The 126,494-nt window shown below is 37.4% G+C and overlaps 3 protein-coding genes across 26 annotated transcripts; 1 reads left to right on the forward strand and 2 right to left on the reverse strand.

The window, feature by feature from the left end:
• Nucleotides 1-595: 595 nt before the first annotated feature.
• On the reverse strand, nt 596-4,470 carry zbtb14 (zinc finger and BTB domain containing 14). 2 transcript variants are annotated; one of them, XM_066718653.1, is made up of 2 exons: nt 4,317-4,470; nt 596-2,593 (listed from the first exon to the last, which is right to left on the reverse strand). In XM_066718653.1, exon 2 carries the CDS (start codon nt 2,577-2,579, stop codon nt 1,245-1,247), a length of 1,335 nt encoding a protein of 444 aa, XP_066574750.1. In that variant the 5' UTR covers nt 2,580-2,593; nt 4,317-4,470; the 3' UTR covers nt 596-1,244. The 2 variants fall into 2 exon arrangements, with proteins under 2 accessions (XP_066574750.1, XP_066574759.1); XM_066718662.1 differs by lacking the exon at nt 4,317-4,470 and adding an exon at nt 2,679-4,197.
• Nucleotides 4,471-8,001: 3,531 nt separating this feature from the next.
• epb41l3a (erythrocyte membrane protein band 4.1-like 3a) lies at nt 8,002-99,499 on the reverse strand. 22 transcript variants are annotated; one of them, XM_066718492.1, is made up of 27 exons: nt 69,237-69,349; nt 68,364-68,491; nt 50,239-50,420; nt 48,032-48,223; nt 38,840-38,944; nt 38,239-38,281; nt 37,301-37,376; nt 36,820-37,038; nt 35,753-35,840; nt 33,447-33,599; nt 31,568-31,665; nt 30,673-30,848; nt 28,261-28,487; nt 23,970-24,023; nt 22,302-22,337; nt 21,599-21,664; nt 20,776-20,964; nt 19,529-19,597; nt 18,698-18,793; nt 17,687-18,349; nt 16,353-16,475; nt 14,564-14,947; nt 12,607-12,735; nt 12,095-12,193; nt 11,018-11,098; nt 10,619-10,735; nt 8,002-9,122 (listed from the first exon to the last, which is right to left on the reverse strand). In XM_066718492.1, the coding sequence occupies exons 3-26, from the start codon at nt 50,407-50,409 to the stop codon at nt 10,625-10,627; spliced, it is 3,648 nt and encodes a 1,215-aa protein (XP_066574589.1). In that variant the 5' UTR covers nt 50,410-50,420; nt 68,364-68,491; nt 69,237-69,349; the 3' UTR covers nt 8,002-9,122; nt 10,619-10,624. The 22 variants fall into 22 exon arrangements, with proteins under 22 accessions (XP_066574589.1, XP_066574598.1, XP_066574608.1 ...); XM_066718501.1 differs by lacking the exons at nt 68,364-68,491; nt 69,237-69,349 and adding an exon at nt 99,313-99,499; XM_066718511.1 differs by lacking the exons at nt 68,364-68,491; nt 69,237-69,349 and adding an exon at nt 96,904-96,920.
• A 5,201-nt stretch (nt 99,500-104,700) lies between these two features.
• On the forward strand, nt 104,701-116,999 carry LOC136712535 (A-kinase anchor protein 7). 2 transcript variants are annotated; one of them, XM_066689174.1, is made up of 7 exons: nt 104,701-104,740; nt 105,004-105,169; nt 106,565-106,645; nt 107,356-107,504; nt 108,021-108,157; nt 113,676-113,788; nt 115,186-116,999. In XM_066689174.1, the coding sequence occupies exons 6-7, from the start codon at nt 113,702-113,704 to the stop codon at nt 115,636-115,638; spliced, it is 540 nt and encodes a 179-aa protein (XP_066545271.1). In that variant the 5' UTR covers nt 104,701-104,740; nt 105,004-105,169; nt 106,565-106,645; nt 107,356-107,504; nt 108,021-108,157; nt 113,676-113,701; the 3' UTR covers nt 115,639-116,999. Both variants share the same exon structure in this region, with proteins under 2 accessions (XP_066545271.1, XP_066545278.1).
• Nucleotides 117,000-126,494: the final 9,495 nt, after the last annotated feature.

Below are 126,494 nucleotides of genomic sequence, written 5' to 3' on the forward strand. Positions count from 1 at the left end.
TCATATATATAAATATATAAAAAGGTATTCCATGATACTCTTGATTATGCAAGTCTGACCCTAGAGTGTTCTACCTTAATATTCTTCAGTCTGCAATCATAGAAAGTTACGTTACTATAATATTTTAGATTCAATTTCATAAAGTTATAATATGGTTCTACTGCTTAGAGATAATTATTCCATGAACACATGTTCTAATTGGTTTTTCCACTTTTTTGAGAAATGCATGACATTGTGGCCAAAAATGCTAATGACAGACAAATATGCATTTAGGAGGAGTGTAAAGTAACTCACGATTCTCCTTGAATAATGATAACGCCCCCTGCTGTTCAAGGTGACATACAATTGTATAGATTTTGTACTGCATTCTGGCTTACTGATGTGTCAACACTACAATCTCTCTTCATTAAATCTCCTTTGTTTTGAATGTATTCAGAATTCTTAATAAGAGAATGATATTTGCAGAAAATAAGGATTAATAAATGTATCCTTAAAAAAATATATATTTAGAAAGCTTCCAAGATCATCCTTTAAAATAACCTACATAGTATTATTTAACAATCTTTAACAAACAAAAACATGTTACTCCACAATATAACGGTAAGTAATGCATTTATTACATTAAAAATATTTAAAAGTGCTCTGTTACATGATATTTTTTCAAATTCTGTCCCCAATATCAGCCTTTCCCATCACACTCATTAAACTATGTACACCATGTATAAAACCTAAGATACCAATTTAATTTATACATTAGGCATCAAACAATAGGTACTTCCATTGATGCTACAAATATTACATATTTTCTGAAGATTTAAATAGAAAATTGGTACTGTATAACAGTACATACATTGTCAACCAAATTAAGGCAAAGCGGTCCCCTCCAATGAAACTGCCAAAGGTATGGGTCACACAACTTTGGTATTTTCTATGTAAAGGAAAACTGACTCCCATTTCACATGTTACATAAAAAAATAAAAAAAAAGTATCACTTTAAATACCAATAAACAACACCCAAAATTTAAAAAAATGAAAAACTTTTGTCTGTTAAGAACAGAAATACAAGTGTATATGCACTCATACAACAGTATTTTTAAACCATATTGTAAAAAGTAGTTATGTACATTAAAATTATTTCAAAAATAATAACATGGCAGACTCTGACCTCAAAAATAGGTCACACTCTGACCTTCAGAAATGGTGAGGCGACTGGCGCATGGCAGGGTGGGCTGGACGTGCGTGTCTTATGAACACGCTATAGATTCCAGCTGTTGCTCAGCCTCAGCCGCCATGGCCGCCGCTTGCAGCTGTTCCGTCTCGCTCTGCATGGCACTGTTAGGAACCTGTTTACGTTCACTATGCATGTTATTCTCATGTCTTTTCAGATCAGAGGCTTTGGCAAAAGCCTTCGTACAGGAGCTACAAACAAAGGGCTTCTCCCCTCTATGACGTCTTTCGTGGTCTTTCAGGTGAGACTTATGTTTGAAGGCTTTATCACACATCTGGCACCCAAAGGGACGCTCATTGCTGTGGACTCGTTCATGTTTCTTCAGATCAGGAGCCCGGATGAAAGATTTTCCACACACATCACAGCGGTAAGGCTTGTAGCCCGTGTGGATTTTTAGATGTTCTTTCAAATGAGCGTGAGTAGTGAAGGCTTTGGTGCACATCTCACAAATAAAAGGCCGTTCTGCAGAATGCAGCTTTTCATGTTTTCTCAGCCGGTTTTCATCAATGAAAGTCTTGCCACATACCTGGCAGGCAAGCTGATCTCTGTGTCCATATAACAGATACTCAAATTTCATGTCGCTAGCGGACGATGGCCAGCCTGGTGCTTGCTCATCTTTTACCTCATTTATGCTGTCAGCAAACGTAAGAGTCTGGGGAGTTTGAGAGCCCATCTCTTTGGGCTCATTTTCCATGGCTTCCACCTCTTGATCATAACAGCTCACTTTGTGAACGTCCTCGTTGCCAAGTTCCTTAAGAATTGCTTCTTGCACCCTCAAAGTGCTATTCGGTGACTTTTCAATCTCTTGATTTGGCTGAGATTCTTCCACAACATCATCAGAAGGGCTCTCATCATGGTCTCCAAGCACTTCAACATCATCGTCTTGGTTTTCTTGGGCCTCTGCATTTGGCATGGCGATCTTGACTATGTCATAGGGAAACTTGGCTTTTCTGTGGTCACTCTTTTCCTCAGGAGGAGACAAGTCACGTTTCTGTGAGCATAGCTTATCCAGAAACCTAATGCCGAGGATTTGACCAGAGGACATCATCAGATTTACATCTTCTTTCTTCACTGAAATTTTAGCTGTGTACATATAATTGAGTACCTCCTCAAATATATCTGAGCGTAAAAAATCAATCTCTATCACAGAAGAGTTGTCAACTTCATGCTTTTTAAAAAGCTTTTTGAAATAATTGCTGCAAGCTGCAAGAACACAGCGATGTGCCCTAAATTTAACATCTTCCACAACTACTGCAATGTCACAGTATTCTCCTTCCAATCTCTGCTCATTTAATATCTTCAAGAAAATGGTTTTGTGTTCGTCGTCAACGTATTTCACAGTTTCTGACATGGCTTCAAATTTCCCTGCAAATTAAAAGAAACAATTACTTCAAGCATTAATACAACACAGCATAATTATGTAATTTATAGCTGTAATACCAATGTATACCTAAATTTGGGGCATTCTAGTTTAAACCATGCATGAAAGCAAAGCTTTGAAAAAGCTTGTTTCCAGGAACTTCTTCAATCATAATCCTTAAAATAAAAAAATAACTAGATTATATGTAGTCTATTATATATTCATTCATATTCACACACATATAATTAGGCATATATATTTTAAGTGATTACACTCTATTTTCACTTAAATTGTAGCATGATAAATAATAAACAAATCCATACAGCAACAGATTAAATTGTGTTTAGTTATAATAGACATAACTAATAGAAATGTGTACATTTAGTGAGTTACAATAAAGTTAAATATCAAATGCAGTTCTTTATGAAGGTAATATGATAGGCAGAGTGAAGCACACAACAGGTTAGTTAGTTTGTCAAAATGACTATGTAAAACACTGAGGCAATGAAGTGAATGTCTGCGATATTTTCCTATGTACACAAATAGGATAATTAGGAATTAATATAGTTGCATTAATGAACATCATGCAATACCCTTCTGAATGTGACTGGGTGAAGCGATTGTTTTTCAATATGGAAATTACCAAAAGACTAAAGCAATATGATTTAAGTATGAAAGTGGACCAAGCTCTATGATGTGACCAAGATTGGACCAAATATGCACCTGGACCTTACTGGGATTGAATGCACAACAATATAGATAATAACGCACAGCTAAAGTTGAGACAGACTGGCGCACATGAGGGCAGGGCAGGGTATTTTGCCTTACAAATCTGCAGTGAATTTAAACATCATGAATGATTATTTTCCATACAGATTCATTTTGGGAGCCACGCTTTGTGTGGGTGTTTTTATTTCCACTCTAAGGGGGTCATAATCGCCTATCAAAATAACAGAACAAAAATAAATAAAAACACAATCGCAAACATGTTCTGGCAGCTGCAGATCTGGAGAATGGGCCACTGCACAGACGGGCAGCGCAGGGCGCCTGTATGCACGGAGGACTGCAGCTCCGCCGGGCGCCCCACTGCGCATGCCTGGAAGACTCCTGCCAGGACAGCACGCAGCGCCGGCGTTTCCCGCACTGGGTCGGCTGTATCCTCTGTATATCCTCACAAGTGCCACGCCGGGGTGCAACACAAGTCGAGGAGATTCGTTTAATCGTTTGAAAAAGCTGAATCCTGAAGAAACGACATCTGGAGAGGTCGGTCTGCGTTTCCAGCACAGCGGGACGAACAAGGCGGGTTTAAAGCGCCGCAGGGCCGCGTCCGTACGGGAGAGGCGGGTAAAGCGGACGGGCTCACGCCATTTCTCCACACGGGCTCCTGCAGTCTTAGTGTCCTGAGCTACAGTCGTTTTTAAGGCACTGCTCGTCTCTGGGTCGCTCCATCTTAAGTCAACCCTGGATGCAGCTGGAAACCCTCCCTGAATCCGTCCACTAGGAAAGAAAAGGCCTGACACGAGTCTTTAGCGCTAATGCAGAGCAGGACGGCGGTGTCTGTCTGTCTGTCTGTCTGTCTGTGTCTCTCCCGCCGCGGAGCCCCGCACGCTGCCCGAGCGCCATGAACTCTCCTCGCACGACAAAGCGTGAGCGCGCAGCATCCCGCTCTCACATTATGCGCACAGCGGCCCCCGCGCCCCGCAACACGAGCGATGCACAAGTGCTTACCTGGGCTCAATTTCTACGTCCTTTTTTTTGCGATAGTACGTGCTCGGCGGCACCGGAGCGCCACGGAAAGACACTTTGCGCGGTTTTGCCCTGAGGACGAGCACTGGCGGAAGGACGCGCTGCGCAGGCACGGAACTGCGGGCGGCTGACGAGCGCCGACGCGCACGCGCACTGGCGGGGGGGCGGGTGCGCGGAGAGGCGCTGACGCAAGCGCCGTAGAGGGAAGTGTAGAGAAACAGCCGCGGAGAGGGCAGCTCCCCGCAAACCCCGCACACCCCGCACACACCCCGCACACCCCCGCACTCCTGCGCACGGCCGGGCCCGCACACACACGCACAGAGGCGCGGGCCGGGGCGCGGGCCCGGGGCAGCGGGAGCGGGGCGCGAATGTGTCGGGTACGAGCGGGAGGCGGGAGCGCCCCTCAGCCCGGGTCATAGTGACAGCACACCTTCATCAATCAGTCATTTGTTTATATTGTATAGCGCCCTTCTCAGAGTAGCCACAGATTGATTAACAGACAGAAATAAACACAAACCATGAACAATTAACACACACTTTTATTCAGATACAACAAAAATAAAAAATGTGAGAGAAGTCAACTCCATATGAAAGTGTATTACAATATACTACAGTAGTCTTTTAAACAAGATAACCCGTCTGAAGGAAGTATGGGAAGCTTATTAATTTAAACCTGGAATGCAATCTATTACAAGTAATACTATATACCATCAAGAATCTAAAAAAATATTGTAAAGTTATATTTATTGATAAATAACTTGGGTACATTGAAGCGCTGAAAATAAGCATTATAATTAAGTTGTCATGCATAAATAGTTTGAAACTATGAAAAGTATAATTCAACTCATTTAGAATTTGTTTCTGTTTTGTATTAAAATTAATGCTGTGAAACTGTAAATACTGATAACATATAGTAACACAAAAACCGAAAAATAGATCGAGAAGACAAACAAACAAACAACAACACTCAGTTAAGTTGTATGCTAATTAAAGGGATGTGGCTATTAAAATAATAAACTTTCATTACAAAGATTAAACAATACAATAAAACAAAACAAACAACTGTAATAATGAAGAGTTACCACTAGATGTCAGGTAATTCACAAGAAACTGAAATCTATTAAAGCACTTATTTTCCAATTCAGCAGGTCCTTGCAATTCCGAGAAATGTGTTCTTGTAAAATGAAGCCAGGGGTTTATTGTATAATTTCCTTAAACGCGACTGGAATGCACCCCCAGTAAATTGTGGTCTCTTACAAGTCAATTGAAACTAATCATAGTTTTGAAGTCTCTTTGTAATGCAGTGCATGAGATGGATACAGACTGATTTAATATGACTTTTCTTTTACATGATGAAAATATATAACCATTACTCGGTTGAACTGTATAACGCAATAACTGCTGCATCGTTTTTCTCTGTTCTTGATATCTGAGTAAAAACTTTCAGTATAATTAGTATATCATTATTTTAGTATCCTCATTAATATGGTCTCATATTTTTTAATGTAGATTTTCACATTCTCAAGCTCTGTATTTCTTTATGGAAATAAGAAAATGCATATTACATTGATAGATTAGGCAATGCACTCAAATGAGCAGCTCCATGATCTGCATACATAATGTAGACCATATTTTTAATTTGGGGATTCTCTTTCAAAATGGTGCATTATCTGCTATCATAAATTGACTTATATTAGTCTTGTCCTACTCCCTCTTAATGAAATGAGAGATTCATAGTTTTACTGCAAGATTGCTCATTTGAAATAAATGTTTCAGTGAACGTCTTCTTTCCTTCTGTTGCACACACGTACAATTTTGCCAACACTGCATGCAAGTCTGCTGGGATCACAGAAAGAAAATGTTGGAAATTAGCCTGTGAATTCCACCCTGTGTTCAAAGCAGCCCTGCAGTTGCACAAGCCCAGATGAATCTCTAAACAGAGATCTGAAGCCTACGGTAATAACATGTCAGGCCAATGTGACCCCTCAGTTAACACACAATGGCTGTGGAATGGAATTGTCCTTCAAAACCTAAATGTATTTTTAAGAAGTGCATGTTCAAAGTGTTATTTCATTTTTATAGTAGAATGAGGTAAATTGTAATCTCTCACCTTTGATTAAGGAAGGTTAAACAACACTCGCAGCAATACCAGGGACTCGACTGTTTCAGCAGTGCAGTTCAGTGCACCATCTTTTCAACCTTTCCAAAGATCACAAAACCCTCGTGCTACACACACTGCATTAAGTGACATTTATATTTGACCCCACAGCATTTTGTATCTGTCCTTCGTTTAGCAGTGGAGTGACAGGGGCTGAAGACAGCAATGATATAGATTATGCTGGTAACATGAAAATCGTCAGTGGTTTATGTTATTCTGTGATGCATTTCAAACAGCCACATATTAATTTGTTTTCATATGGTGCTGGATTATGCCGAAGGTCATGTGAAATTCAGAGGACATTTTTGTTTATGTAAAGCTATATGAAGGCAATCTGCAAACGGCTACTGCTAATGCCTCCTAGTATGGGACATGGATCAGAGCTTTCCATCACAGATTTGCCAGCCATTCACTTACCCTGTAAGCATGCCATCAACACAGAGGTATGTCTCCAGGTCAATGTGGCTGAACGGCGCCAGTAGAATGAGTCAGTGTTGTGCAGGACAGTGATCAAAGCATGAGCTTATGCCATAGAAAGAGGTTACAGTCTCTTTAAGGGCACCATCACATTGTTACATTTGGACAGTTTACTGCCAGCCAGCATTGATATTATTTCACAGTGAGGGCTCATGCATATCAAAACAACATACATGCACACACCCCCATACATATATATTATACACATGTGTTTGTACATACACACATCATGGCTGTAAACAGATGTACATCATTTCTTGTAAACACATTCAGTTGCAACAGTAACAACACAGAGGATGGCAATTGCACTTAAATGATCCGCTGTAATGGAACACTTGGCCAGAACCGTTTCATTTCTGAAACCCTCCACTCTTCCCCTCTCGCTCACTGCTCCCCCAGGACTGTGCTGCTGTATCCAGACTCCATGGTAACCTGACGTCACTCTGTTAGCTGCTTCTTACAGTGTGCATCTATAAACACGGTTCCCCATGTCTGGAATTTAGCCACCTCTGAGAGAGATTCATTTTCCTTCTACAAATTGTATTAACCATTCCCTTATTTAACATGTCCTTTAATCATGGTTTGTCAATACAATTAATGCATTCCATCAATTTGTTCCAAAACCCAGGACTGATTGTACACATGGGTGACATTTTAAATAGATTAACGATACATAAAAGTCTCCACCTAAGCTGTGGACTGATTCTAAACACTATTGACATGTATGGGGATCGCCCCTGGCAGAGATCGCTCATTGTTTTCATTGATGCCTGGTCTTTATTTTTGAGACACAAGACTTCCATTATCACAGTTTTCGTCAACATACTTTGCACCACCTTAGATGTCTATATTCTTTATTCAGACTGTTCATTGATTCACAACGATATGGTCAGTGCACTTAGGAGAAAAAAACAATGACATCTCCAGTCCTAGTGAGGGAATCGCAGATGGTCGCATCAGAAGTAATAGAGGAAAACCAGTGGTGTTATCAGCATATTTTATTAAAAAGAAAAGACAAAAAAATCATTGAAATGCATTTACCACTTTTATTTCATTAATGCGGAAACATACATTCAACATGTATGGTATTGCAGCTGATGACGGGATGGGTAGAATATCCTTCATATGGACCCACAGAAACCACCGACACTAGTGTGGTTTCTGGTCGCATGAAGTCGCTGTTCTTTCTGTACAGTTTAAGGCTTGGCTGTGCACTACAAAGTGAATTTCGTGTGAGTTCTGGGACTCCACAGCTATTGTCTTTGACTGACGTGATGATAGACAGGATAGACATACAATCAACCTCAAGAAACACTCATGACTTTAGCTAAGTTACAGAGTCTGTTCTTCAAGCAGCATCGTCTCGTTCAGAGGTTTAGTTTTTTTTTCCTAATACAGAAATATTCTACGTATAGCCTTGTCATGTTATCGTGGAACTTAGTGGAAAAACAAAATTATACGATTCAAGTAAAAATAACTAACTCATTATCATTATCTAAGAATAGTATTTGTCTGCCTAAGAAGCACATGTATGTACCATAATAAGTCCTTTAAAATGTTAAGGTTCATTGTTGTTTAGCAGGCAATATCAGTAAAATCAGATAAAATCCAGTTACACAGTTCAAGGTGTTGGAGTAAACAGATATGAGCTCAGTAATGTCGTTGGCACATCTAATGCATGGTTAAATATTATGCACTTTACACATACAGCCTATAGCATTTGGGGTGATTGGTTTTCTTTTATAAATAAAATGTAGCTACTTTATCTTTTTTCTTTCATTACTTGGCAGTGAGTAAAAAGTTTTTTTGTTTTGTTTTGTTTTACATTTAATTCTACTGCCTTTTTTTTAACGTGCAGGTATAGTAGGAACCTGGATTTTTTTGTCTACATTTTTTTTTTTTTTAACAATGCAGCATTGCTTCAATTCCATGCAATATGCATTTTCCAATATGTAAATTGGATTGATTTTGAGTTTAAGCCAGTGTCCATAAAGTGACGATGAAAGGGTGATTAGTCTTACAGTGTGGTCCAATGCAGTGAGATATCCATGAATGAATATTGGCATATGAAGTCAAAGCCGACTCCATACAGGCATCCTTATATCCTAGTGATGTGGAAAAAAAACGTTTCCTCTGAAGTGGGGCCTTTACTCCTAAAAATAAAGAGAGAGGAGCAATTCAGTATCACAGAAACTACTCCTAACTTTAAATATGGACCTGCTGATGAAAGCTACGTCCGTCTGCTGTGTAACGTCTTTAGAGAAGGTGGCTTTTCAGACCATTACGTTTGTTTTGCGTAGAAGAAATGCCATTTTTCCTTTAAGGAAAAAAAAAAACTAATTATGCATGCATATATCCTCTGGGCTTCTAAACTATAGAAGATTGTATATGAAGTTCTTAAGATTCATTTCACAGGATACATTTCTTACACTGCAACCCTTCTGCTTTTCTGTGGACCTGGAGAGCTCATTATGTTTTGTGTTCATTAACCCTTGACATTACACCTCCACAAACTATATTTTCAAATGATTTAAAATGTTCCAGTTTGCAAATACAAATTGGGTCTAGTGAAGTCTGTTACGGAGGAATTGCACCTCCAGGATATAGTGTAGTTATGGAGATATTTAGTTAACTGAAACTCAGTGAGAGATCATCAGTCACGGATGTGCTCACAATTGTAACGGTGAACACAAACTACAGGTCCTTTAAATGGGTTTTGGACCAAAACACCACCGGTTCGTCCTCGAAAATGGAGGTTAAAAAGCTTCCTTTTGTATTTGGATCAGTCACTAAAAGACTGTCAACTTGAACACAGCTAACTGAACAGTACATATTACATACTTATAAGCCCATAAAAAGAAACATGCAAATAAAACAATAAAACAAATGTTAAGAAAACAAGCAGCCGTCTGACAAGCACAGTACTGGTCTGTGTTGTGGAGCATGCCTGTGACAGAGCTGGATTAATCTCATGTTAAAAAGCATCTTGTCAAGCCAACACAAAGCACCGTCTACAAAGCAGGAGGCAACCGATACTTTCCATATCATTTTCAGCAAAATGTTTGGATTGTTATCTCTTCATTAGGCATCATGCAGTTGGAAACCAGAAATAAAAAATAAAAAATGCTTTTCATTTAAAAACAGAAGGTGTTTTTAAATCAGTTGGGTTAACGTGTACAGGTCAACGTTAAAACAGCATGTCAAAACAAAAACAAGCTGTAAAACAATGAGAACGAGAGAGATTCGATCAATTAAAGCAAGGATGATCGGCGGAGATGTAAAGGGCTGGCTTGGAGCATAAAGAAATTAAACAAAAGCATCTCCTAGACCACCTCCAACTGGCACACTCTTCAGCCTTATAGGAGCCTAATCATTGATTGTACAGGATCATGATTTTGGAGCGGCGCCAAACGGGGCTTGAGAAATTACAGCATGTGCCTTTTGTCAATTTCAAATTAAACAACTAACGGATCAGCCCCAGCTGTAGTTACTCAGAGAAGCTTTACTGAACAAAGGAAAATATTGACAATCTCGGTTATTCTCTTTTTTTTGTTAGTTGTTTTGCCAGTCAGAGGGCTGCGGTCGGAGGCGATGGATGGGAGGTGGCCCTGCCGCAAGCTGACCAGAGCTGCATCTGCATTCCTCTTACCTGCCGTCACTCTTCCCCCTCCTCGGGCGTGATCTCTGTCTCTTTATGAACCACTACTTTGGTCACTGACATGTCAGGGTGTTGCTCTTTGGCTTCTTTAATTGCCTGAGCCAGGGCCTAGCTCGAGGAAACCAGTGGTGGGAAAACAAAGAGGAGGTGGAACGTGCATGATCAGACGCAGGGTGGGAGATTCATGGTCATTTACATCATTTACAAATGAGAGTGTGATTAAAGACGATTACCATCTCAAAAGAAAAGAAAAATCACCACCTTGACAGCATGCACATTGTTCTCCACCTCTCGTCTCGCGCTTTTTAAAATGTGTATCTTTACGTGTTGTTGTTGAAAGCACATGTTTGTAAGAGAGTAAAAGACCGGCGCCAGCACTGCAGGGTTTACCTGATCATGGTCGATATCTGCATCGCCCGTGATGACTATCCTCTTCTCAATCCTCGTTTCCGAGATGCCTCCCTTCACAGTCTGGAGGTGAAAAGGGGAGTCGTGGTAAATGGGGAACCTCCTCTATGAAAACTCAGCATGCTCTTAGAAACTATTAAACACTGGTTGCCTCACTCTGCTCAAGATGTAGAAGGACTGTACTTCTTGTAAAACTAGTTTCATGCATCGTGCTGCTGTATATTCTAAAATAAATACTGGATTTCAGGGCGAGACCAAACCCAATGTGGAAGAGGTGCATTTTGCCTGTGCCCTGACTAGAGGTACCAGTACAGTATGGGCCGGTAGTGTTTATAATCAGGCACACATACAGTCATAACATAAAGGCAGACATGTATTTTAAAAAGCAGTTATTATATGAATAATTAAACCAAAGTTGGAATTGTATCGTCCAGCATGAAAACAAAGGCAAATAGGGCTCTTACAACAAAAGCAGATCTTGAAGCCTGGAAAACCATCCATTCCAAAAAGGGTCTCATTGCACAATCTGTTTTCTTTATTATGTTGGCAATACATTGGAGAAGGATCATGCCATCTTTCAGTGTGCAGAGCAACTGTATTTCTAGCTGAGATGTGCATTACTTGTGGATGGATGTTAAAAGCACTGGGAGACTCAAAGCTGAGTGAGTCCCAGGCTGATATTATCATTATTATTATTTATTTCTTGGCAGACGCCCTTATCCACGGTGACTCACAGATTAAACATAAATAAAACCTCTTCCAAATAAATGCATATTGATAAAACCTCAGCATTAGTGATGCCCTTCTCTTTGTAACCTCTCTAGTGGTGTAGATCCGACTAGTAGATGCTCTACACAGTGAGAGGTTGCAACATACAAATCTGTGTTGTGATTATAAGTAGTCTTTAGTGTATCACTGAAATCTTAGGATCATTTTTTAAAGAGGTCATTGGCTTGTGTAAAAAAACAAATACCTCTGCGACTTTAGAAAACAATACAATCTTATTCTGACAACTTCCTTCTGAAACATAAGAATCTTCTAACTAGACTCTTGCCTCACCTTTGTGATATGTGTCGTAGTGGTAGTACTTGTGGTTTCTGACGTTATGGTCTGCGCACTCATTAACACCCCCGGATCAGCGTCAACACCACTATCCCCCTGGACAGACCAAGACAACAGATCATAAGCAGGCAATTCTCAGTCCAAACCTTGCATTAAATAATCAACCAGCTTCCACTTGTACTAGATTTAAGCTCTTTTATGTCCCCCGCCCCCCCCCAGACTAGTGTCTACAACGAACTCTCCAATGGTAATTTCTTCCCGCTATACATCACACCTTCTGTCTTACCTAATTGGGTTCTTACAAATGATGCATCTCCAGGGAGTATTGTTAATGCAAAAGAGTATGATTTCAGGGCGTATTTTAATATGATTCATAGGTAGGCAATTCATTAGATAACTTGAGAGCACGGAAATTAGAAATGTGGCTGATTGAATGGATTGTATACACCCGGAGAAGAGCAATATGAGAATCCAGTTGATAAATGGCTCTCTGTGCATGCGATACCCACCTGCGATGACTCGTACGTAATTGTCTTTGTCTCGGTGTGAATTACTGGCACTTCCTTGGTGGCAATTTCTTCTCTCTCCTCCTGTGTGACAGTGCTGAAGCTCAACGGCTCGGTTTTCACGACTGGTGGCTGTTAGAGAAAACAATAACGACATTAATTTAGAATGCAAATCATTCCAGTAATACAGATTTGAACACAACCTGCAGCCCTTAACCACACAGCACTTTGATCTCTGCAGTCAGACTGCATCAACAGCCTCCACAGACTTTCCAACCTGCTCATTTGCAATGCACGTTCTGTCAAAAGCTGCACTGCACACAATACAGGGAGTCGCATTTGCAGCAGCACAGCAGCACTCAGCAGGCATTATGGGAAAAATACAAAAGGTAGAGGGAAAAGAAAGGAAGGATACAGAAACTTAATATCTGGACTGATGTGTATGGGATTCTCTGAAATGGACAGTGTAGTTTAACATAAACCTCTAAGATGCTTTCAACATCCCAAAAGCAAGCAGCATGTTTTAGGTAACCGTGGCAGTAAGAGTTTTAGGTGAAGCAGATAATGGATAGTACATACTGCAATAAACTCACTAAATGAATACCAAATAGTTTGAATATGAAATAAAATAGGCATTACAGATATTAATTATCAAGTTTTTACTTTTTATATTGATATGTACTGATGGAATTAACTACGTATGTTGTATTATCTTTTCTATGACCTCCACAAATGTCTTGGCAATATTACTGATGTATCTCTGTAAATATAAAGAATGAATTGCTAAATATGGTGCATAGATGCTACCAAATACCATCTCATATGTAAATTGCTACCGTAGAGAAAAACAAAATAAATTACACTCTGCATACTTGTAGCATATTTTAAATGCAAATCTGATTTAAATCAAATTGTACTTAAGAGAATGATCTGATTAACAGATTACTCAATGCATCCATTCTTGTGGGGTTCTGTATTAAAGGCTGCAGATTCTCAAGCACCAAACAATGATTAACCTTAAATAAACACACACATTAACTAACACCACCAGCAAGATGAGCACAAACATTTGTAACAAACACACACAAAAACGCTTCTTCAAATGTTACATCCCATCAACATGCTCCCACATCATAAAAAGCAAAGCGATATGCAGAAAAATGGAAGAGAACTGAATGATTATGGGAAACATACTTCAGAAGAAGAGGAAAATGACAAGATGAAAAGGTGCTAAAAGGCAAAATTAAGTGAAACAGCTTAATCAGACATGGTATAAATTATTTCTTGTCTGCAATTGTTAAAAGCAGGATTTTGTCTCTCCTCTACTATGCAGTGCCCAAGATACATATTACTTAATTACACCCCCATTTCCCACGATTTTATATATAACTTGACTATGTAGATAATATAGAACAAAAACACTGGATGACTTAATGGCATGAGAGCTTATAAACGAATGCAGTTATTTAACCCCATATGACACCTTATGAATTGATTCATACAAATTAAAAACTGCTTTGACTTTCAACTTAAAGAGAACTCATACATGATATACAGACAAACAAATATAATGCTGGAAAGAAATATGGACACAAACTGCAGTTCAGCTTGTGACTTTCAAATCATGAAGAATTCGATCCTATCCTTTGGGGGGGGGGGGGCAGTCAGTAGTGAAAGATGTCAGGCCTTGCACATTTAAGGCCTCCTCAACCAACTGATTAACCTGCTCTATGTTCCCGAGATTCAAACCCCGACTTCAAAAGCTACCCCTATGCCACACTGTGGATTGTCGTGCCTGCTTTGCCCCCAAGCCCTCCTGACCAACATTAAGCAGCCCCTCTTTCGTTGTTCTGTAAAAGCGCTCACTGTATTGAAAAATAAATGCTGACAGTTTTTAATTTGTGGTTACAGTGGGGACTCATTTATTGGACTACCGTGGGTAGAAAGGGGTCTTTGTTACCTCAAAGTGAGGCTTATCATCGCTTGCGTCTGAAATGGGTTTCGCTGCATCGTGCTTCTGCTGCATTTGTTCCTGTGAAGAACCAGCAGCAGCAGCACTCCCAGTGTGGTCAGTTACAGCGGCTGGATCCATGCTAGCCTCCTCAGCCCCTGAAGACCCCTCTTCCCCTGTCTTGGGAGATGGGGGGGCAGAGACTTCCTGCACTGCGGCAGCGGCAGCGTTAACAGCACCACTTAAAGCATCTTTATCAGCAGCACCGTTTGCATGCATATTCACCACTAGCCCATCAGCCATCACCACGGTCTCCTGGACAACCTTGGACGCCGTATGCTCCTGCTGGTGTACCTCCGACTTCAGCACCTTCTCCACTGTGGTCGCTGATGACTGGAAGATAAAAATAGGGCAGATCCACTGGTCAGCTGTAGCAGTTATATAGGCCATTAGAGGCTACCAGAAACAGCACTTTAATGAGATCTTCATCAGGTTATAGGTCACTTGCAAAAGTGTAAGAGACACACAAATATGTACCCGAGAGGAATAAGCGGAAGATTGCAAAATACTCAATACAAGATTCTGCCGAGTATATGCCCGAGGCGCTCAAAGTTTGAAGCAAGCCGAAAGTACAGTATAATAAACATTTTTCCTTCCAAAGGCAACCCAGAGTGCAGTAGAGAATTACCTGCAGGACAATAGACCCAGATACAATTCGACTTTCAACAAATACATTATTTCATCTTAGACAAACTACAATTTCAGCAGTCCTCATATCCTCTGGAAGGTAATCTCACAAACAGGGAGCACAAACAGCTGAAGATTCACTACACTTAGCGTGAGGGAGGCAAGTCGAGTCAGGCAGAGGCCACAATATAATATCTTGAACATTTACAAGAAGGCACCTTAAAGGTAGAGCACAGCCACACACTTAGGAATCAGGAAGTGCAGATACAATCATTATTTAACTATTGTTCAATTATTTTTTGGTCTGTAGCAACAACCTTCACTTAGAAACTGCAGTGTTAAGGAAATAATATACAAGACCAAGAAATGCACTTATATCTACGTTGGCCTATTTTGTAATGTTAGCTGATCTATAGGTTTTGAAAAATCATTAGACAAGACTCCTGCTGTCATTCAGGGCAAATAAAAGCAGAATGTAACCTCCATGGGAAGTGTAATATTTCCCTGCTCAAATTATTTTAGATGGCTGGTACAGACAGGAGATGTAGGGCCTCGACTCGGCAGAATCTGACTGGTTTACAAATTTGGTAGCTAAATGAATAAGTACAGCTTTTCCATTTCACTTGATAAAGATCACGTTAAAAGATTTAAGATGAAAATGTATTTGTGCTTAATATGTACAAGTGGCAATGTCATCTTGTTTAATATGCAGAAATATACTGACCACAAAGAATGGGTTTTGAATGAATTTAAGTAAGATTTGTCAAACTTATAACAGTAAATAACTATTCAGGTATTGACCAAGCAAAAGAATACAATATTCAGCACAGACTACATACATTATAAGTGCAGTTTGGCAATACATTTATGGTTTTGATTTAAGGTTTCAGTGTTATTTAAAAAGCATTACAAAAAAAAAACTGACCACCAAAAACAAGCATATTTATGAAACGATTAATCATATTTCAGGTCGAAATGCTACGGTTCTTAAAAACCTGTGTGGGGGAGGGTACCAGACATATTTTGCAGTACATGAAGGATACACAGTACAATTCCAGACTACCAGACTTTGTGATACCAGAGTGCTTAATACAGAACAAAAAAAGGCCACCTGAGCCCAACTATGGGAAGCAGAGGTAGCCCATCCCATATTGCCGATTTGATCTCGAGCAGACTCAATTAAAGTGGAGAGGTCTTTACGATCCAAGGACATTTCCTCAGAGGTCTGTCTAGTCTAAGTAAACAAAGAAATGTACAGTCAACATATAAGAGAATGAAGACACACAGTTGCAGGACAGACAGTTCAGAATCAGAAAAATAAGTCAGGGTTAGGTAAAAAAATCTTTTGGGCCTTATTCATAAAAGGTAGTTTACATCAGCAACTTAGGACACACGTATATACACTTTTTAAAAATATGCATATACACGCACACATACATATATGTTTTACAGTTGAGCCTTAATTCACTAGCATAACATAGGCCCCCTAAGAGGTGGCTGGTCAGCGGCTAGTGAAGGAATGCTGTCTCTTGTTTAGCTAATATTTTTGGTTCATATTAAGACGCCTCAAAAATGTGTAAAACCTGGTATAGGCAGCACCGCTGACATTTCGGAAATAAAGAACATTCTGTCAAACTCCACCGCTGAGAGGTAGGTTGTGTGTAGTGATCCTACGAAATGTTCAGGCTGCACAACACCTTTTTGTATTTAAACTAAACTAGAGGACCAACTTACTATCAAGGCATACATAGAAAACTGAACACTATAATTAATTGTTAAAGAACCCCCCGACCCGCCACAAAATAAATACATTCCTTGAAACAACTTCAGTTGAATTAAGCTACAATAAAGTAGCAGTCTATTTTCATAACCCCTTGTTCCTAAAGATTTACACATTCACAGAAGAGCAGCAATATTTCTCTTTCAGAGCCAATAAATTTGAAGAAACAGAAAAACACTAACTCTTATGAATATGGCCCAGAGAAAGAACAGCAAGGTAAAGCAGCAGAGAAATTAGGAAGCACAAGGTAGAAAAAAAGTCAAACTGCAGACCAGTGAAGCAGTGCCATTTTGTCGGGGAGTGTCACTTCTGGAAAGCAAACAAACTGAAGTTTTTGTATGAACACAAGCCTGTGCGTTGAAGGATGTTTGCATTTGCACGCCTCCTAGAGATCAAAATGAAGGGAGAACTGCTTGTGCCTCGGAAGATTATGTTCAGCTTCAAAGCGGCCAATGACACCAAATACTAAGGCGAATGATTTGTGTCATAATACGGAAGCAAAGCTGCTGAAGGGTTTCTCAAGCAATTATGGCTTTTCGTCAAATGCAAAAGTGTTGGCCTGGAGAATCATGCTGCAAATTGTAAAATGAGGGAGGCTGGGGGGAGCGGGCGGGGGTAAGGTGGGCAATAGGGCACATCATATCAGCAGTAAAACCAGCAGTTACCACCACTCTCGAGGCAGACGAAGAATCGGTTACATAGTGAGCAGTAGCAACAGAAAAGTGCTGGTCTGGAGCTTTCCATCGGCCCAGGGACTTGTCAGTCTGTATGACATCATCCATCTGCAGAACCCGCTCTTCGGTCTGTCGAACTCCTCCCCTCTCATCACTCAGCCCCATAAACACTCCTTTCCTCCGGTTCGCTTTAAAGGTATCAGAGGCCAAGGGAGTCTCGGCTTCTTTGATCGTGATTAAGGTTCCCATATCTCCCGCCGAAAGCTTATCAGCTGAAGGCTCCAGAATCTCGTACTCGGCCGACACGGGAATTATCTTAACAGCGGGGGAGGACTGATCCACCTTTCTCTTCAGGTCCTGCGAGGTGAACTGCACAGACTTGTCGCCGTCTTTGATCCGAGTCGTCATCGTCACGATTTTACCTGACATGGTGTCATAAGACTTTCCCAGAGTGTACGTCTTCTGTTTCATCTCTTCTTCCTTTAACCTCATTTCACTCCGGTAGTCTTCAAGGGTTCTGAACTCGCTGCCGCTCTTTGCACCGTCAGACATTGTACTAGTCACTGCCATTACTTTGTACGTGACAAGGTTTTTCTGGTCACCTGCAGCTACTTTAGGAGGCATTTTTTCTACAATAACCCACTCATCAGAATCCTACATTCGGGATAATAAAAACTGCATTAGCCAATTACTTTAAATCGGAACATGTGTAAATGCAGGCAAAACACCTAAAAGGGAAATTCCATGGAAACCATATAGCATCAAATCACATCAAATCAAACCAAATTAACCTGCTGATCATTAAGATCAATACAACATACAAGAAAACCGTTTAAGCTAAAAACAACAGTAAAGAAAAGTGATCAATTCGAATAATAAACCGATAAGAAAACAAACATGAAATTATACAAAATAAAGTTGAAGGACAGCATGAATTACATATTTCAATACTTCCATCTTTGAGCTTTATATCTTTGGTTTAGTAAGGAAAGGAAAAGCAACCTCATGGGAAGAAGGAATAGTTTTCAGCGTCTTAATGTGACGAGAAGCGGTGAAAGTGCCTGAAGCAAAGCCCTCCTGTACAGTCTTGTCCTCAGGCTAGTGTGAAAACAGCAGGGTCAGTAAGAGTGAGACTCCAGCACTTCTGGCCATTTGTCCCTTCATGTGCATATGTCCTAACTGGTCAACGGATGCTGTTCTTTCTAGACTAGATTAGTAACGTGGTTTATTTCTTAAATATGATTATGGAAGCAGTGACATCATTGAGGCTGCTTGGATCCTCCCACCTGACAGGCTATTCATTACACAGAAATAAAAGGTAAAAAGCCCTTCAACTAATCCCATTTTTTCAAAGCAATACATGGATAACACACTTGTTTAATTAAATTACTCCCATTTGTAACAAATAAAATCTGTGAGGCTTTAAAATAACAAACCTTCAGGACGACTCCTCTAGCCAAAGTCCTATTGAGAGGCACACTAACAACATCTGTAATAACCCTCTCTCTTATCTCTGCTTCCTCCCCATGTCTAATTATAGTCCCTTGAGGTGCTCAATACAGCAGACTGTAATACTGCCTGTCTATTCTCTTCCTTGACGGTGCAAGCCCCTTAAACCACATAAAATTAACAGTTATGTTAAATCACAGAAATGTACGAAAGCAGCAACATCACAGATACGACCTTTAAAAACCTTGTCTTTGTGCCCTCCTGTCTGAAAATGCAGAGACATTACATGAGCTGTTAAAGTTGGGGTGATAATATAATGACAGAAGCCAAAGCTTCAAGAAACGGTAACTCTGTAACCTGATTGAGTACAGAACCAACTCTTACCTTGAATTCCATGAAACTCTGTTTAACGTCATGGAGTTCACCTGCCTTTGCATTTGCTTCTTCTTTGGTCTAAAGAAAAAAGGCCAGATTTGCTTAATTGACCATGCATTTTCAGACTTTTCCCTTTAGTGAAAATAAGTTGGTATTTAAATTTATAAGCACACACGTAATGGCACGAAAAATTTATTTCACACATTTAGCCTACATGCTGTATTTAACCCCGTGTGTGTGTGTGTGTGTGTAATTATATTTGATTATATTGTGTGTAAAACTACATATAGACCGATCAGCCATAACATTGTGACCACCTGCCTAATATTATGTAGGTCCCCCTGCCAAAACAGCCCTGACCCGTCATGGCATGGACTCCACTAGACCTCTGAATGTGTGCTGTGGTATCTGGCACCAAGACGTTAGCAGCAGATTCTTTAAGTCCTGTAAGTTGCGAGGTGGGGCCTCCATGGATCGGACTTGTTTGTCCAGCACATCCCACAGATGCTCGATTGGACTGAGATCTGGGGAATTTGGATGCCAAGTCAACACCTTGAACTCGTGATTCATCAGACCAGGCCACCTTCTTCCATTGCTCCGTGGTCCAGTTCTGATGCTCACGTGCCCATTGTAGGCGCTTTCGGCAGTGGACAGGGGTCAGCATGGGCACCCTGACTGGTCTGAAGCTACGCAGCCACATACGCATCAAACTGCGATGCACTGTGTGTTCTGACACCTTTCTATCAGGACCAGCATTCACTTTTTCAGCAATTTGAGCTACAGTAGATCGTCTGTTGGATCGGACCACACAGGCCAGCCTTCGCTCCCCACGTGCATCAATGAGCCTTGGCCGCCCATGACCCTGTCGCCTTCCTTGGACCACTTTTGATAGGTACTGACCACTGTAGATCGGGAACACCCCAAAGAGCTGCAGTTTTGGAGATGCTCTGACCCAGTCGTCTAGCCATCACAATTTGGCCCTTGTCAGATCCTTATGCATTTTTCCTGCTTCTAACACATCAACTTTGAGGACAAAATGTTCACTTGCTGCCTAATATATCCCACCCACTGACAGGTGTCATGATAACGAGATTATCAGTGTTATTCACTTCACCAGTCAGTGGTCATAATGTTATGGCTGATTGGTGTATTATTGCGTTCATTGTTATTGTTATTATTATTATTATTATTATTATTAATCTTTAAGAAATAGCTTTTAGAATTGCACTATGAAACAAACTAATAGGGAAGCTTACTTCCTCAGGCACAAGGGGTTCAATCATAGGAGCATCTTCCAGCCGTGGTGAGCGCACCGGGGATGTTGACAGCCTCTTCTCCCACTCAGTCAAGCCAGCACTGTCTGAGGTTGTTTCCAAAAAGGTGCGTTTCAATTCACTGATGTTAGTTTGGTGTTTCACAAGCTCCTCTGGGGTCTTAACTGTTTCCTGAGAAATAAGGGGAATATAAACATCGTGAGGGGACAAAACCCATCTCTTTCTTGAATTCTTCAAATACATTCTCTATTTTAAAACTAATGCCAAGCTTCCACAATAAAAGCCACAAACCAAATCCTAATCAAACATACATAGGTGTATCTGTGCATTAAATGTTAAGCTATTGACCATGTATGTTTTCACTGCACTTGAATACATTCAGAAACAAATTGCATGACATAAATAGCTTTTGCTCTCCTTAAGAGTGCAAAAGAACAATGCTTCCATCGATCGTTTTGACGTCTTCAGATATACAGAAGCTCTGCATTAGCAAACCATTCCTGAAAACCACACAAAAAGCCTAATTACAAACCACTACAACTTGCCAGCATTGACAAAAACTAAGCTTTCAAGTAACAACTAAGCATCATAAACCAAACCATATTAAAGGCAATGTGTTGGAAAATCAATTCAGTGACATTAAGTGCGTTCACACGGACACAGTGACAAGGGCATATTCTCAGGTTGGTTAGTAAGACTAATATTCAGCATAAGCCAGACTTGCTAGAAGCATGTGCCCTTCAAGCACTCTACAGTTTGAATTCTAGGACAACCTGCATGCACTTTCATCTCATCCAATACCAACCTCCAACATCAGATTACTATGCTTGACAAATACATTTTCCCCTTTTATTCGTCTTATGAAACTATTCTGGGGAGAAGAAAAACAATATGGTAATTTGAAAATGTCTAGAGACCCTTGAACATTTATCAGAGACATGGAGAGAAGGTTCATACAAATCCCCCTCTCTCATCTGACTCTCAGGTTGACAATGAACCTCTTAGTCTGGAAGATGAGACCTCACCATAAGAAAGCCTGATGGAGAAAAACAGCGACTTTAGTGATTGCACCATTGATCCACAGACTACCCTCCCCATTGCGGACAGAACCAGGTTAATTTAGTAAGCAGTACCTTCAATGCAGCATTCGTCAACATTAACCTCTAAACGTTCCCCGTCCCAATCCACCAACAAACGAGGAACTTTAAGGGAAAGCATTACAGGGTAATCATTTCATATCAATGACCCCTCACAATACTTTCCTATTTTTCTGTCATTATGTATTTCAAGACTTGTACATTTGATCTTGCAAAAATACGATGAAGTGCACTCATCTTCTGTAAAAAGGGACCCAGAAAGAAAAGCACTGCAAATCAGGAACACGTTACTTAATGACTGTTCTAGCCTTTTGACACAGAACTGCATCCATACAGCTCTAGATACCAATGGGAACGATCAATGGCCAGTCTGTACTCATGTTCTTCATAATTACATTTAACCTCCAGTACCTGTGGCTTTATTTCAGATTCATCCTCTTGGTCCGACTGTCAGCAGGAAAGAGGATTGAGAAAAGAAAAAGCTTTAGTAAAGCACAATCAATGGGAATCAGTAGAAATACTTACTACTCCTAGAAGAAACCAACTCCCGCTGGAAGTTGATATTAACACAATGAACGCATCAGCGGACGCCATGACAATAATACCAAGGCACTAATCCTGAGGCTGTCAGTGCTAAATTCTAGAGTATGCTCGAGGCCCACGTTTATAGTTTAACTCAAGTACCAATGTGGCAAGATTTTCAGTGCTGCAGAATGCCCATTACTGCGATGCTTTTCAAATCTGTCTGCTATGTCAGGGCCTGGCTCTGGTTTCAGACACTCACAGTGAACACAACTTGGCATTTCCGATTTGCTTTTGTGCCAGTCCATGTGCCACATAATTAAAACTGAAGAATACTCAACTTACTTCAGGCACATTTCAAATCACGCCATTTAGTTTCTATACCAGCAGTATATGGTTTCCAAGATGATGTTAATCTACAAATTAAACTTTGCGGAAATGTTCTTGCCGGGTAAAACATATTACAATTTTAGTCACAGTGATTAGCCACAGACAGGAAAAGCAAGAGATACGACTGAATCGCAAAGCCTCGAGAGATAATTTACTTGTAGAACTGTAACCATTCTAACCTTGCTTTTATTTTGTTAGAAAATCCATATTAGATAGATAGGTAGATAGATTATATATTCCTTTAGATCCTAACATTGCAGAAGCATTGACCCAGGTGAAAGATGTAAGACAAACAAATCATACTTGACTGCCATCCTTTTTTCATATATAACATTCAGGAAAATGAGAGGAGTTTTCAAAGAACTGAATTAATAAAACTTAAGACAATCCCCAGGATGCAATGTTAACAAAGGAAAATAAACAGAATCTTTAAGATACTATGTTCAGCCTTTGTGACAGATGTAGAGACAGACAATGGCTAAATGATGGACTGTGACAGTTAAGAGCATTTCAAAGAGAGATGGATAAAAAGTTGTAAAAAAAAAAAGAGGAAAAACAAACAAACGGTAACTGTCATACCAAAATAATAATTACGTTTTCCTCCCCAAACAGTACCTTGATCTGGATTCATTAATTGCCTTGGAAATGAAAGTGACTGTAATGTTTATTTTAGTGTATGCTTATCATTCCATGAATAAACAGCTACTTAATTATACATGACGACTCATTGTAGTATAAAAATATGACTTGTTGAAAACATCTGATCCAGTCTCTCAATCTATACTGTGTAGAAAATGTTTTCTCTGCAAATACCTTCAGAGCACAAACTGAATGATTCTTGTTATTTATTTTGTCTAGCTTTTTCAGAATTCAGCACAGTGCTCAGTGAAGTGTGATCCCTTAAACGACACACAGAACAGCTGCAGCAGGTGATTAGTATTTCCTTCAACTCAAGAACCTAGATTACTAGATTTATATTAAGCTTTACATTTAATTACTTGTTTGTTGTGAAATGTTCACGTTTGATTTGATTTCTAGATACGTTTAAAAACAATTATGTTAAAAATTAAATGCACATATAAAAACAATTAAATGAAAAATGATACTCTCTGAACTATGTTAATTTCTTGCTGCTCAAAACAGCTAAAAGCTTCTCGCCGTACAAACCTCTGTGGCAGTTGTTTCACCATCAGCGGCCGTGTCCGTTTGCTCGCTGTCAGTCTATTTTGTTACACAAGTACCCAGGTTCCAAACGGAAAGCAGGAATAGAGAAAAAACGATCTTGTCAGTTGCTCCGATATTTGAATTTGCGGATTATATTTATTCATGTACATTTATGGGACTGCGTTTATGCATTAGGTTTCAACAGAAAGTGCTCTCAAGCAGTAACACACACAAAGCAAAACAACAACAAAAACAAGCAAGCTTAAATTTTACAACTGGAACAGACTCAGAGGAAGTTTAAACCTCACGGCACACACGCGTTTTGAAGTCACACACACAAATCACGTTGATCTGAAAAGTTCAGTCTAAAAGCCAAACCAAAAACAATTTATTTTCTGGACTTTATTTGGAAAGCCAGGTGTCCAAGTCTTTTTTGTTTTATCCCATGTCCAATTCATAAGCAATTGATCAAATTTGGTGTCTTGGAAGAAAGCCCCAATTAGAGTGGTCCAACCCCAGTTTTAACCTTACTGAAGTTAAACTGCAAAATACAATTGCTGCTCAACCGTTTTTACAATCATTACAGGAAGTTGAAAACCTCATGCTACAATAACAGTCACCTGACTTTCAGGCCCTGTTCTTCCCCATTCATGTAGTAGCTATACGTGTAGCAGTCTTTCTGCATTTAAGTGTAATCAGATTCTGTACTGCTTTTTGTGACTACAGTATTCATCTATAAAATGTGTGTGCAGATTGCACATTGATCTCAGTTTGTTTTTGGCAAGGAAGATAACCTTATTGTCAGCTTAATTGGAACCAATCATAAGCATTTTAAATTTCTCAATTTCCCCAAATACAGCACTGTATGAAATGACAAGATAACTCATCCACTGACAATAGGATTTGAGATACTTGTACACTTTACTGAAAAGACCATCTGTGTCTTTTGAGAGCTCTAGCAGCAGTTGTCACAACCATCCGCTTTTGTGACAACTTGCCATATAGAATTCTTTGTTTCACTGTATTATAGTGCTATTGGCAAATCACAATGCAGAGAAACTCCTACATAAAATATGCAATTGTTTTTGAATTCCTTTTCATGCACTTCTGCTTTTCCTTTTAAACAGTCTAAGCCATTAAACCTCACACATCTAACATTAAGTTGAAGTGGGTTAGGCACAAAATAAGTCTTTCTATAGTTCATAGTGTTGGTCTGTCACCAAATATCTCTGGATATGAAAGTGTCAGATCATTATTTTATGTAAACAAAGGCTCATGCCAACATGATCAAAAAGCGGAATATCAGATCTAAATAATTAAAAATGCAAAACTGCATATATATTTAATTTTTAGATGAGTCTATGAAGCCATCCGCCAAAATATTACTTTGATTTATAACTAATCAAAAAAAAGAAATCTACAACTCTACTGGGGGATTGATTGAAAATATATATTACATTGCATGTATAAATATGTTATCAGCTTGAAAGCAGCTTTCAGTCCAGGTTAAAGATGTTACTGATAGAAGTGCAACTTTGCATTAAAAACATAAGCAAAAACTAAAAGTGTAATGTATTTTAAGATCTAATCAATTTGGATAATTTGGGGAAAGTCTATGAATAAGTTTAGTGAAACATTCTGTCACTATTCAGAAAATATAATTTAATTTAGACTGATCCAACATCATTTCTTACCCCTTAACACGCACTGACCTTCGTGCCTAACCCTTGACATGAACACAACTATTTATTAATGTATGGAAGAAAACTGGAGCAGTTTGATGCTACTTCTAAACTAACTCTCTAACGAGCAATAGGCAGAAATTAGGTTCTGAAAGTAGGACCACTATGGCAGCAATCTAACACAGATTAGAACTGAAGCACTGAACACGTAAAAAAAGTGGTGTGTTCTAGGCCGAGGTACACACCTCTTCCTCTGAACTGTCATTCAGGTCATTGTCAAGTGAGGTGCTCAAGGAGGCTGCCTTGGGCTCCAGGTAGCAGAGGCACAAAGCCAGGGGGAAGGAGAGGGTGAGAGCGTATGGAACAGAGAACGAGGCTGACAGCAGGAAGAAAAAGATGAACAGGAAGCAGGGGATCAGGGAAGGTGACTGAATGGGCAGGAAGTGCTGTATGCTTTCAGGGAGGAAGCTCATTTCTGAAAGGTCAGGGAAGGAAAGGTAGCCATCATCATCCAGGAAGGAAGGGAGATTAGGAAGATGCAAGGAGAATGAAAATAAGGTTCCAGCTTTTTGGTCCTTTGTCTGCTTGTAGCCAGACACGACCAAGGCCTGCTCATCTAAAAAGGCTGCTTTCCTTTCCAAATCTGACTGGCCGTATTTGATCAAGGCACCGTGTTTGATCGGGCTGCTAGAGGCCGCCCTTTTGCGGGCACTCTCCTTGCGTCTCCTGCGGACTCTCGTGGAGAGGACGGGGGAGGCGGGGAGCGATGACTCAGAACAGAATGGATCGGAGGCAAATAAAGAAGGCGACTGCTGAGGGGAGGGATACAGATGTCAGGGACCAAACGCACATACAAGTACAGTACAAGATCAAAGAAAGGACAAGAAAAAAAGCTATAATTAGTTAACCTTAAACATGAAAAAAGCATTTCAAATTATTATTCCCCATTACACAGCTGTCATAGAAGAGCAAAAGTGTGCATGTGTGTATGTATGTATGTATGATTACATATGATTAGACAAATTGTATTTATTTTTCATTTAGATTGAATAATTTATTAAAATAAAATAAGACTACTCCACTTTTTGAGGTCTAAACATACTTGGAATTTGTTTTTATTGTTAACGTTTACTTCCCTACAAGCAGGGATATAAGTGGTTTGCACTTACCTAAGCCACTAATTCAAATCCTTGTATAACATGAGAAAACAAACTAAATACCCTTAGCCAAGAAATACAGCTTTCTAATAAGTCAAAGGAGATTAGAAAAGTAAGATTAGAAAAATAAGCCTTTTGATTACCATGGCCAACATTGGTCTTGGAAGGAATGGTAATCGCAAGAATTTAAATGGGAAAACTGTTCCAGTTAAGGCTGTAAATATTTTTGAGACCTCTTTCAGAAACGGCTGTTGTAGTTTCCACTAATAAAAACTAGCAATTACAATAACATTTAATAATAAAAATAGCTTAATAAAAACTTATTTTTAGTGGTAAGCGTAGAGAGAGTGCTGTTTGTTTTAGTTGTCAGTCCCTACAAAGATCTTAGTTTTCTTTTTCTCCATATGTTATTTGCACTGAAATCTTCTTCCAGCCACATCTTTAAACCACTCAATATAAAGGGCCTCCCTTATGCACAGGCCTTCAATACCAGCTCACCCATCACATTTCATAGAAAAGGTCAATTGTGAGCAGGTGAGAAAATGCTATTCTAAGGTGTCATTGTATTTTTACCCAGGAGTGAAACAAGCTTTTCCTGAGGCTGCCAATTTGCAACTACGTCAATGTGAATTCAAGAAGAAATCGAAGACTAATATACAAGTCTGAAATGGATTTCAGGAATTATTTCTGGTTCACAAATTTCCACTTAAAGACTGTATTCGGAAATGCCCCGTTTAGGATATACAATGGGCAGAAGAGAAGCTGAGCAACACCTTGAGCTACTAAAATTACTGATTTGTTTTCATCTCTCTTCTCAATCTCTGGTATCTGAAATAAAAAGGCCGAGGATTTTAAAATCTCATCCAGGCAGAGCTGAAGGTCATTGTTCCAAATCCCCCAGTCCCCTCAAGGCAAAAGTACAAAAAAGAAGTATTCAATCTTCCTTTTCCATCTGCCTTTAGCTCAGTTTTGCATGGAGGCTCACAACCAGCTTATCAATGAGCAGAAAGTTATCTTTTCCAAGTCAAGGAGGCATACTTCTCATTAAAGTCATAATCTGCAATCTAAAATATTTTAAAGACTAGCAACTGTGGGAACCCCTAAAAAGATATTTACTGCAATCATATCTATTAAGAACACATCTGCAAGTAGCAAAAACATTGAGTAGAACAACCTAAACCTTATATGAAGCCCGATTCAATTTCATACATTCTTGCAAATCTTTGTTTGTCTGTTCTTTTTTTGGGAATTCAATTAAACTAATGGATACAACAGACAATTTCCCTCAGTCTGGCTGATTACTGCAGTCTGTACTCAGAAACATCAGTTTCAAAAACTGCTGTACAGACCTCATTTTACTTACTGCATAAGAAAACCAAATCAAGACCTGGATAATAGCTCAGCCATTAGAAATCATTTGCAAGTGTAAGATGGATTATTTTAGTCAGAACCTACCTTTGCATCGTATTTGACAGGAGTAACTGGGGTGGGCTCTGCAGGAGTCTCTATCTTCTCCTCCTCCTCTTCCTCGGCTTTCTCCTCCTCGGCCTTCTTCTCGGGCGTTACCGTGGTGATGAGATCGCCCGTGGCAATGCCCTTGGCTGTCCCGTACTGGGCAGTGCCCACCTCTGAAGCGGACATGGAATCCTTCATGAATATTTCGTGGTTTTCATTCACTGAGGCTAGATTGCAGGGAGATATTTAAACACTGAGACTAATAAGGAGGAATTAATTTTCCGGATGATGATGATGATGATGATCAATATGATGGATTCAAATCAGAAAGCAGAAATGAAACGGCACTCAATAAAAGCATTGAAATAATAAAATCATAGATTTTACAATTTCACTCAAAGTATAAAATAAATCTATATTCTCATCTCTGAAGTGTGCATTTTAATACCCATAACGTGGACTTTAGACTTCAAAAGATTCAAAGGCCACTGAATCTCATTTGTGAGCAACACAAAAGCCTTCAAATGGAGAATCTTCATTAGATATTTTACAACATACTAGGATTCTGTATATGAAAAATAGCAAAATCAACAGGGATGTTTTTTCTGTTTTAAGGGCAATGAAGCTAAGCTGTCTTTCTGGTAATCAAGAGGTGCTTTTGAGATTGTCAGAAGTGTACTTATTGTACAAAATAATGAGGTAGCAATCAAGCAGCTTAGTCTAAAAGTGGCACAATGTATCCGTTAGATTAGTCTCGCTGTTTATGACTGGCAGTGTTTTTTGGTATATTCCACTGAGCTAGAGATTAATAGATTGGATGCTATGGCAATGATTTGACTTTAATGTATTGACTTCTATGCAGGTGGTGCCCAGATTTGCCTTCCTTTCCCCTCTGCTCTGATCCACTCATCCTCTCTCACATCTTTTCCTGTCTCTCTGCTATCTCCTGGATGCACTCGCGTCATCTTAAGCTTAACCTTTCCAAATCAGATCTCTTCTTTCCCTCCTCCTCTTCAGCTTCTACTGATCTCTCCATTTCAACACCCCTGGAATCCACCACACTCACCCCCTCACCCTTGAACGCACTCTATACTACCCTCAGCACATCTCCACTCTGACACACACTTGCCCATTCTTCCTGAGCAACATATTTGTTATTTTTGTTATTCAACTATGCTCCCAATTATGTATTTTTAGAACTTCTATCATTTTACTGTACCTTCTCCCATGCCTAACCTACCCCTTAGCACAAACCATGGACATAACTATAATAATTAAAATCAAGTTCAAAATATACATAATCCCTACAAATGTACATTTCAATTACTCATGCATACAAGCCATTTTCATATCAAGGGATATATCCTATTCTTTCCTTATGTTTGTGTATGATATGTCAAACCCAGCTAGAGATGTGCGTTTAGAGGAGACACAGACATTATCGCTTTCAGCTGTTCAGGCTATATGCTGTACTGAAGTTTCAAAGGGGGATGTGGAAGGAATTCAAAAACATGTGTGAGTGGGTTCATGAGAATTACAGTATAATAGTATCTTCAGTGTACATTGATTCTGGGAATAATACAGATGCTAAATTATAAAATTGCTCTCAGCAGGGACATGGTCTAACTATAAAGCTGAAAGTTATAGCTTTTTATCCCTGGTGGTATATCTGGTTAAATTCTGAAGACAAAAACAACACTGTTGAATGTCAGACATCAATGCTGTTATTATCTGGCAAATTAGTCTTTGTCTGCCTTGAAGAATCACAATCATCTAAGCAAAATGAAGGCATTTGCATTAAAATGATCCTGTCTATAAACGTTAGAAAAGAGAAGTGATTTTCTTGTAATCAAGTCAAAACAATTTGCATCAAAAGACTCCTGGGAATAGTGTATGAAGGCAGGTATGTCCTTAATGCATCATGAAGTAGTAAAACTAGAAATAAAAACATTAGGCACCTTCAAATCATGGATTGAAAAGTCCTTCATATCCACACAGGGAAAAAAAATAAAAATAGTAATCCTTCTAAATAATCCTGCCTTTCCCAAGATTGTGAAATAAAGCACTGAAAGGGCTTTGCTTTATGGAAAGTGATCTATTCCGGTTTTCTGTAATGTGGCTTGAAAAACAAATGACATTAAGTGTGTTCTGGGAACCACTGATAAAACACTGTACTGCAGCTATAACTGGGAATTTGCCCTCCTCCAGTGATGGAGAAGGTAATAAAGAGCACAAATAAAACTGTGCCGTCCTTAAACCTGTGTGAAAGAGGGGGGATTACCAGTAATGATAATCTCCTCTGGCAGCAACTCAAATGACCAGGGATTTAAAAAAAGGATGATTTATATGTGCAACTTCATTCCGATGACTGCTTATCACGATGTATTCAAAGAGCTCACGTGCTGCACTCACCCCCGTCCAGGCTGCGTGACATGGTGTAGCGCTTGCTGGAGGAGCGCTCGAAGTAGGGAGCTGGGCGGACAATCTGAGAGCTGGCTCTGCGAGTCTGCGCTTGTGTCCGTCCGCTGTAGCGGAATTTAGATCCTAGCGTGAGGAACTTCTTTGGAGGAGCCTCGGGTGATACCAGCCTAATGGAGAGAAAACGTTCAGCAGCAGGCACTTAAGCTAAGACTTGATTATTACCAACGTAAGAGACAGTTTTTGTGTGGCTTTGTGGGACTAAAATTTTTAAAAAATGGGATAAACAAGAATACCACATCTGAATAATAGGATTTAAAATAACAGAAACAGCACAGCATTAATTAATTAATTAGTATTAGAGAGTACGACAGTAAAGTTCATCATGCAGCCTTTTACTCGACTGATAATTATTTCAATTATATTTGTATTCCTGGGCAGGATTGCAATACTTGATTTGTGTGTCCGATTTTCTAAATTTGTTTTGAATTCACAGATAACAGATGTCTAATTCATATTAAGTTACACACCAGTTGATTCCAAGATAGCTGTGATGCAGTCTGGCATGCTTTTCATAATCCTTTAGGAAGTGTTGCTGGGTATCATTTGGTGTTATCTTGCTAATTAGTTAGACTAATTTAAACAAAGATGCCTTGTTGGAGGACAAAATAAGTCTGAATTAATTAATTCAGATCAGAGCAGTCACACTATTAAACATATGCAAACAGACAATAAGATTGACCTGAAATCTGAATATGCAAAGAATCAAATTTGAACCCCTTGTAAACGGAAATGCATCGTTTACATTTTCATTATATTGACATGTCTGTCTAATGATGATATGCCTCCATGTTACAAAGTAATTAGTACTAGGTAACTAGTAACCTACCTAAAGAATGTATGGTGTTCCACACAAACTTTCCATAGTCTCTTGGCAGCCCGATGGTTTGGCAGTTTAAATCCAATAGTACTTTCAAACTGCTCGAACTAGGGAATAAACAAGAAACACAATGTTTTTATAGGTGTTTAAAAGTGTGACTCAGATTTGAAAATCCACCAGTGTAGTCTTTCGAAGTTGTAACTGAAGAATTAAAACTGCGGTCGCCGCCAGAAACAAAAATTTAACTCTGTTTAACTGATGTGTGCTTTGTACTGATTAAACTGCCTAAGTGGCTTTTTGGGGGGGAACTTCCTTTTCCCTACATATAAACTGCTAATTTTACAAAATGTTGTGTGATGGTAGCCAATACCTTTTGAGGGGATTTCATCAAAGCTAAGAGCACAGCATAAGAGGTGGCTGGGGATTTAACAAAGTATAAAAACAAAGCAGAGGCATATTCCTTGTATGTAGTTTTTGAAAGGGAGGATGTTATTGTTGAGGGAGGAAGGAAGGAAGATTAATAGCTGCCAATAGTAATGCAATAGGATATTGAACTTTGAGAGTAAGCTATTTTTCCATCTTCTTTGCTGGGTCTATGAGAGCTTTAATACTCTTTATAAACGGCAGTTTAATTCACAATAGAGGTTGCATACCCTCAACATTTCACATCTATTTTGACTGTTTTGTTAGTCTGGTGAAGGGCTTTTCAAAGTATTAATTTAATTTAGTCTGTGGGATGAATCATACTGTAGAATGAAGTGATATTTGTCACATCTTAAGAATGTACTATGAGATGGCATGAAAGGAAGTCACCTTATAGTTAAGAGTTCAACAGCAAAATTGCAATCCTACTTAATGCAAGACATGTAATGTCACAGTTTTAATTTGTCTACATAACAAATGCACGGAAGTCATTTTTCATTTCACTTTCAGGATTATCATAACCATGTCAATACTAAATCACAATTATGTAAATAGTTTTGACATATAGATAAGTGGAAAGATTAATCTACATAATACCCAACATGCTTTAATTAGCATACGCCTTACAGAATAGTTTTATTTTTAATTATTAAACACATTTATAATGTGTAAGAGTAATATCATCATCCAGATATTAAGATAAACTGCATTTGCTACTAAACTCATTAATTTAAATATTTTTAACAATGCATTGTAATCCTACCAAGCAAAAATAAAATAAAACCCATACATTTCACAGTTATTCTCAATTTGTACAGTGTTATGTTCCAATACAAAATTGTATTTGAAATAGTAATCAAATTCCAAACAATGTTCCTATAAATAATGAGAGATCTAAAGAACAAATAACAGCAATGATGTTGGCAGTATACTGGGGAATCTAAAAGTAAGTTGGTTATTATGAGCAGTATTTTCATTTTCATAACTATTATAATTTCAAAAGAATAATAGAAGTAGTTACATACAAAAAGAATATTACCACCCAACTGCTATTCACCACTTAATTTATTTCAATAAATGTTCAAGGGAAATTAATATGGTTAATAATTAGGTCTGCAACTCCACAGTAAAATCCCTTGGAAGCTTTACTACTTGCTAGGATGAATTAATGTTCCATAAACACAAAGACATCGCAACTGAGAGAGGTTAGCAATATTTATTCAACTAAATGCATGTGCAAATAGCATTGTTTCAAATGAAAAGGTCTCCCTTAAGGTACCCTATTAAACAATAGGAGTTGTTCTCCTTACTGCTGGTCATTAATGTTGCATTTCATACTACTGCACACCATCACAAACAAAACCTTTATACTTTGAAACCACAAATATATAATTTTATATTTTGCCTAAAGTCCTATATCATGTTACGATAAGTTTACAAGAAATCGACACTTAATGTTCCTTACCTCCCCTGGCCTGATTTTAATGTAGAAGTTGTTTCTTTTATATGAAATCTTGAGGACCTTAGGCCAAGCGAACCTATTTATTCTGAGTCTGTCTCTGTAGATAAGCAGCCCACTGGCACACACTCCCAGCATGATCTCCACTCCTTCTGAATCCTGCAAAACATACACACTGCTTAATATCCTGCCAGCCCTCCACATGCAACCTGTCCATTTACCTTGCAGGATTTGAAGGAATAGAAAGCAAAAAAACGAAAAACAACAAAGGATTCACATATTTATACTTTTTGAAGATGTAAGCAGTATTGAAATGTCACTTTATCATAAATGTGACATTCTGCTTCAACACAAATTTGAACCAAACATTAATTCCAGGAAACAAAAGCAGTAATACAAAAAGTAATATGAAAAAAAAAGAGAAAAGGTTAAATGTACAGCAACCAAGAGTTGAATTCCATTAAATTAAAACACATGGGGACAAGTTCTTGGGGAAGGGGGTGCGGGGGAGGGGATAGAAACCAAAACCAAAAACTTCATATTTTTAAAATTGAGTTCACTGGAGTATCAACACAGATGTCTCGCCTCTGCCAAAAATTAGCAGCTCTAGGCATTATTTCGACTATATTTACAGTTAATTCTGTCATTCTATCAAGAAGAAATAAGTTTTGGAGACGAGGAAAAATAAAATCACAGCAGGGCAGAACATTTTCCTACACCTTAGGAATTAATAATCATAGTCACAGAACCGTTGCCACTGATGCAAATGTCAATTTCTGCCATTTTCTAAAGAAAGCTTCTCAGACGCACATCTGCAGCTTCAAAACACTTCTCAATACTGGCAGATTGTTAAATATAGCACCTGCTTTCATCAAATAAATACGAAAACCATTCAGGGCAGTGGTAATACTCTGTGAACACTCAGATATTTACTGCCCTGAAGTGTTGTTGCTTTGATGACCTCATTGCATTTCTAAACAGTTACAAAGCTAAATTATTTCACTATAAAATCTGAATCAGACTGCTGTAGGTATTCAGAATTAGCTGTGTACATGACTATATTTAAAGGCTATAAAGAAAACATGAGTGAAAGTGTATAGAATTTAGAAACCTTTGCCACATGATCATCTAGCATAAATGGTAAGCCAGAATCACATTGAAGTGTACTGTCAGTGTCTATGCAGTTTCTATTTTGCTTTGCAGGGCTATCTGATTATTCCTCTCTGTTTAACTGCAGTGAAGTTCGATGTGAAAAGCTGCTGTCAATTCCCATCCCCAGCATGGCCCAGAAATGCACATTACCATTCAGATCTGGTGACTGGGCAGAGCAGGGAAATGAAGTCTGCCTCAAGCTCTTCAAAGCAGGCGGTGTGAGCCTGTATGGTTTGTATGGGCGCACACTCACCCTCAAACCATCCATATCCAGCAGTGCAGTAATGGGTTTTCATTGAATAAAAACAGCAAGCCACAATTTCCTAATACTGTTTTTGCAGTTTCTCAGCCTCAGGGGTAATGATGAGGTCTAGATCTAAGGTCATGCAGAAGATAACACACAGACACACACACACACATATATGTGTGTTTGTAAAATGTAGTCTTACCTCAGGATTAGTTGGAGTCAAGCACTCAAAGATGCTTCCTATTAACTAGGCCATTTAATAAAAAAGAAAAGACAAGTGCTCATCTGACCAAATAGCAGTACATTTGCTTATTGATCATTAATTTCCAGGCAATCACTATAATGTACCATCACATTCTCTTCAACTGTCATCTGCTAAATATCTTTGGTGGATGAGCATCTTACTTGAAGTCATGGCCTTTGCATTTGGAAATCAAAACTAGCTTTTTTTTTCAGATTTTCATTACAAAAAGTGAATTAGGCTTCATTATTGTAACTGGAGTTACAATAACTTAATCTCTTACATAATATTACCTACAAAGTGTGCAAACTACTTATGGTAGTTGATTTATCCCTATGGTAAATATAGGACATGATGGTTTAAATGCAAAATGCAAAGAAATGTATCAAAATGCCATCAAAGCTGATGAATCTACCTAAAAGTCTATTACTCTGTAAAAAGTAGAAACTTGGTTAAATGTTGTAAGAGTCTTTCAAAAGTTAGCTCATTAGTGAATGAATGGTTGCCTGGGTTCCAACAAATTCTCCCTCCAGGTACTATTTTGTTACTAGTGACATTTTGAGAAGGACTGAGTCAAATGCGGTTCTACAGGCTTTAGTCTTCGATTGCTTAGTCATAACACCGAATCATTGCTCGTCATTCTGTAGGTTTCAAAACACCTTTGTTGGTTACCTTAGCATGATGGAGGTCTACTCCATACATGGACAGCTTTTTGGCATTCTCCAGAAAATGCATCTCTGCTTCAGCAGGCGTCATTCCCCTGGCATATGTAGAAGAACATAAATAAGAGCTTAATTAGTATTCGGCTCACTCGCTTATGCTGCAGCCAAGCCTATAAAATGTATTTTGTTGCAATTTGTTGGATGTAGTTAGCAAAGAAAAGAAACCTCCACAGCACTGTAGTCACCAGTTGATGGGAACAAGCTTTAAGTAAAAATGTTTAAACACAGAAGTTTACTGGATAATTCAGAACAACATTTGACTGAATTTCTTAAAGGGGGGGTAGCATTACTCCCAATGTATTATTGAAGAGATGCAAAAAATATAGTAGCTCATTTGTGTATACGGTTATTTGCTTATTTTAATAAAACATAGGTTTCATATGACAACTATGACCTTCTCATTATTTGAAGGACTGTACATAAACAAGTGAGTCCTAAGTGACAGATGCTCTGGTGTTGCTACTGCAACACCGTTAATATAAAGGAAGAAAAAAAAAAAACGCAATTTTCCAAGGCTGTACATACATTTGCATATCAAATGAACACATTTACATATGCTCACGTTTCTGAGTACCAATAGGCTATATTTCCCATGAGTTATTCAGCTGAAGCAAGTTTTCACACATATCAATTGGCAATCACCATTATTATAAAATGAAAAACTGATTAATTGTGACAAGGACGATAATTATCCATCACCCTCATTTTTCAGAAGTAAAAGAAATAAAGCTTTCATTCTTTCAAGAAAATCTTTCAAGATCTGCATCATTAAAAACACCTTCCTTGTTAAGACGCTGCATAAAATTAAACAAACAGGTTGCTTCATACCTTTTGTATTGGCCTTTTTACAAATATAAATTGCATCATGACAGCTTTCTTTTTCCAGTCTGTTGAGACAGATCTCTGCTTTTAAATGGATTAGCCTTGGCAGTATCTCAGTATTATTCTTTCACATGTTCTAATGTGAGCACCACAACATATTCTTTACATAATCCAACAGAATGAAATGGGACTCACTTGTAGTTTTTGTGCAGATCCATTACTTTTTCCTCTAGCTCCTTGGTCTGGTTGGGAGCGAAGCGGAACTCGCTCACGTAGTCCGTCCCATACTCCTCTGGGTCATAGTCTCCCAGCTCTGATTGGACCGTGTATGAGCCCAGAAGAGTGTGTGTGGCAAAGGAGCAAGGAAGGCGCCCTGAAACCACATCATCCCTCAACTGCAAGCAGAGGTAATACCTGAAAAGGGAAAACGTTTATGAAGTGATGGACAAGCTGTTTATATCTTGCTTATTTAAGGTGTGCTTGGGGGGGGGGGGGGGAAGTGACCAACAATATGTGGACAAATATATTTAGTATATATAATATTAGTCTACATAATATGACAGTGTTCAAATGCAGTACAAAATTCAACCAGAACAAAAAAAAGTTATATTAATTTGATTCAGATTGTGGCAGCTTTCGTGTTTGTTGTACCATGGCTCTCTTGAGGAAGTATTACCTGGTGATATCTTCAGAAAGCTGAGAAGGGTCAGGAGGGTAAAACTTAACATTGAATGCAAAATTCCAAGCACCACCTGAAAGACAAGAACACAACTTTAAACTTGCAGAGATCTTAGGGGGACAGCAAGACTATGAATATAATTCCATTAGGAGCTGAATGGACAATAGTCTCACTAACAGAATGCAAGTAGAAACCCTGTACTGAACCCATTCATTTAGAGATACAGGTTTGCCTCAATCTTATTAATAGTTCGATGTAAAATCATCTTTATTATTATTATTTTTTTTTTAGTACTTTCATTGTTTAGTTTAAGGCAAATGGTAACAATTAAATGAATGTAAATCGTCTAAATTGAAACAAGCTTCAGTTGAAAACAACGAAAGATTTGATGTATGTAAGAGGTTCATTTATTCTATAAAAGCAATATTGAATAACTGTGGCCTTAGAATCTGAAGGTAGTATCAGGGAATTTAAATGAAAGTAAAGTTTCTTCAGTACAAAAGTGAACATACGTAACACTTTGAAGATAAGAATATGCAGAACAGTTTTTGTAGTCTTTATTTTTTCCTCTTTTCAGACTTGCGCCTATTAAATCATACAGCTCTGGAAATAATTAAGAGACCATATAACACTGATTTCTGAACTTGGAGTGGTCTAAATTATTTCCAGAGCTGTATATTATTGTATCCAATATTTCAATATTGCCTTTAGGGCAATATGTGATTAATATTCAAATGTATAGACATTTTCATTTTATCAGTCTGTTCAATCATATATATATATATATTTTTACAACTTAAGTAAATTAAAAAGTGATATTCTTTTTTTGTGATGTGAAACTTGTATTGCAGTGTTTTAACTTCTCAAGGTTGGGGCACTGTCAAGTAATTCATATTTATGGAAATACTTGGAAAATATAATTCAAATAAACTTACTTCGTATCTGTTTCTTTATTTCCTTGGCAGGGTCCAACCAATTCTTGGAAAATAAAAAATAGATACATAAAACATTAACATACTCCATAAACCACATTTTAAAATAGTAAATAAGATATTTAAATTAAAAGTAAAGCATTTCTTCACAAAAACATGAAATATTTTATATGGTAGAAATACTTTTCCAAATCTCATATGTACCAGAAACATCATGATTTGTGGTTTTCCATCTAGGGCCTGCACAGGAAACATGACAGACACAATACAACCCTGTCCGGTCTTATAGCATTACGGTCTCTGACGTACAGGTGTTTTGAAAGCAAAGAAATGCCAAATGTGCAATTGAGTTTCTTACAACTATCAAGGGTTGTGCTTGTTGTTAACTCCACATCCAATACTGTAATTATAAACTTAAAGTATGCATTACACAACAGATACCCGAGATAAAAAGGTTTCTCTCATAAAGAGTACATTCCAGTCATTTAGGTTCAGCAAACCACCTTAACAATTCTTCAGTCTATTAAACATCCCATGCAGTTGTATATTGTTTTTCTTCCAAAAAAGATTCAATTACATATATAACATGTAACATACTACACACCTTTTGGTTCTCCATGTCTCGGAATGTCATACCAAAGTAGTCCTTTTCTAGAAGGTTTAGTTGATCACAGACCTTGTCAAAAAGCACCTGGCCCTTGGAACGTTTCTGTAAGATAAAAACAAAATATAGATATGAACACAGAGGGAGAAACAGAAAACATAACAAGGTATCTAGGAGGAAACTTAATCAAATTTCCCTCCTGCTTCAGTCCACTCAACCTTAGTTGCTAAAATGAGGTATTGATCAGTAGCAAAATAAAGTATTATGTGCTATTTTGCAGAATGTATGTTTTGTTGTAGCATGTTGAGGGCTAAAAATGTCACTGGACATGAAACCTAACCAGTGGCCTTCTGTTTGGATGTGCAGCAGCCTTGGTAAAACATGTATAGTGCAATAAGATCTAGCGTAATGCCAGTTTAAATTCTCCAGGAGACGGATTTCAAATGTTTAATAGGGGTATTCAGCATTCATACTTGAATATAAATACTGCACATTTCACTAATAACCCAGAGAATTAGGCCTATACTTCAAAGCATACAAAAGGTCTACTTCACATATCTGTAACCTGTGCTAAGTGTAACTCTAATGAGAGTAAACAACTAGCTGAGCATCAGTTCTCTTTCTTTCTTGAGTAACATGCAGCTGGGACAATTTAGCAGTCCTTTGAAGTCTTCTAAATGCCAGAACCAGCCTGCAGGCTGTGAGCCCTTAAAATACCATACTGGCACAGTGACATTTACTGTAGGAGCCATATAGAAATAAACAACAAGCAGGACAAAAGCCCTTGCTGTACTGTCACACTGCAGAACGTCAATCTCTCTGGCCTGAAACCACCTTCAAAAGTGTTCACAAATCTGGAATACGAATACTGATCCATCTACAACAGGATTGTCCCCACTAACCAATGCACACTAGAATATCTGGAATTACCTAAATGTAGAATCAGCAACAATTCATTTAAAAAGGCAAACCAGTACAACTAATGTACACTTACAGCTAATTACATTATCGTTTTTGATCAACTGGAGGTCGACTGCTCCAGTGCCGAGTCTACCGAGGGCTTCCAGCTGAACCATTTATCCATTCTCATATCATGGATTTAATCCATGAAACACATTATTATTTGACGCTCTTCCAACATGTGCAAGAGTAGTGGATCTGCTATTTTAAGGCTGTAGAAATGCAAAGTTATATTATACAATTGTTAATTAGGAGATATTTAATGTATGGACACCCTAAGGATATATATTATTAAGCTCCTTATCATTTATAATTATTTGGTGCTACATCAAAATAGCATTGACCTCATTCTGGGAATACACCAAGTACCTTCATTGCCCCTTTGGGGAGATGACCAGAGTCCTGAGCTACTTTTTCTAAGGCAAGACCTCAGTGCATTATCTGAGGGAATGCTGGACCATCCTGAGATGATGGGCCACAAGAGTCAGTATTATAGACCTCAACATGCAGTCGCTTTCAGCTAAACACAATGACATGAAAATGTTATTTGCGAATTGCCTCTGTGGGCACATATGCACACACACACATACACAGCTTGTTCCAATGTATCCAGGCAACACAGGATGAACTGAAGTAAGGGGGACTACACTGTTTATTTTTAATCTCTTATTTTACCAAGGTCCAGAATTCCCCGAACAGATTAGAAATGTGTAAATCGTACATTTATGCTTGCGAGACATAGCAACAAAAGGCACATTTTTATTTATTTTCATTTTTGGAGAGAAGAGTAACAGGGTTGAGCTGTACTTACCAAAAGGGAGCTGCTGGTTCAGTATTTAGCATAGATTAATTTTAAAGTATTAACTTGACTTTTATTGGATACATGAAGAAAAAAATTACTTATAGATCTGATTATGTATTAAACATACTATTATGTAACATTCCCTTCGACGGAGCATGAAGCATTTCACAGAATTCATCAGTCAGACTTTTCTGGGAGGTAAAACAGAGCTATATACATCGTGGGACATTGAGAAAGGCTGCTGTAGAATAGTTATTTGCTCTCTGGAAATACAGAAACGTTTCAAACCAAAATACACAGAAGAGAAAACACAATGTGTGAAAGTCCAGACTGGACAGTGTTTAATGACCCATTATGAAAACTAAGAGCAAATATGCTTGCTGCAAAGAGGCATTTTTGGATCTTGCAGTCACAGGACAGGATGTTTCCCATGGTTTATTAGGCCTGCGCCTGGATCAGAAGTGAGCAATCTTCTGATGAGAAAGCAGCCACTTGTTTGAAAAACGAATGTTGCCAGGGTAGGTGACAGTGCGCTGCTCAATCTCACTTAACGCAGCACGAGAAAATGATAAAGGGCTGATCATTGTATCACTTCAAGGCTGTTGAAAACAACACAAAGCACAACACAGCAGAGAAATGTGAAAGGATCACTACTAGACTCCTTTTCTTTGAGTTGTAAAGACATTTCCTGATCGAGTGCCAGTACTTACACACCATAGCGGCTTTTCCAGAAGCATTCTAGACATGAATGAGTCAAGGGCACTGAGGGATCACACACACAATAAAGCACATTGATCTTCACCTCACTGCGAACCTCCACTTTCCGGATTCTGCAACAGATACATTTTAGCTTTCCTGTACTTTATAATCCTGTTGTAAAAAAAAAAAAAAAAAAAATCTTGATGCGGTTTTGTCTTTTGCTATTATGCCAGTGCTGTATTAGCAGTATAAAACACTAAAAACAGTAATGTATCGTCTATCAATAAGAGACCCCTACATTTTCTTGATTTCATTTTTTTTTTTTTTTAAAGGCACACTTTTCCTGGAAATGTCCTGCTTTAAAAAATGTACCAATGCCTTACAACATAAAAATCCTCTTAACTTCAAATGAGATCACAGAGAGAATACCCCTCACGATGTACACAATGCAGCACCTGCTTTAAAATGCATCTAAAGTAAATTACACAGTTGTACATGTTATTCATTAAGTTATATTATTTCAGTTAATCCATTAAAAACAACCCCAATGTCAAATGTTTTGGCAGAGTTTAATTACATCTGCCAAGTTTGATAACATGACTTCCTTATATTAAACCAAATGGGGGAGACGCGTTTACTCTGCTTAGCAGTATACGTGTAGCTGCGATTATTCTACTTGGAGAGATGCAAGAGGCCGTGGAGTCATCCAGCGCCTCACCAGGCTCTCTTCTGTAAGTAATGCAATCAACATGCTTGGCTGTGAGGTTATTTTAAACTGTGTGTTGCAACCCCCCTTGGATCTCTCTGCGTCCAGCGGCGAGAAACAGCTGGAGGAGTGTGTGCACCAGGCAGACAGAGAGCAGCCATCTTTCCCCATGTTTCAATGCCAATCCCTCGCATCACTGCAAAGCTCACTCATCAGTGAAACCAAGCCATCCCGAGTGAGATGCAAGGCAAAGAAACCAACCCAGGCAGGCACTGACGCCAGTGAAAAAAACTACTTCCATGCAGCAAAATTAGAAACGCATCCTGTGGAAAAATACTCATTCCTTCAAGGGTACAAGTTTTCAGGATTGCAATTACAAAAATAATCGTCTGACAATTTGGGTAGGTCATTTTACCATTACCACAATTCCCACACCACTGACCTGCTGCAGCTGTAATATAATGATTTGTCATATATTCTCTTTGCCGTCCAAATGTAAAAAATACACGAAACATAATGATGCTTCAAATTCAGTACATCATAATCCAGCTGTTCCATTGATAGCGTAATCTCTCTCCTAACAGCGCAGGGTCAGAATACCACCCTAAAGGCAACCATAGCATAAGGGAACTGAAACTGATGCCTGCCTCCAACTAGCTCCCATTTCATTACATAACTGTTCTGGTTTCATCCGGAAACTGATTCCTGCATAATGATTTTGTTTCTCTTTGCAGCAGTTATCTAATGGTTAAATTGTGTGAACACATTTCAGTAACGTTATTAAGATGTCTTTTAAAAGACAATCTGTTTCCAAAGGTATTTACTAGTCCCTCTTTGGGGGCTAACACAAAAATCTGCATTTCACTTTTTTTTTTTGATGACTACACTTTGAGCACAATGCGACTTACACTGACAGTAAGTACAGACAATAACTTAAAGAAATGCAAATTGGAAATTGTATCACCGGCTGCTAAGAGACATGTCTCAAATCACAAACTAGATTCTTTTCAAGCAAATAATCATAGCCTCAGTTGTCCTAGAGTCATGAAAAGCATGTCACATTTGAGAGAGCCAAATTCCCCCCATTGCAGTAGACAAGCTGTACACATAAACCCACACACAGGTTTGGATTCTTGGCTGGCGTCCCCAATGGCAATTGAATTCAACATGTTGCGTTTGCACAATTTGTAAGATTTTCAATGTCTCAAATATCAATACACACAGACATGCCTGTTTCCACAGAAGTAACAGACTTATATATTCAAGCATGAAGGCAAGCCAGCAGGGGAGATTTTATGTTCCTCTAATTTGGACACAAAGGATCAGGCCAATTTCCAAGATCTAGTGGTTGTGATTCAAATCTCATGGAGTAACAAGCACTAATGTAATTCTCAATTGGCATTTTAGCCAACCATGTTCATGCATTTGTTAAGAACACAGCAGGTGATCTTCTGTGTACCATGACAACACTGTGTTAACAACAGAAGCTGATTAATGTGTGACCTAATTAAGTCAGAGGCTGCTATTTTCATGTAACACAGAAAATGTAATGTGTTATATACAACTTATAGAATAACCCATTAAGTTCTAATTAAATAACTAGATAAGTGCATTTGACAATTATCCTGGAATAACATATACATTATGGGTTGAATGGGAGAAGGACAAAAAAACATTTGCATTCTGTGAAAGAGATATTGAGAATTCTGTAGCTTGCTGTTGCCGTTCATGAAATGTACTAATTGAGAGAATATTTCCCTGTTCACATGAATGTATAAACCACATTGTGCTTTAGTCAAACAAACACAAGTCACATAATAAGTAAATAACTATATAAATAAATAAATAATCTGTTACCCTATACTATATTGTGTAATGTCCGTTTCTTCGGGTTTTACTGATAATACACTACTGCTAGATTGTGACAGCACTGCCCAAGAAAATGCATCATCTTAATTTCTTTAGATTTTCTTATTCGATTAAAAAATGGTTACCTTATACATTTAAATATATAAAAGAGAACTTAGTTGCCGCAAATATCAGTCACTGTGGTTACTGCAGCTATGTTGGCCAGATATTAGCAAAACCTGGCATTACTGTTGCATACAGGATGTGGTGCCAACATTTGACCAATTAACACAATTATGTTGGTTAAGACAGGTCAAACATAATGATGAGAGAACTGTAACTATAACATTGCCGTATCTATTAGAAATGTTATATAAACAAGGAGGACAATGGCTTCTCTCCCTGAAATATGCAGAAGGATGTTACATTAAATATACTATGAAACTGAATAAAATGCTTAGAAAAGATTCACACCACAAATCTTCTTAGTTTTAATTCCCCAGAAGTTTACTTGTGTGTGAATTATTCAATTTAATACCACTAATGCTTCTGTGAACTATTCGGGGCACAAATATTTTCAAAATGTAATCCTGCCCTATGGTAATTAAATTGCTCACACTACCATGATTATAGCTTTGCAAATTACTTTTGAAATTTGATAATATATCTTTCTTTAAGGCACCATATAGAGAGAGATGTATATATACTAAAGTATGGTACCTAAAAATAAAGTATTACATTTGATTGTTTATTAGCATCTGCATTAGTCTTTAAAGGTAACAATAATTACGTTGAGTGAGGTTTTAGACAGCTCTTTATTCCCTCAGCTCCTGATCTCCTGCACCACTCCAGGTCCTGATTATTGCGATAGCTTGCTTTTCAAGTCCGGCACTGCAACTAACCATTTAAATGCATTAAACTCCACTAATCCAAAAGCAATTAAAGTTCCCCTAGCCTGTAACGGCTTAGTAGGATGTGCGACACTAGATGATGACTGCTGAATGCATTGAAAACAGACATATAGTGATGGGTATTTAATGTCCTATACTTTATTATTTCCATCCTCTGTGCACACAACACTGATTTGCCAATGGCAGAGTTTGGGTGACCCCTATTATTTGTGAGTGAAGGGAGTGTTGTTTGGGATGCCTAAAACCAATTAACAGCCATGCTGTGCATTCAGTATGCACTAAGGAAAAAGATGCCACCCCCCCCCCCAAAAAAAAACTTTTTATTTTCTTTCTTTTTCCAGGACAACAGACTGTAAAAGCTGTTTGAGCTTTCAATTTAAAGCCAATACTAATCTACCTAAATCCATTTCAATGATAAAACCCTTCTAAGTAGATTGGTTTCAAGTTCTTGGTAGAGTGATGATAATGTATTTCTTTTCTTCTGACAACACAGCAGCCATGTTAAGAGAAAGCAAAATGGTCTCCACAGTCGGGCATGCAAATATGTTTGGAATAATTTAGTAGGGGAGGCCACTGGAACTGCCTCTGTCAATAACTCGGTCAGCCTTTATAATTCAAGTACTGAAGTTATAAATTAGCAAATGTGGAGAGCCATTACATCTGTGCCATAAAACAACAAAGCAGCTGCCAAAATGCAAATTCTTCGATACATGACAGCAGTAGTCTGACAATAACATGCCTCTTCCACTTAAGACCATAACAAAGAACAACTCATTATATTAAGGCACACACCACCAGAAATGTTAACTTGCTTTCTGAAGATATAAACGTTGTAACAGATTGCTATACTTTGTGTTGTACAAACATAGTTGTCTTAAAGGGATGTCCTTTCATATAACTTAACGTGTCATCCTGATAATATAATGCATCTGTCACAGTAATTGTTTGCAAACTATGGTGTGGTGATAACTATTATATAACAGAGCAATGGTGTGAGAACAGTAATTTCAAAATGTGAATGACATTTTGGGATGAAACTTTAAATGGTGTTAGCAAGGTTGCTGTGTATATTTGGATTTTGGGATCGATATATGCCCATAACGCATTAAAAGACAACCACCATAGCACACAATTATTTAGACCAGTAAAAACATACTTCATATTGAAAATGTTGACTTGTCTGTTTATCTTCAAATGTAGACAGTGGTAGATTTCAGTAAGCTCACAATGATACAGATTATTTTTGTATATATACTTATTCTGTGTGAAACATTTATTTTCATAGATATCCCATCAGTTTTTAGTTCAACAACTGAGTCAATGTTTCATTTTCAGAAATCTAGAGTGTATTTTCAATCATGGTCCAAAAATATGCACCATTTGTGAGTGATGCCTATTTGAATCAATGTGTAAAGAAACAGTTTATTTGTACATTCTGTGAAATTAAGTTGTCATCATATTTCCCATGTGCGGCTGATGTGTTGTGATGCTTCATCAGTCTTTTTAATGAACTATTTTTTAAAGCCTTTAGGCAAAGAACTATGATCAAAATGGAAGATGACACTTTGCAGTTTAGGAACTTAAAGATGAATCAGTATTGCGTTACTTGAATGAAAATGTGCACCAAAAAAAAACCTATACATTCAGACCCAAAATTAGCATTTAAATGCATTTACCATGATGAGGGTTATATGAAAACTGTAAATAATTAGTAACAATGATTTTCTCTAAACAAAGTTCTATTATGCTGGTAGAAGTGTATTTTTGGGTGATACAGTCCCCCCAAAAAACTCTACAAATGTAATATAAAGTCTTAAACATGGATATGATAAAACATGTCCTTTAGAGAAGAGAAGTAGATGTTGCAGTTCTTTATAAACACACAGGCAATTTGCACGAAATTACCAAGATGATCTATAATTCAAATCGATCTAGCTTCACTGGTGGATTTACACTGACACTTCTTTCTTTGAGAAGAAAATTTAAAAAAGATGGTCAGTTCTGTATTTTGTCTATTGATGATTTGTCAGGTTTCATGGTCAACCAGAATAAAATGTAATTGGACATTGAAATATGACTTCAGAGAAAATGGTAATGCATACTGATGTAAATCAAAACAAGTAAGAAGGTCTACTTAAATCAACTTTGGACATAATTGAAACTACTACTATGCCACAATCCCTCTGAATTGGCCTGCTTCACTAATAGTTCAGAAAAAGGGGCCGCCACTTCGGCAGTGGAAACGAAGCGTAAGTATTCAGAAAATACTTGAAATGTGCCCACCAAGTCTCTGCTGCAGAGATATCCACATTTTGCTAATATCAGTTTATGATCACTCGGGCTAATCCTCCTAAATGAAGGTTAAATCCAGTGTTCATTACTTGCAGACATCAAAAACACCTTGAAAAAAAAAAAACCACTGATATTTCATTACTCAATGCCTCATGGTCTTTACTTTAATATAAAATGGCATTAAGCTCCTTTCCCACATTCTTTAAATTCATTATGCTGGTCTTCTAAGGCAAACACACATAGTTGTAAAGTTATTACTTGTCCATTTTAAATAAACTTTCCTAAACAAAAAGCTATTGTCACTGTAAAGGCAGGCGTGAAACGTTTACACAGTCTGACATTTACTCAGCACTCATATGGCCATGTACGAGACAACCTGATTGATTGAGGCAGTAATGGACAAAGAATGTTCTACTCTTTCTTGTTTCGGTTTGGTGTCTGCATAACTCATAACTATCTCCTTCTGAGGATACATCATGTCTGTATTTAAACAGTACTTGAGAGTTTTTGCAGCAGACAGGAACAGGGGCGTTGCTAGACCCCCTGTATTTTTTCTCAGCCCCCCCAAAAATAATAACATTATGAAGTAACGGCACGGTCAAACAGTCCGACAAAACACCGTCAGCCGCCCCTTGTATTTTCTCTCAGACCCCCTAAAAATAATACAACAAAAGAATCCAAGAATGAAGAAGTAACTCTGCAGATTTGTAGATATTATTGGTGTTTTAGGTAAAGAATTGGACCCCAGTTTTTCTCAAAAGCTATTGTGTTAATGTTCTTTTCCCCAAAATAAATAAATAAATAAAAAACATTCAGAAAAATGTGTGCCAATAGCAATGTCTTTTCATAATCAGCAGGTTCCTTAGCTAAATTAGCACCGATGTGGTTGGTATGAGTATGTCAAATGTCCATGTGAATATGTCTTGTGGAAAAACAGATTTTTGTATTGATACAAAATCAATAACACTACCTACCTCCACCACACAGGTGTAGTCTGATCCATCTAGCAGAGTAACTTTACACTGCATGTTCTTGGGTTTCTTTACCACCTTTAACGGGGATCTGGAAAGTTTGCTAGATGATGACTTTTGAGATGCCTTGTCGTCTTCAAACTGTTGGTACTCGTGCTTCCCCACTGAGGCCGCCTCTCCGTCTTTGTCTCCGTTCTACAAGCAAAAACATTCACAAATGTAAATGGGCAGATACAAAAACCACACAGAACCCATGGGAAAATAAAGGAGCTACCAACTATATACAAGCAACTATGAAGTAATATTCATGAACATACAGTGACATACAAAAGGGCATTGCTTCAAGATACAAACTAATTATTCAATTTACCAAAGGTTGGATTTGAAAAAGGTCTGCAAAATGAAAACAATCACGAGGTAGGTGCCTTATTTATTCTGAACATTATCATAAATAATCAGCATCCTCTGGGCTTAGAATGGATGTCCAAGGTTACCAAAGAATCTATTAAAGCAAATGTTCACAATCACATAAGAAACCATGCTGAAATAGTTCAAGCAAAATATGTTTTACTAAAAGCGGAGACTCCAAACACATCCTGCTGGTTTTAAAATGAATCCGATTTATTTCATTTTTAGAAAATATTCTGAGAAGTCCTCTGTACGACAAACTCCATTCTTCTGTGTAAATCAAGAATTATTCTCCGCCCCCAAATAACACAGCTCGTCATTGAGCCGTCTGAACTGTGAATTACAAAGTTATTAACTAATCAAGTGGTCATGAAATATGATGTCTGCAAGCTATAACTAGGAGTTCTGATTCAGATGTAAAACCAAGTGAACATTCGGGTTGATATTTGGAAATGTCAAGAAACATTTAATCACAGCGTTTCTATTTTGCGGTGAATTAATCATAGATTTTTATCTAGGAGCTGAACTAAATCAATGCAAATTGATAAATAACATTTATTGTAATTAGTGTTGTTTAGCCCAGATGTATTAACTGAACATTTAATGGTTGTTCATAACTCCTGATGTGATTGCAGTATTTAAATACTGCTTACTGAATACACTTCAGGAAAACATTCCCAGTATTCAGTTATTCTATTTATAAATATATATCCACACCCCAATAAAAATGGATTGTATATGTGAGCCCTCTCCCCTATTGTCTATATCCTGTATTTTTCCACTTAGAAATGCACCATGACATATGTAGAATAAAGAAGCCAGGTAAACTAGGAGAATAAACAAACATTTAACAAGCTTGGCAAAAATATATGACATATGTCACACTGGGCGTCTAAGGGTTAACATGAGGCGGTGGAAAAACTTTGGTGATAGAGGTCACTGTGCCCTTAGAGAAATTATGTCAGAGGATTCATTAAACAGGACTCCTGTCTATTCTATGAATATATTAAAGAAAAAATAAATATATATCCGAAAGACTTAAATGTGCCAACGCTAATTTCTCAGCTAAAGTCATTAAAGAAGAATAACACGACGTAACTAAATGTCTCCTTGCTCAGTTATTCTTAGAATTCAGCTTTGCTCTACATTCAGACCGATCCCAGAATCAGAGTTATCCGTGGTTCACGGTCTACAGTGGCTGGCATTCAACACATGACCCTTGGTGGAGATGAAGTATTGAGAAGCACACTGGTAATTACACAAGATATAAAACAACTCCACAGTTTGCCGTGAGATTATCTGTCCTGCTAACTCCCAAACTCTCTTTAAAAATAGATTTCAAAAATACCACTCACGGCAAAACAGAAAATTACATTAAGGTCGGCTTAATCAAGTGAAGTGTAACCGAAGAGTCTTAGGCTAACAAAATACAATATTATATAAATTAATCCATCTTCTCATGTTACACTAGGATATACATGTACATAGTGATATAGACAATGTCTGAAATACATACATGACCCTCACCAAACTCATACACAGAGACTGAAAACAAAACAATGTAAACAACCTATGGGGTAAGTACCTTTCTCCTTTTAGAAGTATTTTGCCACCCTGTGCCTTAAATGCCTAGATAACATCACTAACATCTCAATCAGCCCCTCTACACACTGCAGCCTTCCCAGACTGGAACTCGTCCAAGCCTGTCCTTTGGAAGGAGGTTGAGCCTTCATCCCGAGCTTGTCTGACTGTTTAACTGTTCACCCATGCGACAAGCTCAGAGCAGCGGTCTGGACACTTGCCTGCTCCTTCCTGGCAGGCGTGCTGTGTGCGGCGGCAGCAGGGAACTGCTCCGGGTCAAACTGCTGGCTCTGGCTGGGCGGCTGCTGTGGCTGGGCTGGCGGCTGTGTGGCCCCTCCCTGCTGCTCCTGGTCCTGCTTGGACTCCGAATCGGACCCTGATTCCGTCGTCATGGTGGATTATTCTAGGGGGGGAAGCGAAACCGGTAAATCCAAGCACAATGTCAACTGTTTTTTTATATTTTACATTTCTCCTTTTTCAGAGTCACTAACGCATTTAAAATCACAGACCAGACTTCCACCACCACCCACCAGGACTCAAGATGAAGTCGCTGAGAAGTTCTGAATGTAATTTACTTAATGGCGACAATTTTACTGTTAATTCACCATGGCAAGATATGGATTTACGATGGTTCATGTCAATGGTTTGTAAAAATTAAATCGTTTTTCTGGGAGAGGTATAGAACAACACTAAAATGGAGACCACCACTTATTATGAAGGCCCACTTGCAAGCATGTGTGTTGGTGAAGCAGAAATAAATTATTGAAACTGATTTATCTTACGAGAGATGCACTGAACATTATACATTTGTCAATAAACTGTAAAAGTATTTGGTCATCTTTCTATCATGAACATGAGGATCTATCCAACCTTTGACTGACCAACCCAACAGTGTGCACTTTGTAACGAATCCAATCCACTGTGCAGAGAAATTAGCACAAATACATTTCTGATTAAGAAACAAAATAGTTTCCTGACTATTACCTTTATCTTTGATGAAGGAACTGATTTTATTTGAGGGGAGGGCACAAAACAGGAAATTTCTCATTTGTTTATTTATTTTACAGTTCATGAAATATGATGAAAGCACAAATAATCTGCCACAAAAAAAGCACATCTTCCAGCTCCAGCTCAGTTCTGCAGTTTGCTGTAAATAATAGTGCTTGCAAATTATACCAACGGTTAGGGTGATATACCGTAGGTTTAGTGTATTTTAATTTATTAACATTGCAAGTTGTGAAGATTAAACTGATGTAGAAATTATTCATTGAAAAATTGCACTGTGTACAGTATAAAATTATGAATTTGACACATTAATCTAAACCAAATGGAGGGAACTTTTGACACATTCTTTATCACAGTTGCAAACCCTGACCTACTTTGTACATTTGACAGACATTCACCCATCAGGAAAGACTTGATACAATGATACACTTTAACCATGTGCTTTTCAAAAGGATTGCCATGGGAACCCCATAGCACAGTACGTGCTAATAATACTTTTCTCATATAGCGCTTGAAAACATTGAGTATGATTGAGTTTAGAACAGTTGAGATGTCTGTAAGGGCTGTCATTCCAGGCAATGGCCCCTGAGTCACTGCATCCTATTTTTAGTACAGTGTGTTTACACCGGACATTGCAAGCTGAGGGTTCAAACTCACTTCAGTTTATGACAGTGAGAATCTAGCTAGGATTATATTGTAGTAGCACTGGGGTGGGGAGGGGGTAAGTATACACGAGGGACCAACACGAACTTGGAAGCTTACACGCTTCTCATGTCTACCATAGTTTAAAATCTCTCTCTGTGCCAACTGTCTGTATGATGATATTCCTAAACGCTGTCCACTGTAATACAGATTACATTACAGTAGTGAACAAAAAATAGAAACCAACTCTCAGTGTTACAGTACTGAAATGACGAGCTCTCAATGCTATTAATGCCATACACCATATCAGCTTGTTTTTGCCTACTTTCCCTTAAATGAATGTCCAGTAAAATCCAGTTCAGCAATCCCAGCACCCATAGGGTGAACATTAGTACGCACAGTAGCTACAATTGAGAAGATTTTTTTTATTGGGATTCCCTACCCCTTGTTTTAAAGTGTATTAAGTTAATCTTATATCAACAGGTTACATTCAAGGAAAGGGTATTACTGCATAAAAGGAAAGTACTTGGAAACGATAGTTATTCAGAATCAAATCGGGACAGACTCTCCCAGACTGGCAGAGCAGATTTAAACAATTGTCTATATAAGTTACTCTATTACAAGGAACTTCAGTGTTGCCATTTGTAACCACAACATACAGTGCAGTGATGTGTAAAGAAAGCACTTGTTACCCAGTAGCTGCCTTCACATAGGCTTTAATACAATATATCATTTTAAGACTTTAGTGGTGCTGGTGAAACAACTGCCACATCCATCTGTCACTGAGGTTTCCCTACTGAACTAATGTGGTCATTAAACTAATATCTACTGTCTGAGCTGCACAGACCTCTGCGGTGGTTTGGAGAATCTGCTTTCTGCACAAGGCAGAATCACAGCCCAAAGGCCTGTCTGTTGCAAATGACAGAGATGCTGGAACAAAACTGCTGGAACAAAAGGGGGATGCAGCTGACATCAGCCAGTTTAATTACAATTTTTCACGGCAGCAAGCTGGAGCACAGAATTATATACTTTGCACTGCACATTACAGAGTTTGCCCACGGCACTGAGCAAACAGGAGGTGGTGGTCATGTGGTTATACTTATCCTAATAATAATAATAATTATAGATCTATTCATCTATATTCAATCACCGCCTCATCCGCTACAGTGTCGTGGTGAGCCAAAGCCTAACCTGGCAGACACAGGGCCCAGGGGCCTGCTTCACCCTGGGTGGGATTGCCAGTCCTTTGATGGTCAGCATAAACACACACTGCATAATAATATTTAATAATAATAATAATAATAATAATAATAATAATAATAATATTATTAACAACAGTGTTCTGCAGAAACTGATTTCACACTCATCGAATTGTATCCAAAGTAGGTCAAACAGCTACTCAGACAAAATACAATAAACCATTCATCTTTTTCTCATTAAACTTTTTTTTGTTGCGTTTGCCAAGTACCATGAAATGGTCAATTAGGATAGAAACAATTATCCTAATCATATTATATTATATTAGCTTGGTATGGCACCCCAAGGCTTTCAAATAAAGTAAGCCTCCATCTTGGTGGTGTGATGAATTTACAGGCAGGTACTAAATTAATTGTTTTTAATGGGCTGCACTTGCCATTTAGTTATTACTTCTATGTTCTCATCAAGTCAACAAGTGACCAAGTAACTAGATATAAAGCAGTTTTATGAAAGAAACATCAGCATGGAGGCTGCTTCTTGTGTACTTGATCTAAAGCCCCAATGTAAAGTCTAGGCTATAACAGCATGAAGGATGAACCCTGTGATATTGACGTAAGCGTCTTGTCTTGGACTGCTTCGTACAAGCCAGCAATAAAACCTTCTGCTTGGTGATGACAAGCTCTCGGATCACCACACAAACTAGCGATTACACATGCTCATTAGTAAAAGTACATCTCAGTTGGCGTTTAATTTAATGCATTATTACGTTAATGCCAGGGAATAGCACCTGTGTACAAACAAGCATCGGAGTGGCTTCTCTGAGACTGAACCTCGACACACTTACCCTTGCTGAAATATAATTTCCCCCAGACACAACTACAAAATAAAGTAGGCATGCAGAACATAGCAGGATGTTCCCTACAGATAAGAGATTACCGATTTAAATCCATTCTGTGCCCCTAGTGTACTGTTTGTGCTCTGAACTCTAATGAATAAAGGTCAGTAGACATGCCAAAGTGTGTTTCAGACAACACGTGTGCATGGTCTTCATTTCTCGAAAGCTAGTGATAGATGAGGCGAGTTGGACTGCTTTAGGTTTTACAGATTAGTGGATATTAAAGCTGGGAATATAGTTACACAAAATAAAATACTGTAGTGAAATTAAATAAGGCATTTCAACGATAAACCATGTAGAACCCGAAGAGTAACTGCTTTTATTTATGTTTTAACCAAGATTGAGTTTGGCACCGACAAAATGTCAGCAGAGTTAACATCTTAAATCAGCAAAACATCCCTGGAGAATCAGGTTCAATTTCCTTAAATTCAACATCTGCTATCTGTAGTCCAGATATATGTTGCAATCGGAAGCAATGATCTTTCCCTCTTATCTTCCTGCCATACTGAATATCATTCCTATCCCCCTGTGACTGATGAATGCTGCGCTCAGCGTGCTAAACACAGTGTGATACAGAACCGCAATATAGCAGTCTCCTTAGACAAACTCAGTAACTCAAGTTTAAACTCACAAAACAGTGTTGCTGGCAAACTTCAGCCTTAGGAATATATACACTAGCATTTCCATAATACCCCCTCAAAGCATGTCGTTGGCACATAATGGGACGTTATTTTCAAATTTGAGTTGACGTTTAATTACAAGCGATAATACATTACGTTTACACTATCCACACACATTAAAGCTAAAGCAAACACATGCAAACTCTCCTTGTAATTAAGTCAATTACTACCATTTGCCTAATTTGTAAAGTTAGTTAAGGTGCTAGAGGATCTTCAGAATGAAAGAATTGCTAATAAGGGGTGGTACTGTGATTTGTTGCAAAGTGAAGGAAAACTCTTGACAAGTAAAAGCCTACTATCAATACAGTACAAACTCACACTGCTCCACAGTAAACAAAGCTCACAATATGATGCTTACTACAGGTAAAATGCATCTGGCAATAACCTACTTGCCTAAATTTAGTTTGCTAAATAGTCTTTTCTGTCCAATGTTTCCTGGCCAAAGCCTGAGGGGAAATGGGGTTATTCGTGTATACAAGCAGCTGCTTAGCTGAAGGGGGGGGGGGGGGTGTATAAACTTGGCAGAAAACCAAAACAGACCACGATGAAATCAAATGGTCACTTTCAGACTGCTTCTGTGCACCAATAAAAGTATACTTCACACAACAGGAGCCTTTTCTGGGTATAATCAGTGGGCTGTTCTATATAATTTGTAGCACTTTTCGTGTTTGATATTGTAAGTGATTTAAAGGCTTACAAACTGTGGTCAAGTGGTGGTGAAATGGACTCATAATGGTGAATATATATTAATCTAAAAAACATATCTGTGGTCTACAGGGTGTTTGGACACCATTCATTTAAAGTTTTTTCTTCCAACAGAAGCACGGATAGGGAATATGTTGTTATTTTCTTTGTTTTTAATTGCCTGGTCTATAAAAAAAAATGTGTGTAATCTAAGTGTATTTCAGCTGACGAGTGGACTGAAAATTACGTTTTTAGAAACCTGATTCATTAGGTTTCAGGCTTTGAACTTGGTTGTAAATATGGAATATGACAACTGAGAGAGAAAAAACATGAACCACACAACTCCATAAAAGCAATGCCCAAAGTAATGAACAGTGATCACACACTGAGAAACCGGTCCTTAAACACTGTTTCTCTTCCATGCAATTGAAGAAAGGAAATTGTCTTTCCAGGACACCAACACATAACAGTGAAAAGAGAATGAAAACGATTATTAATTGCAACAGCAGTTTTCCTTAAAATGCACCTTTTAGGGTGTGCAGTTGGACTGCAGAACATGCATAAACAATAACAAAAAATTGCAGAAATCAGTTTAGAGCTTAAAACAAACATATTGTATTGTCCCTATTCCTAAAATACACAAAAAGACAGTTAGATACACAGACAGGCAGAGAGACAAAATGTTGTTGCACAATGAGTCTCACTGCAAGGCAAACAAGTATCAATATAAGAATTTACTCCAAAATATTTTGCAATTCTTGAAGCTGTGTGATACATAAAATGTTAAATTAAGCTTCCCATCTCCTGATCTCTGGATTCTGCATAATTGTGAGTTTAGAAAATCAGGTCTTATTTCTTATTTTTTCTACACTCAAACCTTGTGGTTCACTGAATTGTCTTGATTTCATCCAGCTGGGAATACCCACCTCTCCACCCTCAGCAGCAGTCTGCTCAAACTGCAGGGTAAATCACTTCTTCAGAAAGGGTAGCAATCAAGCTGGATTTTCATCACAATTCACATTAAAATGTTTTGGCAGTTTATGTATGGATTAAAACAATGCAAGTGAGAGCTTTAAAATCAGGGAGGGAGGGGAATCAATGGTTGTAATGGACTTCCTCTCTCAAAAAACAAATTAAACTTTTCAGACACTCAGGCTATTAATTGACGTTTGTATAACAGAATGTGATTTATCAACAAATACATAAAAACTATCCACTTGTTTGGACAGACAGTTTGAATACTTTATCTCCCCTAACACACTGAATCACACACTATGATGAAGTGACAGTCCAGAAGCAAATCCTGATTAATGTTTTGCAATCTGTGAGTGATACTCATAAACAAACACCAGTGACTGAAATGTAATTAGCTTCACTTTATTTCCACTAATTAACTAAAATCCATGCACTCTGTATTTTAAGAGCCTATCAATAGATATCAATATCAAAAGCAGTCATGGTGCTGCAAACACCAAAAATATTGCCAAGTTGAAATATAAATGGTACAAATGCTCAAGATATTCTTGCAGAAATGTACATTACATGGTTTACACCGTTGATAATGATACCACTGTCACTGGGGTGAACTTCATTGTTCTAGTTGAATCACAGTTAAGAGACAACAAGTGGATAATCTGTTAAGAATGTTACAGCTTGTTAATTGGATTGGAAACACTAAGGAGAAGCCCAGTGTCTATATAGAAGACTATTTCTATCACACCCAGACCACCCAGACGCCACTAAATCAAAACACAGAAAAATATTCTTTTGAGTGTTTCAAATGCTGAAAAAAGCATACATGTTAACAACGGTGAACTTACAGTCTATAAAAACAAGGTACTGTGATACACTTACTCTTATGAATCATATTTTGTAATCATTTTAAACAAAATCTCTCATTTAGTCTAGTCACTGCCATCCTTTACTTTCCCATGCAAACCATGAGTGGTTTAGATTGACGGCCATGAAAAAAAAAAAACATACTGTATCCAAACAGATGCTATAGACACAGCTCGAACAGATATGTGAAAAAGCAATCTCAGACGAAGAAGGTCAACCCCCCAGCAGACACAGAGAGGCCATTTGAAATGTGGAGGAGTTTGTCCAAAGGCAAAAAAAAATACTAGATTATAATTGCAGACTTCAAATGTTGCACACTAGTCAACACAATAAGTTTCATAAGAGTTTACAAGGCACTTATTTTTAAGAAGTGATGAGTAATTGACTTAATTAGTGGAATTTCTCAATGTTAATCACTTTATTCTAACTGTGTGCTCATTAGGATTGTAAGTTTCCTACCTGTAACCATTATAATTGTAAGCATGCACAATTTGTTAAGAAGGAAGCAAATGTTTCTGAATCAGATAACACTTTTCTGTAGACCTTGGTACTTCAAAACAGTTAAATTACATGAAAAAAAAACACTATGATTTATTGATTTTGTAATATATATATATATATATATATATATATATATATATATATTTTTTTTTTTTTAGTGGCGACTATCCTCACCTTAAACAGAGCCAAATATTTAAATCCATATTGTCATGTTTGTTATAGTAATCAAAATAAAACTAGATTAAATTTGTGAGTCAGTGCTGATATTGTCATGGTATACAGAGCTAAACAGAAACAGAGCTTGATTTCATGTTGCTTTTTTAATTTGCTTGTCTTGCATAGCAGGGAAATATTTAATTGTCTTTAATACTTAAGAATTCCACTTGGATTTGTGTACAAACATCTTGCACAGCTGTTTACGGTCACTGTTTCGAGGAAAAAAGACACAAATGAGGAATACAAGCTATACCCCATGTATGAGTAGTAAATCAGTGCTTTATCTATTTAAACCCAGTCTTAACAGTATTCAGCTGTTACTATGGCAGCCCCACTATACAGCTATAAAGAACAGCAGGGACACCAGAAAAAAAAGACAATTGAGGCACCATGGAGCATTTCTCCAGAACACAGTGAATTATTAATATAAGCATTAGAGAGAAACTGTAGCCAAGAATATTGGTATTTATATGTAGTCATAGCACTGCATACGTAAATGGCTAAACAAATGTAGTTTCAAAATCAAACATCTTTATGGATTCAAAAGACACATGAAAATAAACAAGACATGTAGCAAAGGGAAAATGCATTTTTACAAAATGAATTGTTTTCAACCTACAGGTGAACATATTTTTATGCAAATGTTTATGATAATCTCAGTGTATGACATTTGTTTGAATGCATTCATCTTTGGTCTTTATGAAAATAAAGAGAAAAATCTTTGAAATGGCAAGACAAGATACTCCCCCACTGACGTATGAAGTAGATCACAGTGCTGCAAGCATCGCTGTACACCAGATGAAAATACTACCAGTGTGACAGGACTGACTGACCTCTTTTTTGTATTAACTAAGGACATGAGGACACTACCTAGTGCCTGCACTGTGTGCACAGGATCTACAATATGGTGTTTTATGTTGCATACATTAGAAAGATTTTACTACACAAATGATGTGACAATTTATTAAGGAACTGAAGTATTTACTTAAAAAGCTGAGAATTTTTTTAACAAGCTTGGGAGCTGGACTATAATGACATCCATCTACTTTTAACAGTAACTTTGGCAAACTACTGTGCCATTAATATGCATCAATATTGAAGATCAGAAGATACCTTTCTATGGGTCTAGACTACTTTTACTGAAATATGCCATTAAGTTTTATTCATTATAGTGACAGAAAAATAACACTACATACAGGATCAGGATTCATGCTTTTTAAGCTACACAAACTGCTCAAAATAATCATTGTCAGTCTCATTGGTCAAAGTATTCCATTTTGCATGCAATTCAACAGGATCGACGGACTGATCTCAGTAAGCTTTCAAAATACGTTGCGCAATAGGACTGCCTTGTAGCAGTTACTATATTTAGCCATTCCAGAGGGTCACATCTTACAACTATAATCACATTGAATTCACTGACATGACTGGCCATACAACACATGGAAAAATGTTGAATGAGTGGACAACAGATAAGGCAGATCAAGGTATAAAAGGTGACTGAAGTCTGCATTTCAACATGAAGCACATTGACAACGATTTTAGATCTTGTCCCACTGCTATGGTCACCAAGTACAAATAGGAATATTACTATACAGTGAGGGGAAAAAAGTATTTGATCCCCTGCTGATTTTGTACGTTTGCCCACTGACAAAGAAATGATCAGTCTATAATTTTAATGGTAGGTGTATTTTAACAGTGAGAGACAGAATAACAGCAACAAAATCCAGAAAAACGCATTTCAAAAAAGTTATAAATTGATTTGCATGTTAATGAGGGAAATAAGTATTTGACCCCTTCGACTTAGTACTTGGTGGCAAAACCCTTGTTGGCAATCACAGAGGTCAGACGTTTCTTGTAGTTGGCCACCAGGTTTGCACACATCTCAGGAGGGATTTGGCATTTGGAATTGACGTTTGGCAACTCGAACCTTCAGCCCCCTCCACAGATTTTCTATGGGATTAAGGTCTGGAGACTGGCTAGGCCACTCCAGGACCTTAATGTGCTTCTTCTTGAGCCACTCCTTTGTTACCTTGGCTGTGTGTTTTGGGTCATTGTCATGCTGGAATACCCATCCACGACCCATTTTCAATGCCCTGGCTGAGGGAAGGAGGTTCTCACCCAAGATTTGACGGTACATGGCCCCGTCCATCGTCCCTTTGATGCGGTGCAGTTGTCCTGTCCCCTTAGCAGAAAAACACCCCCAAAGCATAATGTTTCCACCTCCATGTTTGACGGTGGGGATGGTGTTCTTGGGGTCATTCCTCCTCCTCCAAACACAGCGAGTTGAGTTGATGCCAAAGAGCTCGATTTTGGTCTCATCTGACCACAACACTTTCACCCAGTTCTCCTCTGAATCATTCAGATGTTCATTGGCAAACTTCAGACGGGCCTGTACATGTACTTTCTTGAGCAGGGGGACCTTGCGGGCGCTGCAGGATTTCAGTCCTTCACGGCGTAGTGTGTTACCAATTGTTTTCTTGGGGACTATGGTCCCAGCTGCCTTGAGATCATTAACAAGATCCTCCCGTGTAGTTCTGGGCTGATTCCTCACCGTTCTCATGATCATTGAAACTCCACGAGGCGAGATCTTGCATGGAGCCCCAGACCGAGGGAGACTGACAGTTATTTTGCATTTCTTCCATTTGCGAATAATCGCACCAACTGTTGTCACCTTCTCACCAAGCTGCTTGGCGATGGTCTTGTATCCCATTCCAGCCTGTAGGTCTACAGTCTTGTCCCTGACATCCTTGGACAGCTCTTTGGTCTTGGCCATGGTGGAGAGTTTGGAATCTGATTGATTGATTGCTTCTGCGGACAGGTGTCTTTTATACAGGTAACGAGCTGAGATTAGGAGCACTCCCTTTAAGAGAGTGCTCCTAATCTCAGCTCGTTACCTGTATAAAAGACACCTGGGAGCCAGAAATCTTGCAGATTGATAGGGGATCAAATACTTATTTCCCTCATTAACATGCAAATCAATTTATAACTTTTTTGAAATGCCTTTTTCTGGATTTTTTTGCTGTTATTCTGTCTCACTGTTAAAATACACCTACCATTAAAATTATAGACTGATCATTTCTTTGTCACTGGGCAAACGTACAAAATCAGCAGGGGATCAAATACTTTTTTCCACTCACTGTATATAGGACATATAAGGACAGGGTGAACTTATAAATCATAAATTAAGAAGGGGTGTGTCCCCTGTTCTGAGTGCTAGAAAGTGGGTAACCTTGGATACAGTGGTGTGCAATCTGTGTCCAGGTGGGCCATAGTGCATGGTTACTGTCCCACCTCATCTCTTTATCACTCGGAGAATGTATTTATTAACTAAACTTAACCCATTAAGCAGGTGGGGGAGTAGAGACCTACGTACCCTGGAGCACTGCTGCCAACCTTGGTTAAAATATAAAATATTAAATATCCTTCCATAAATTGTGAAATGAAAATTAGGGCTATAACGGAGCACCGATATCATCGGCCGATATTGGCCTTTTACAGAAATATCTGTATCGGCACATATTCCACCGATAATGCACCGATATACAGTACTGTGCAAAAATTTTAGGCAGGTGTGAAGAAATGCTGTAAAGTAAGAATGCTTTCAAAAATAGACATGTTAATAGATTATATTTATCAATTAACTAAAGTCAAATGAGTGAACAGAAGAAAAATCTACATCAAATCCATATTTGGTGTGACCACCCTTTGTGTTCAAAACAGCATCAATTCTTCTAGGTACACTTGCACACAGTTTTTGAAGGAACTCGGCAGGTAGGTTGGCCCAAACATCTTGGAGAACTAACCACAGTTCTTCTGTGGATTTAGGCAGCCTCAGTTGCTTCTCTCTCTTCATGTAATCCCAGACAGACTCGAAGTTGAGATCAGGGCTCTGTGGGGGCCAAACCATCACTTCCTGGACTCCTTGTTCTTTACGCTGAAGACAGTTCTTAATGACTGTCACTGTACGTTTGGGGTTGTTGTCATCTTGCAGAATACATTTGGGGCCAATCAGATGCCTCCCTGATGGTATTTCATGATGGATAAGTATCTGCCTGTACTTCTCAACATTGAGGAGACCATTCATTCTTACCAAATCCCCAACTCCATTTGCAGAAATGCAGCCCCAAACTTGCAAGGAACCTCCACCATGCTTCACTGTTGCCTATTTATGTACCGCTCTCCAGCCCTTGGGCGAACAAACTGCCTTCTGCTACAGCCAAATATTTCAAATTTTGACTCATCAGTCCAGAGCACCTGCTGCCATTTTTCTGCACCCCAGTTCCCGTGTTTTCATGCATAGTTGAGTCGCTTGGCCTTGCTGCCACGTTGGAGGTATGGCTTTTTGGACACAAGTCTTCCATGAAGGCCACTTCTGACCAGACTAATGTATAGAATATGTATATTTTTCCTTTATTCTCTCGTAGTCTAATGTATTGAATTTATTTTCACAATGTTTGATTTGTGGTTGTTATTTATGATGAAAATTAATGTTAAGTTTATTATGTAAAAATCCTGCCGTCAGTGCATATTTGACAATTTCTCTCTGACAGGGAGAGATTTGAGGGATCCACGCTAGAATGTCTGTTGTGCATGTTAACACACACACAAAAAAAAAGTAAATATCAGCAGATATATATCGGTAATCTGGAATTTTTGCTTCCCAGTTATCGGTATCAGACCCAAAAAACCTGTATTGGTCAGGCTCTACTGAAAATGGGCATTGATTTTTAAAATTATTATTAAATACAACAACAACAACAACAACTGTACAGGTGTATTGAAACTACAAGTTATGTGGATTAGCTTTAGTCTTTAAATAAAAGCAAATCAACCAATCATTGCCTCAATTTCTATGCATTACCTCAAATATTAATTCTATGAAAAAGAAAATGCCTATGAAGTAGTAATGTGTACAATTAATAAGTACACAAAAAGTGTCCACCTGCCATCGATTACACATGCAATGGCTATACAGAACACCAGATTTGTTACATATAGAACAGAGAAGTTAAAAGCAATTTTCACAGGTTGAAGTCCTTTTAGGACATCGCTGTAAAAATGTTGTTTGCTCCTGAAGTGCTCAAGGGCATACAGCTGTCCAGGACAGTGTGTCCTTATGCTCACACTATTTGCAATTCCTTAACGAGTGCTCATTCACTATTTTTAAACCCTTACCCTTAACTAATGCAACTAAAAAGATTTCTCTGGAATGTCTGGTGTTGGAAGTCCCCTCGTGCAGCACTGCCACACAGCCCCTTCTGCACAATAACCTGAATGTAACATCTTTCTCACTCTCTCTCCCGTTTTTATATTGGAGAGTTGCAAAAGACAAGAGAAAGGATATTTCCATTAGCGTGTGAGCCAATTATCTTGCCCAACGCTGCAGCTGAGCCTCTTTTTAACACCAAGCCTTAATAGACAAATCAAAAACCAAAGGCTGGGAGAGAGTGGCACCAAAACCACAGAGAGCAGAGAGGACTTAAAAAATTGAATAATACAACCATCTCCAAAAGCACTTTCCACACTTCTGCCAAACAATGAAAGATGCATAACCCAAAGCCCTTAATAAACAATATGATTTTGCTGCATGCAATACAGATTTCAAATGCCTCATATTCACCATTTATTTACAAATTCCACCCATGCACCCTGCAGTGTTTCTGTACAGATCAGAACTGAATGTCCCCTATCCTGAAGTCTAAATACCCCCAACAATACATTGTTTCAAATAGAGTTTAAAATATTTAAAAAGCTGGAGCTTGACAAAAATTATTTTGATTTCTACAGTGTTAAAAAAAATCAGAAGCTATTAAATCTATTAACACTGGCTTGTTTTAAGTAACTCTGTAGTATCCTTCCCTTCTTTCTCTCAGTTAGAAAAACAAAATTCACTTCACAAAAAAAGATTCAACCTATTAAGGGATACACATTAGTAATCCTGTGTTTTTCTAATTGACAAATTGGCAAAGATAAACAAAACAAAAGCAGTTTTAAAATCAAGACAAATGCTATGGCTAGGAAAAATACCCATCTCTACTTAAGATACCTTTCTGTACGAATACCATACCTAAATCAGAATTCAATGGGATGAGTCTCTTGGTTGCCTTTCTCCTTAATTTTGCAAGCATAATCAATGCCAGAGTATTAGTAGAATTTCACCTGAGACACCTGTTTATATCAGGGGGTGCAATGCAACAGGTCTGTGGTGAGCAATTGATGGCGCCGATATCATACGGTGTACTGAACAGCAATGAAACCCCCTGCTTGCCTCACTGAATCAAAAACTTAACAGAGCACACTTAATGTGTGAAGTATTTTGCAAGCCCAGCATGCACTGCTGTACTCCAACCGTTGAAAGAATCCTATAAGAGTAAGTTTTGCACTTCACTCAGAATACACCGGTGGTCAGAAATAAAGGGACCAATGGAAATATTAATGATATATAATTAAGAAAGGAAAACACAGCATTCACTAGGCTATTGATTTATATACAAATAAACTCCTCAATGCAGGAGTGGACTTTTTGCATTAAGTTTACTGCAGATCGTATCAAAATATCCCTGTTTGTTTACAATCACAGTTGCCCTCTCTAGGAATTGCATCACAGACCTTAGACAGTAAGTGTATCGTGTATTTTTGGCAGCTCAGTTCCCATAATTATCTCACTGGGCACATTATGTTGATTGTAATGTTTTTTTACTCTCCTAACAAGCTCATCAAAACACATATCAATGATGTTAAGGTCAGACAAATGGGGGGACCACTGCAATTTCTGATTATTTTTAGAAAAAAAAACTAAAACACAAGTCCTCTTTCTTAAGAGTAGTGTGACAATGAACAACAGTTACCACTACTAGCTCCACCCAACACACTATACCAGACCTACCATAAAAATAGAAGGATAGCCTACTCTTTTGAAATTGTAGTCATGGCTACTAAAGATGTCCATGTGGACTGTTTTGCCTCAAGTCTTCAGGATGCCTCATGACATACAATTTTCCTGGCCAGTCAACTTGAATACACATTATCCAAGAGGATATTAAAAAGCTAACTGCTACAGAATACAGGATGTAACTGTTTATAATCATGTTATTATCCTCAAAGTGCCATATTAGTGGACTACTTGGGCATGACAGTAAGTATCTTTTAATGTAACACATCTGACTGCTCTAATATCGTTTTAACACTTGGTTCAGTGAAAAGAGAAAATGTCTCACTAAAATATACTCCAGGAGTCTGTGATTGAAATAGTTTTCTTATGGAAAAATGGTCACATTCATTTCAGTCAAGCAAAAGGTACAGGGTACAAAAATAGCTCAACTGAGTGCATATATAAAAATTAAATATATTCCTGATTTCCCCTAAGTTTTAAAAAATGGAAACAAGATAGTTCTGCATGAATCTTTCAAAAAACAGTATAATGATGAAAGTGAGTCATTCATGAAACATGCTTTTTTTTTTTTTAATTCAGATGAATAAATGTAGTGCTATAAATATAAAGGTGAAATAGATGAGTTCTCAGACAATTATTTAAAATGGCTGCTTCTTAAGAAATTCTATTCCAAATTTAACTTTGAATACAATATCCGTTTCATTAATTATATAAAAATACTGGTGTCCAGAGAAGTTATCACTAGTTAGCATGTGAAATTGAAATTTGATTTCTAATGAAAGTGGAAATTAAGTTGAAATGTAAGCCAGAACAAACAGTACTGAGGATATACATGCTTAATACTGTAGAACAAAAAACACATCTCTGTGCTATATTGACTGATTACACAAGTTTACATGTTTTCCAGTTGAACTAAATCAGGTTCTTATGGTAACTGCTCTAAAAGACAATTGTACTTCTGTGAAAAGTAATGTATGCATGCATTAGCCTATACATTCACAAATTCAAAGTCTACAGTATTTCACTGATCATATTCTCTGATTAATGAGGTTGCCAAGCATTCAAAACACCCAAAATTCTGAAAATGAATAAAAGGCAGAACTTGGAACAAACGTATAAATTCATCTCCCTGTTCCTGGAAAACATACAGAATGCTGTTTCCAGGATATAATCTCTCGAGAACATCCCAGACATGTTCAGTGGAAGATTGTATGTCACTGCATACTTCTTGTACAAGGTCTCTGAAGAGTCTGGTTGCCTGCATCATCCTGCATTAAAACAAGATTTGGAATAAATGCTGAAGCAAATTAGCCAAAACATTTTAATTAAAGGAGCAGAGTCATCCTTGTATGTTAAACATCATGACAGTGCTTCTGAGCTTTCTAATCAAAAGCTGGTGTAAGAGTCATCCTTCAATCACTTTTCACAGTACTCTGACTTTCATTTTGATTTAAAACTATCCCTGAAATGTCTCTTAACCTTAGAAAATGTCCTTTATTCAGAGGGATGAACAATACGTACGAGAAATATAATTTAAAAAAAGATGTATATAGCTCCAGATTTTGAACGAATTTGGAGTATGGTTAGGGGGAAATGCATACTAGAGTAAACAATTACTTAAGGGGAATACATGACATATAAAAAATGTAATCCCTTCAGAATCAATGTCACTAGTCTATTCTCTCCATACAATTTTGGTTGTTTATTATTTTTAGACACAAAGTACTTATATTGCCATTCATTCTGAGCATCCTTTAAAAAGTAAAAAGTGTAGCACATATTGGATTAAAATTTGGTGGCACGCTCAAGCAGATAAGATTTATGTTCATGACACTGCTCTAATTTTGATTTAATCAAGTCCAGATGTTTAAAACCTTCTTAAAAGCTTACAGAATTAATCATTAAGTCAGTACTGGTTTATTCCCTGTTTTTGTTGCATCCCAAGCATAGCTCTGATAGGAAATAGTGTAAGAAACTACTTACTGTTAACCAGCATTTATCTGGTGAAGTCCAAATGATTAATTGATTCCTCAAACTTTAAAATAAGCCTACATTTATAATCTACACATTATGAATGTTGGAGCAGAAAAAAATAAACATGAGATAAGATACAATAATTCACATCTGAGTTTTAACAGCAAAAATCAAGGCAGGAATTTCCATAGTACCTTTACTCAGTTTAATCTCCATTATTGTAACAGATTCAGTTTCTGGTAACCCTTGGTTACACCCAACTTAAAACCTAAATAGAAAAGCCTTTTTATAATAAATGCATGAAATCCAAATAATATACTGACTACTTATTAAATATACAGCTTCTTACAGATACAAAACATTAATTTCTCTACAGGTGAATACAGCTACAGCAGGAGTCAATTCCTTCCATCTTGCCAAAAAAAGGGCAAAATAAAATAGTAATGTGAATCAAGCAATGCTTGTAAGAGGCAAGTTTAAAGATGAGCAGGGAAATAGGAGAAAAGGATAAAACAAGGAAAAGGCCATTCATCCTAATTTTGCAAAGCATCCCACATCCTTTGATTTAAACACTTAAATTCCATCCAGATGCTAAGCAAAACATTTCCTGTACACCTGAAAAAAAACAGAAATGAAGCCTTTGATCCCAGCATGCCACAGCAGCACAGCCTGTCTATGTTAATTTTTAATGCCACCCCCCCCTCCTTTTTTTTTTTTTTTTTTCACTTGTGAACATACTTCAAGGACAAGCCATCCTGGGTGGAACCTCCTATGTGTAATCAAACTGTAACAGTTCGACTCACAACTATGTTAATACACTTTCATAAAAGCCTGCTGTAAATATGGAAAACAAATCGTATCAATTGGGAATGAGATGCACAGCAGGACACTGCCCTAGCTGGAGTAAAGAGTCCCTTTGGAAAAGATACATTTGTAATAAGACTAGCTACTCAATCTAAATTACTGGCCATATTTTATTAGGGGTTAAAGATATGTCACATAGGCTTCCCTATTCTGCGCAATTTAGTAACCACTGGAAAAGGTATGGGTTATCATGATATTATTGCTGTGCCTCAGGGTGGGCCCCAGTGCAAAGAATGAGGAGCAGATGACAAAATGGCCAGCTGTCGCCAGAATAAACATCACTGCTCTAACATGGGACCCTCACTACTTTATACTTCCAAGAGCCAACCCCAACTGCACTACAAACTCAGGTCATTTACAAATAGATTGCATTCAAATAACGAATGTATATATTAAATTATATTTTTAATGAAATAAAACTATTTCAGCACTGGTTTGATGAAATGTCACTGAGATGAGACAAAGTTGGAACTGGTTGGATAATGACGTTGCAGAAAGATGCTATTGCTCCTGCAAGCACTTCTGGACGTCCACGCAGATCATTGCAGCAAAACACTGTACTTATGAATTTAAAATGGTACCTTTTTACCCCACATGTAACTCCTAAATAACTCACAGATGACTTCAAATAATGTGCGTTAAGTGAGACATATGAAGACAATGTTTTAAATTAAACCCGACAAATAAGTCCATACAATGCATAGTGTTCTTATAATAGGCACATCAACATAAATAAATCAATCAAAAGTCACATTTGAAAAATGCATGCCTTGTTGCTATGAAGGATGATTTCCTGCAACGTTGTGAAATAATAATAATAAAGAAGGAAAACAGACTAGCGTATTACCCACGCTGGAAATGTAATCAAACGCAGACTGAATTGTGCTTGTGATCCCTGTCTCTGTGCCGATTTTCCCTGTTTAATGAATCCCATCTGGTTTCCCCAGCACTTACCAATATCTTACAAGGCTTATCCAGACTGTGTCCTTCTCTTCCAGTGCACCCTGATGGAAGAGCATCTGAAAAGTCCTGGGGTCTCACGTCTATTTTCTTTCAAGTGTAGATATATTTAGGTATGTATTCTCGATTTGATGTAAAAAAAAAATGCAAAGTCAGATGGGGAGTGAATGTGGGTGACTGCAGAGGTTCACATCGCCCGTCGCCTACATCCAAACCACACCCACCGCATTGCAGAACTAACACACCGAGCTCAGACGCCGTCGCTGGGGGGCTGGATTGCAAGTCTGAACTGACCCAAAGCAGGAGACACACAGAAATGAGATGTGACCTAAACAGGCAGCCTACATACATGCCACCACATCAGCCAGAAGCACTTGCCATGTTTGATTCAGACACGGTATCGGTGGTGTTACAATACAAGCAAACAAAACTTTTACGGCCCCGTTCATGTCAATCGCACAGCAAAAGCACACAGCGGTTTCTCTTGCAAAATGAAAAACACATCCTCACTCACCACTTGGAAATCTCTGCAGTCTGGAAGTAGGTCTACATGCACAAAACTAAATGGGAGCCTGTGTGTCAGTGCCGGGATGCAGTCGACAGCTACAGCACACGCACAATCCCGCACAGGCAGAAACCCTAACATACCCGAGCACGGGTGTATTTCCTAATACTGTCACTGTATGTAAGGGCAATCAGGGCGATGCAATTGCCAGGAAACGTAGCCTATACCCCCTTTCCTGCCTCATTTCTAGCAATAAGCAATGCTCCCCCCCCCCCCCCCCCCCGCCTTTACACGTTTTCGATTCAAAATGAATGCAGATTGCTTTTCATATGTTAAGTTTATAGTTCTTGTTTGGTTTTTACCAGTTATCCCGTGTCCCCCCTCGGCTGGTAAGATGCGGTTCCCCGACTCTCTAGCTGCTGACTACGGCAAAGTCCGCTCTGGCTGTCTTCCCCAGCACTATCCAGGCAGAGCAGCGCTACGGGACAGCGCGGCATGCTGGGATACCCGAGGACAGCCAGCCAGCTCGCGTTATTAAACCAGAAGATGCGGGAGCAAATGAGCGCACGCCTCCGGACTGAGTCATGCATGTGCACTCCACATGCACGATACACGCAGTTACAACAATTACCGCCAATTACTGCACACATGCCAGTGAAATATCCTAAACATGTGAAATGCACTCCTGCTCTACTATCACATTGACCCTTTAGCAAACACAGATTCTCCAATGTTGCATTTCAAATGGTTAAAATGTAAGGTGTGCAAGCTGCATTGTAACATTTGCAGTGACATTTACATCCATGATTTTTCTGTTCACTCAGGCGTGTATAGCAGCAGGTTACAGCTGCACTGTTACATCTATATTTTGATTTCATTTCATTTTACATTCCATTCAATGGAAACTGGATTTGTCATTCTCCAACATTGCATTTTACACATTTATAATATCATGATTTCTGGTCCCTCCCATGCTTATGAAAACTTACAGTAAAACAAAAACAAATACTGTACAACAACATGATGAGAAACTGTAGATTAATCTATGCACCACACATCTGCTTGAATAATTTCATAGCAAAAGGTTTTATTCCAAAATAATATGGCTACTGGCAGAACAAGTCTGTTTAGTCATGCATTGAAACCACTTGGCTAGCATTACCTTGAACAATGGCAAGAATAGGGGGTAAAATTAGAAACAGAGGTTTGAATAAAACCTGATAAAATGGTGACCACTGCACAATGAACAGGCAATGTGAATGTTATTGCAGCATGATCAGGAGAATGTAAGATTTCCAAACCAAGGTTGGGCCATTAATAACTTACTATAGCCCATAACTGAAGTGACTCTCATAAAAAACCTACATTATAATTATAAGTTCCCTTTTTCAATTTGATTCAGTGATAACCTGGTAAAGTAATTCAGATAAAATTTCCTTTCAGTCTGCTTTTACTTAGTTGCCATTTATGTCCCAACTTTCTACTGGATGAGTTAAGTTTAAAATAAGATCTGGAACCAAGCATTTTTTTTAAGTTTTGAAGAATCAATTTACCCCACAGCCACTGCTAATTAAGTCATGTCTTTCAGCCCAGGAATATGGTTAGTTGCTGTTCTTTGAACCTTGTGTAAAAGCTCTGGAATAATTTTATTATGCGGTGCCCAGAACTGAATAAACTATTAGGGAGATGGTATAAGTAGGGCATTCAACAACTTCACCACAACCTCTTTACACTTTTTGTCTTCAATGTTAGCTATATTCCCAGGCACCCTACTTGATTGTTAATTCTTTCTTCACATTGCCAAAACAGTGATGACACTGAAACCCCAGGCTCTAAATACATTTTTCCATAGAGCTTTCTTCTTCTGTCTGTGCTAGATAAACTGACATTTTCTTTACAACCCACAACCTGTCCAATATTTAATTTTAAATATCTCGATCAGTTTTCTATTCCAGCTACAGCAGTTGAGAATGTATAACCTCCTTAAAGTATTAAATGATTCCTATATTCTTACCATCAGCACATTTCAGAAAATTGTACCTTGATCCAGGTCAATGACACAAATACTATATTACCAGATACACCAAACCTCCTTACTCCAGAGGTCATGGGGTTAACAGAGGCTTACCATGACTGCTGGCACAGTACATACAGTGATATTTAATTACATTTCTTCTAACGGCCATTTGAAGACACTGTGATAACACTGGATCTGTTAACTTTGCAGTGTTGAGAAGTTTTGTTACATCCAGCATTTGTATCTCCTGAGATCATGTTTACTGGGGCATCTCCCATTATTTTCCAGTGTAGTTATACAACAGAATTAACAGTAATTATTCATACTCCATGGCAAGGTCCATTCCCTTTGGGCTGGTTTCATAGACCTCAATCAGCACAAGTCTATTGCTACCCTACCCAAAATAACATTGCATAGTCCATGACTAGTGTTAATCTGGGCCATTATGTTGTATGTGAATTTATGCCATAAGCATTTAGATTCACTAGTAAAATGGGCCACTCTTTAAACTTTTTATCTGACCTACATTGTTGTACAGCTTAAATATAAATTCTTGATCTCATCATTTTCTGTATTTAGTGAAGTTATTTTGAGGCCAATAAAATCAGTATTTTCAGGAACATGGTTGTGCTATTCCTTTTATATATTGGAATTCCTGTAATTTGTTCAGTGTAAGCCAATCACCCAATAGAGATGTACTATATGTTTATAGGCTATTAACAATAATACATTCCTAATTAAAGATTAATTGTAAATAATTGATCATTTGAACAGTGCAATTTAGGACCACCTAGAATAGAATTAAGGAAGCGTATTAGAGAGTAATCAGATTAAAATCCCTTTCACAAAGAAAACTATTAAAACCCTGACATAATAAGCAATAACAATAACTGTATAACAAAATGCACACATCAAATATGCATACGTTAATAAGCATGTTCATCTTTCTAAATGAAGATGCAAGTAGGAAAATGCCTAATGAATGCCTCAGTCTCACAATTAAAAAACAAATAACAAAAAACAGAATGATGACATTGTGCCTTCAACTTGCATCTCATTTTTCAATTTACTTAATTTTTTTAAAAATGCAAAACATTCTTTTGGTCTTTTATGTAGTCTACAGAATGCAACATCTCATTCATATTTTAGAATTTGTGTTGGTCTTGCTTTCATAAAACTTATATTAGCAGCATATACCAAATACCTTGGGGTTCTGAAGACATTAGATGGAGTTATACAATTAAATTCAAAATTGATTTAATTTTTCAAAATATTTAAAATATGCTGTTTGGAAGTCAGAGTGCTCTGCAAATACACTCACCTAAAGGATTATTAGGAACACCATACTAATACTGTGTTTGACCCCCTTTCGCCTTCAGAACTGCCTTCATTCTACGTGGCATTGATTCAACAAGGTGCTGAAAGCATTCTTTAGAAATGTTGGCCCATATTGATAGGATAGCATCTTGCAGTTGATGGAGATTTGTGGGATGCACATCCAGGGCACGAAGCTCCCGTTCCACCACATCCCAAAGATGCTCTATTGGGTTGAGATCTGGTGACTGTGGGGGCCAGTTTAGTACAGTGAACTCATTGTCATGTTCAAGAAACCAATTTGAAATGATTCGACCTTTGTGACATGGTGCATTATCCTGCTGGAAGTAGCCATCAAAGGATGGGTACATGGTGGTCATAAAGGGATGGACATGGTCAGAAACAATGCTCAGGTAGGCCGTGGCATTTAAACGATGCCCAGTTGGCACTAAGGGGCCTAAAGTGTGCCAAGAAAACATCCCCCACACCATTACACCACCACCACCAGCCTGCACAGTGGTAACAAGGCATGATGGATCCATGTTCTCATTGTGTTTACGCCAAATTCTGACTACCATCTGAATGTCTCAACAGAAATCGAGACTCATCAGACCAGGCAACATTTTTCCAGTCTTCAACTGTCCAATTTTGGTGAGCTTGTGCAAATTGTAGCCTCTTTTTCCTATTTGTAGTGGAGATGAGTGGTACCCGGTGGGGTCTTCTGCTGTTGTAGCCCATCCGCCTCAAGGTTGTATGTGTTGTGGCTTCACAAATGCTTTGCTGCATACCTCGGTTGTAACGAGTGGTTATTTCAGTCAAAGTTGCTCTTCTATCAGCTTGAATCAGTCGGCCCATTCTCCTCTGACCTCTAGCATCAACAAGGCATTTTCGCCCACAGGACTGCTGCATACTGGATGTTTTTCCCTTTTCACACCATTCTTTGTAAACCCTAGAAATGGTTGTGCGTGAAAATCCCAGTAACTGAGCAGATTGTGAAATACTCAGACCGGCCCGTCTGGCACCAACAACCATGCCACGCTCAAAATTGCTTAAATCACCTTTCTTTCCCATTCAGACATTCAGTTTGGAGTTCAGGAGATTGTCTTGACCAGGACCACACCTCTAAATGCATTGAAGCAACTGCCATGTGATTGGTTGGTTAGATAATTGCATTAATGAGAAATTGAGCAGGTGTTCCTAATAATCCTTTAGGCGAGTGTATAATCCACTGTTACAGATGTTCGAAGTATACTTCTACTGCTGGTGTCCTTATGAAGAAAGATGCACCACATGACAAAATGAGATCTTGGCTCCATCTATTTGTTATGGAAAGTTTCCAGATTCTCAATACTTGAAAACTTGACTATACATCAGTAAATTAATCTACTCTGAATTAGTGTATTTCAGTAAATTAAAAAGTGTGTTGCTCTCATAGGCTGTGAATGCCAATAGCAGCTAAAAAAAATTATACTGACAAAATATACAGTTAAATAAATAAAAAAAGCAATATACATTAAGCAAGCATTCTGAGAAAAGCACTCAGTTTTGTTAGTTTTCTCATTTCATTTTGCTTATTTGGTAAAGGGACTATTTATTGTTTTTATTTTGTATCATTATGTTCTTTGACATTTTTATGTTTAGGAAGGAAAGGTCTCAGTTTTCAGTAACCATTGTAAATGCCTCTGCTAATCTGCACGTCAGAAGACTGTGATGATAATCATTAAAATGCAGATAATGATAACACAGGCTCCTTTGTTTCATCAGAGGCTTCATGGTTTATCCTGGATTGACAGTGGGACAGTGAAGACCATCAGCCTTCACTGACAGATCAGACCCATTCTCATTCCCCCTCAAACACCGTCAGCAGGAACCTGCACTGCCCGTCGTACAGGCCAATCATCGGTCAGTATCTGAATTACAGGCATGCAATTTAATTTTTACCTCAGATTTGTACCGAAATGATACATTTGCTGTGCGTTTCAATGAGGAGTTGTGAAGGCTTACTAGCATGTTTTTCTGTAACAAAAACAGGATGACCTCCACAGAGCTCCAAATTATTGCACTTTATACATTCTACAATTCATTTTGAATAATTGGTACACTACTACGCAACTTTATGCCAGAAAAACACTTCAGCTGATTAAAGAAAACATCACTACATGTACATCTATTCCATTTAATTTTATAATTTAAAATACGTTAATGGTTTGCTTATGGAACAAAATGTTATTTCCAAAATCACTGTTTGATATTAAAGGAGACTGTTATATTCTTTAAATGAAATGTGCATGATAATTGTAAATGTATTCAAAATCACTGAAGAGTGAGCTAATCATTCAGTGTTGAAAAATTAATACAGATTTCAAGAAATTAGGAAAAAAACATTTTATAGAATGACAGATGAGGAACTAAGGAAGCATTTATAAGGATCAGCAATTTTCAGTTTTTCAACATATCAGCTGTAATACCATGTGATCCTTCAACAACTAAAATCTGACCAGATATAAGGTCAGTTTTACTATATTTCCCTAAAATGACTAACTTACATACTATAACTATAAAGATTAAAAAACTGAGACTTTACAGAACTACCTATACATCCAACAAATTCCAGTTTTTGTTTAGTTGTGTTAGCTGGCATTGTCACAACAAGCCTACTGAAGCATCCAAAACTTTTCTTCTTGCCTTTGTAGGAAATACTAATTTTATTTAGTTTTCTATAAACCAGAAATCCTCTTTCTTAATTAAAAACAAAAGTATCATCATAGTGTCATGCAGTTAATCAACTATGCCTGAAATCAGACCAGCATTTCAAGGCGAGGTAGGTTTGTTTCTTTGTTTTGGACATAATCTTTTCATTGGAGATCATTCATCTATTGGGGACAATGAGGAAATTGCATGCAGATCATACTTTTAAAACATACAATTAAAACATATGGTAATAAACACTTAAGACACAAGGGCTTTTTCGTCTTCTCAGAAATACAAGTCACTGAAAAATTACTTTCACACCATTTCTGTAATGACTTTTCATTGCTACTAAAGGCAGGGGGTTTATAAACTATTGGGATAGTCGAGGTAGGGATGCCACCATGACAGGCTGAGTATACATGATAAGTCATGCTACTTAAGTTTTTTCTTTTTGTAAAAGAGCACATTTAGCATGAAACGGTTTTATTCTGCCAGTGCACAAGGCAAATGAATAAAATAATTTTATGAAGAAACATAGCAGAGCTGATCAAAATGAATTTAAGCAACCATGCAAAACAAACAAAAAGACAAGAACACTTGCACATCTCCTTATATAAGCATTCCCATTTTCAGAGTTCCTATCACCACACCATACTGTATATAAAAAACAAGATGACCCAGATTTTCTCAAGTTATAAATGTGTCACGCTGAAATAATACTTTATGCGTTTCAGAAAATCTGTTTTCCAATTCCTTGAAGCAGATGTATCTTTATCTGAAGTACATCCAGCATTCTTTCATGTCACCCTACATCCTCTTAAAAAAATAAAGAAATAAAGGACAATGTATGAGTAGTACAGACCATGCACAATCAGTAAAATACCCTAATTTAATGTGCATAATGGGAATTAAATACATTACAATTTAGATATGGCATTAGAATACAGGAAGCATATTGGAAAAAACAAATTAAGAGTAGCAGTCAAAAAAGTAGCTGCATTTGTGTTTGTTTTTAAAAAATTGCATTCTTTATAACTAAAAATGTGGATTATGTGCCCATATTCTCAGTTTTAAAAGGAATGGCAAAATAGGGCAATAGCTGCCTACTTTAATGTGCTTTGAAAACATCTTCAGGGCTGGGCAGCCTACCTCACAATTCTTTAACTGTTAGGGCATGTTGTGAAACATGATGATATAGAAAGATCAGCACTGACTTTGAGTACTAAATGACGCAAAAGTATTTTCTGATAAAATGATCACAAACATGCACTGTCTGCTGCTATTGTCACAGTCACACATTCTTAGTTATAACCTTCACTAACCAACTTTTGTGGTACAGATACAATAGTAGTACAGTGAGCCTTCCACATTTTTTTCTTCCTCTCCTTTTTTGGATTCTGCTTAGTTAACACATAGTGATGCACGGCTGTTCTGTCACATGGCTTTTGGGTATAAATACTTTTCTAGATGTGTTTGGTGTGCATGTAGTTGCACAACTGCTGTCAATTCTACAGTATCTAAATAAATAGCTTTGGACTGACAACATGCACAACACACAATATCTGAAACTCAAACTGTACAAGATGAAAATGTACCAATTAATCTATGGAGAGCATTTCATTAATTATTGTTGGAATTAGATGTTATTTTAAAGCTCAGCATTTAATTATGCATGAATATACAGTACTGTGCAAAGGTTTTAGGCAGTTGTGAAAAAATGTTGTAAAGTAAGAATGCTTTCATAAATAGACATGTTAATAGATTATATGTATCAATTAACTAAAAAATCTACATCAAATCCATATTTGGTGTGACCACCCTTTGCCTTCAAAACAGCATCAGTTCTTCTAGGTACACTTGCACACAGTCAGGGATTTTGTAGGCATATAGTCAGGTGTATGATTAAACAATTATACCAAACGGGTGCTAATGATCAATTCAATATGTAGGTTGAAACAATCATTAACTGAAACAGAAACAGCTGTGTAGGAGGAATACAACTGGGTGAGGAACAACCAAACGCAGCTAACAAGGTGAGGTTGCTGAAGACAGTTTACTGTCAAAAGTCATACACCATGGCAAGACTGAGCACAGCAACAAGACACAAGGTAGTTCTACTGCAAGGTCTCTCCCAGGCAGACATTTCAAGGCAGACAGTGGTTCCCAGATTTGCTGTCCAAGCTCTTTTGTAGAAGCACAAAGAAACGGGCAACGTTGAGGACCGCAGACGAGGTGGTCAGCCAAGGAAACGTACTGCAGCAGATTAAAGACACATCATGCTTACTTCCCTTTGCAATAGGAAGATGTCCAGCAGTGCCATCAGCTCAGAATTGGCAGAAAACAGTGGGACCCTGGTACACCCATCTACTGTCCGGAGAAGTCTGGTCAGAAGTGGCCTTCATGGAAGACTTGCAGCCAAAAAGCCATACCTCCGACGTGGAAACAAGGCCAAGTGACTCAACTATGCATGAAAACACAGGAACTGGGGTGCAGAAAAATGGCAGCAGGTGCTCTGGACTGATGAGTCAAATGTAAAATATTTGGCTGTAGCAGAAGGCAGTTTGTTCGCTGAAGGGCTGGAGAGTGATACATGAATGAGTGTCTGCAGGCAACAGTGAAGCATGGTGGAGGTTCCTTGCAAGCTTGGGGCTGCATTTCTGCAAATGGAGTTGGGGATTTGGTCTGAATTAATGGTCTCCTCAATGCTGAGAAGTGCAGGCCAATACTTATCCATCATGCAATACCATCAGGGAGGCATCTGATTGGCCCCAAATTTATTCAGCAGCATGACAACGACCGCAAACATACAGCGAAAAATAGTCATTAAGAACCATCTTCAGCATAAAGAAGAACAAGGAGTCCTGGAAGTGATGGTATGACCCCCACAGAGCCCTGATCTCAACATCATCGAGTCTGTCTGGGATTACATGAAGAGAGAAGCAACTGAGGCTGCCTAAATCCACAGAAGAACTCTGGTTAGTTCTCCAAGATATTTGGGCCGACCTACCTGCCGAGTTCCTTCAAAAACTGTGTGCAAGTTTACCTAGAAGAACTGATGCTGTTTTGAATGCAAAGGGTGATCACACCAAATATGGATTTGATGTAGATTTTTCTTCTGTTCACTCACTTTGCATTTAGTTAATTGATAAATATAATCTATTAACATCTATTTTTGAAAGCATTCTTACTTTATAGCATTTTTTCACCCCTGCCTAAAACTTTTGCACAGTACTGTATAGCACACAATAATTTACAGGAAGATAAATGTAAACTATTGTATATGGACAAGAGAAAATCCTCAGATTCTACAGAGAAGTATCTTAAATATCTTAGATTGATGCATTTTACTATTAAATTCATATTACTTCTTTGATGAAGCTACGCCTTGAGATTTCAGTGCAAGCAAGGCCTTTGTACATGTGTAAAAGCTGCCTTTTTGAATGCAATATCCTCTTTGCATCCATTCTTTGAAAACAAAGCTCTGCCATACATCACATTAAAAACAGAAAGAGGATTATAAGGTTTGCAATCACAATTTAAGCTTTTTTAACATTGACTACTCTATCACTTTAAACATGAAAATCGACTAAGAAAATAAAATCTACTCCCACTGTCTGCAATGGAATATTTTGCAGTATACAAATGCCAGATGCATTACAAACAGACATGTACTGCTAAGAAAGAGAAAGAGAAGTAAATAGAGAGATAGATACATCAATGATGGACAGAGATGGACAATGGAAGCTTTTGAATGGGTCCCAAGAGATTAAAAAGAAGGGAAGATGAAATAAACTTTGCAGGTGTGAAATGGAAAAGTGAAGCTAAACATCGAAGCAAGTGGATACACGGCCTGTGATACAGCCCACTCATTACCACAGGTTGCACACCTGAAATAGAGAATTGCTGCCATATTATGTTTAATGGTCTTCAAGATCTTTGTGTACTCCAATTAAAATGCATAACATACAAGCATACTGCAATATAAAATAGTAATTACTATAACACTACAAAGGATAATAGCAACAAAGTGCTGTAGAAGCTGCAAGGTAAGCAATCACGAATAACACACATTGTGAAGAGAGACTTGACACTTTGTCCATAATAAGTATGATTACATAAACTGATATTTCGTTTTCCATTCACTTTGTACTAAATCGTCTGCAACATCTCTCTCTCTCTGCAGGTTCTTGAAAGCTAGCAGTAAAATCTTTTAAGGCTTAAATCTTATCGCACCAGAACACGATTTTCAAATTACATTGTGTGGCAATAAGATTCACATCTGTTGGAGGTGGTAGACAATGCATTTTGTCTTTTACCTTAACAAGGGGGAGAAAATGTGCAAATTAAATGCATTTAAGAAAAAAAAAAAAAAAAAAAAAAAAAAAAAAAAAAGGTTTTCAGACTACAAATACATTTTTTTCTATTTTTTTTTTTACAAGAACAGCCTTCATTTTGTCTACAAAGTCGGAATCATTTGACTAAGCAAGAGCCACCTGAGCTTGGTGTTTAATTGACCATTGACATACATAATTGGAAGGGGATTGAATCTGACTGGCCAAGGCCTTGTTCTCTATTGTAGATTGTATTTATCTTTTAAAGATATGTAAAACACAGTGACATTAGTTTAGGAAAAACTACACATATACAATATTAAGAGAAAATAGCTGACTGATACCATAAAGCTAAATTATCCAATCATGAAATTACATTTTGTTGTAAGCAAGATTTCCCAAAACAAAAGGATAAAAACGGAACCTAATTATGTATTCAGACACTGTCCAAGTGCAATTAATGAGGAAATATAGTTGCACTACGTCTCAGAATACCTAATTAGTCCTTTCTTGGCTAATATTTACACAAAAGATTACTGAATGCAATTAATACACGGGGTCCTTTCCATTCCTTTTAATTTCCTGTAAATATACTGATAATTCAGCAGCTATCTTGACTTTGAAGGACAGCAGGTTAATAATTTAAATAGTGTCAGGGGATGGGGACTTAATTCAGCTGGAAATTTAGCACTTTTACATTCTCCTAGAGAGAATGCTATTCAAAAGACTAAAAGACCTGTTAACATCCTTCCATACTCCAAGAATATCCTTCAGATTAATAGCTATCTAATGGATACAATTTTTTTCTTATCATTGTTAATTTTAGTTTAAACTATACTGCAATGTTCAGCTTACAACGCACTTTTTTTTTTAAGATTGCTCATTTAACACAATATTACATTTGAGACGTCGCGGCTCCCAGTGTAGATTTTTCCCCAACAACTAAAATACATTTTTTACTGATCTATAGTTGGATGAGAATGATGCATTTGTGTTCCAAGAAACTTAAAAATCTTGAACTTTTCCATATTGACTAAGGTGGTGTGATTGCGTTGTACTTGTGTTCATGTATTTGATCTTTAAATACTTCCTAAAAGGCACTAAGAGGAGAACAATGTTTCCCTCTGAGGCTTCCAATTCTGACAGAATTGTATTAGTCATTTAAAATAAAAAAATACATATAAAAAGCTTTAGCTGTTTTAAAAGCTCCTTCTCTGTCTCTGCTTGCAATAAACGATGAGTCCAAAAGCCTGGGGGTTCAGATCATTGCATTACTATTCAGCAACTATAGTCAGAAGCTCCCAGCTGCAGAGCATAATTATTTGACTGTTGCCAGGGTTTGATGGGGTGCAGTTGTCTAGGGAATCCTAATCTTTACTGGTGCACTTGAGACCCTATTTCTGGCTAGGTGCCTGTGAGACTGAGTGTTATCATTAAGGGATATGGCCACTGTTGGTCGTCTCTATAACTCTGATTTTTGCTTTGCAGGATTGCAGCTTAAAATGAGCAAACAGCCTGGCCGTGTACACCTTGACGGATGTGTGTATGTAATTGTTCCTCTCCTAAACTGTGGTGGGCAGTGGAAGCAGAATGTGAGGTTGAAAACAACTGCCTAATTCAAACAATGAGTCGTAAATGTTTTAAAATATCATTCAGTTCTTCTTACAAAACGGTATACATTACTAAAATTATACAGACACTGTCCTGTAAATGCAAAGGTCAAATATTGAAAGAGCATGTAATGTAACAAGAAAGTAAAATATTATTGTATGCCATGTATGGAAGGTGATCGTGAAGGTGACCCAAGTTGCTCATTATTCAATTATAGAATACCCACACGATTGTTTTTGCTAATTGGGAATATAACAACCTACATCTGAATAATGATTGTAATGTAACCAATAAAGGCTAATGTACTTTACTTTAGAAAGTACAGTATAAGTGCATTGGTTTATGTATTAGGAAGGTCTGATATCTAAAACATCTAAGTTAAATAATGAAAACTAAATCAGTTGGCTCCATGTGTTTTTTATTACTGGTCAAGTTTAACAAACAATACAAGGACAAACACTTAGGACAATATTAGAATGTCTGCATGAAAAAATATATGTTTCCAAGAATATTTGATGAAAAAGAGGCTTTGAAGATAGGTAATTTTGAAACTTCTCAAGTGAAGAAGCTTTCATAACAAATGAGGAGAATTTGTGAAACATATGATTTGTTTTAACATGAAGAACATTAAAGTACAACACTACACTCAACACATAAATGTCACGTGTTTCAATTCATGGGATTTTGCAAGTTTAATCAGGAGGAAATACTTGTTTGCCTCATATTTCAATTTCCCTACCGCAAGATATATTGGCAGCTCAATACATCAACGATAAGGGACTTTGAAGAAGACTTGTCCTGTAATTTATCCCACTATAAAAACCCATTTACCTTTTCCTTAGCTTACTTTTTATGATTCTATAGCTGAGTTATAGTCCTAATCCAGTTTATGTTTTATTTCAGTACCGATAAAGTTAAAAGGACTGCACCTCTTTAACAATGAAGAATGATTGAAGGGAAATCTGTCTTGATATTTTATATTTGAAGTCTTTTGGAAAAACTTGAAAATGTATAAATTACTTTGGATTCAGGGCAAATACTAAAGGCCATATCAAAATGATTTTATTTATGAAGAAGTGGCATGCTCCATTCAGGCAACTGACATAAACCACAGTCTCTCTTAATACTTATTTACTGAGACCTTTCACAATCAGCCTGATGAGGTCCTTAGAGTAGGCCTAATACACCACATGCAGCCTGTTGATTCCACTTGCTAGAGGATTGAAGTAAACAACTTCAATCGTGTGGTAAAACTAGGGTAAAAATGTCAGTTCTGATAAAGTAAAACATTTATTAAATAAATACTAATCCACAAAAAATATGAACTGAAGCTCCAATCCAATCATATAAGCTGAAATGTTACTGCTATTTTGCAGCACAATGTATTTAAAAAACAAGAAAACAAACCAAAAAAAAGCACAGTCATGACACTAGCTAAAAGGGAGGAAGTAGCTTAGTTTCATTGGTTTGCTGAAAAAGTTAAGTGCTGGCTGACTGCCTTAAACTAGTCTGGCAAAATGTTTAAAGGTTACTATTGTGAAAGCTGGATCTCGTGCCTGCCCCTGCTGATTCAATAGTAATAGACCAAAGTTTGAACATACTTTGACAATAAACCAAAAACAATAACGACTGTGTAAAATAATAATTACAATTTTTAAAAGCTACAGAAAAGACTTGAGATTCAACAAGTGACAGACATTTATTTACACTATACAAACAAAACACATTTCACAACTCTGTTTGCAAAGCACATGTTTGCACAGCCCTCATTCTTCAAAGGAGGTGCAAGCTTCTGTCAACAACTGAATGTTTCGAATATTTTTGGAGTTCATACGGTTTGTCAGGAGAGATTACATTTGCCCTTCTGGAACTGAAAATCATCTGTGCGAGCCACTAGTTTTTCAGTACTTATAAGACTCATTCACATGATAGTTTTGTATTGAATGGTTCCAGAAGGAAGGCCTTTTCAGTGGTGCTGAAAATCATTAAGTGCCAAGAGATTTATATTAAAACTTACATAAACATGAGGAAAGTTAAAACTGAGAGGTTTGCATGTTCTTTGGAAAGCAGAACAGAGATGATAGTCTACTGAAATAAAAATGGGCAGCAATGAAACTGACAGGAATGCTTTTCTCCTCATTTTTCTTTTTTATTATCAGGCCTGAGCTGATAGCCTCTCTTTCTCCTACATCACCCAATAATACTCCCCAGAGATGTGATGCAAATCTTCCCCGAAGTCTCCTTGCAGTCAAATTTGTGGAGTCTTTTTACAGTACACTGGAAGCCAAGCAATACACAAGAACGGATATTCTTTAACATTTTATTCATGGATAATCCACTCTATAAACAAGGATTCATGTTCTGGTTACTCAGATTCATGCCTCTACCCTCAACATCAATCTTCAAACAGAAGTCCCGTCCTGCCGCATAGTAATCTCGTATTTCCGAAACGTCGAGCCAAGTTCGGAATCTTATTTCATATAAAAAGCCTCTAATAAATCACTGTGAGTCTAAACACTTTGGCACTCGATGGGAGATCTGTGTGTGATGGGTTCAATATCGCTTCTGCTGCTGCTGCTGCAGTGCAGCCTAGCATAGCGTAAAAGATAGGGAATCTAATCTGTGTTTGCAAAAGCATTTTAAATTACACTGCCAGGGTGAACCCATGGGATTCTCATTTTTAGCAGGTTTTGTTAATTATTAAGGACGATGGTGGTGTAAAGGAGGTGGAAAGTCATGGGTAAAATGCTCACTGATGAATAAAATTGTGTTGAATTTGAAATAGGCCTACTTCTTTAACATACATCACATATATAAAAACAATAACAATGATTACTTTATTTCCGCAAAAAGTTAAAGTAACTGCACGGATTGAGGAAAGTTGGGAATTTTAAAGATTTTATTAAATAAATAGTAAATTGTCCATTATTCAGTTGTCTGGAATGCAGAGTACTACCAACAGGCAAAATAAGTACACACAAGGTTTTTTCTTCAGTCCTGCACTTTTTCTGCTTAATGACATCTACTGGGGCTACACAAGAGATGACAGAAACCCCTTTTAACTGAACCCAGGTCACCAGATGTTAAAGACTTAGAAATCTAGATATTTAAATCTTCTGCATGACAAGTACTACTTCCTAACATAGTAACTTTAAACCATAAAACATGTTTGACTGTTTCTATTAAAATGTCTGCCAGTAGCAATCAGTTTCTATGTCTATATTTACAGAGAAAATACATTTTTATGAGAAACTGTAAAAACTAGGAAATCATGTTGAATCAGCAACTAACCATATCTAGTGCATTTCATGTGGGATACTAAGCAACATGCCAACAGTATTAATGTGTACTGTATTCAAGCTGGGCCCATCTGATATGTGTACAAATTCTTGTGGTTCACTCCTTTATTTGCCCCTTGTAAAGACATTTTAATTGGTAGTTAAGGCACTATATTAGTTTAACTTGATTGATTGATAGGCAGCAAGATTGTTTTCATGCAGGTCACAGTTTGGAAATGCAGTAACATTCATGCATATTTTAATATTGTCAGGTTAGTATTACCAATATGGTTAGAGACCTACAAATTAAACTGATTAAATTAGACAACAATCAATCAAAGAGGGGAATGATAAGAACATATATTTTATATTTAAAGGTCTTACAATGATACCTTGCATATAGTAAACTGATTTGTGAGATTTGAGAAACAATTGCATTAAAGCATTAGTAGTCACTGATTGCTGTACAGGGTTTTTCTTGAAATGGTTTATAATTTCTACTGTTGTGTCCATTTCAAATGTCCACTGACACACTACTGAACTTTCAAGACTACCATCATTTTCCACGATATTTGTCTTTATACGACATTTAACCTGACTATGATTTAGAACATTCTTTATGGGAACTAGGAGTTGCATGATAAATTATGCATGTCAAATATTAAGTCAGAAGACACACAATTAAAACACAATATTCCAAACAGTAAAGATTATAATTGTTTTGCTTATAGTCAAATTGACTGTTATAAATAAGATTTCAGATCGCTGGATCATTTATGCTGCATGCTGGGGTTTTCAATGCAACAAATGTACACACAACAAATGTAAACCAAAAAATATAGGTCACCGATTTTTCCACAGTGATGACTCCCACTCCTTGCTATACCAACACTAAGCAGATATTGCCCTCGGTGGTTTTAGAGAAGCAAAGCATATTAGAATAAATAAATACTCATGAACCATAATAGTGCAACTTCAAGAGACCGCAGTCAAGACTGATATCCACATTCTCATCCTTAAGTTTCTGCCAAAGCTTCCCTTTCACAGTACCATTAATGTGCATGGTCTACACTTAATTTTACAATCCACCCAGATTTTCTGCCTTTAGTTTATAAGATTTAATAGCTCAATAGACAGCGATTACTTTTTGCAATGGTTTTCCATCACATTTCTACTACAGTCACGTGGGCCTCTTACTTTCCCCCAGATGTTTCCAAGTTACAGAACACAAAAACTGCAATTAGAATGAAAACAAGGTTGGTTTAAAATTATACATATTCCCCCATTGAATGTCAGTATTAATCTTCATATCAAAAGACAATATTCTCTGTATATCAAGATCAACTATGAGCAAGGGAGGTTTTTGAGAACAAAACTAGCAAGGGATTTAATTGTGTGAAAAGGGAATTTTCAGCTGGTCTACATACAATATCCATACAGATCTCCATGATTACATTTTGTGACATTTGAAGTGTTTAGTATTGGTTCAAAATAGGGAAATTAAGAACATAATTAAACCTATCGAAACAATCAAACTCTGGCTTTGTGCCCCTAATCTGTTGTACATTATTGCCAGTGATTTGTTTTCCACTATTAAGAATCTCAGCCTGCCTGTTTTGAGGACTTTCTTTATCGATATCATAATTTCTTTATACTATTTATTGATATTAGTTATGATGACACGGAGGAGGAAACTAGATGTGTGGTCCTCATTATAGTCCTTCTGTTTTCTACCGGTTTTTTAATGTTCTTCAAGGGTTGTGATGGTGATAGGCCAGAACGATCAGATTTGATTTTTTTTTTTTTTAATCTTTTCATGTGCCAGCAAACAAAACAAAACAAAAATATTAGAAGTAGAATAATTATTTTCTTCCTGCTTAAAAAGGTTTCGTTTTCAGAGCATGTGGGCGTTTTATTTTTTATTTTACAATACTGCTCCTGGGTAGATGCTCATTATACAGAATAGTACAGTGCAGCCTTTATCTTGCTTATCTTGTGTCATGTAAGACCAGATTAATGATATAGGCCTTGGAGAGTATTCAACTGAATAACTGACAGTACTGTTTAGTAACTGAGCACACATGCTTAAAAACAGAGGTTTAAATTCTGTCCTATTAAATTAACCACCAATGGAGAAAATTATTTAAATATTTATGTTACAAATGTGACTGAAGTAAGGGTACATCACTACTTAACCCAATTACTTTTAAATGTTTGCTTGATTGTGATGTTTCACAAGACATAGGCCTACACATATACTTGGAAAACATTAAATCACTTCCTACACTGAAGGTAATCAGCAGAACTTTTAAAAGCAATTATTCAGGGTAAAAGGGGAGGGAATCCCTTATAGACCAGCTTATATAGTGAAATATTACAGCAATTTGATGGTTAATTAATAATAGCTAGAGAATAAAGAATCAACATTAAAAGCAGTAGTCATCCTTGATAATGGTGTCTTTAAAAAGCAAAATCAATTAGACTTCATTTAATTACATGTATCTGGAAATCCAAGAAGACCACAGACTTTTTAAATCTGTGTTTTATAGAGGACAACCTTGCTGATTCCCCATTCACACAGTAATGGTCTTAATTAAATCAGTTTTGCTTAATATTCTATTTTTTGTGCATGATGTCAACTTAGAGATAAGTACAGTACTTTGGATAGTAATATCGAAATGAATTAATAGCGTGGCTACAATTAAAATCAGCCTGATACCTACATTGCACTCTATAACACTTGATACTAACGAACAGAGATTCAACAGCTTTCGAAACAGCTAACCTTCAGGGCAACATGAACGGTCTCCTCTGTTCTGAGGATATACAGTACCATTATCATGTCATCTAAATTACATTAGTCTTGGGCTAAAAAAAGAAAGCCAGGAGCTGCAGTTCAGGATTAGGCTAGTGTATGCCTCGACAAAATATAATTAGAATTTAGCCTAGAGCTGTTCTTTACATCTTTAATTCATCACATTTGTAACGACTGATGATTTTCTCAGTTTTATTTGCTTTCCTTTATTTTGAATGACTGTGTAATAGTTGACTATTTCAAAGCAGAAAGTCAGAAATACTGCAATACTATAAAACCGTAATTTTCCCAGGTATTCTCAACACTCTTCAACAACCTTTAGCGTAAGAAATGTGCAGTGTCATGTCTTACAGCATGACACTGCACTCGGTCATTCATCCTAAAATGATTTCTCCATTCATCCGAAACACAAATCATCTCACTACTGTAGCCTTATTCAATAATTTACTGTTAGTTTTCACAAAGGCATCACCATGTCAAGACTTTCAAAATATAGGCCTATATGGAAAGACATTCTCAAGTGCTGTATTGTTCAACCTAGATTTTCCACCCAAACTACACATTCTTCTGTTTAATTACAGTATATAGGCCTACATTTGCATTGCATGTAGCAGCACAAAGCCTTTCTGTAGTACACTGCCTGAACATCATTACTATTAAAAGGTATTACTGATTGTAATACAATACTGTTAATATATTTAGATACATGCAAAGTAGAAAAGTTATTCTTCAATCACAGGCATCTATGTGGCTGAGTAATTATTTCCCTCTCAGCCACCAGAGGGCAGTACTTCTGAAACCTTTGAATTCAGAGGCACAGGCAACACTCCCTAATTACTCATAAATCATCATTTCAGAGGCACCCAAGATCCTCCAGCTGGATGAACTACACAGAAATGACTGACCTGCCCCGATTTAGACATCCTGATCTGAGACACTGCCTGTGTGTGCAACAAGTGCTTTCATCAACAGCATGAGCACAAGATCAAGACTAGCGCTTTTTGTTTGCAATAGAGGAGTTTGTCAATTTGTTTCTGTTGCACAAGTTGCACATATTTTATCTGGGTATTTGAGCAGCTGGAAAATAGTTATAGTGGATTAAAAATCTTCACCATCACTGTATACATGTGCTCTATTTAATTTCCTGTTATACCACAAAATATGTGGTTGAATATCTATTCAAAACACTGAATGTTATTTGCTTTCCTGGAAATACACCATTACGAATCAGTCATTTTCTTTTATTTCTGCAACGTCCCGAGGCTCAACAAGGGCATGCAGAGAAACCTGATGGAGCCGTTTAATCTGAGACATTAGTAGGTGGAGTCAAAGTGCCAATGCCTCATGTACAACAGGAAGCCTGGCTCTTAGTATCTTCTTCTGAAGTCTTTATGGTCTTTCTCCATGGAAAGCACAACAAGATTAAACCTCAATGGAAGTATTTGAAGGTCACAGAGTATAATAATTTCACACAGCAAAACAGTATCTTGCCTTGACACTTGACTCAACATGAAAGCTTCTGGCAGTGCTATCAGTCCTACAACAGTATTGTACTTTATCTCCCTGATAAAACCGGACATTTGTATCAAGCTAATTTTTTTTTAAACTGTTCAAATATAAAACAATAAGCCAAGTTTATTTTCAGTCAATTTTTTATTTTTACGTGAAATGGCACACTACAGCATTTATTTTGTAACGACAAAGGAAAATTATCACAGTGGCCTTATGAGGTGCTCCCTGATAAAGCTGAATTTTAATTGTTTTCCAGCTCTAAACAATGTTTGCAATTTCACTTTCCCTAGGTCCGCATTTCAGTACTGCATTGCTTATTTTAGTAGTAAAGCACATAGGGCCATATTGTCAAAAGACTTCCACACTTCACCTTCATAAGTGAGTTTCAATTTAATTTATCTTCATATCACAATGCTGCATATTAATTACTTACGAGTGCTTTGACTGTTCTTAATTCACAAGTCAAATCTAAAGGCTGAATCACAGTCAACCCAACTCTCGTCAATCTACGAACCTGCTGAAGAGGAAACTGTGCCATATAAAAAAATGCACAAATAAAAGATGCATCCCTTGGAATGTCTTGAAAAGAAAAGAGAACTTGCTATGATGTGTCATTTCCTCTCTCTTTCTACATCTGGACATCGTGCTGTCAGCGGGAGGAAGTGACATGTAGTACTTCCCAATAATCTAGACTGATTAAGACACGCTCTAAGAGCCAGGTGGAGAAGGACTCATTTGCATACCAATTAATCGTTTGAAATTGAGTTTCTAAACAAGAATGCATTAACAAAAAGGTGATGTTTAAACAAATGAGAAACCTGGCATGCTTTATTTTTTAATTGGTTCCACCCAGAATACCTTTACAATACATGGTTGGTTTTTGATTAGGTGCTATTTCTATGACTTTTCAGACTTATCACACTCATTCAGACCTGATCTGTGTCTTATATAAACACATCAAAAGCTATCAAGCATAAAACACGCTGATTTGATTTAACTTTAAAACCCGACTGAGCCTCTGATCCCATGTCCCTTTTAAAAAAAAATATTTCAGACATGAGTTCACAAAATGTTAATTGCTCATCCCCATTTCTTTAACTTAAATTCTGTTTGTTTTACCTGCTTTTCTTATTTTCTCCACTATAACAAAAGACTCTCTCATACATTTTATTTCCATGCACATAGTAATGTACAGATTGCACACTAATTGGCACATTTACCATTTTAATTCTTAATTGTCAAATAAAGTCATAAACACAGACAGCACTGAATCACTTTTTACTCTTATTTATAATATATACATTTAACAGTTATCAAATACGGTATAAAGGGGGACGAAAAACACCTCTCTGAACTTCCCATTTGGAAGCAAACTGTGCTTCACATTTTAGAAAATATCCTACATCCACTTAATGTTTTAGAGCTAAAATGAGCTTCCACGGTTTGATCTCATGCATTGGCTGTCACACAGATAAACCCAGAAAATGGGACAGGTGAGTAATTTGCTTGAAGTCTTCTTGAAATCATCCTAGTGGAAAGTAGCATCTGCAGTCACATGAAAACAATGGTGCCACAACTCCACTCTAATGTCTGTTTCTGTCTCACAAAGCAGTCTGAGGTGTGCGAGATCTCATATGAATACTTGAAATCTTTAGGTTTTAATAGCTCTAACTTATCTTATATAAAATCAGCTGATTTGTGAATATACTTATTCAGAATGAGACAAAAGTATTGCAGTTTATTAATGTAAAACGAAGGTCATAATAGAGATGCATTATTTCAATTTAATGACAAGAATGCTTAAAAAAAAAGTTATACTAGATTACTAAGTACAGTAAGAAATTAAGTGCAAAATAAATCTCAGAATATGTTTAAATAAGCCGAGCAATGCTCCCCTGAAAAGATTTTCATGAAAGCACAGTCAGAGATGGGGAACAGACTCCGCTATAAATAACTTCAGATAACACAGTCAATATACAAGCACCACCTCTTCAAATGGAGAGAAGGTCCGCAAAACTCACAAAACCACTCTTAAGTGATAAAGCAAAACTGTAAGATAACAACACACGGCATAGTTATCATTCTGTAATACCAGATAAAACCAGTGTGTTATCTCAGTGCTTAGACGTTTTGCTACCAATGCACTATTTTCACATGTCTAACAGCTTGTCTGCCCAGAAGACATGAAGGGCAAAATGCACACTGAACTCAGAATCTTACCCAATTGTTGAACGTTTCTGCTGACAGACCTTAATTGCCACCACCTAGTCATTCAGCAATAAACTTTCTACAGATTTTACTTTACGTCTTCAGAAAAAAAACAGCAATACTGCTGACAGTAGAAAACTATTGTGCATTGCTTCAACCTTTGAGCACCACATCCCTGGATCTTGAGCAATTCCTACCAAACAAAAGGAACTCCTCTATCTGGTTCACTTTTGAACCCAGTCTGAAAGACCAGCATGACGAAGCTTATACCAACGCTGTCCTCTTCTACCAAATCGTTGTAGTGTTACACTTCCTGGAATATGCTAGTAATCCATTTCAAATAAATAGGGATTGCCATCTGTCAATTTTTGGCTGACATAAAATTGAGAATTCAGGGGATCTCTGGCTATAATAATCTGTTGGATTAGAAAACCCCTTGTGCTTTACTCTATGTTGTGAGATCAGTAACGGCAACTATTTCATCTAATAGTGGATTTCCTTATGAAAGCAAGCTTTGAGTAGTATGATTTGATTAAATAGGCCAAACATTTCAATTATATTAGTTATTATTCATGAAATTGGATATAGTTATCTTTTGTTGTGTATATACTTGCATTATTGTACAACATTTATTCTCAGATTAAGTATAAGTATGTTTTAGGTACTAAAAAATGGTTCTTGTTTTGAAAGAGTTATATCTAATATCTCAGTATAAATTACAGGAATCTATGTACAAATGTACATGCAGAAGTTTCAAATATTTCACACAAATACTCACTTCCCTTTTTCAGACTCTCTAATGCACTACTCACAAAAAGTTGGGGATATCCAGTTAATTTTGCAAAAGTATATAGGCTATGCCCGTGTGTATATATAAACAGTGCCTATAGAAAGGATCTGCCTGGGGCCACTCAAGGATATTTACCTTTTTCTTCCTTAGTTTTTCTTGTGGACTTTTCTTGTACCCTATCCTGACAAGTGTCCCTGTCCCTACCCGATGAGAAACATCCCTTGGTAGTCTCTCTGATCAGTCTCCTTCTTGCTTGGTCATCCAGTTTTGAAGGATGGCCTAATCTAGGCAGGGTCTTGGTGCTGCCATACACCTTCCACTTATTTACAATCTTCTTGGCCGAGCTCCAAGGGATATTCAAGGCCTTTGATCTTTTTTATACCCATCCCCTGACCTGTGCCTTTATTTTGAAGGCTCCTTGGTGCTCATGGTTGAGTTGCTGCTTTGAAATGCGCTACCCAGCAGAGGGAACCTACAGGAACTGCTGAATTTATCATGTGAATCACTACACTTTAACTCAGATGGATGCCACTTAACTTGGTGTGTGATTTTGAAGGTGATTGCTCACTTGGAAGTTGTGGTGTAGGATATGTAGCTAAACGAAAAAACTATTTTAATGCATTTTAATTCCAGGTCATTTAAGGCAACAAAAGGTGAAAACATTTGGAGACAACTTAAGAAGCACTCCCAGTTTCAAGGTGGTAATGTAGTGGAACAAGAAAACACCATGAATAATACGTTCGCTCCCTGTACCTATTAAGCACTAAAGTAGTAAGTACAAATGACTGAGCCCACTTTCACCTGAGGGATCTTGGATCATCCTTGGTTGAAAACCCAAATCTTCAGGAAATACTTCAGGAGACATTTAATAAGGATGTCCCAAACTTGTTAAAATAGGGAAACCCTGCTGAGAAAGGTAAGGTGGAAATACTGCTCCCATGAAGGAATTTTTTCAATTTGGAAGAGGAAACCACCAACAAGACAGCAAGAAAAGGTCCTTAATGACAGTTGATGTAGTGCTGACAGTACGCAGCCGTGACACAACCCTGAATGTGGAGATCACTTCTTCGAGTCACAGTGATGCTGCCTCATACCACCTTTTTGGAACTCAAATCACAACTAATTGCAGCAGGAAGCTAATATTCTCTTACATGAACTGTGACTGAGAAAATTAACCACAATTCATGATTGCTATGGCATGTGGTAAACAAGCTTTCCGATTTGATCTACGCATGACCCTTGTTTCTCATTATTCCAGTTGTGTTGCACTTTCATTTTGTCACATAGTGTGACCAACAGTCTCACAAACCAGGGGTCCACTGTCACGTATATCCGTACTATTTCTGGGTTGTTGGTTGACTGTGTTGCTGTATGCCATTAGATCCAATAGCTCCCTACCTTTTGGTTTTCAATGAAACTTCACATCATAGCCCCCCCAGCCAATGTAACTGAATTAATGTTCTGTACCTGTTTTTTTAATACCCACTTATACACCGTTGACATGTATTGCATGCCTTCTTGCCATAAAAATGACTAATGCGACAATAAAAGTGCTGTTCTGACCTTGTTGTTTCACAATATGGATATTTTGTCACTTAACAGAAACATTGCAATGCAATGCAATTCAATTTATGTTCTTTTCACAAATGCATTCTGGTGCTATTCCTGCGTCATTCAGAAATTCTTTTTTTTTTTTTTTTTTTTTACTGTTATCGATTTATTTTGCATTAAAGAAAGTTTATTTGAAACTCATCATCCCCATACCAGTAGATTCGTGATTAAAACACACAGACAAATGTTTCTTCCCTTCTACCTCATACTAATTTCATTGCCTTGCGTTTTAACCCAGATAGTGCTTGGGCTTCATTTTTTGATGGCTGTTCGGTGGCTTAAATCACATACAAGCAAAGCAAGGAAATACCAACGTCAATAATGGTCCACTGCTAAACCACCTCCATTTGATTTATTTAAGGTTAATAAGCAGGAGAAAACAACACAACCAGTGATCCTGAGTCATGACAGTAATGGAACACTTTATAGCTTACTGGAATAAGGAATATACAATTGATTTTTATGGATCAATAACCATTCTTCTTTTTCTCTGCTGAGATCATGTTCCAGACAAAAGTTGCCTTAATGGGAGCTAGAGCAATATCCTTGACGTAATATCATTCAAATATTTGTCCCAGTACCAATTTGGGATTAGAAAGCTAGTTTCAAAGATTCCCCACCGCCACAAACTACATCTACTACACTAGGTCCAAATACAAAAAAAAAAAAAGATAAAAACAAAACTACAACAGATCTCTAACTGAAAGAGATTACAAAAATATTTCTTTTTCACTTACAATGTGAGCATACTGATATTATTTTTTACATTGCCTCGAGAATAATTCTGAATGATACTATGTGCAGGGCCATTTTTCTTACAAATTAGGCTTGTCAGCAACACAGCCTAAAGTAATTCAAATTAAATATGCTTAATTATATACTTATATACTACAGAAAACGTATGATCAATTAAAACAAATCCATCTGAATATACTTAAATTATTCCAGGCCTTTAGACATTTGGAAGATACAAAGTCAATATTTGTTTCACACTGGCAATAAATACATGAATAAAATAAATATAAAATCTGAAATGGTAATGTTTAACATTCTACCCTACAGTTCTCTGCTTCTTCCTCTAATAAAATTAGAGCACTTATATTAATTATTATACACAAGAAACTCATTATGGTGGATTCTCTGAACTAAGTACAAGGCAAATATTTTATTGTTTAAATACTTTTTTTTATTATTAGACTTAAATTAGAATTAAGTTTGTTTTATTAACGTCCTATTTTGAATGTTGTCAAAGGTTTTGAAGAAATCAAGCTTTACGTAATACACAGCATTAAGGGATTAAGAAGAGATTATTTTTTGGCAACAATGAGGCCAAGCCAAAACTGAAGCACTTAAATTTATGGTGGTACTCTCTCATGTTTAAAGGTATTGCAGTGATTACATTACAGAATGTAAGTTGAAATAAATTGGATTTCTGACTCATCTGTGAGGTTTCAGGTTCCATTCTCTATATTGTTCCCAGGTTTAATGGACATTGAAAGGGATTTGTTTCATTTTTTTTCTTAGACAATTTGTTTAGCTGCCTTTCTTTTTGTAAGACAGCAGCAGAAAAGCTTTCTAGATAAATAGCTAATGAACATATTACAACGTATGACAAGTAGGAAGAAATAATGTAATGTCTATTTTTACTCCACAGCAATAACTCTCACACACACACACACACACAAAAAACAGAAAATACATTTTAACCATCCACTTCCCCGTCATAAGTGTAGTTCTGACCAACAGGTAGGTTTCCGTAGCTGATCAACAGCTGTAGAAAAGATTAGGTTAAAACAAACAGAATCCTAAACACAAAGCTTTAGATCCAAACCCAGCTGGAATGCTCCAAAATGGCTCTTTAGACCTTTACAATCCTATCCCTAACCTCTGCATTAAGCTTGCATCTGCATCTCCATCTTAGAAGAAAATCAATATGCTTTTAAAATGACAGAATAAGAGGACTTCAAAACAAAAAAGGAAAACCCAGTGTGCCTCATTTGGGTCACTGCACCATGCATCTCCATTTCATTTGGCAGTCAATGAGGTTTCTTGTACAGTTTCCTTCCCTTTATAAAAATACAAACTAAACCAACATTTGAAAAAACACCAGTCCCAGCTAAACATATACTTGAAATGTTTTATTTGCACACCTGCTTTCCTTTTGATAGGGCTAAAAGGAGCTATTTTGAATGGATGAAACTTATTTTAAATCAGCCGTCATCTCTGTCATTCTTGACGTTAAACCCCTGTGATGTAGATTATTTTTCAGCAACAACCTTCATCCTAACCGTCTTTAGAAATCTGCTCAGCACATTCCCAAACAGGAGGTTATAGAATACATGATGATACAAAGAAGTCCTGTTCCAAATGCCGGAAAAGAGTACGAGGGATTCTCACGGGAGACGTCCAGGACAGCTGGGTCAAAGCACAGTTCATTTTGATCAACTGCTGGGAGATGCATAACCACAGCCATCAAACAGATGGGACCACAGCTTGGTCCTGACCATAAGAGCACCATGATTACTGTAAGAACCCCTTCACGCAATGACACGGACAAAACAGCTAGGATATTAATTTCAGGAAATACATTTAGTATTACAGAATGAATTAACCGATAGATTTGAACAATGTATTCACCATATAAAATAAAATAAATAGAAATGCTCAGCCCCTATATTTCCCAGTTTACAGAGTCATCGGGTAACTGCTTTTATGTGGATGCATGCTGGTCTGTCTCAGCAAAACAAAAACAAAAACTCAACCTTTTACAGATACCTGATGCTGAAGTATAAGAGAAGTGCTAAAGTACATGCAACTCTGCTGTAGAAACCAGATAATACAGACATATCAAGAAATCATGAAGTGGAGCGGAAAACGCTGGCCTTAATCATTAATGTAGCACAGATGGCCCTTGACAAAAGTGCTTATCTAGCTACATACAAGTTTTTCATTACTGTTGTTGTACATTCCATATGCAGTACATTGTGAATATATCACTGGGTCTTAGAAACTCCACTCAGAACAACAACGTCCTTTTGTCAAATGTATGGATTTATAAATAAGACATTATTTTCCACAGTTCTCTTTTACTCTAATAGGTCCCATAATCTCCACTACACAAGGGTACAGCATAGATTACCAAAGATTGATTTATTTTTGTCTGAATTTCAATTACATCTATTCACCTATCTGTTATTTTATATATACATATAATATAGGCCTATACTTCCTCGTCTCACCAAAAAATGCATAATGTTAATCATATGGGTTTAAGGGAATACAAAACAGCTAAGTTCGATCGACTTTCAAATAAAATACAGTTTATGATTTGTTTCTTGCCTATAACTTTTACGTTTATAACGTTTGTTGTTTGGTAAACTACTCTCCCATACATGGTTTAGGAGAATCACTGCTTTAATTTATACATCAATTATTTACTAAAGTTTTAAGCCCTACAGTTAAAGCTCTCAACAGCAATTTGGACTTTACTGCATAAATCAACAAATGGAATTTACAAGGAAAATATAACATGAATTGAAGATTTAATTGACGATGATCTAATATATGCACAGAATGCATAGTCTAACACATTCCAGCAGCTATATTGGTATACAGTTCTGGAAAAAATTGAGAGACCACTTAACACTGATTTCTGAACCTGGTCTCTTAATTTTTTCCAGAGCTGTATATTAAATTATTCACACCTTTATTTACATATGACAAGGACTCTGTAGCCAATTATGCTGAATACAACAGCATCTGAAAAACAGTGACAGCTCTTAACTCCATCTGAGGCCTGTGCAACATTTGTCCAGCTTTCATCAAGTTTTTCAGAAAAACATTTTACTCACCAGAGAAATCCACAGGCAGCGTCCGGAGTGATAGACCAGTGAGGAGTATGACCAGGGCCATTCCATCATAGCATTTAAGATTAATAAAGGAAACATGAAAAATAGAAACAACACAAGGCAAATATTGAACAAACCTCTGTATAAAATTAACATGTATACAATGTAGCCTATGTAGGTTGCAGACATAGTGAGAAACAATATGACCATTTACAGAAGTGTGTCATGTGCATTCTGCATTGTTCATCTTTATTACTCGTATTGTTAAGTGACACGTAAATTAGGAGAAGTGGTAGAAAACTGAAATAAATACACCCCCACAAATGAATTAAAAAAAAGCCTAGTGACCCCCCTAGTCAATTAACTATATAAAGATCATGAAATCTGTAGTCGAGTGGTTTCATATAAAATTAGAAGGCAAAAAGGTCTGAAGTGGATAAAAACTATAACACCACTTTATTAAAATCACTAGAATAAAATGTACTTTAAATTGGTTAGGTTTAAAACAATTACAGTTTAAGCAATGTCTTGAAAAGGAGGATCACATTCTGCACATAATAATCCAAAGGTCATGAAAATCTAGGCTACCATTTAAACCTGCAAGTGACGTTAGGCAGTGCAGTCACCCATGAGCCAGTGGGCACAGATACAGCACATACAGCGGTGCACAGACCATGAGAAGTGGGGTGTGGGATAGTGAAGAGGCATCTTATGGAATGACGCGTCATGTTTCCGACTGCGGCTGGGTGGGAGAATACTTTGATTTGCGTTGCACTGGGCCCATCCTTTGCCCTGGAAGTAGTGTGATAGGGTGGCCACACTTCACACAGTTGTTAGTTTTCGTTTTTTTGTTTCTTGACTGTACTGTCACATTGTCACATCACAGACAATAGTGTATAAGTAGCACTGAGTAGGCTAAATGTTAAGGTAAGGGCCCACACATTTACCAACATGATATCTCATTAGGTCTCAAAGTTGGGGCAAATTATGAAGGGAACACAGAGATCCCCTTCTCCTTGAAACCGTTCTGTGGAAGGAATTCCTAAGGCTATCTATCAAAGGGTGATGGCATGTGTCTGCTACTATTGGGGCAATCGTTAAGGCCAAGTCTGGGCTTACAACATATTAAACATATTGTGAAGAGCCCCTCATTGATATTCTCTAATGTAGGCTATAGTTGCATAATCTAACATTAATATTACATTGAAAAGACTAAAAATGAAAGCAAACAAAAATAATACATTTTTATACACAGCCTAATGCTTAGACAAAATTAACTTATTTCTTAGTTAGTGACAAAATGAAGATTTTGTGCATTGAATTCGTGTAGCCTCACTCATGGGACCCCAGAAGCTTGCAATTAATCCAACAGCTTCATCAATCTAAGTAAATACAAGTCATACAGCTGCAACACAAGAAAGGGCAGATTTGAAAAACCCTTTTAGCCCTCCCACGTAACGGATCTATCCTTTACCGACCAAAGACCAGTATCAAATTTGCCAATTGCTAATCAATGAAGTGCATTAGCTAAGGGGACGTGCCAACATTGTTAATGCCACAGGGCTGCAGTGAAGCTGGCAATCTAAACTGGCACCATGCAGAAGAGGAAGACTAAGCAGATGTCGGATGTTTTGCCTGCGCTGTTTTTAACTGTAAACGAAGCTTCAGTAAAATAAAAACTGAAACCTTTCGGTTACACCAAAACAAAATCAGTGCACGACGGCGCCTCGCTCAGTCCAAATAAAGAGAGCATGTATCAATCCATGCTCCCCTACTAAACAAATACAAAAATAGCAACATGCACATTATTATTAGTATTAGTTATTATGTACGAACATGTAGCATTCATAGTATAATTGTATCCACTAGACTGAGCACTGCTACACAGCTGCGGATCTACATTGCACTGCAGTCGCGCTATACTGAAAGTATCCACGTTTATGTATAAAATAAACATAACCTTTATGAGAATTGCATTTCTTTGATACCCTTTCAAAACATCTGGATTACGCCACGTTGGTTTAGTTTTATTTCTGTTTGCGTATTCAATATTTTGCATGCATTAACTTCAAATTCGTATTGCATGACACAACTGTGACGGGGGACAGAAACGCCGATACTTCCCTCTGAAACACGGTGGCAATAGATACAAAAAAGTTTGATTAAAGATTATACTTTTTTTTTTTTTGGCTTTCTTTCTTTTGTTTCCCCACAAAGCATTCTTATCAAACACATCAACGAAATCCGACAGACCGCAGTACAGCGTCAATATAATCAGCCCTAAATCCTGACTCCCATCTGCACGCCAGCGCACAGATCAGCCAGCTGGCACTATCGACCTGGTGCATATTTGGCCACTGCAGACAGGAGACAGCGCAACAATGTAGCGTTTGACCAGTGCGACCCGCTTACCTGAGTATATCCGTCTCTGTGTTGAAAACCCTTAATTCATCCTCCAGACAATGTCAACAGCAATACAACATGCCTTTCATGAACACCGAGCTCCGGCAAACAGCGCTCGACTCCTCCGAGAGCACTTTGAGGAAAACAAGTAGCAGAAGTTTACACCTGCACCGCATCCCACTTTCATTGTGGAAAAGCACGTCTGCCTGCAACCCAACCTGGGAGCCATGCCCCGCCCATCGCCGCACCCCATTGGTTTCCAGCCACGGAAGACACGCCCTCCTCTGCACGCCATTGGTTATTACACAATGCAGACACGCCCAATACCGCACGCCATTGGTTACACGCCCTGCCAGACATCCCCTTCCAGGAAAGTCCAGCCCCCCAGAGGCCAGGCCTGTGTCCATATCTGGGTATGTCGCGGCCAATAGGACCTTTAAACTGTCATTAAAAAAGAAATGGTAAGGAGAATGCAGAGTGGGATTGGGCAACATTGGCTAATGTTTGCGTGCTCATAGTTTATGATGATTAAGCTGCATTATTTGTGCATACTATTGGATTTCTTTTTTAACCTTGACAGGGGAAGAAGAAACCATTAGGTCAACAGATTTGCAGCCCTCCAGGAAGCACTGCTGCGGGGAATGCTTTAGACAAGCCGCGCTCCTCGGCCTGTCAGTGCGGTACCCTGTGCTCTGATTACAACATTGAATACATTTATTGACCACTGAACTTCACACCTTGCCCCAAGCTACACGTTTTCTTGGCATATGTATGCATGAAAAGTCTTTTTGTCCCACGAAATACAACAGAATAGTTTACAAGTTGAAAAAAATTACACTTCTTTAAAAATACATATGTATCTCCATGTATCCACTTTTTATTTACATTCCATATTAAAAAAAAAATGGTATTTTGCATTTACTGTGACTAATATCTCAGTTGACACAATGTGTGACCACCCGCAATAATAATGGTGGTGCCAAAGTAAAGCCACAGGTAACCATCTGTTCTAGTCACAGATGCTATCTTGTTTAATTAAACACAATATGGAAAGTATATAATTTAATATGCTGTCATGGGGCGACTCAAAATAAGCCGTCTATGAGCACCGATCAGTAATTCCTTCTATCCCAGGTAGCCACAAGACACCCATCAACTTCCAGTATTGAGATTTGCTTAGCTGCACCACTTCCCCCCACTCTTTTCTTATGTCTCTCAATGAGGTAATCTCAATCAATACTCTGATTCTACATTTCCAATGCCATCCCAAGCAGCCCATACAAAAGCACTTCTTGTTATGGTTATGCATATTTTCTTATTTAGTTGTTCTGTTTGGTTTGTGATGTGCAACTTGTCTAGAAGCCAACTGTTAAGGTTCTCAGCACTTAAGGTTCTCTCACACAAATTATGTAATGGATTTTATCAAATCAAATCTCAAATCAAAACAATTTTGGACAATATCATGAAAATAAATTATATTAAAACAAAAGTGTCGCAGGGTCATTTTTGGTCTATATAGTAAACTCTGCTATGCTTGCATTATCACTACACCATTTGTCACTGTTTCAGTGTAAGTCAATTAGTGTCTGTGTTTGTGTGGCAGCTTCTAGTTTGCCAATGGCAAAAAATACAAATCGTTATTTCGTTATAGCCTGGAACGAAAATGCATTCTTTTTATTTTTTTCTCATTTGTCTACACATTCTATCCCACAACTTCCAAGTGACAACGATATTCTAGAATGTTTTTGAAAATGTACTAAAAATAAAAACTGAAATAGCTTGGTTGGATATGTCCACTAGCAATCCTAAATTAGCTCAAGTATAACCAGTCGACTTCATAATCACACACCAAGTTAAGCTGCCTCCACCCAAGTTAAATTGTAGTGAATCACATGATTTCAGGATCAATTCAGCAGTGCTCAACCATGAGCAACAAGGAACATTCAAAAGCACTCTGGGACAAATGTGTGAAAGGCACAGATCAGGGCATGGTATAAAAATAATACCAGGCCTTGAATATCCCTTGGAGCTCGGTCAAGATGATAATTAAGAAGTGAAATTTATATGGCACCACCAAGACCCTGCCTAAATCAGGCCATCCCTCCAAACTGGATGACCGAACAAGAAGGAGACTGATCAGAGAGGCTACCAGGAGGCCAATTTTGGAAGAGATACAGACTTGTATGGCCAAGACTGTTCAAAGTGTGCATGTGACAACAAAGCACTCCACAAATCTCAAGAAAGCCTACCTTGAACCATGTTTGAAATATGCAAAAAAATACAACACTCAGTTTTGTGGTCGGACAAAACTAAAATGGAAAAGTTGGAGCCTACCAACTGAGCTATCCGGGCTGGTGGCACTGTCTTTTAAGCTGTATGCAGAACTTCCTTCCCACTACTATAGCGGCCACACTGTAATACTGTCTAAATAGTATAACAATCAGTACTGGAAACATGTACTTGTATGTGTATATATACATATTATGATTAAAGCCCAGATAAAAATAAATAAAAAATGGAGTAAGAAAAAATATCCTAAAAATCAGATGTAGTAATAAGATGTTCTTTCTGCAAATCCTGTTTTGTGGGGTTTCAGTTAAGACTGTGATGAACGAAGTTCAGGATTGACACTACAGAGGAGTTACCTTAAATCAGCTTAGACAGGACTTTTCTAATTAGGACTTTCTCCAATGTATCTATTATGCACTTCTGGCATGAAGATTAAAACGTCGTTTTCCATTCAGTCTGCAGCATCTTTTAATTATAAAATGTTGGTTAATTTAAATTGCTTATCATTTAAATTAACCCAGAGGTGCAGCCAGCATAGAAACAAAGCATAAAAAATACATGAGGTGAATTGTACCATGGTGCTTATTAATTTTAAGTTTACAAATCAGAGGAATTAATGTAATGCAAAAAAATAAATTTAGTAAACAAACAGAAATTACCACTCTTCATTTAAATTAAAAAGTGTGTATATATATATATATATATATATATATATGTGTGTGTGTGTGTGTGTGTGTGTGTGTGTGTGTGTGTGTGTGTGGGAGGGTGGGTGTTTGTACATGCAATGTTTTAGACTAATTTATTTCTACAGCAATTATATCACCCTAAAACCTAATCTTATTCATAAGATCAGTCAGGCTGGACTGTGGCTGTAGGTCTACAAGGATATGATGCAAAAAATGAAAATTAACTGTTGGAATTCTGTTGGAATACCAATAAATAAAACAAAAATTACAAAATGTATGTGTCAATATGATGACAGTGGACATGACAATAGGAGATACTGTTCTTCCCATAGTTTAAATGGATATGTATTTCCTAACTTTTTTCCACTTTATCTGCTGTGTAATGATCTCCTAGCACCACAAATTGCTGCCATCCACCAACCAAGAGAGTGCTGTATTTTAGTTAAAGATGAAGTGAGTTCTCTAGCACCATCAGAGCTCTTTAGGAAGCTCTGAGATGAACAGTACTAAACTGTGTAGCAGCAAAGTGTGATTATAATTTTAATATTAAGTTCAATTGCTATTTCTCTCACTTCCATTCAAACTCAAAAACTAGAAAGTCCATCCCATCCATCCATCCATTTTCAATAATCGCTTCATTCAGTACAGGGTCACGGTGGACACAGGGAGCAAGGCAGGGTAAACCTTGGGGGCGGGACACAAGTTCATCACCGGGCAAAAGCTCAGCACAGGAAATTGTTTAACTTAATATTTCTTCCCATCCAAATGCTTAATACTTAACTCATGACCTCAGAGTGGTATATCTAATTATGTGGTGAGAATGCCCCCCAGTTATGTAAGCTTTTTGTCGTGAGGTCCTAATCAACAACCAAGCCTTTAATCATTTTTCTCTTCTTAAAAGTTATTGTTTACTGTGTAGACATAACATCAAAATTAATAAACCAACAATCATGTAAACAGTCATCTAGATGATAAAAAGGAAATAAAAAATATATAAAAGTCACAGACAGCCACTTTAGTTTTAAATAAAATAAACAATCATGACTAGGTCAGACCCTCCTTTTGTGTTGTTTTTGTTTTACTGGTGTTCTGTCACAGGGCTGATAAGATGAAAAGGGAGGAGGAAGCCAGTTGTAATAAATAAGTCAAGCTGATGAGCTTGTTTTGCTTTTTTGTCTCTAAAACAGATATGAAATTTGCATAGGCTGACCTAAATCCATACATAAATATCTCTATGGAACTGAAACTGTTGCATTTTGGGAAAAGTTTAATGGAAAAATTGTGAGATAAACATGTGTGGAAATGTTGGTCTTCTATTGCAGAGTGCAGTATATGTACGAAACATCATGTACAAGCCTTCAGCTTTTCATCACCAGGACTGTACTGGCAATACAATAGACATTAATCTATAGTGGCTCTATCAAATTGCTGAGTTTTAAGTTTTCAACGATGCCTCTGTGCAGTGTGTTTTATCTGTAATAAAGGGCCGTAACATGTAGAAATACAGTACTGTACTGTAGCTCAGTATGTCTTCTGAATTATGATGCAATACAGCACTACTGTTAGTTTAATAGTACTTTTTCATTCTGGCTCCCTATTATGGAAAGTGGCAGAATATTCAGTCTTTAATAGGTCATAGGTCAAACTACTACTGTTAATAAAGCATGACATATATTAGGGCTTTGACACACTTAATTATTGTGATTAATATCCCAATTAACTTAAGATCCTGTACCTCTTGGTTATGTATTGGTTTGGGGATGTGATACTCTGTGTACGAATCAGAAGTATATATATATATATATATATATATATATATATATATATATATATATATATATATATAGAGAGAGAGAGAGAGAGAGAGAGAGAGAGAGAGAGAGAGAGAGAGAGAGAGAGATCATATCAGTTTGTATTTTACATATGCACACACAATGGGGTTAAGTTCAGGCAGCCCTGAATGTCAGTGCATCAATATCAAAACATGTTTTTTTGAGTTAGATATAAAGTTAAGGCTGTTTATACTTTGAATGGAAATCAGCAGCAAGGGTTAGCACTCCTTTTTAAGCAATTAGCCTTGTACTTTCAAACGGTTTGACTTTCCTCACTTTTAAATGTTCTTCTCTCAAGGTGAATACAATCTGCCTTTTGTCTAATTTGTAATGTGTGTGTGTGAGGGAGAGAGAGTGTAAATAAATGTTTGGTACCATTTAATAAAGCTATAACCTATACTGCCCCCTAAACTGACCGGAAAAAACACTGGAAAACACTGGAAAAAAGTAAGTTAATGTAAGCCATGTTTCCCTACCTCATTGGCCCCAATCACCCAGAATCCCCAACAGGTGCCGGCTGTGAGCACGTTGCCCATGTGGGCTGTTAAAAACGTCAAACACGGCGGGGTACGATGACTGGGTTTAATGAATAAAGAAATGTGCTGTGCTGTGATGAAATGCGTCTTCGTGGTAATAATATAGCTTTACGTATGTCGTTAGTTTTAGATACTACTAGATAAATACACACCTGGCATAACATTATTATTGTACGTCTACATATTCAGTTTGCTTCTTTGTTTTGTTGTTGCTGCGACTCCTTTGCAATTATTTAAATAAAACCTAAAATATAAATCATGTAGGCTATTGCAATAATGACGTTGGCATTTCATGTTAGCATTTAATTGATATAATCTACTCCTAGGTTAATGCACTAATGAACCTATTTTTGTCAGTTTATTTTGTAGGAGTTTAAAGCACTTTTAAAAGACCATTATTCTCAAATCCAAAAGAAAATGAGGAACAACAACGATGCTGACTCGAGTATTAACCTCTTGAAGAAACAAGAAACAAAACCCAAAGGAAATGCGTCGAAAATGTTAGTAAAAGCTACATGTCTTGGTGAGTACCACGAAGTGCAATATGGAAAATGACATGCTTTTAGTTTGGGTGACTGTGGGCCAACAGTGGGAAGGTCTGTCAGTCATTCACTGTTTCTGATGTGTGTGTGCTTCAGGTGTAGTGGATGAAATCATGTCTTCAAATGAATTTGGGAACTCTTTAGATATACATCTGGTAGGGACTTTTCTAATGATGACAGTTATAACATGAAAAGGTCGGCTGTATGTTTATAGTTTTACACTCTTGACATAATAAGGTGTAGTCTCCATTTTACATTGTGTCGTTATTTTACACACAACACTCATGTTATTCTTATTCAGTCATATCTGTGGAAGCAAAAATGCCTTTATGTTCACCACCTCAACATGGTAACAACCAGTTAGCTGTTTAATGAAGAATAACTGTTTTTGCCCAAGATGGCCACAATTCCTATTCACACATTTTAAAGAGGTGTTTAATGGGTATATGCAACAAAAATAAATATAAACATCTTAAAAAGTGGAGATTCTTAATTATATTCAATCAGGTTTAACTGTTGGGCTGCTCTTTCCCACAAATGCACAGCTTTCGAACAAGAACAAACTTGAACTGGAGTCTTCCTGAAGAAATCTTCACCTGACAAGGAACACACAGTTCCTAAATAACTTCCTAGATAACATGTCCTCAGTCATTGTAGTTACATTATACGTATTATAACTTTGTACAAAAATACAAAATAAGTATGTTACACTCAAATGTCACACTCAATCTTTAAGCATGCAGGGTTAGGTAAACCCACTCCAGCTATTGTTGCCCACTAGTGTCCAAAAACCAAATCATACAGTCTTCCAAAAAATGGTGGACGAAGTAGGTTAACGGGTTAGAATAAGTCATCTTTGTTTTGTGTCTGTGGAATAAGATCGCTTCTTCATTGGATACATTATTTGTACTAATGGATAACCTGAATAATATTAGTTTGTGTTATATTTTTAGATGTAAGATATGCAGTACATCATTATTATTGGTGGTTTGGGTCCTTGCATATTTTAATTTTTTAAATGACTGTTTCATAAGTAAAGAATGGCAGTAAAAGTGTCTGATCCCAAATGTTGTTGAACATTTTTATCTGAGCCAATGTGTTCCTTAAAACATCAAATGCTGCTAGAATAATAGTTCTCTCTCCAAATAAAAGTAATTACTGTACCTATTGTCTCCAAAAACAAGCTCTTTTCTATCATTATAGTTTACACAGCAACACGATGACTTGGGTACTTTTCTATGTGGAACAAACGGTTTGCAAGTTTAATGCAGGATTAAAATATTATTATTAATTTATTTATTTTCATAGCTATTTTTTATGGATGTATAATTAAAAATGAAGTTTGTGAGCTTCTTAACATTTGTCTTCTCTTCCAGGAGAAAAATTGAAGAACCGTGTGGGAGAACTTTCAGAACTACCCTTTTATAATATTGATGATATTGCAGATGTTTTTGGAAGTATGATTTAAACAATCTTTTACCTCTTCTCCTCTCGCTGTCTCTCTGATCTTGTCTTGTGAAGTTTAAATGTCTGTTATACACTTGAAACGTTTTGCTTTTTCATGCTGATATACTTCTATGCTTTCCACTCTTGTCTCTGCTTTCTCCAAACATTGGTTTTCTATTGCCCTATGTCTGCCATGACCATATCTTGGAATGGTTGGGTTTCACTCATAAACAGAAAAGAACACCTAGATTTACCGGTGCCGTCTGGTGACTGGTGCAGGCTATTGTCTCTGGCATCTGCAATCCATCTTCTCCAGTTCATCCAGTCTGTAGTTTCTCATGCAGTTCCTCTTCTTTGGACTCTTCACTGTCCACATATCTCTGTGTATCCAAGTTCTAATTCCTGTCCTTCCCGGTCACTCTCCCCCACACGGCCTTCTTCCATTTTCAGTCCCTTGTTTCTCCCTACATCTCCCGTTGTCCTCTTTTCCTCTACTGGCCACATAAAAAAAATATCCGGTCTCCACCATCTCTGAACACCATCCAACACCTCTAGATAACTTACCTTTTCAGACTGTGATTGTAAAGCAAACAGATGAAAATGTTCAAATTATTATCACCAGTTCAGCATTATTGTACACTGTGGAAGACCAAATTGCAAAACTCCATATTTATGAATTTCAGGCTTTTAAAAATTCTTATTTTTTCTATAATGTTTCAAGTTCAGCACAATGGCGATCAGAAGCCCAAATGCAGAAGAAGGAGACACCGAAGGAGAGGGAAAGAGACCTGCAGCGAGAGAGAAAAGGAAATGAAGCCCCGAATACAGAGGCCCAATTACTTTGTCGCCATTCCAGTTACAAACAAACGGGTAATTTGAAGGTGTACAGCAAATGTGTTCATCATTTTCCTTAAGTCTTAAAGGATGCATGTATTTAGTTTTAAATTTGATTTGAGTTTCTTATGGAATTTCTTATTTGTTTAACTTTTTTCCTTATAGTACCCATTTATCCATATCACCTATCACTAAAAGCATTTATTGTGCACATTACCTAATGGTGATGTTTGTTTCTCAGAAACCTCTTTAGCTACTCAGTTGAAAAGCAGTGGATTTGGAATTGAAGATTGATTGGGTCTGTCAATGTTCTTCCCTTTTATGAATAAATGTCTCCACTTATATAACTTGCACTGTACTTATTCTAAAAACATAAAATATGAAAATGTATGTTTTTTTCTTATGCTTCTAAAAACCATTGGAAAATGTGTTCAAATGTACATTTGTTGATTATGAATTTGAATGAAGTTGCACAGAGATCTTAGACTCTATAAGAAGATGATTGTCGAGTCTTGCAGGGATGTGTTGAATTGTTTAAATTTTCTTTTCTAGATTTTGGAAAAAATTGGAAAAATTCAGAATGCTATGATTTCGAAGGAGAAAATGCTTCGCAGTGCAGTCATTCCTTTGGAGAAAATGCACCTCACAGTCATTGTAGCTAACCTGAAAAATGAAGACATGATAAAAAGGTAAGAAAAACAAAAGCTTCATGCACCAGTACATTATTAATTCTAGCAAGAAAAAGATTGGATTGTAAGAAATGGTTTAATTACACGGGAGGTTAACTATAAGGGGACAGTATATTCTGTCTCCGCAGAGGACATTGCCTCAGTCTGCCCTCTGTGTTTCCTATCCACAAAATATCTGTGCCAGGTATGACCGTATTGACCAGATTTCAATAATCCAAGTAATTATATATATATATATATGTCAAGTACATTAATGCCAATTTTTTTATTAATGTTAATCATTGGAATAGTGTATACATTGGTTAATTTTACAATCTACTTCTTAATTTAGAAAGTAGTTGAAAAATTTTAGAATGACCATAGTTGCTCCTTATTGTGAGGGGCTATATGATTAGCATGTAGCTGAATTATTATAGATCCAGTTTCATTGGACTTACTTGATATTACTTGGTTTCAGACTGAAATGTAGGTTACTTAAATCAGTCGTAAGTATTCAATTTAGATTTCCTATAGACTGTATGAAAGTTTTAAAATATGGAATCTTTTGTATCCTCTTATAGTAATATGGTTGAAGCGACTGTGATGGCTCTGTAGTCGTATCTGTCTATGAATGTTGCAGATCATTTTGCAATGCTTTATATATCATATAAAAACCCACAACCTCTTGTCAACAAGAAAATACACACTTTAAGGCAAAATACAAGCTTTAAGCATGCCCACATTTAAATGCTTTTAAGCATTGCAAATTTAGGCTTGAATCCTCCTACAAGCAATTTGGCCTTAGGCAGTCTGTTTCTTGCTGGGCATTACAGAGTGGGTTGATGCACATACTGAAGGTGACACCAATTTTAATCTCACCACAAGACTATATATTTGTTCCCTTCAAAATCAAAGTTAGTGAGCTGTGAACTTGAAAGCAACGCTTTCAAGTTCACAGTAATATTCTGCCAGTGCATTTTTCCTTCGTAGGTGGCAGAAAAAACTGAGAAAATAAGGCATGATTTGCTCAAATTGATCCACCATGCCTTTGGTGTGAGGTAGTCACCTCTTTACTTAGATTCATGTTTGTAGTACTGAAATCACACAGAAGAAGATTGTGTTTTGTAGCTTGTTGAAGCTCAGCTTGCAGTCAATCATTCATTTATTTTTGAAATTTTAAAGAATGTGAAATATGAATTAAAAAGTTAATGTATCCAGTGAGAGTAGTTATATTTATGCATGCATAGCTTTGGTAATAGTTAATTGATGCCCAAAATTCAACTACTGCAGTAGTTTTTTTGTTTTGTTTCTCAAAATATTTATTTTTCAATTTATTTTCCCTGAACTGTTGTTCCGTAGATTAATTTCAGTTAAACATGCTTACAGTGAACTGATATTGATGTTACCATTTCTGTCAGGCCTCGTACTGTTCCTTGAATCGGTTCATCTCTTAAATCTGCAAGTGCAAAATATATTTTCACATCAAACCAACCAACTGAAATGAACTGGAAAATATTTCAGCCTTGCATTTTAAAATATTTCCCACTGTTTACCGTCTTACAAAAATAGGTGTACTCATCAATGGTCAATTGGATGCGTTTCCATAGACACAAACACGATTGTTTAAACACAAAGGAGAATATGCTCACCATAATGCTTTTAGCACAATCTGTTGTCAAATTTTTCCTATGAACTGCTGCAATAGGTTTGTTTATTCCTACACCCAACAATAGAAATCTACACATTGCTTACATTAAGTTTGTTCTATAGTATTCTAGTCACACAATTTAATTCTCAGTTCATGTGGTGGCCTGACACATTTATTAAATAGACAGGATTTGTCATTTATACCTCTGTTAGGAATATTCTTCAAAGAATTCACAAGATTCCTGTAATACACATTTACATTGAGCTTTTAATCTATCTCTGTCTATCTATGTATATACTCAATTGTACTAAATTATTTAAGGCTGTAGCTAAAGGGTTATTGATATTATTCATCTTCAAAACTAGATTAAAATAGATTACTATACCACAAAGCTAAATTACTGAAGGATTCAGATCATTAGCATGGGTATTGATTTTAATTCATTAGAAGGTATACGGGAGGACTTTGATCAGTATCAGAAAAGTCTGAGCCCTCTGTAACACCTGAAGCCATGTTCTTGTTGTGTGTGTGGGGAAAAGCATGGTTACTATATGGTTGGCTCTGTTGAAATATTTGTTTACATTACTGTAACTAAAGTAGTGTGTAAAGGAAAATGTAACTGCATGAAAACACTTTGAGATGCTACTTATTATTTTTAGTTGACAGTCTAAAACCTGATTTATTCATTATATAATATAAGTGTTTTACTGTAATGTTTGTAAAATGTCTGTATCAGTCCCTCAGCCTTGACCCATGGGAAGACTGATCAAATATATTTTCAGGAATACACTTCAAGGGTATTTGTTAAATGCAGAAATGAACGTGCTTGTTCACACATATATAACATACACAATTGTAATGGAAACCTTTGCAGACTGGAAATTCAGTCTACAGTAGGGATCTCCAGGCTTAGCAGAAGTAATGTGTATTGCATCAAATTCCTTCTGGGAAATCCTTACCTTTGTAATTTTTTCATAGTCATTGAACTGCATTTTCATAATGCTATTATGATTTCTGCCAAGAGTCATGCTATTTTCTTAATAAATGCTTTTACATAAGTAAAGCACTCAAGAGTCAGCTACACTTATACAAAAAGTATTTCAATATTTAAGAAAACTGTAAGATAGACATAGTTACTCGGCTGTTGAAGACCATTATGCGAATGGAGCCCCTGCTTTAGGAAGTGGAAAGGTTTAAAAAGTGCTTAGATAAGGTGGATGGATCAGTAAGCCTTTAATACCTGCTTTTTAATTATGACCTGCCAAAGCATTTCTCACCTACCAGAAATATCCATTAATAACACTGGACTCTGGACCTATGCAGTCAACCTAGAACAGTGTTTCAATTTAGGATAGTGTTCCATGTTATGGAATTCAATTAAGACTGGAGTTTCATCTAGAACACCTCTAGTGTGTAATAACGGCTTCAGTTAAACCCTCTTTATAGGAATTTGGAGAATGCTGCTGATAAAAATGAATAACCTATAAAGATTAGTAACCTGCTTTTATTTAACAATCTGACTGTAAAATGAAAGGTAGCAGCCTAAATGTTTGATTTTAATAAATCCCTTGAAATAACATTTCAGCTCTAAATCATTGACTTATTATGGTTTTATTTTATTTAATAAAGTGGCTCTATTGGAATAATTATTTGATGCAGCCGACCCACAAGTCCATGGGTATGTACCTGTGGTTTGTCCGATCAAATTTCTCTTGTGTATCGTAGAGCTCTTCATCAAAATGTAATTTGTTGAATGCAAGGATTGTTAAATTAAGAGTGTTGTCAAATGGCTCTGGGCACCAGGGGCGAAGTCAGCTTCCGTAGTATCGACTGCCTTGCCCGCTGACCATGTCAAATTAACACACATTGGCAGCTGAGCGTTCACTTGAGCTTTGGCTTCTAACGGCTGCTCCTTTTGCAGGGCAGCAGATGCGTTACAGCAATGCAGGAAAAAACTGGATGAGATCTTGCAGGGTAGATGGCCCCAGATGGCATTTTGTGGAATTGACCAGTTTGACAATAAAGTGGTGTATATCAAAATGACAGAGGTAGAGCAGCCAATACTCTGTCACATGGCAGGTCAGTAAATCTGTGTTGATTATAGGAACTTGTAGCCGTGTCGGCACCATTTTTTATTTTTTATTTTATGACTCGCATATTGGCTGAAGGGGATGCTGCTGTAATGAAATGACAACATCGGTGCTGTTCTCTGATATACCCAATTATACAAAACATGCCTAATACACCTGCCTTTTATTTTTCATGCATGCCTTTCTTTGGTAATCCCATTTCCCTGTGTTCCGGTCCAGAGGCAATATTGCATTTGTCCTTTCGAATAAGATGGAAATGATCCATTTAAGAGATGCTGGCATCAAAATGAGATTACTATGCAGCTATAAACAGCAGTGGGCTTGGCCTTTAGGTATGCAAGGATTCGTCAGCTTTTTAATGAATTCCATGTTTTATTACATGACATTGGAATCGTGAGAATACATTTTATTAGGAAAAGAGATGTTGGATGACAGATTTGAAGCTAGACTGCTCTCTCTATCCTGGCACGGGCAGCCGGAGCAGCCATGTGTCACAATGAAAGGGTTGTGAGCTGCCATCCTGCCCCCAAGGGTACTGATCAAGCTATGTCGTGAATGTCATTCCACTTTGGATAGCTGGGCTCTGTCAGTGGTAATAATTTCTGCCTATTATTCAATCAGTGTCCTTGTGAAAATAAATCCGTGGGACTGACCTCCTTATGCAAACAATCCAGCTGGAAAAAGTTCATATTAAATATGCCAACAGAGGAGCTCTGAAGTGAAGAGACTTTGATCTTGTTTATCTGAATGGTTCATTTGATATCGCATCCTTGCCGTCACACCTGCTTTGATCAACTTCCTCATCTGTCCCTCTGCTAATATGTTTTAGTTTAATTTGGGAAGTTAACATTACATTATCCAAGTTGGCTCAGGTAGCTGTGCTTCAGCGGTCTTCAAAAGGCACAGAGATCCACATTTTTAAACCCTACATTCTTTGTAATTACATTGCGGAGAATGTGACTAGATGAGCTCCTTTTATTAACAGTTTAATCAAATGCTCTTGTTTGCCACTGTTACAGAAGGCTTCAGTTGTGAAACCTGTTGTAGATGGAATGCCAGAACTCAAATGAAGACTAATAATAATGATCAATCTCTCTGGAATTAAATTTTTCTTGCATAGATCTATATTGTACAACCATGCCATCTGGAAAGCATTAAGAAAAACATTAGTTGAAGGCAGATGATACTGAACCAGGTGCCTACTTGTCACTTTTGAATGTGTCCCCTTCTCAATGTAGCACAGTTGAAATTGCATCTCTGTATTTCAAAGAAACCCATCTCATCATTTGGATCAATGAGTATAATGACTTCAAAATTACTGAATGTGTTTATTGAAATTGTGATGTAATGTGATGCAGGATTGTAAATATATTTGGGTTTGATTTTTGAAGGGAATACAGGCTTTAATGCAATTGAACAGATACAGGCAATTATTCTGTTTTATCCCTTAGGCATGAATGTATTTATTGTTAATAAAATGCATAAATAGACTCCTGCACATTGAAATGATGAACAGACAAATGTGTCAAAGGTTTGTGTTCTAATATTAGAAAAAGAGACTTTTTGGATTTATATTGAAAATGAAAAGATTGAATGTAGGAAGAAAGGGAGTTCAATCCAAAAAATAGAACGGCAATTAACACTTTGTTCCTTCACATTTATATATTTTGGATATATCGTAACATAATTTTTATATATTTGACTATATCTGTACAATATTTGAGGAGATTACGATGTGGTTTATCAAAAAGTATGAGATTCTAAAGTTTTTTTTTTTTTTTTTTTTTTTTTTTTCTGCTAGAGATTATAAGGCAACATTTTGAAGATATGGGGCTTGATATTACTGGCAGCAAAGAGTTTAAACCTCATCTGACTATTCTGAAGTTGTCCAGAGCACCAGCACTGAGACGCATGGTAAATATCTTTAAATTATTTCTTTGTGCTTTGTTTGGAACCTGTAATACAGATGCACATGCAGATCAATGTTTCTCCATTGGTGACTGGGGTTAATAGGGCTACTTACTAGGCTGGAGTATGTATATATAAGGACACGTTTGTTGAATTTATTTGGCTTGCTTTGTCCTAGCCAACTTGTATTCATAAAGAACCTGAAATACAATCCAGCAGTCCAGTACGTTGTACAGTAGAGCTAAATACCATATGAAATACAGGCAATGAGTATGCATGAAGTGCAAGCATGTGGGTCTAAAATAGTGCATATAGGAATCAATTATAAGCAACAGATCGGATACAGTAACTTTTATAGTACTACTGTACAGTACATCAGAATATTTTAAACTTTTTAAATGCTGAAAATTGAAGAGTCGGTTTATGTTTTGTATTTGAGATCTTGGTAAGTGTCCTGAATTCCCCATTTCATTTCTGGAACTCTCCTGAGGTGGAAAACTGATCTGTTTGGATGTGTTTCTACGTGAACAATATTCTCTGGTTGTTTTGCACTTTCTCGGTGGAAAGTTTTAAAATCCTGCCATCTTGTGGTTGATTAAAGCTGCTGAAAAACAATGTACAGGTAGATGTGTTTTTGAAACCTATTCTACTACAGTGTTCGAAGGACCTGCTTTTTATTTCCACCTTCTCAGCATATTTACAAATCCCATAGTTGTAAATGAGCGCTGCAAAGCACCCTGACTTGGCACATAATTCTGCATGTGAAGAACGTTGATGTGTCAAATGGTGGGGAGAGGAATGAAACAAAATAAAAAATTAAATCTTCTCGTACTGTAGCTTCCGATCACGTGCTGGATTTAAAAGAGAAGCATTTGGAAGAATCCTTCCTGGCTGTGTTTGTAATCCCTTTCTCCTGGGGGTAAATCACATTGTAAAGCCTTCAGCTGTCCTGCTGTTCTTGTTTTTTATCTTGTATGATACAGAATGCATTTTGACAGTATAACACGAATACACAAAGGATGACTGTGAAACAACAAGGTTTCATTTTTTATTTTCTATTATGGTATCTTTGATATGGTTTCTCTAACCCTTCGTGGTTATTTGTAGTTTAAGTCTTTCTTCAGTGGTAGTTTGTGAAACATTGGAATATCATTCCAGATAGTGCATCTATGAATTATTCAACGACCTGAAAAAGGTTATATCTACTCCATATTTTTTCTGTTGTATATTGCATGTGACCTACTATAATCATTTGCTGCAGGAGAAAATTAACTTCAAAAACACTTTGTACTAAAGCTTGCTGCTAATTATAATCTTCCAGTAATAATACGTGTGTGTGTTTGTAACTATATTGGTTTTATATTACATATTTTAATGCATATCCTTTACTTGTATTCTTATAGAGGCTAAAGGCAATTATATACAAAGAATATGAAGACTTCTCTTTCGGTGTCCAGACATTCACTCGGATTGATCTCTGTGCCATGAGAAAGACGCAAGCCTCTGGTTACTACCAGTGTGAAAGTTCACTTGTCTGGGGTTCTTCTGAGGCAAGTGTCGGGGAATTGACCTCTTGTTCAGAAGTGACTATGGTGACCTCCGAGTCTGTTGCCTGTGTTGGTGAAACTCAAGATTGCAGTTCTGATCAGGACCAGCCGCTCAGTTCCCTCCGTGTCACATCTTGTGCAGAACAGGATTCTGTCCATGGGTCAGTTCTCAAGGAAACTGTGAATAGCAGACATGCCTCGGCTGCTGATCTTGGGAGAGATATTGATGACAAGGTGCATGGAGAGTCCACGGGGATCAGCACCAAACCTGAGGACCTGGAGAGAGCTTGTGCAAAGACCACAGATTAGTGTCGGTGAAGGAAGTCCTCCCTAGCGGAAAAAGAAAAACTTTCAAGAGTATGTCTGATTTATAATTAAAATAATCATAATTATAATGATTATTATTATACTCTTGATTTAATAAAGTAAATATTAGTTGCATCTGATGAGGGTACAAGAACCCTTTTTGATTTAAAAAGGAAGACTTTTTATTTTTTAGGTAAATATGAAGGATAATTTAATCGGTCATTAATAGACCCCATTCTGTGCCCCTCTTTATTTATTTTTTTGAATGGATAGTTAAGTTTAAACAAGAGAACTAGCTATTAATGTTTTAGTAAAATAAATCATCCTTTGGAGGGACAATTTCATTTTCTATGTGTAGCTTTAAGAAGGGTGGGATGTCATTGAAGTTTGGCTGTAACCTGTTTTGTTTGACTTCTTTATTTGTCACAGTTATAAAACTTTTCTCAAGCATGCCTTAAAGTAAGCGTGTATGTGTGTGTGTGCGCACCTGCACTGAAAAAGTTTCACGCTGAAGCATTATAGGACCTGCTAATTGTACAATTAGTTCTAGCTCTTTCATGTTTTTAATTAATTTTCCGTTTATTTTAAACCAGATGAAATGTCAGTCCTATTTAAGATCTTCCATTCCTCAGAGTAAAGCTGATACAATACTGTGAAAGCACTGGCACTCCTCTTTAGCAATAGTGGACTGTGACGGTTAACAAAGCTGACAGAAGGTTCTAGACATTCTTGAAAACTACTGAAATAGATGATAAATGGAGATGCTAGATGTTTGCTCTTTTAATTTTATTCAGGCTTCTGAGCAGATATTTTATTATGTTCGTGTGGCTGAAGTTCGCTTGGAGAAAATCTGTTTGTAAAAGCAAATCAAATTCCAGCATCATTCAGTTTGAGCTGAATTAATGAATTAACAGCCCAAATCAAATAATTCAAGAGCTCAAATTCAGCAAATTATTAAATGTGTGCTATTTAATCTGTCAATGAAGAAGCACAATCCTTTGTAACATGATTTTTCCCCCACCAGCATTAGATACATTATTTGAGAAAATGATTGCCTTAATCTAGCAACATGTATTTTGTATGAATAGTATTTAAATAAACAAGGAATTATATTTCTTAGACAGGAATTATTTTCTCAAACGGGACTTGACCTAAATTAGCAGCCTCTAAAGCAGTCGTGGGCAACCTCTGGTAATGTGTGGGATACATTTAATGAGCCACACTTCCCTGAAGCATCTTCACAGATTGCAGATCTAATGTGTATTAGTTTGAAAATACCCCTTTTTTTTAATTTCTAGAAAAATGGAATACACACTAAGCTTAAAATGTTGCAAATGCTCTTCACTGGAAGCAATAAAACTCAGGGAAACTAATGATGTCATGGTTTTTGGATTGATAACCAGCCTACACATTTAATCCCTGAGGGCAGCAAGTCACTCACCACTACTCTAAATGAATGCCTTTCTAATGTATCTGTACTTTGTACTGCAAAGCAAGAGAGGGGTTTATACTTTGCTGTGCTGCCTTTCACCGTATGCAGGGCAGAAATTAGCTTATGGATTGACATCCCTTCTGGTGTGCAGGATTGCAGCCCAATCATGATCCAAATGAGGTCTTGCCTTGCCAAGTGGAGATGGTGTCCTGTGATTGGCAAGGCTGAGCTGTAGTTCTGATGGCACAACTGTTGCTCTCTGTGTGAGATGAACATCATGTGCTATACAAATGTACATGAATATTCCCACAAACCAACAGAATTTAATTTTTATTTTCCCTTGATCTAGGCAATCATCCTGTTAAAAAGCAAAATATCTTCGGTCGGATTAATTCAGTGCTTTAGAGCATGTCTCGCAAACATCCTATTTGTGGTATTGCTGAGGTCGTGTACTCCTCTGTATTATTTATTAGTATCCATGTGTCTATCATGTAATTGGAATGGCATATTTGAATATCATTGACTGACTATTTATGTCAAGTCTTGTGTATATTATATGACTTGCTTATACTTATATTACCGACTAAAATTACTACATTATGTAAATGACACACACCCACACACCACACACACACATACAGATGGGTGACAAATTAAAGGAAAAACCCAACATAAAGTGTCTCTGTAAGGTGTTGAGCCACCAAGATCCGCCAGAACAGCTTCAATGCTCTTGGTTACAGATTCTACGAATCTCTGAACTCTACTGGAAGGATGAACACCAGAGCCTCCGGACCCCCTCACTGTAGGGGTCAAGCAGTCAGGCCTGCACCGTTCTCTTGGTGTCGCCACACATGTACTCGCCCACTTGTTGAGAATACGGTGAAGGATGACTCTTCTGACCATATCACTTTTTTCCATATCTCTGTATACCAGTGCCCATGGTGCCCCAATAATGACCCCTCTTTCAAAGTCACTTAGATCAGTCGTCTACTAATAATTATTTTTCACTTACATTTTGAACATATACCATTAATGCAGTGGTAATGCCTAGCTTCCCATATATACATATCCCTGTTTACAAAATTAAGTAATGAAACCTTAATGAAAACATTGCTTGATAATTTCCTCACTTTGCCACCAAAAGCAATTGTTTAAGTTGTTGTTTTGTTACATCACACAAGTAATCTGATAATTTATAAATAAGCCTTTGGCTTTTATTTTTATTCATGCATGGTGTGTGTATGTTGCTTTTGTCAGCCTTATACATCATTTTCTATTTACTTAATCTAAGGAAAAAATGTACTCCCATGTATGGGACATATGTTTGCTAAAGCTAATTTACAAAGCAGTCTAGCAGGTGTATGTGTGTTTGTTAAGGAGATCAAATGGGAACATTAAAGAGAATCACAATTTCTCCTGCTTTGATACAATTCAATCTCTTTCCAGTAGATGGCAGTAAGAGGAAAGCAGTTGAAATGCTATTTATAGAAATTAGCCATTAACAGCAAAACATCCAAAACCCAGAGGATATGAATGTGAAACCTTATGTAAATGATTACACTTTGTATTAAACTTATTAAAATATTGGTACTGTTCAAAACCGATGAAAATAACAGTTTTTAACAATGGAAAGCACCAGAATTGTCCTTGAAAGCATACCTTGAAAACATCTGTTAATTTCTAATTGTTATTCAAATGAAAACTGTAGGATGCACACCCCCAAGAGTGGTGCTTATCTTTGTGTGCCATGTGTGTAGCTCATATAATTTCCTATAGGATGCTGGCTGTTTTTGACACCCTGGAAAACCAAGCGCTTTGAGAGCGCAGTGTTGGGAATTCAGCTGTCATTTGTAGTGGTCTCAAAGGGGGTGAGGCTTTATGCGTTTGGGTGTAGTTACGTAATAACTGAATGTGTTTATGTAAGTGTGAGGAAAGATGACTGAGGTCCTTTCAGAGAATGCCTTTGTTCCACCCTTGCTGTTAATAATTTACGGTGATACAAGTTGAATGTTAGTGTTTTTTTATTGTATTATTTAGCAGAAAGAGTATTGCTGTGAATGCCTGGAATGATCCATCTCCTGTGATGATTGTTGATCAGCTTTATTTGAATTATAACCAGTTTATTGTGAATCCCTGATTACAGAGCGAAGGGAGGGTGTCATTCACATCAGTGAGGTGTAATTTGTTTGCTTTAATTTCATATTTCAAACACTAAAAACTGCAGCACAAAGTCCTAAAAGTATGTGACACATTAGCTTTAATTTGGGTTGGATTTATATCAAACATTTGTCACTCAATGGTGAAGAATGTTGTCAGCATTGAATTTAAAATTGTAAATTATATTTTCAACCAATGTTCTCTGGACATACAATGTTTGCAAGGACAATGTTTACTTTTACTTTACTGTATAGGCCCATACACACATACCACCCACATGGATGCACAAAAAATTGAGTTCCCAAATTATTTTATTACAGAAGCCTGAAATACCACTAAAAGCTTTCAATTCAAATACAACTTAAACATACCTGCAAGTGGAAAACTACAAATCTGTGGTTGCTTCATTTTCATTTTTGTTTGCTTGTTTTTGTGTCAGATGCTTTTTTTCCTTGATATAAATATAACTGCTATATATACACTCACCTAAAGGATTATTAGGAACACCATACTAATACTGTGTTTGACCCCCTTTCGCCTTCAGAACTGCCTTAATTCTACGTGGCATTGATTCAACAAGGTGCTGAAAGCATTCTTTAGAAATGTTGGCCCATATTGATAGGATAGCATCTTGCAGTTGATGGAGATTTGTGGGATGCACATCCAGGGCACGAAGCTCCCGTTCCACCACATCCCAAAGATGCTCTATTGGGTTGAGATCTGGTGACTGTGGGGGCCAGTTTAGTACAGTGAACTCATTGTCATGTTCAAGAAAGCAATTTGAAATGATTCGACCTTTGTGACATGGTGCATTATCCTGCTGGAAGTAGCCATCAGAGGATGGGTACATGGTGGTCATAAAGGGATGGACATGGTCAGAAACAATGCTCAGGTAGGCCGTGGCATTTAAACGATGCCCAATTGGCACTAAGGGGCCTAAAGTGTGCCAAGAAAACATCCCCCACACCATTACACCACCACCACCAGCCTGCACAGTGGTAACAAGGCATGATGGATCCATGTTCTCATTCTGTTTACGCCAAATTCTGACTCTACCATCTGAATGTCTCAACAGAAATCGAGACTCATCAGACCAGGCAACATTTTTCCAGTCTTGAACTGTCCAATTTTGGTGAGCTTGTGCAAATTGTAGCCTCTTTTTCCTATTTGTAGTGGAGATGAGTGGTACCCGGTGGGGTCTTCTGCTGTTGTAGCCCATCCGCCTCAAGGTTGTACGTGTTGTGGCTTCACAAATGCTTTGCTGCATACCTCGGTTGTAACGAGTGGTTATTTCAGTCAAAGTTGCTCTTCTATCAGCTTGAATCAGTCGGCCCATTCTCCTCTGACCTCTAGCATCAACAAGGCATTTTCGCCCACAGGACTGCCGCATACTGGATGTTTTTCCCTTTTCACACCATTCTTTGTAAACCCTAGAAATAGTTGTGCGTGAAAATCACAGTAACTGAGCAGATTGTGAAATACTCAGACCGGCCCGTCTGGCACCAACAACCATGCCACGCTCAAAATTGCTTAAATCACCTTTCTTTCCCATTCAGACATTCAGTTTGGAGTTCAGGAGATTGTCTTGACCAGGACCACACCCCTAAATGCATTGAAGCAACTGCCATGTGATTGGTTGGTTAGATAATTGCATTAATGAGAAATTGAACAGGTGTTCCTAATAATCCTTTAGGCGAGTGTATATTAGTACATGTTTGTAGTTTTCTGTTAGCTGAAGGCTCAAGGTTATGATTTAATCAAGTCTTAAGAGGAGATAATATGGAAAGAAATGGGAAAAAATAATTTGTAATACCATCTTGGGGAAATTATGATTTGAGAGAGTGTTTCAGTAAACTAGTAGCTTCTCCCATCTAGTGGTATCCAGGATAAGACTGACGGCCACAACTGTGAGCACCAGACAGAAACATTTAAGGGTAGGTTCGGAGTGTGTTCATGTCACATTCCATGTTTTACTGTGATGTCAAAACTCACTGTAGGGCTTTATTTGCATTTTGTATGTCTCTAATAGTTCCCCCTCCCATTGTCAGTATTGAAATGAGACCTCTATTGTCCACAGCAAATACATAGGCTACAATTGGCCTTTGGAAGCTAGAGGAAAAGGTGTGTGTGTGTGTATATATATATATATATATATATATATAATATAATTTTTTTTTTTTTTTCTGGAGAGGAACAAAATACAATGATCTGAATGGAAAGCTTGCCTCAGGAAGTCGCTTTGAAGGTGGAAATGAGATGAGACTATTCATACTGGTCCTGGGTGGAATGCCAGTGGCTTTTGATTTGAATACATAACTTACTGAAAATGACTTGGCTGTAAAGATTGGATGCGGGTCAGAATGATGAAAATCAATTGAATCGGATGCTGCTATGTTTTGAAACATCGCAATTGCTATTCTAGGACTTCAGATTGGAAATGTACTTTGATGTAGATAAATGCCAGAGGGAGTTCAAAATGGATGCGGACAGCATCATGAAGGTAAAGCAATCTACTTATCAGCCCTGTGAATTGGGAGTGGAGTGATCAATGAGACCTCAAAGCGGCTATGTGCCTGCAGGAGATAAGGGAGTATAAAGCACATTTTTGAAATGGAACAGGCTTCAGAGGGCCCAATCATTAAAAAGTCCTCTCCATTGTTCTGTGTAATTTCTAGGAATATTGTGTTCCATAATACTTTTTCATACACTTTCAATATATTATACTGATATATATTTGGTGCTGGAAGGAAGGGGGGATCTTGAAGGAAACCAGCTGTGACTGGGAGTTTGGCTGACTGACTGACTGAAGGTCTTTTTACATATTGCAGTTTTGAGGATAAAAGGGAATGAGGCAGAAGACATTTAAAGTAATACGGGTGATTTATTAAGAGAATAGTAATCATTTGCTATTAATTAAACTGTTTATTTCAATTGCACATGAAGTCTCCTCATGCCAAATGAAGCAGGAATGGTGTGTTTGAACAAATGCTTTCAAGGACAGATTTGCAGTTCAGCACCCATGTTGTATTGAGGAAAACTGCACCAATAAAAATGCACACGCTAAACTACAAAAAGACTGGTAAATGAGAGTTCAATGGACAGATGAAAAGATTTTTTGATTTTGCAGCTCAAAGATGAAAGGGTATGTAAAAGTCATGCAGTACCCTCCGGACCTTTTCAAGTAACAAAATGCAGTGTCTAGTTTGAAAAAGCAGCATGGAACAGCCACTTATTCATCAAAATGATGCACACATAGCCGATGTATTTCATGCATTAGATTGGGCCTGTACCGCTCTACATTGTAAAGTGGTGGTTTACTCTCATGAAGGTGTTGACTCAAAATCCTGTCATCAAAGGTTGGAATATGCATTACATTTCTGGAAAGTATACACGCATGTAAATAACAAGTTCTTGTTGTAGCAGTATAAAACACTGGCCTCTTTGGAGTGGCCAGGCCATTGCAAGTTTTGTGTGTTTCTTTTGCATTTTTGCACTGTAAAGACAGGGCACACAAGGGTGTTGCTAAAGGCACGAGGACATCCAATATCTGTATTGCCCACAGAGATTGTTTAGGACTTGAGAAATGTGTATGTCTGATTAAATATAGTAACACTATGACTCCTCATTCTCTGCCATTCTATATACTTCCCCGTTGAGTTATTTTTCTAATACTTCTGTCTTTTACCAGTGATATGCCTCTGAACAATCTATTGTTTACCTCAGATATAGTTGGGGCCAACAGAGGTGCCCTCATTAGCGAAAGTTGTTTTTCTCTTTCCTGAGTTATGTAGTAAAACAGGGGAGTTTTCAGTGCTGCATCACATCTTGCATTTTCTCTCTCAGGACGAGCATTAGATATGAAGTATTGTCCCTTTCAGTGTGGTACCTTAGTTCAGTAGCTATGGATGGATGGATGCGATGGAAGCTCTATCAGTCTGGTGCTTCCCCTGGAGTAAGTAATCTTTTGGGCCATCTGGGAGATGGCTTTTCCCTGCCCTGCCCAGCATTGTTCCACAGTATGTATCAATTATTCTCTCCCTCTTTGTAGTATTTTAACAAGAAATACACGATTGATCGTTGGCTATGGAGTGAAAAAGATCAAATGGTTCACTACCTGAAAATGTAACATCTGTTCTTCTGCTGGGAACCAAATGAAAAATATGGTCGATGTTTGTTGTCGTATTCCAGTTTGGCACAGGTTGTGTCAATTAGATTATTTATTTATTTATTTATTTTTAAACACAATGTTCTAGAGAATCTACAGCAGAGGAAATGATTTTCTGTACTTTTATTTTTAGTTTATTTTTATTTTTCCTAAGGTGATAAATACATCTGTTGAATGGTCAACTTTTTGTATTTATATTTCTGAACACAGCTTCCCTTAATACGTTGTTAGTGTCACATTTGTTGCATCTGTTGCTGTAAAGCATTATCTTTAGTGTAGAAATACAGGATTTTGTTTTAGTAATTTATTTAGATGTGATGAAGGTACAATCATCCTTTATGAATCTAATGCTTCCCTTCTATTGACTGGTGACATGAAGCTTGTATTTAATCTGGGCCTAGGTCCAGTATGTGATTCACCATACAATTACAATTTCATATTAAAAAAAATAAGTGTAAATAATTTTAAATAGCTTAAAACAACTTGGGTATTTGAAAGATTTTTAATACTATCATATATGTTTTGTTTGCATCTTTATTTTTAATGTTCTGGCATATTTTGAATAAACACCCTACCCCAGTAATACATTTTCAGAGAGTCCATTAAAGTTTTTAAGGCCCTAACTCTCCTCCCCTTCCCAACCCACACATAAATGAATTAATACATACATGCATAATACATTGTTCAGTATGTTAAGAGTGCACAGAGAATATTAGATAATGTAAAAGCAAAGTGCTATTTTACTGAACGGTAACAGGACTTGCTCTGACATGCTCGGTTACATAACTAAGAATAGTTTTATCTGATGGATTTATGTTTTCTTTACTTCTCTCAGCACTAAGTGAAGCATTTGGTCTTGTGAAAAAGTAGTATACTAAAAGTACACTTGGGTCACAACAGTACAAAAATAGTATACTAGTGGCATACTATTTTGACCCAATTGCACTTTTAGTAAACTACTTTTTCACAAGGGCCGTGTCCGAAAGAGTTAATCTAACAATCAACCAGTGATGAAATTACTGATCACATCTTAATGCAATATTACAGTCCGTTAAAATATGCACTCAAAAGTATTATAGTCATTAGAAAAAACAACTTGAATACCTTACAAAGAAGCAATGTAATTCTCATCTATCAGGTGTTATTGTGCTTGGTGATGTACATGAAAATGGCGGTACATCGGGGCGAGAGGCTGTAAGACAGGTGTGTCCCGGGATGCAGGTTGAAAGCTGCAGAAAGGGAAACTGCTAGTTCATACAGGGAAACTGGCTTTTTGGCAGGGTGATTAAAACATGCAACTTCCCCTTCCACTTTATCATCTTTTAAACCGTTTCTATAATGCATTGTAATACTTTTTTATACTTTCTTCCTTTTGTAGTCGTGTATCTATAATACCAGCACAATCAAATGTATTTCTATCTATTCAAGTTTCTAAATGTAATGCATCCAGCAAGCAGCAAATCCTATGACAGGCCTTGCTGAAAATGCTCACTAAGCTCTCCATTCCTCTAATGTGTTTTTTCTGGAGGGTATTTTGCACAAAGATACCATTTTCCTTTCAGTATCTGTATCCAGTTCAGTATTTAAAATTAGAGTTTGCTTCAGCAGGATGGATAGTGTTTTCCAGATTCCAAACCTGCTTTGCGATGTTCTGTCTTAAATGCATCTGCTCTTAATTTGTCATTTGGGTTCATTTTGTCAGTACTTCCTGGGAGTTTTGTACATGAATCAAATGCTCTCATCTCCTCTGTTCAAGACTGAAGAGATTCCATCCCATCGGTCTGTAGGTGCTAACAGGTGCTGGCTGTGGCTGGGCACTTCAAGATCAGGAGATTTAACCTCTGTCAAAATTGCAACCATTTTCTACGATTGCAGCCGAAGAACAAGAACTTGGCCTCTCCCTACTTCCTGCAGTAGAAAGTCCTACCCAAGCTTTTGGTTACTAGATTAAACCAATCATTCAAAGCACTATAACAGATGATTGTTCCACAAGGTTAAGTAATTTTATCTCTAGTCTCTCAACAAGCTGACATTGTACATAATGGAGTCCCTCTGGATGTTGCCAGCCATAAAACCAATAATTGTGCAAAACACATGCTTTCTGGCTCCATATGTTTCTTATTGATAGTTTATATGTGATGATTTGTTATTCAGCTCAGTAGCAATGAAAATTCATATCAACAGAATCACAGATTTAATAGGAAGAGTCATTTAGAAGCTAAGCAGAAGTTCTAAAACTAAACTTGAAAAGGTAAAACCCAATTGAATGCGTTTATGTCATTTGTTTAATTGTATATAATTTGGATATGTAATTGACTATTTTTACCTATGAGGATGTCTGGGTAGTAATCAATAAACTATTCTGTAGCTTACTTATTAAATCTGCCAACTGAGTGAAGAGAATATGAACTTTGGTTACAGACCATGTCTTTAACTATTCCTGTAAATATACTGCATTTGTATCTGTTTCTTATTTAATTTGCATTTAAATATATTGTGGTTTAAAAACTGTAAAGTGGAATTCCAATCAATTCAGTTGTACTACTGCAATGTACGACCCTGTGTGAAAGAGGGCTAATCTAAGTCTGTCTAATCTTCTTTGTGTTGTATGTTTTATTGATAGATTGCCATATTAAAATGCACAAATGCCCTTGTCTTACAGGATGTCCACACCTGCTGTGTAAATCCAGCCCTTCTCCTGCAGCACTGTCATTGTAGGCTGTGTTTAAACCTGACAGTCTACTGAATTTCACAATTGATATAAAATTTGATATGCCTAATTAAATTAACCTCTTTGTCATTCATGGAGCATTCAGGGTTTCTGAGTTACTAATCGAGCTCCTGTATTAATGATAAGCCCCAATGAGCTCTTTCACAAAGCCAATAAATACCTTCACACTGGAAGCATTGGAGCCTCTCCAAGTCTCCACACATGGCCGTCTACAGATAATTACACACATGGATTCTATTTTCATGTTATATTGTTAAAAAGCGCAAATTAGCTGCAGATATAAAGTCAAAATAGTCTTGGATTTGGAGAGTTTAAATGATGGTGTGTTGGTGTGTCTAAATGTTTTTGGACATCAGTACCTATCAAAAGTGGTC

The sequence above is a fragment of the Amia ocellicauda genome, chromosome 2 (genome assembly GCF_036373705.1).
Source record: "Amia ocellicauda isolate fAmiCal2 chromosome 2, fAmiCal2.hap1, whole genome shotgun sequence".
NCBI classification, from domain to species: domain Eukaryota; kingdom Metazoa; phylum Chordata; class Actinopteri; order Amiiformes; family Amiidae; genus Amia; species Amia ocellicauda.

Excerpts from the sequence above, each read along its gene's own strand:
- zbtb14 (XM_066718653.1), bottom strand. The coding sequence starts at position 2,579 with ATGTCAGAAACTGTGAAATACGTTGACGACGAACACAAAACCATTTTC.
- epb41l3a (XM_066718501.1), bottom strand. The coding sequence starts at position 50,409 with ATGACGACGGAATCAGGGTCCGATTCGGAGTCCAAGCAGGACCAGGAG. Across the intron at positions 38,945-48,031 it reads ACTACACCTGTGTGGTGGAG|AAACGTTCCAAGGGCCAGGT; the intron begins GTAGGTAGTGTT and ends TTTATCTTACAG. Across the intron at positions 21,665-22,301 it reads AATCTGAAATAAAGCCACAG|AATAGTTTCATAAGACGAAT; the intron begins GTACTGGAGGTT and ends TCTTCTCCCCAG.
- LOC136712535 (XM_066689174.1), top strand. The coding sequence starts at position 113,702 with ATGGGGCTTGATATTACTGGCAGCAAAGAGTTTAAACCTCATCTGACT. Across the intron at positions 113,789-115,185 it reads CACCAGCACTGAGACGCATG|AGGCTAAAGGCAATTATATA; the intron begins GTAAATATCTTT and ends GTATTCTTATAG.